Below are 144,179 nucleotides of genomic sequence, written 5' to 3' on the forward strand. Positions count from 1 at the left end.
TACATGCAAACATATTAAGTGCATGGTCTACTCAAGAGTTCAGAATCATTCATGTGAAAACATATTTAATATATTTTTACAGTTTGATGGTGAAACTAAGAACTGACTATGACTTTTCGAATCAGTTCTGTATTTGGTTCATGGCAGCTCCCACCTGAACTGCATTTCTGCAATACATTATGGAAAGATCAGGAGAGATATTCAACACCCTCCCTAAAGTAAGAGATTTTGCATGTACTGTATTGTGCCTATCTACAAAGCATTCTAAGACTTTTTTAGCCCTTGAGGAGATTGTCTTAAGAGGGCAATGTATTTTCCCTTACTTTTAGCTTTTAGGTGAGAGAAACTGGTGTCAGGAATGCCAGAAGGGAATTGGCTAAGGGAATTTGCTACATGACATCTTGAAGTCTATTTCATCCCAATTTTCTGTGATAGAAAGACAGTGTTGAAGAATGTTCTTTGTCACTATGCTGGCTTTATATAAGCCTGATGAATACAACCTCCTGAGACTTATCACATAAAATTCAATTAGATGTGCTCCAAGAAAGAGCTGGAACAAAGAGATATACTGGGTTACTGGAGAAAAATATATTTTGGGAAATGGAAAGAGGTTATTCAGATATACATCTCATCCTTAAGTAAGGATTGATCCTATAATAAAATCTCAGTGGAGTGTCTGCTTTCCTATCTTCTTGGTAGTTGTATTATTTTATGCTTTACCAATATAAATAACTTGTCAGTATGCACTGGACTCCCTTAGTGCCTGTCTGCTCTGCTATCATTTTCCTACTTGAAGGCCACCAACAAGTTTCAATGGCTTGGACACTGATGCTTTGAAACCAATGCAGTTCAAAGCAAACTCCATGGAGCTGCAGAAGGTACTTGCACATCCTTGCTTCAGGCACACCTGTCCCTCTGCAGAGCACTGTTGTGACAGAACTGCACCAGAAGGAACAATGGGCAGAACAGGAGAATTGTGAGTCAGGATTTAAAGACAAGTGCTTGAATATGCATTGAAAAGAGATGTAATAACTGCTTTTCTTTGTAGCTGTCAGGCTAAGGAAATACTAGGAAAGGAGTATAGAGGGGATAAACAGCTTTTGTTTTCCATTTTAACTACTTATGATAACTTGTGTTCTGGCTGTGTGCTAGGGCTGGAGTTTCTCTAGGAGACTGGTAACAGACAGGAACATTGAGATATCATTGGTTAAAGAAGCACAGCAAAACCGATTTCTGAATAAATCCATTTCTTCGCCTTGAGCTTGACTAGGGCATGCCAAAAAATGCAGAAGATATAAACGATATCTGAAAGACATCAAAGTTACCTTTTCTCAGTCAAAGACATATATAGAAGAGAAATTTCACCTCACTGATGTCTGTCTTAATGTCTAGCAAAATTTCTCTAGCCAAATCACTTCAGTGTAACAACCATTTTCATGCATTGTAAATGCATTTCTAGACTTTGCTATGCAGCTTTATTAACCTGTATTGTAATTTGTTTCTTCCAAATTCTTCCTTCTTCTTTTATAAGCAAAATATCCAGCTGATGCTCCAACTTTTTACATACTTTCCTCTGTTCATCAAGCTGCACCAAGTAAATATTTTCTGTGGCTTTCACATACTTATACACATCTAGCTGTAGTAGTGGCACATCTATGACTAAACAGCAGAAGACACCAAAACTATACAGAAAAGAAAATAGGAAACAGACTTTATCAATTTGGTAATGATAATAAAAATCAACTATTACCAACAGGGGAAAAAAGTGATTTCTATAGCTGATAATTTAGTGTATATGTATAGTAAACTTCAGTAATTGTTAATATATGTATTCAAGCTGGTATTATTTACTGAAAAATTTAAATGCATTTTCTGTAATTGTTCTATTGAAGAAAACAAACAAACACACTAACAAACAACATCGCAACATTCTCAACTTGTTCTGGTTCAGTGAACTTTGTTTTCTCTAGAAATTGTGGCCTAGCTATTGTGATTGAAAGACAATGCTGGACTGAAACAGAAGCCTTGGAGAGCAGTGAGACCCAGGGCATTTTAGCACTAACAGGGCCAGACAGTCTTGGGCTTGCTTCTTGCACCTTGAAACCGTAAGTACAAGAAACAACACTGTGGAACATATCTGAACTCACTGGACAAGCAAGTTGTACTTCCTAGGTCAAAGCAATGTGCTCTCAACAATTTTATTTATCCAATTTGTATCTATCACATTAACAGACCTAGAACTCTTACAATTCTCATAAGGAAAAAAAAACCCAAACAGTTAGAAAGATGAATATAGCCAAATACATATAAATATTTAAAATTTAGCCCTGGGGATATCGCACGAACAAAGACAGATCATTGTTGCTGTTAGCCATCTTGTCTGAGTCCAATAAACACATTTTTACAAAATTCTAAAGCTTTTATTAATGAATAAAAAATAAGAGACCTCAAATGAGGACTTTTATACCCCCTCTTCTCCTTGTCCATGATATTTTGCCATCAACAAAATATAAGCATTCCCAAACACTAACTTTCATCTGGGAGGCCTCTAGGGATCTGTTCAGTGCTAATCTACAGGCCCTAACTCACAATCAGCTTTTGCTTATTTTGCTAAACCCTCTTTAGCTTTTACCTCTAAAGTTTTCCTATACCAGAAAACATTAGTCTTGTATTTGCTGAGCATTCAATACACAATCACAGAATATACTGAGTTGGAAGGGACCCACAAAGATCAACAAGTCCAACTCTTAAGTGAATGGCCCATATAGGGATCAAACAATAACTTTGTGTTATTAGCAATATGCTTTAACCAGCTAAACTAATCTCAGGGTCAATTAGACACAGAAATTAGATGTTACATCAGCCTCTTTGAGGCAGAGGTCTGGTAGGCTTTCATACAACACACACTGTGCAAATTCTACAGATCTGGAGTTTTCATGAAATATAACCACAGACATTGCTTTCTTCAATACACAGATGGAAGACAAGATGGAGATGATGCTCTGGATGGTATAGGACAAGTATAAGAGTCTTGGACAATGGGAATCCCTGCCTCACTGAATCCTGCATAGGCTGTATAGTCATGCTCCTTATCTTCTTCTTTCTCAAAGATTTTTTCAGTGCTTTGACAGGACAGAAATACAGACAGTAAAATATTAGTTTGGGAAGGTTTCCAAAATGTAGGAGATGAATTTCTAATCCCAAGAGTATGATGTAGGAGGGAAGATGATGTTCTTGTTTCTGGCTAGCTTCTATACTGGCATGTGTTCAGGAAAGGTTTCAGGCTCTGAACTGGAGATGCTTGCCTTTGCTTACTAACTTGGGGAGCAGGACCCATATAAGGTATATTTTTACACTTATGTTTACCTATTAGCTAGTTCTTCTGGATCCTATTTGGAAAACAGGATCTGCACAGGGAGCCTAAATACTTAAGACGGGTTTCCTTACCTGAAAGTTATGTTTTTGCAATGCTCAGAACTGTGACATCAGAGTAGCATCATGGTGTAGCATTCTAAGTGTAACAGAGAGGACAGAGTAGCTGGTATCACACTACATAGGGGTTTGATTTGGGACATACTGAAATTAGTATCTTTTACTTATTCTCATAGGCATATGATTCTACTAAATATTTGATTTTCAGTAGAAATTAGGCTGACACGCTTCAGAGAACTAAAAAGTAGGCGCAAACCCAATTCTGATAGGAATGTTATAGCAGAATTGATATTTCTCCTTGCATCTGCTGCAGTTACATAGGGTAGCTAGTAAGCTCGAGACTTTTGCAGGCCTGAAATGACTTTGGAACCACTACTTTTGGTGATCTTGTACATTTTCAAGGCATGTCACCTGAGACTGGATTCTCAGCATCTTCTGAAGCTCAAGAGTCTTTTTAGAGTGGCAACTATATATGTCAAGAAGTAAGACAGTCAAATTTTAAAGACATTTCTAAAAAAAAAAAAATAGTTACTCCTTTAAAATATGCAGAAAAAATTAGGTTCTTTAGCAAGGCACTTACGAGTAAGCATACTGATGAATTAAGCAAATGAACAAAAAGTATGCATATACATATGATGGGATAAAAACCCCCACCATACTTTGTTATCCAGATCTAAATTCAATTTATGAAGAAGAGATCTAGAAGAATTATTCAGCTCTCTGACAACTCAGTAGTTCTCAGTTACTCTCTCCCAACTTAAAATCAAAGCTTTTGTAAGTCATTTGCAAAGTACAAATATCGTGGGAAGCAGTTTTGAAGTAGAAAGATGTCTTTTTCACAATACTGCATGCTGCAAAAGCTGTAATAAATCTAAAATAGATTTTTTTTTCTCTTTGGCTTAGCCACGTGAGGGAGTACAATAAAACAAAGGGAGTACAAAACAATGTCCTATATATTTACAGATTGATATAAATAGTCCAGCTGCAAATACTGAAGTTCAGTTTCTAGAGTTGCCCTTTATTATTCTTACATTTCCAAGGCTATAAGGTAAGCACAGCTATTTTTATGTAGATTGCTAATGCTACTCCTGTTGGATGAAAAAGAATTCAAAGGAGAAATTAATATACAAAGAGGATTTGACTTGTCTTTCATTAACTGAGTATCTCCACTACAGAGGTGTTTCTCTTTTTATAAGATCAGCTTTTCTCAACATTGTTCCTTTTTTCTTCTCTTTCAATAATCCTTCTATATCTTCTCCTTTCATATAACAGAAATCAATATTCCCAGCTAAAACTGCTTCCTAAATTCAGTTCAATAAAGAACAGAGATAGAGTGCAATGTAATGGTAATTAAACCCTAAAATCTTAAACTTTTTTTTTCTCCTTGTGACAAAAGAATGTTAGGCACCTTGTGTAAGTTGAAGAAAAATGTTGCATGAAAATTACTGACCAACTGTCAATTAAAAAGTGACTCAAGGACCCTACTCACTCCACCTCCACTGCGTTGTTTTTTAATTAAGGCACTCTGCAATTGCATATAGTTATACATAAAACTCAAGCTACTATAGGCACACAGGGTGGTAGGAAAAGGAATTAAAATTACACTGTACTAAAGAAGAGGATAAACCTTTCTGTGTATCATGCCTAATGAAATTATTACTTTTGATAAAAACCTATTTATGTTTCACTTTGAAATCTAATTGCTCTGATTATCCAGATCACTCAGTCATGTGAATATTTGGCCTCTAAAGTTAGAGCAAAAAAAGCTTTTTAAGTATTTAGTTCTCCAGATGGTTTGCTGGGTAAGTCTCTTCTTTGCCCACTGACAGGTCAGCTAGCCATCTAGCAGGGGTATTCCTGTCACATGCCTCACACCCTCACAATAGGCAAAAGAAAAATGTGCTGCATTTCTTTACAATGTGTGTTCATATTCAGCTACCCTTTTACTTCATTTTATTTATTTACAGTAGGACCTTGACTGAACAGCAGTAAGATTTGTTTCATATATGATGATATGCATCCTCTTAGTACTTACAAGTATAATCTGAAAGTGTATATGCAGAGAGAAAAAAACAACCCACTGTTATAATTAATGGATTTGAAATACTTTGATGAAATTACTTGCTGTTTTGCCTCAGTAAATGATTTAGTAAATTTTACTTCTATGCTCTTGCCATAAAAAATTCTATTTTAATGACTAAGAAAAATCACATGGCTGGTTAAAACCAAGTAATTATTATTTACTGCAAAACTAACTTTATTTCAGGGTCTTGTACATTTCTATATTCTGAAACTCCAAGTGTATTAAATGGTTCTCCCTTGCTAACACCATTTTATTGACCTCTTCAAGGAAATCCATTGAATTTAGATAGGGCCCCTCCTGAAGAGGGAAAAAAAACCCTGATTCTTTCCCAGAATCATATAAATCCAAGTGTGCATTAATTCTATCTTTTATTACAGCTCTAACTCAGTTTTGCAGACGTAATGTCAGGTTTACTGGTCTGTGGTGTCACTTATCTTCCCAGGGACCTTTGTACCATATAGGCCATTTGCCAGCTGTCTGACATTGATGTAGTCTGAAGAAACAGGTTATGTATTCTGCAGTTATTAATTGAGCTATTTCATCTTGAAATGCATATATAAATATTGGTGGATGTTTCCTCCTTTATTTGTTTTCCCCATATCCTCTTTTATTGCAAAATCAATATAGAATACGTATTCAAATTGTCCATCTGGATTTCTTCTTTATGGAGGACTTGGTGAAAGATGTAAGATCAGGACTGAAAGCTTTGAGGCCCCCCATCACATCTACTACTTGATTATAAAGATGCTTTCCCTTTTATTAGCCAAATTCTCAAGTCACTTGGTTTTGGAGATACCTAGGACTAAAATCTTACTTGTAATGATCAGCTAAGTACCCAGTTCATATCCATGTCTGCCCAGAACTGATCTTAAGTATTTTTTCTACCTCTCTCTCACCATCATGGCCAAGTCCACTGGACATTTTTGCAACTTGTAATGCATTTCCTCTCCTTCCCTCACTGCTCTTTTCAAAACAGAAGTGTTGCTACCTGTTCCAACAAATTTGTTTATTAAATTATCTTAAGAATTAAAAGGGTTGCCTAGCCTGTGAGAGACCATGCTACAGATCTGCATGATAAAATTTTAAATCCCACAGAGCAGGACTCTAATTGCTAGAATATAGGGTAAGGTTTTTTCAATTACTCTTACTGTTGAACAGAATAATTAAATAGCCATTGCAAAGCTCTGCAGACTAATGGCTGAGGAAGTCATCTGGGACTTGGAAATCTGGAATCCAGACCCTGTACTAATGAGTGCTTAAAGTTCGTTCTATTAAGACTTTTATTTCAGAAAACCCTCTAGGTTAGTGGCTCAAGCATTGAGCTAAAACATGCACATTAAAGCTCATCAAGCAGAGGAAGATACTGATCCTATTTGTTCTGCAACTTGGCATGGGCTGACAGACGAAACATGGCACAGGCACTGCTGCATCCTCTTTATTCTTTTTCCTCCTACTTTCCATTTTTCAAGGGAGTGGTGATGCATACTGTGCCCCAGGAAACAACTTGGATCTAGGATCTACTCTGTGTACTGTATGGCAGCATCTCACTTTCATGAAGTGCCATTGCCCCTCACATGGCAGTTTCCTGCTGGCTATATCAGATTCACATTGCTTCTCTATTCCACAGCTAAGATGACTAACTCTTCCAGGGCATTAGGTAAAGTTTCAAGCTGTAATTGGCAGGTAAAGGTTCTGGATTATATTGGTGGCTAGATTGGTGATCAAGAACTGTTATAGTGCTGAGAAATACAGCTTTTACAACTGCTGCTGATGTGTGGCATAGCTTCTGAGCCTCTAGTTCATGTCACAGAGGTTGAGATCCTTTGTGGTGTCAGAATGGTGGGTATTCAGCAGTGTGCAGTTTCACTGGTTAACAATTTTAAGTATGTATCATTTATGTTCTAGTGTAATAGAGTTCATAATTTTTACGAAAAATTATTGTAAAGATATACTCAGGTGAGAGACAGTGTAAACCATGAACAAGAAATCCATCTACTAGGAAATTTTCGGAAAGCAGGAACTTAGAATATGCAAGCTACTCAGAAGCTACTCAAAATAGGCAAATCTTGAAAAGGGTGATGTAGGATACATAATACTTGCCTAGCTTAAGTTAGTACCTTTTCAAATTAATTTGTAAAATTAAGAAAACACAAAGATAGGATTGTAAACTAATCCTAATAGTTTCTTCTGTTGCCAATTGGTTCACTGATCCTTTAACCACTGTGTGGTTCACTGATCCTTTAAAATTACTCAAGTATCAGGATTTTTATTTTTTTATTACATCTTCACCCCAGTTTGGTCATGCACTTAGTGCTCAGTTGGATCACTGGAAAAAATGACTGGAGACATACAATTTATTGGCAAAAAATCACCCCTTAAAAACTTCACTCTTGAGACATTCAGAGAATGGAGGGAATCAGAGAAAAATAAGAAAATGCAAATGGATATTTTAACAGAAGGTATAAAAATGCTGATATTCCCCTTGACAAAGGAAATAATTTTACTTAGATTATTGTAAAAAGTGAATATTTACTTCCATGATGGACTGGAAATAGTATTGCAGTAAATGTTATTTTTCCATGCAAGAGCTATGTGGAAAAAATGCAAGCAGCCAATTAATGTTTCTGCATTGTTATTAACTGCTTATTTAGAGTTAAATGCCTATTGTTGTTATAACTCTTCAAATTCATCAGTGATCTCCTTCTTTCATATTCTTTCAGTTATCAAAATGAACAGGATTCTCTTCAGTGAAGTAGACATCAAGGGATTACTTTAGCAAAGGAAATTTCTAGAATTATACAAAACATTGTTATAAAGTAGCTCTATTCTTGGAGATTCCTAGGAGGCTATATTGCCAGGCAACTATACAAAGCTAAATTAAAGATTTGCTTTGTGTAAGAAGTAGACATAGTCTTATGCTTTCAATCTCCTTGCTTGTTTCATTCATGAACATGTTCATGCAATAAATGTATTTATGCAATCAATGTATTTATGCAATCTCTTTACACAGAAATACAAGAGTACTACAACAGCTGGACAAATTCAGTATTATTAAGCAGTTCTTCAAATTTGTCCATGAAAGTTCTTCTCATCTAACATGTCTTGCTTGTGTTCCCTGTCATATTGTTACTGAGAAAGTACTCTCTGGTTTTCCAGTGCATCTGATTTTATAATTAAAATTCATGCCTGTTTTCATATATTTTTCATCTTCCTGAATTAGCATTTTTCCAGTTAATATATCTTGTTTATATTATTTTAGAAAAAGAAATGCTCTTTACACACAGAGGAATCACCTGAGTTTGCTTGCACTGCCGCTATGACACTATTTTCCTTAAGCCTGGAATACTTGCACCTTTCTTCTGCTTGGTATGGAAAAGTAAAAGCTTGTGCTAGAATTAAGAAGGAGTACAAAATATGCTAGCATAACAGTAATTAACTTAGTTTTCAGAATTGCTAAGCACCTGTTCTAATTGTCAGTTTGGCAAAGTACATCAGCCAAAAAGTTCCAAAAGATCTGTCACACCGCCTCCAAGCTTTCGACATAACTTGCTGCTTGCCTGAGTCATATTCTTCACAGGTATAGAATAAACAAATCTGTCTCCTTGACTACACTGCTTTGTTATAAGTACATTTAGAAAAACTTGAACATTCATAAGCCTTTTGAAGAGTAAACTGGGTTAATCTTGCTCATGGTATTTGCACATACCTTAACAGGATAAAGGATGTTAAGAGTGAGCTCACCATTACTAATAATTAGATTCTTTGCATGGACTTTATAGATAAACTTGACAGCAAATAACATAAAAACTAGAAACCTTAGGAAACTACTGCTTTAATGTAGCAATAAATGAACAAATTTTAATCTTCTTTTACAAAGTCATCTGAGGTAGAAATATTACATATCACTGCAGGTATCTCAGTGAACAGCTTCAGAATTCTGTTACAAATAAAATGCATAAAAAAATAATAGGATGAAGAATAACAAGAATAATGCAGTAACTCTGAAAATACTGCAATAGCCGCCTTCTCTCAAATCCTGTGCTGGACATTTCAAGAATGATGCTTCAGTTCCAAAGGCAGCTAAGAAAGGGATAATTTTGATTGGCCAAGCACAGAAAACACTTGTGAAAGAAAAAACTATATGCACTTCTTATCTCTGCTTTTTTGAGTGATCTTCTCTTGTAAAACACAATGTTATAAGAATAGTCCTTTTTAAATGAAAAGACCTAAAATTAAAATACAACAGGAACAAAAGAAACAGGACCTGCGTTTTCTTTCTCTTACCAGAAAAGTTTGCAGTAAGTAAATGAAATACTATAAATGAGATCATTCAAAATAACAGGATTCTTTTTTTCCTAAAATGTGAACCTTTGCAAATTACTATCTTAGTAAGTCTAAGCTCTAAATAAGGGAGATAAGAAGGCATATGGGGTATCAATTTAGATTTATAACTATTGTTTCACATAAGAGACCTTGGAAGAGAGATCCAACCTATTGTATCATAGCCATCACTGCCAAAACTACTGCAGGGCACAGTTGAGACCACAAAAGCTCTGCTCAGCCTGTCAGCCTGCTGGAAAGGGGCTCCTGCCAGCAGCAGAGCTATGCTGGTCCCTGGCTGGACTGATACAGCCACAATTATCAGCCTTCTGTTACTCTCATCACTTAAAGTCAGAGTGAACGCATTCCCTTGTTTCCTACCTTTGTAAACACTTGCAGGGAGGGATTATCTCTGTATCTATTGCCAAGTCCTGAGCACTCTCCATATATGAAATCTCTTATTAGCTCCCTTCAGGGATGGGATACTTGCCTAATATCGGAGCCCGGGCATTCCCTTCTCCCCACAGATTACAGGGAGGGGAAGTCCTGGTGCTTACTGGCCTTATTTACTTTCTGTATCTGAGCATGAGAGGAAGGACATGTCAGCCATCTCCTCCATGTGCTGAGGACCTAAATCAAGTCTGTAAAAATTACAAGATCTTCTCATTAGTAGGACTGTTCTTAAAAGAGCAAGTACCTTAGACCAGCAAGACAGTTTTCATTGTTCAGGACTTAGGCCAAAATGGTATTTGTATTCCACATGGAGAAAATCTGTTCCCAGAATTTATCACTAGCATTTAATTACTGATATTCTTGCATTTTAAGAAATTCAGTGATGGAAACACATGAAATATAGACAATTTCTTTTGTATGCATATTGTATTTCTGGCCAAAACATCATGTTTTCTTGTAATTACACTTTTCAATCCCCGTGTCTCAGACAGTTTTTTTAAAACATCTGCTGTCACATCTATTTTGGAATTGCAGTTTTTTTATCCCTCATTGTAATTCTTTCCATCTTTCTGCCATAGTTCCAGTACTCCTTCACAGTGACTGCTGTCTTGCTTCCATTTCTGGCTCTGCTGCCATGAGTTGCTTTTATATTACAGATCAGAGACCAATAAGCAATACTGATCCACTTGAGTGGCTTTTAGCTGCTTATAAACAAATTGTTTATGAGCATACTAGTGGGCATTTTCATGCAAGGTCACACTTTGCCTCTTAATAAACAAAAGTGACACTCTTCCCTCCAGCGTGCAACCACTTTCAATGTTTTAGCACTTAACTTCCCAGTCTGCTTGCAGCCCTGATGTCACAGAAGTACACATGTAGGTGCAAACATACTGGTCAAGTTTGTGCCTAACATCCAGCAGCCACCTTTCTGCAAATATAAATCACATTTCATTAGAAAATTACATCTATAATTACATGTCTTTTTATTCATGCTTCTAGTACCTGATGTAGATTTATCATCCTCACCTAGAATATGCAATTACATCTTCCACTGCCTCCTAGGACAGTTTTCAAGACTAAACATTTGGACTATGTCTACAAAATATATGTTTACACCTGCAAAGAGAGACTTTTGTAGAAAGACATGAGCAAACATTCACTGGCATACACAGTTGGTCTGTGCAAATACTTGCCTGTAGAAATGACAGCATTACACTCGAAACAGTTGAACAAGGTTGCAAGGGGTAATTTATGTGATTTATTTTTCCAGAGAGTAATTAGGTAATTTAGGTTCATATCAAAACACTTTTAGGAATTCTTTTTCATCTCTGATGAAACCAGAAACTGTAAATATCACGTCATTATATTAAAAAAAAAAAAAAGAGTGGTTTAGTTTTTGCAATAAAGGGAAAATACATAAACACAAAATTTCATAGTAGGTGCCATTATTTTCTCCCTTATTCAGTAATGGTATTGCTAGACTAAGTCACCCAGTACATTACAAACTTTCAGTCTTCTGGATCTGTCTGGGAGATCCAGTTCCACAGGACAGCACAAAGTGCTTTGAGCAGACATTCTTTTGCCCCTCTTTTGGTATTTTTCTGCATTGGATAGATAGCTATTCATCAATGCAGGAGCAGAAAGGGTTCACCTTCAAGGCTTGGCTGCCAGACTTCAAGGGCATAAATGTATTATGTGATTTTGTTTTGGTTTTGTTTTTGTTTGTTGTTGTTGTTGTTTTTGTTTGGTTGTGGTTTTTTTCTGTTTAACATTAAATTTAACAACCTCAGAAGGAGATATGCAAAACCTTCTGTTCTAATCCCCTCATGCACAGAAGGGAATATGAAAAGGGTGTGAAATGGGAGAACTGATTAATAGTTAATTGTTTGAGAAAGAAGAAATCGGCTTTATTGATTTATTATCTTGAATAAACATAGTCAAACCTTTTATAATGTGGCTATTTTTTTTATTAATGCCACATTTCACATATTATAAATAAAGCTGTGGATATTTGCATCGAAAATAAAGTCTTTTTCCTTTTTCTCTTATGCAAAACATGCTCATAAAGCACAAATAATAAAAATCTTGGTGAAGTTGAAAGAGAAATTGCCAAAGCTGAAGTTACTTTCCACAGTTAGTAAAGATCACATGCAGATACTTAAGATCATTTTAAGTCAGCAGCCATGTAGCAGCTTTACCCCTTGGAATGACAGTCCTATCAGTAACGCAGCATGTGAATGGGGAGGGCAGCAGGATAAAAACTTATAAAAACTGACAAACGCATGTAAGCTGAATGATGAGTATGACGACATTGGCTTGTAGTGAAACCCCCTTTTCTTATACATACAACAAGAGAGATGAAATGCTGAATTTGATAGGCAAGACTAACAGTGACTACAGATTGGTGTAAAGTATAAGCAGTCTTAAGTGTCAGAATAAACTTGGAGATTGTCAGATATTTCTAGCAAATACTATATGAGCCTTAAGACTTCAGGGCATTTCTGAAAGTAGCTTTAGGATCTGTGGTTCAAAGTGTGTGCTTCTCTGAGTATTCAAATGCTGTTACTGCGCTGAAGAAGATGTAGAAGTCTGATCATGAGAGTCTGTAGATGGCTAACTGACTCCTGTGGCTCCTCCAGAGCGGACAGCACTAGATTTTGCAGGGGTTCAGTGAGTATTTGCACACTGCTCTTGGAGACGCGACTGTTAAAGGGCCTCACTGCACCTCCTAGGAGGGTATTCTGTTCCTACTTTGATGAGAATTACTGATTTTGGGCTAAATTCATGTATCTTGTGTACTCTCCTTCTTAACAACCCAATGAATCATCTCAAGTTGCATGGCTAGGCAATTTTAAGGGGAGGGATTGGTTGTTCCTTACCTCAGCTACAATTCAACTTTATTTTTAGGACCTGCTTTCTGAGATGGAATACGTGTGTGAGTTCATCCAAGATGGCAGAAAAGAAAATCACTTTTTCTTCCTTACTGTGTTTATGTGAGGAAATAAACACCCACCCAGACACATTTAGCTTACATTTAAGAGGAGAACACAAGGGCTGATGGTATTCAAAAGAAAACGCTTATGCTGCTACCCCATCAGGAGAGCATTCCAAATTGGTTAAGTGTTGGGCTTCCTCAGTTCCTACTCCTGACTAGCTCACGTTCTGCACGCTGGGTTGCCAACCCCTGTAATCCACATGCTTGAACTCTGCAGTGGGGATCAAGTGCCTAGAAATGAGGGGTGTGGAGGTGTAGGTAGGTGTTGCCTCTCCAGCCTTCAGAAAACATGGCTTGCTGAATACTGGAATTCTGTCCTTGAAAAGAATTTTCATTGCCAAGTAGTATATGACAATTTGATGACTTTTTGCTCTCAACACTGTCACCTATATTGCTCTTTCCTGAGACAGTACAGGAAGATCTCTTACCTATGTGCCTTGATCATTCCGCAGTAATGACAATAAATGGGAAAATGTACTCCTACTATGTCCTGTGGGAGGCTTTCTTCTCCAGAGGATAGGCTTTTGTGGGACAGAAAAACTAGTTTTATGCAGAACCAGCTTGAACACTGATAAATTTTCTGTATTATTAAAATTATTCTGAGAAAGAACTTTCACAACATACTTTATAACAGTTACAGCAGAGGTTTCATATTTAAAGTGAGAAGATCTTTTCAATTTCAAACTTAGTTTTGATCTTCTGAAAACACAAAGAATCTCAAATGCTGGTCAGGGTAAAAAAAACAAAGTCCGTATATTTCCCATCGTTGCTTGAGGCTACTCTAATGTAGAATACATTCTGAATGTGTGAAGATGTGGAGAATAATAATTTTTTTTTTACAGTAGTTTCTCTGTTGAGAATGGTCTGGTTATCCTTAATGTTCAAACCAGTCTACAGTGTTATACATATTTTAGATGTCACTTTGCTAAAGCAAGAGCTACTAATCTCATAAGTTGGGTTGCAGAGATGTCTTTTACCCATCTGGAAGGAATGAATTTTAATTATATGTAGAAAAGTTTCTGAATAGGGTAAAACTTTATGGGTTATGTGGAAAGTCTTGAACCTTTTCTCCTTAAACAGTTTTGATAATTAAAACTGCCTAGTCTTTTCCTCAAAAGCTAACACAGCTAACTTTTGATTGAATAGTATGGAAATATAGAGGATGAAGTAGAGAAGAATTATACTTCAGAGAATGAAAATTTTATAAACCCCCCCCAGCACTTCCTGGAATATCACTTCAAATTGTTTGGTTTCTGAGTTGCAACCTGAAGCACAAGTTGCTTGAGCAACTCCCTACTTTGACAAATTCTTCCCTGTCTTCTACCATCTGACCCAGAGGTGGTGTCAGGTAACACAAGTGTCCTGTTTCCTCTGCAGCAGGGAGGGGTGAGAAGGAGGGGTAACGTGAAGGGGAGAAAAGAAGGTACTACAGACAGGCCTAGCTAGGGGGGAAGGAGTGAGATGGTGTGTCAGTACCTTCCCCGTTCCTCTTCCCACACTTGTTTCTTCAATCAGCCACCTCATAAATTAGAAAAATAACCACACAAATACAATTCAGTGTATACTGAGTAGGAAGTGTAACAGGTAACATAAAACTGAACATTGTTTTTTATATTTTCCCTGCTTCCATTTGTTCTTCAAGGGCATAAACTTTCCAGATTTCTTAGGGAGGCGATTTCTGCAAGCAGGACCACAACATACACTGACATTTGTGTGCATTAAGAATGCATCCAGAAAGCTTTAGGTGTGATGATGACAGCAACAAACAAACAAAGAGACTTCTGTGACAAGAGATTTGAATGTGCTGTGGAAATTGTAGTGTCTTTCAGGGCATCAGGACTGCAGAAACAAATACAAAAGCTCCCAGTAAACAAACTAAAGAATCAGCCTTACATTTTATAACGTTTCCAATTGGGAGGCTGCTGACTGGAAAAATCTACAAAGCATTTAAGATTTGAAAGCATGATACACACCAAATACTTGTCAGCTGATAAAAGCAAAGTCTATCTTTCACATTTTGCCTAGTAAGAGACCTTGTTACTAAGTAATCAAGACTGAATTTTCCAAATACAACAATGGCAGTGCAAATCTATAGTAACTCTGTTTTCATGATAAAATGAAAGCATTGATGATAAAGTACCAATGAAAAAAACCCTTATTTTTTAAAACATGGGTAAATGAAATTTAATTATTTAGAATCAATTGCTACATAAATCACAAATTATATATTTTATTGAGAGAAAAAGCACTGATAACATCTTCAATTTGTGCACTACTAACTTTTCAAGGTGTGCAAAGTACTCTTTTTTTCGATGTAATCACTGTCTCACTGGTGCAATAAGTCAAAGTTCTTCAAATACTGCATTCTGCAAAGTTAAAAGTAAATTCTCACTCTTGATAATCCTCCACATACTCAAAGTCACTCTGTGCTCTTGTGTAGGCTGAAACAGAAAAAACTGCACAATGCTAGCATTTCAGTAGTTGTACTGAGTTAAAGTTCTGTTGCAAAACTGCACAAATTTGTGAGAATAATAAAAAGCAGTCTGATTAAATATAATGTAAGAGTATCAGTATTGATGCAATTAGTTAGCTAGAAAGAAATTCTTTGTAGGTGGCAATATCCCTTGATAATGACAAAAAAGCAAAGGCAAGAAAGAAGTCATTAGGTTTGTGTGACCTCCAAGCACAATAAAAATATCCAGAAAAGATGAAAAAGTAAATTAAGAAATACTTTTTTACCAGTTATTTTGTGGACTACATTCAGTATTTTCAACGTGTATAATAATAATAATATAAATACAATAATCACTTTTAGCAAAAAACAAGAAAAAAGAAACCTCTCATTCCTTCATGCCCCTTGATTGGAGGAAATGCAGGCGGCAACTCTAGATATTTCTGAACCTGCACCCCTATGAATGAAGAGATCCTCACTTTTGAAAAGTTTGGTTACTGTTTTAGAGCTGTTGTCAATCCAGTGTCCTTATGTTTCGTATCCTACACGTCTCAGATAATAGACGAAGGTTTTGAGTTGGAGTGAACCTGCATTTTCATAGGTGATATTTCTGGAGAAGCCGACAAAAGTGCAGATTAGTCAAACTGTATAAAATCAAAAGTAGAAGCAGTAAAGCATGCATCCTCCTGACATGTACCTGTACCATCTGCAGGGAGTCACAGTATTTATTCTCCTTTCTCCACTACAGCAGAACATTATCAAAAGGTCTTTGAAATGAGCACAGGTCCAGCAGGGGCAGGATTCCAGTTAGGGTATATAATTACACAACACCAGAAATTGCTGGGCTGAATGTCAGAGGTATCTGGTGTGTAAAAGCCCTGTCAGATGGTATGGAAAAGGTAGTTTACACGTGTGCCTCCTATGGTTAGTTTCCATCCCCAGCCTCTTGGCAGCTGTACTGCAGTCATTTGGTGTGGTCTCACTGTGCATTTCTATTGCTGCATGGATACCCTTGAATAATCTTATGTTACCCTATTGCTGCTGGTGTTACCACTGTTTTTATTAATGTGACTCTGCTTTAACTGAATGGCATCTTTTGGTGTATACACTGTGTACCCGATAGCTTTTTCTTGAACCAGACAAGGCTTTTTCCTTTAATGTTATCTAAAAACTCATAGGTCTTGTGCAGCATATGCTTTGAGAATAGAATTTCCCTGGCATTTTTTCCCTATTCCTTTTTTTCCCTATCTTTCTATATTTTTTGACCTTTTTACGAGTGCAGAATTCTCTGTTATTTTAACAGGAGTCTGGCATCAGTAGGGGCAATAGGGTAACAGCAAAAGTAGCTTTCTACTACCTTTTACTGCAGCCTGTAGGTCTTGTATCTCCATTACAAGTTGCTATGTGAGCTTTTTAAATGACTAGCCAATAGCTGTCACTTTAAACATTTCATAGTGATTTTTTTACTCTCAAAAATACCATTTTTCTTGTGTTTCTGTTGTGTTTCCTGTCCCATTGTTGGTACAGTTTTGCTCAATACTGTTCAACAGTATTTATCTTGTTCTTGCAGTTAAAGAGTTTAGACAAAAAAAATCTGTTTTTCAAATATCTCCAATGAGCATAAGTATCAAGTGAGATCTGCATTAAGTGTCTCTCCTTTACTTTATATTAAGGTGTGCGTGCACATGCGTGTAGACACACAAACACTTATGTGCAAAACCAACCTTTTTGGCAAAGCAGAAGCAGGACCTATAATAATCACTAAGAGCAGTTCCATCCAGTGGAAACAAAAGCAAAGCTCCCAACCCCAACCAGATAATGTTTCTTCCACGAGGCTTCACTGTTACCAGTTTAGCATGATTTAGCAGTTCTGAGTTGCCACACTAATTAATTTATGGTACAAAAGACTGTCACAATGCAGTTCACATGAAAAATAGATTTTATTTCTGAAAACCAATACACTCATTTTTTAGAGGGAACTTCAAAATTATTTTACAAGGGAGATGTTAGAATAAATAGCATTTTTCTATTCTGTCCCATTAATCAGTGTCACAGAGAGGAAGGTTTACCTCTTTAGCTCTGAAAATGCAAACTCTCAACAATTCTTAATTTATACCTTGAAATTGTGATGAGATATCCCAGGCTGCACAATGGAACTGAAGCAAAATCCTAGCTGATCAGTTTTATAACAAGCTGTGTGATGAGTATGACCTCTTGTGTTAAACATGGGAATATTCATTTGTTTATTCACAGAATGAAACAACTAAGCAAGTAGATTAAATATCTAAAAGGTAGTAACAGCACTGTCCTTGCATTTCTACAAATACGCAGGATGGCAGCAGTAGAGGTATTAAAATTGGGACTTGTAACTTCTACATATGAATGAGAAAAATAAATGTAATGATATCCTCATATAGAACTAAGCTAGCTGATATTTTAGTGTAACAATACCTTTAAAAAGATATTTTTTTCCTTCTTCACAATTCTAGTATAAGATTGAATGATCAGAATAGATGATGTTACAGGACAGAGCCTTGGTGACTTCTAAATAAAACATGGAGATTTACAAATTTCTTAAAAAGCTTTCCCCAGTAAACTAGGTCATGAGGACTTTTATCTTCTGGTAAAGAGAAAGCTTAAAGTAAAGTATTTTTAAGGAAATATTAAGGACACAGTACAAACAGAAAAGGAAAAACAAAACTAAGGCCTATCTAATCTCTAAATAGTTCACAAAACTCATATTTCGAAAGCATACTTCAGCATGGCTTTTATGTAGACTGATAAAAGTCCGGGTTCCCTGAGATTTTAATTTTCTAAAATCGATGCACTTTATGTGTGTTTGAAAACACAGGTAAAATATAACCAATGAGATGGAATGACAGTACCGTGTTTTTTCACACAAACAATGCAGTATCTGTAGCTGTATAAACAGCGTGGTCATTCCTAAAAATAAAAGCAATTTTTTTGCTAGGTCATTGGTGCTCAGGGGAACTAAGGGCAATATGAGCATCCAAATACACTTAGTGTAATTTCAAAATGAAAGTGTTTTATCATTCATGCAATAAAGTGTGCACAGATTTTTATTAAAAAACTTTGTTATTAGACAAATTTTAAATTATCACAAGTTTAAATTTTGGTCAGTCTCTAATTAGTATACCTGTATTGTAAAACTATGAAATTTGCTACATTAGTGACGGTGGTGCGATTGTGTAGGTGCTATGTGCGCTTGCTTTAAAAAAAAGGTACACCTTGATTAGGAATTAAGTCATTTAAGTTTCATAATACAGCATAGTTAAAACTTTGTTAATGGCAGTTCCTCACTCATATTTCTACAAGTCACTCAAGGGCTTCAAAGGAAATTGAATATCATGGGAGACACAGAAATTAGAAGGATCTTAGAAAAGCTTAGTGGATTTAAACTTGAACATTACTGAGAAGTTAAAGATGTAAGGAAACGTTCCATGCTATCAAATTTTACCGTTGATTTTCCAAGCTGCAAAGTTAGTGTTGCCCAACTGAGTGTGTGGGAAAACAAACAAAAGCAACAGAAACAAAACAAACAAAAAACCAAACAAAAAAAATCCAAACCAAAACAACACACATAAAAACCCCAAACACCACCCTGTTATAATCTCGCCTAGGTGTCAGCTGTTAACAAGGTAAATCGCTTACCGTTTTCCTCATTCTTCCCTTAAAAAAAATCTTCCCTTAAATAAATGTAGGGAAGAGACATTACCTGGTGCAGACATCGCTCTGCCAAAGGGCTTTGTAAGAATGGATTATTCAGTGAGAATCTAGGAGGAAAAGGAAGGGAAGAGGCAAAATAGACTGCACCCGGGCCTGCATGCCTAGGAACCGGAGCCGGAGGGCAACGCAGACAATCCGTGACTCCGATCCCTGCCGACCCGCCGGAGCGCCTCTACAGCACTAAACCCCCCGCGGTCCCTCCCGGGCGCTCACACTCCGGTGGAGGCTCTCCCTTCTCCCGCGAAGGGGAGAAGCAGCCGGCCGAAGCCGTGTGTCCTCTGGGACAGGCTCGGGATGTGCCGGGAAGGGTTTCTCGCTGCCCGGTGGGGCCGCGGCCCCTTCCAGCCGCGGCGGGAGCGGGGCGAGCCTGGCGCTGTGTTTTGCAGGGCGGCGGCGGCGCTGCTGGACAGCTCCGGAGCGCGGCGCGGCGCCCATGTTCCGGAGGCGGCGCAGATGTGAGCGGAGAGCCGGGCAGAGCCGCGGCGGGGCCCCTTTCCCGACGGGCGGGGGCGATCCCGGCAGCGAGCGCGCTCCCCAGCCCGGGAAGCCCCGTGTTCCCGCGGCGCGGGGGGAGGCAGCCCTTACCTGCGGGAAGCGGGATCCCCGCGGGCGGGGGGCGGGCAGCCCTTCCCCGCGGGATGGAGGAATCCCAGCGGGCGGGGGGCGCGGACAGCCCTTACCTGCGGGAAGGAGGGAGGGAGGGAGGGATCCCATCGGGCGGGGGCGCGGGCAGCCCTTACCCTTGGGAAGCGGGATCCCCGCGGGTGGGGGGCGGGCAGCCCTTACCGTGGGAAGCGGGATCCCCGCGGGAAGAGGGAAGCGGGATCCCCGCGGGAAGAGGGAAGCGGGCAGCGGGATCCCTGCGGGAAGAGGGAAGCGGGATCCCCGCGGGAAGAGGGAAGCGGGATCCCCGCGGAAAGAGGGAAGCGGGCAGCGGGATCCCCGCGGGAAGAGGGAAGTGGGATCCCCGCGGAAAGAGGGAAGCGGGCAGCGGGATCCCCGCGGGAAGAGGGAAGCGGGATCCCCGCGGGAAGAGGGAAGCGGGATCCCCGCGGGAAGGGGGAAGCGGGATCCCCGCGGGAAGAGGGAAGCAGGCAGCGGGATCCCCGTGGGAAGAGGGAAGCGGGCAGCGGGATCCCCGCGGGAAGTGGGCAGCGGGATCCCCGCGGGAAGGGGGAAGCGGGCAGCGGGATCCCCGCGGGAAGCGGGCAGCGGGATCCCCGCGGGCCGGGGGTCCCCGCGCCGCTCACGCGCGGCCGGTCCCGCCCCTGCAGGTGACGTGATGCCCGTTGTTTTGGTGCGCCCGACCAATCGGACGCGCCGTCTGGATTCTACGGGAGCCGGGATGGGCCCGTCGTGGCGGCAGCAGGACGCTCCCCTGCCGCCCATCACGCATTGCGCACGGTGCACCACCGCCCGGTCCTCCTGCGGCTTTAACGGCCCCGGCATGGACGCGCCGCGCCACTTCCCGGCGGGCTTCGGCCCCGACCAGCAGCAGCAGCAGCAGCAACAGCAGCAGCAGCAGCAACAGCAGCAGCGCCCGCCGGCGCCGGCGCCGCCGCACTGCCAGCAGCACGGCCAAGACAAGCAGAGCCTCCTCCAGCAGCACCAACAGCAGCAGCAGCAGCAGAGCCCATGCCTCCAGTGCAACAACTGCGCCTACTACGGGGCTGCTGCGGCAGCCGCGGGGGATAACCTGCCCTTACTGCTCCGCGCCTCCTCACCTCTCTCGGGCGCCTTCCGGACGCACTCCTCGCCGCTCTCCTCCGCCGCGTCCTCCCGGCAGGGCAGCCAGCTGAACGTCAGCGAGCTCACCCCCTCCAGCCATGCCGGCGCGCTCAGGCAGCCTCACCAGTATTCCCAGTACCACCAGTGCCATAGCCTGCAGCAGCAGCAGGCAGTCAGCCCCAGCAGCAGTGTCAGCAGCGGCAGCACCCACCACCACCACCACCATCATCACCACCACCACCATCACCAGCAGCAGCGCCGGGAGAGCAACCCCTTCACCGAAATAGCCATGAGCAGCTGCAGGTACAACGGCGGCGTCATGCGGCCGCTCAGCAACCTCAGTTCGTCCCGCAGGAACCTGCACGACCTGGACTCCGAGTCGCAGCCGCTGCAGCCGCCGCTCGCCAGCCCCGCCGCCGCCGCCACCGCCGGCAGCCCCGCCGCCCCGGAGATCGTGGTCTCCAAGCCCGAGCACAACAACTCCAACAACCTGGCGCTCTACAGCTCCACCGGCCCCGGCCCCGGCCCGGGCAGCACCAACAACGGCGGCGGCAAGTCCAGCAAGAAGAAGAACCAGAACATCGGCTACAAGCTGGGACACCGCCGAGCGCTCTTCGAGAAGCGCAAGCGCCTCAGCGACTACGCGCTCATCTTCGGCATGTTCGGCATCGTCGTCATGGTCATCGAGACAGAGCTCTCCTGGGGCGCCTACACCAAGGTACCAGCCCGGGCGGCAGCGGGTCCCACCGCCCGACGGTGCGGACGCCGTGGGGCCGTGGGTGCTGCCGGTCCCGGACCCGGGGCCGGGGTGGCCGTGGGGCGGAGCGGCCCCCGCGCGTGGGTCTCTGAGGGACGGCGATGTCTTTCTCTTGCAGGAGTCGCTGTATTCCCTCGCTCTGAAATGCCTTATTAGCCTGTCCACGATTATCCTTCTTGGTCTCATCATCGTGTACCATGCAAGGGAAATCCAGGTAAGGTTTCCTTGTGTGAATCAGGAAGCGTTCCTGGTTTAGATGGGGGTGCGAGGCGCTTTGTCCAGGGGTGCAGTGGTGGTAAGTACTGGGCATGTCCCACTGGTTCAGAAAACATAAGTGGTCTCTGCATGCCTGCCGAAGTTGGTGAATGGACCTTAGTCCTGGAGATAGGGCAAGATACAGCGGGATACGAACCAGGAAAGCTCTGCTTGCTCAGAAGTTCTTCCTGCTAGGGACTGTCGCCTGCAGTTATGCTATAGGATCGCTTAGCCCTGAGATTATAACATACTTTCTAGGTGATATGCCTGCTGTCTCCTGTAGCAGATGTACAGCAACAATCTTATTTCCCAATGACTCAATTTCATGCTGTGCATTTTCTCTTGACGGAATGGTGAATGGTTTTCACTGTGCATGGTATGTAATCTTCACTGCACTCTCAGAAATGAGGGTACTCGAAGAGAGTGTTTAAGAGGAAAGGGAAGACTGATGTTTCACTCGTTTTATTTAATGGTGCAGAGGCTTTAGGAATGTGACCAAAGAAAACTGTCAGGAAGGATAGGGCCGAAGGTAAGAGGAACATAATGATTAAAGCTGTAGAATCTTACAAATACTGTTGTCACAGGTTCTCTCCAGGTGACTTAATTCTAATTTCAATTGTGTTTTTTTTTTGACCAAGCCATTAAAATTTGGTATTTCAGCTCAACTGAAACATACAACAGACAGATTTCAAGGTTTCGAAGGGAAAAATACTGTACTTATAGATACAGTGCTTTTGCTTTTTCAGATTAGAGATTCTTTGAGCTGAAAACTGAAATGTCAGATTTCAAGGGCAAAGAAGACTTTTGCTCTGATGCTAATTGGTAAAAAAAAAAACCCAGATAAATTAGGAATTGTATAGTACCCTGCTTCTGTGCAAATGAATGCTGTAATTTCAATGTGAAATGGTACCATAGTCCCCTACTTAGGGTAATGTTAAAAAAGTATTATGTTGCCAAACTGGATCCTGTTGTGCAGTCTTTGCACATGCAAAACTTCTTTTCCTGGCTCAGAAACCAGTTTCTCTGCATTAATATCAAAGATATTGAAAGCTGTTTAGTGATATTTTACTCAGTAAACAAGTGTTTTGAATAGAGGGCATATTTATAAACTACAGGAGTACTCATGAAAAGGTCTCCTTATGTGTATAAAAATAAATAAGTAGCACTGCTGCAGTGTGGGAGCCTTCTCTGGTGTATCATCCCACAAGTGGTACTTTAGGCATGAAGAGCAAAACTGAGAACAATCCGTCTGTAAATGTTTGAATTAGTCTATGCATTTTCCAGAAACCTTAAATTGAAAATTTTATGGAAGATAACCAAATAGTTGTAGGTTCCTTTAAGCATGAGCTTATGCTATGTAGTTACTCCAGGATTCAATTCACTGTTGGTTTTTTTCAGATAGAGAGTTACAAATTTTCATTATGTTAGGAATCAAATCCCTTATGGATCAGAAAGAAACAATAATAAAAACCTAAAGTTGTCATTCCACTTTGTTTTTTTTAACTGACCGTTTTAAAGAACTTCATCATGTCTGCAGCTACATAAAAGGAGCTACATAATCATGTGGCTTAATCACGATTAACGTAGTTTTCAGTGCTGCCTGACTGTACACAACACAAGTATACCTGCCTGTAAAAGAGCAATACCGCATGTTTTAGAATGAGAGACACCAAAAACTGCAGTAGTCATGACAGGGCCTAGAGTGAGCTGCAGCTTCAAGGGGTTCTGTCATTCATGTCGAAAATGAAAGGTATTTCTCTGTTTCAAGGAGCTTGTTAGAAGGAAGCGCATAATACTTCCCTTTGCTGTATCTGCTCACTTTTGAATTTGCACATAGTCTGTTTTTCTGCATACACTTGACTTTTAAAAAATAAGGTGAAGCGTATGTAGAGCAAAAACTACATCCATATCCAACAGTCATAAAATTTATGTTACATTTGAGACCTGAAAAAAAGAAGTACCTTTAAAATACTTTGGCTTAGTGACTTACATCGTCTTCTCCAGGCAAAAGAAAATACTGTGTAAATCTGAAAATGTGAAGTTTGTTAAATAGCCTTTAAAGCTGACTGTTTTCTGAAGGCAGACATGCCTTTAGTTCAAGCAAACACCTTGCTATGTGCAGTAGAATGAATGAGGTTTGTAGAATGCAGCCCATAGATAGTTGGTTGTGTCCAGGAGGACTATTTGCACCAGTTATTTGTCAGTCCTGTTTCAGTTCAAATACTTATTTCTGATTATTGTCTTCTGGTTATTGTCTGAAACATAGTTAAACATTTTTTGTTGCGTAAATAAACAGGAATTCATTGAGAGAGAATTTGTTCCATAGAAGAGGATTACTGTATTTTGCTTGCAGTGTGGTGACTTTCATACTCTGGTGGCAGCGGACGAGCCTAAGTATAAGTAAATTTTTCTACAAAGCATGAGGCAAAAAAATGTTAAGAAAGAGCTGAATGTTTAGTAATTGTTACTGATTGCTGGGTGACTACGGAGAAACATCTGGTGACCTGAAATGCTGGCAAGTGGAAATCAGCTTTTTGGTTCTTTTCAGTAGTCTGTGACCATGATTTATTGGTAGGGAGATCAAACAACCATGCAGCAAAGATGTCTGTGGGGCAGTACCTAGCAGCATAGAGGTGGCTTTAGTCTTGCCATTGATACGACATGGCTTGTACGTTTTGCTTTGAAAACAGCCGGTCAGATAAATCAGACTCCAGAGTTTGCCTGTCCCAGACCTGCTGCGCTTCTTAAAGGCGTTGGAAGGGAAGTTTATGAAGGCTTGCTAAGATTCTTCCCAAGCCCGCAGTGACATAGCGACGTGAGACAAATTAGTTTTCTTCTTCGCCCTTTCCCGCGGGTGATGTGCGGTGTAGGAGCTGGAGCGCTCCCCGTGTCCCGGCGGTTTCCGCGCCGCCCGTTCAGCACCGCGGACAGCTCCGCGCGGAGCGCCCGGCCCGGGCGGCGCAGCCCTCCCTCCCTTCCTGCCTCTCCTTCAAAACCTGCTCACTACTCAGTTCTGCTTATGGGCTCTCTGGAACTTACACAGAGCTCTGGATCTGGCAGACCAATGTCTCCAGTGCAATGTTTACACAACTGTAGGAATGTTGCCTAGTCTTGTGAAATAATAAATATAAGTTAGTGTTAAGAATATAATAGAAGTCAGATGGAACCAGTTGGGTTGAAGTGTTTATTCATAGCTTACGTTACTGTTTCCAGAAAAGAGGATAAAAATTACAAGCAAGTTTGCTTCAAATCCTTCCTCCTTCTAGAAAAAAAATCGTAAGGAACAACACCAATAGACCTGAAATTCAAGATAGTGTCAATCCCAAAATGTGTGTTCTCTTTTCGTTACATTGTTGTCATGCCTGTAATGCTGTTAGAAACATCACGCTTGGGAGGTAATGAAATAGGCATTGCTCTTTCTCCAAGCCTGTGTGGTTGTTGATTAATTTCTTCAGAGGAAGTGCTTTGTGTTTGAAAAATCAATGGGAAAAATGTAATTCATCTTTATCCCAGCCAAGAACAGATATTTCTGACTGTTACTCCAGTTGAGAGTTTGAAGAGGTGAAGGAGAGAAGAGATAAAAAGACAGCATGATCCAATTATCATAATAATTTTTGATGTATAAATTATCCAATTCATGCATAAACAGTTTGTTTCTTAAAAATATTTTACATAATTAAAGCAGAGGCAGAATGTAACATAATTAAAATTGTAAAATCCATAGAACTTACTGTTCCATTCCACATTTATCTAGTGGTATATGCTATTAGATCCATAAATAAAATTGAATTTAAGACAGTTTTGGCTGGTAGTTCACATGACAAAGCTACAGTTTTTCTACTTTTATTAAAAAATGGATCTCTCTGCCTGTATCTAGTACTGTTGGAGGTAGAAATGCTTTTTTAACTCTGGACCCCTGATGTTTCACTGGCACTTTCTTGTATTACTCAGAGCAAAGAATTAAAATCAAAATTCTGTGAGATTGCCAGTAGGAGGTCTTTGACGTCATTTGTTGAGCATTTCAGCTAATATTTCCTGAGAGATGGTGGTCAGTGGAAGAATATGCCTGGAACACTTCTCCTTTAAAGCTGGATTGCTTAGTGTATCCCTTGTGTAAATAAACATACTGCTTGTCCTGAATAACGGTAACCTGAGTAATGCTAACCTGTACTCTCCTGGACAGCATCTGAGCCTCTTTTCCTTCTCCCTAATGCAGATGTTGTCACTCATGCAGAACCGTGATAGTTGTTGGTATTGTTAGAAGTGAATAGAAAAATTTTTGTTTGTTTGTTTGTTTGGATGTCAGTTGAAATTTCTAACCACTTCTAAAATGTATTGCTAGTTCATACTTAGGTAGAATGCCTATGAAAAGTCTTGCAAACTCCAAGGTTAAACTATTGCTTTCACAGCAGAACCTCCCAGGCTTCAGGGAGAGAGCACCTTCAATCCCTAGATGGTTCTGAAGTGGTGGGAAAATGTGCTACTGATAGGCTTGGTGTGAAACCCTTCCAGTCTTCATTACCTTTATAAAAAGTTATCACAGCCGAGAACCCAAATGTCTTTCTGAAGAATCAGATTCTTCTTTTCACTGTGCCTGAAAACTTGAAAAAATGGAACAGGCAGTATCAACTAACAGCTAAGAATGATAATAAATATGTATCTTGACCGGTTTGTTATGCGAATAAATCCCATAATGCATGATGGTATTAAACACTGTTTATGGGAGCTTCATTATTTTATTAGCATCAGTGGAAAGTTTTGCAGTAAAAATTTTGTACTCATGAACCAAAGTTAAGCTCCCTTACAGTTTCTTTTCATAACAATTTATGGGTATTCTGCAGGATAAATTATTTGTTTCTATGTTACTGTTTTGCCTTCACTGGGGTAGTGCCTGTGCATTTCATTAGCTGCGTTGCTGGCAATCTGTTGACTTTGTGCTGAGTCCAACTTACATTTGCTTAGGTATATTGAAGCACCAGAGATTGCTCACACAGGCTATAGATCTGCTGCTGCAGAAATGAGTGAGTTAGAACACAGAGAGCAAGTCTGGTGAAAAACTTATGAAAATCAAGAAATAAACTTAAAAATATGTTTATCCTGATCTGAAGTCTCTTGAGAATTAGTAATTTTTTTTCTCTATTTATTTTAATTGGCCTTGGATCAGGCAACAGCAAAACATATTATGTAGGAGTTGATCCAGGATACAATAAATTTATGTGCAGACTGAAAAATTCTCTACTACCCATCAGGCTTTTGTTTCATATGTGTAATGAGCAGCAGAAGATCATGTAGGAATCCAACGGCAACGTGTTTGTCAAATTAGCACCATATCTGTCAAATTAACACTTCAGAGTGTTTTTGTGGAAATTCTTAGTTTTAATTCTATTTTTTCATATGTAGATCCTGTTGATGTAGGTGAAGTTACAGCTGCCCAGTGTCTCTGAGCTGCAGCACTTTAATGCATGTGGCGTGGAAGACAAGCTGGAGAATCCTTTAATAGTGATCAACCTCAGAAGGGGCATTAGTTACACTTGTATTATGGCTCCATTTCCAACAGGCTTCATTAGAATATAGGAGGAGGTGTTACACTGAGTGATTGGCCTGGCCATACCTCGGATTATCTATTCATACCTGGCATGGTTCTGAGCATTTTTTAATGAGGCTGTTGGGAGTTTATTAAGACACAGTAGTGCATTATGGGGTGTGAGAAGTTGGGTTGTTGCCCATGTTAGAGGAGAGAACATTTATAACCAGAGGTGAGATTCTGGATTTGTATAAATTGTGTAGCTGAGGTGAAATCAAAAGATACCATTGTATACAATCTTGGAGGCATTCTGTATGCCCGTCTTACTGTGAAAGTGTTGTCCATGCCAAATCTTTCAACTGTGATTCTTCAGATTAGAAAATTCTATCAGGTACTTGACGACAGTTTTGTTTTGCCTGAGTTTTAAGCGAAAGTGTACCAAAACTGACAAGTGTAAATTAATGCTTTTTGATTCTGGTTCTGGTTTGTATGTGATCTACTAAATTAAGTATCTTGGGCTTTGAGTTTGATTTGAGACATATTTCTTGTATGTTTTAAGCAAAGATCAAAACAGGAATGGCTGTGGCTTAAGACTTGGGAGAATTAAAAAGCTGTGTGGAAGCTTCTGTGCAACTTCAGTCAATTGTTTTCCCCCCTTGATGATGAAAGTTATTGTTACACTCCCTTATTAGAGGATGAAATACTGCTCTGAGCCTATGAAACTCCTTTTAAAATATAAGCTGACCATAAAAGAAGAGTTGGAAATTGATCTTGTAACTAGCTTCCAGGTAAGGTGGATATATTGGTCACTATAAAAAGTTTCCACAGCTTTGTTGTAAGGAAAAAAGTTACACATCATGTTACACATCAATAGAATTTAATATACCTTTTTGCCATGCATGGGATTTTTTATGTTACATTGAAAAACGTGAATGGAAAAACTTCCATTCAAAAAATATGATGTGAGAAATACCTATGTCTCAGTGTATTTTTGATTAGGTTGTATAAAATTGCTTTGTACCATTATTTTATGAAAGTCACATTGAGAAATTTCTTCTTTTATCTGTCAAAAGGTAGGAGAGACTGTCATAAGAACATGCTTTACAGCTCAGAAATAATTCTTTTGTAGAGGGAGTGGTGAAACAGGAACATTTTATACTTTAAAAGGGTTTATGTGAACCTAGGCTTTTGCAAACTGAATTGTTCAGTTAATATGATACATAAATATTTTCATAGTTGCAAGGTGTCACACATTTGTAACTTGAACAGTCTGTGCAATTGTGCTTCTCCATCTGTGCGAAAACAGCCCTTAATAAACACTGTTTTCTGTTGGCATTTTAAATGCTAAAGGGTGTGAATATTAGATAGTTCATGAAGGAGTGAAGAGGAGTGAGTTCAGAAAAGCAATATTGAATCTTCTAAGGTGTTTCTTTATCTTTCATTTTGGTGGAGGCTGACAGATCTTTTGGAAGTAAATTCCTTTAAAGGAAATACTAAACCTTTTCATGACAGATGGAAACACCTCTCTTAATTCCATATAAAGTGAAGCTAAAGGGTAAGCCTCAAATAACTTTATGTTTTAAAGTCACTATCCTTAGTCTTTTTAAGGGTAATGTGCTCTGGCTTTTGTTTTTGTTTGGTTTTTTTTTTCTGTAAAGAACCATATTAAAACAAGGACATTTTGTGTCCAAATGGCAGCTTCTAAACTTCTCTGCATGCTAATACTGTGCTGCTTTCCAGATGAGTAGGGGAGAGCTGGGTTCTGTGTTATATAGCTGACCAACAGCTATATATTGGATACAACTGTTTATTGAATTCTAATTGAACAGAGTCACGAAGTTACTGAAGGCTGCGGGAGCCATCAGGGTCAGAAATAGAGAGTTAAAGGCTTTACATATGGGACTCTTAAGTATAATTCTTCTTGCAAAACCACTGTTTGTAAAAGAGCACATTTGAAATAAAAAATAATTGAAAAGTTAATATATATGGGCTCATATTCATAGATTTTATTGCCAGCTGTGGATAAAGAGCTTCCTGAGCTTTCTTATCTGTATTCTGCAATAAGTATTGTTCCCAGTAGCATTTCAGAATGTAGCTGCGTATCTTCCATAAACAGTTACACGTCATTCTGTGGTTTGATGGGTAGGTGTAAGATAGCCTGAAAAAAGGAAATATTTATATTCTAGTTTTCATTGTCAAAGGGAATTACCTGGACAAGTCCTCACGTTTTTTCTGTCACTTAAATGGTATTTTTACAAAAGGAAATACTGAGACCAAGAGTTCAAATGCTGTGGAAGTAATCTGGGGATGGCTTTGTAACTAGATTTGAAGCTTAGGCTTGCCTATCTTGTAGTCTTATGTTCAGATCAGTCATTTGTCATGTAAATAAGACACTGTAATTGCTATCTAGCTATGCCTATAATTTTCAAGAATTATATGCCTGCTTTAGCGGATGTTCCAAAAACTGCAATGTAAAATGAATGCAGTGCTCCACAAAGTGTTCTAATGAGATACTATTGGAAATCTTTATGAAGCATTTTATTCCTATTTAAGTTGTTTATTCCATCTTTCATAGCTCTGCAGCTTCTGTAGGTGCAGGTGTATAGAGACATTCACACCTGCCCTACCCCTGACCTCTCATGGTAGTGTCTTTCACTAGAAAAATACATTATGAAGCAATTTTTCATATTCAACCCCTTAACAAAACTGAGATCCATTCTAAGCATTGAATAGTATTTCTTGTCTTGTGAAGGTTTTTATGCTTTTAAGAATATGATCTGTTGCAGCCAGAGAATGAGGCACGCCTTTAATTCATTCTGCACTGTTGCATCCACAGAACTCTGATTTCAGTCTGAGAACCTGGAGAAACACTGAATGTCCAGGTGTGGCTAGACAGCACAAAATAAATTATCTCCTACCTCAACAAATAATAAAAATGACTATAAATAACGATCCTGAGCATTCACTGATAGCATCTAAGCTTAATAAAGGATTAATCAAAATTATTCTTATGGTATTTCTGATGCAATATTAATTACCATTTTTTATGCCACATATCTTAAAAAAACCAATAGCTTTGAGGATGGAGCATTTTTTACCATATAGCTGCTGTAAACTCAACAGATTTGATGAACTTGTAATATTCGAATAATTAATGGGCAGCAAAAAGAACTTTGTGTGCTAAGACATATGCTAAGACTTTTTTTTCCTGGGGAAGCACCTACAGTCATAATTAGTAGTGATCAAGTATAACAGTATTTACCTATAAAGAAATACAGGTAAATACTTGTAAATAAACTCATGCCTATGTTTATTAACCTCATGTTGAAAGCTACCCTTCTTAAAGATACTTTAACTTAATCTTTGAAGCAGTTTGAAGGCTTTATCTGCTATATGTTTTAGCCAGAAGCCCCCTTTAGGCCTTCATGAATAAAAGGTATTATATCCCTGTCTGCTTTGTTGTTGCCCCCTCACAATTTTACTTGCCAGGATGAATTACAGCGGCATTTCTTGCATGAATCATAGAATCATTTAGGTTGAATAAGACTGAATGCCTCAAAACACTTGGCATTAGTGCATGACTATGTTTATCAGGATTTTTAAATACACAAGTACTTCTAACTCCATTCTGCTTTTCCTTCTGCACAATATACTTTCCCTTATTTAAAGTGATCATGCTCTAGGACAACAAATAGTTAGATTTTTGTATTTCTGTATTGTTTTGACCATACACTTAAATGAAGTTCCTGGTTAAACTATTTCTGACACAGTAAGAACACTTTACAGGGATTTTATAATTCCTGTGGTGTGGATGTGTACTCACCCACTGTCATTCAAACAAAAATATAATCAGTTTAAAAAAACACAAACAAAACCCCCCAAAAACACAAACAAAAACCCCCAAACAAACAAAAAACCCCCCAACATTCAAACTTACTAAAATCCCTGAAGTATTTATGTCACAAGTAAACACTAAAGGAGGAACTGAGAAGACAGATTCTTGTGTATGTGATGTTTTGGTACCAGTCATTCCTTAAAAACAAATTCCTTAGTTTAGAGTCACTGTTGTACTCCTTTGGCAGAATGAATGAGTTAACTCATTCTATCTAGCCTCGCATTCACTATTTCTTTCTTTAAGTTCTGTTTCCCTTGCAAAAATATTGCCAATTCTTCAGAAAATAGATCCTTCTTTTTAATTGGTTCAAGTGTTCTTAGAAGTAATGAAACTGAGCATCCCTGAAGAGAGTGAGATGTTTCTCGCAGTGGCAGATGGCAGCTGTTTTGAGACATGGTGTTTCTTTGTACGGTGATCTGTAGAACAAATTATTTTTAGTACTGAATGAAGAAAAACAAATCCTAAATGAAGGATCATAAAATAATTATTTAAAATTAACACTGTAAATATATTGGAATGTAGATGGTTCTCCGCAGTGAATTTTGTTTCTGCAAGAATATAGTATCAGTTACTTTATTTCTGAGGTACTTGAAATGGGGAAAAACGTAACACAGACCACTGTGTTTCTTAGTAAGTACATTCTAAAAATTAGTTCTACAAAATAGCAGTTATTTTATAGGCAGATGTTCTTTATATATGAAGTTTTCTTTATATATGCTGCTTTGGTGCAAAACTAAAATCATCCCTTACTTTGAAATCAGTGTTTCCATTCTCATGCTACTACATTCACTGTAGTAGCTGAAGCAGACCTAAAAGACCTGAAGGCATTTTTGAAGTTTTTTTTTGGTGGTGTTGTTGTTAGAGATTATTGTATTAACAGGATGTTTTGTTCAGTGTGGTCATTTGTTTATATCTGTGAAAGTGGACCTAAGAACTGCATTTACTATTTCTTTGCAACTTTCCCTTTTAGATGTAGTAAATAGTTAATGTTCTGGTGCACTCTTTTAGCAGGGGGAGTGAGCCAGATGAGGCGAGCAAAAGCAGAGGGTAGTGTGGGTTTGCAGCTGGTGGAAGCTGAACTCCCTGAACAAGTTGTGGTGTGGCTAGTTTAGGTTACATGCTGAAATGTTTCCCGAGGGCTGGCTACGTCCCAAGAACCTGGCTCAGTCCTTAGGTTCTTGGGAGGGGAAAGAAGGGAGATACTGGGGGGGCTGGGGATGGGGGAAAGATGAGGAAGGGAGAGGGGGAAGCTGATATTGAAAACTATGTATCTTTTCCATCCCAGGGGTCAGTTGTATGAAGTGCTCTTGTGGATTGCTTTGGATCACTCATTGTATTGTTTAGTAACTATATCTATTATGTAGTAACATACATGTTCTTTTTATTTCCTTTGTTATTTCTACCCTGCTTTTTAAATGACAGAATAATAAATAGCATGAAAAAGATGAATACTATTTTAGTGAAGTGGTCCTGTTTTCCCAGGTCGTATATTTATGTGGGAGAACTATCTCAAATCACAGAATCTGAGAATCACAGAATAGGGAGAGTTGTAAGACACCTCTGGAGATCCCCTTGCTAAGGCAGTATCACCTAGAGCATGTGACACAGGAACCTGTTCAGGTGGGTTTTGAATGTCTCCAGAGAGGGAGACTCCTAGGCAGATTGTTCCAGTGCTCTGCCGCCCCCAATGTAAAGTAGGTCTTCCTCATGTTGAGGTGGAACTTGCTGTGTTTTAGCTTATGGCTGTTACTCCTTGTCCTGTCACTGGGCACCGCTGAAAAGGGTCTGGCACCATCCTCTCAACATCCCCCTCTGAGATATGTATTGGTGAGATCCCCTCTATTCTCCAGACTAAACAGGCCCAGCTCCCACAGTCACTCCTCATAAGGGAGGTGCCCCCGACCCCTCATCATCTCTGTGGTCTCTGCTGGACTCTCTCGAATAGATCCTTGTATTTCCTGAACTTAGAAGACCAGAATGGAACACAGTACTCCAGATGTGGCCTCGGTAGGGCCTAGCAGAACAGGAGGATCACCTCCCTCGACCTGCTGGCCACACTGTTCCCGATGCACCCCAGGATCCCATTGGCCCTTCTGGCTGCAAGGTCACACTGCTGCCTCTTGGCCAACTTGTCATCCACCAAGATTCCCATGTCCTCTGCAGAACTGCTGTCCAGTTGGTCAGCCCCAAACCTGTACTGGTACTTGGGATTATTTCTCCTCAGGTACAGGACCCTACACTTGCCTTTATTGAACTATTGAATTAGGTTTCTCTCCACCCAGCTTTCCAGCCTATCAAGGTCCTGCTGAATGGCAACACAGCCTTCAGGTGTATCACCATTCCCACCAGTTTTGTTCCTTCTCTGTTATTCTTCTTGCACTTAAGTTATATTCAGAGCTTTATTAAGTAATGATGTTTCTGGAGAACATTATTGACTGTCAAACCCAGGCACAAAACATTTGGGAACTGCTGATGCTGCATGGAGGCCTTCTACATGTGGTAACTTAAGGAGCTTATTCTCATTGTATTTTAAGCAACTGGAGTGGGTAGGATATGGTGTAATGAAATAGCTGTTAAATTAAGAGTATTTTTAAAATTAAGAAATACCTTTCATAGACATTGACTGAGTAGAAACTCTTGATTCAGTCAGTTTAACTGAGTCACTTACTGGTTATTCTGTTGATTATCTCAAATGAATATAGTAACCCAGAGTGGTGGACTTTTATTTATGGAGATCTGATTTATTTATAGGTTCATAAAAATTCCTATAACTAAATATCTCTCTGTTGATTACAGATCTGAGGAAGCTCAGCTGTGATTATTCAAGCAAGAGTCCAAACTGAATTGCACTAGGAGATCATCTTGTGAAATAGCTTTTTAATAATGAAAGTGAAGAGAAAAATTGGTTTTATATTAATTTTGTTTACAATCAACTCTTTGTATTAGTAATAGTAAGCTCATTATCTAATTATTTTGACTTTTTTTTTTTAATATACTTACAAGCTTGTAATGATTTCCTAGTTCAATCTATAATTATCTCAGGGAGTTCTTCTCCCTAGCATTTGCAAACAAATCCCAATATGTTGGAATGTCTTTTTTTTTCTTTTTCCCTCTTTGTAGTCCTTGGATTTCAGTTTATAGTACTATAACCAGCATAGAAAGTTAATGGTATTTTCAGGACATCTCACTTTCTTTAAGTCCCTAGAGCACATATATATATACACATGGACAGACCTATATGAAATGAAATTACGTACGTCCCACCGATTGCTGAGTGCTGTAATGGTCATTTGACGTAGTAGGCTGTCAAGGGGTTAAGCTCAAAGCCCGTAGTTGTTTGAGATGAAAAGTATAGCTGAAAATCTGGCCAGTACCATTTAAGAATATTGAGGGATTCTTCTGAATATCTTTAGAGAGAAAAAGCTACAGAAGAAAATACTGTCAGTGTGGGGTTTAAACCAGAAGGGAAATATGGGTAGGCAGAATTCAACTGTGTGGGCTCATGAAGACTTTAATGCTATGTTAGTTTATTTGATTATAAATTCCTTTCTTTTTAAAAAGTCTCAAATCTTTTTATGTATATATATTTTTTATAATATTCTGAGGGACAAAGACAGACAAATCTGGTAAGAGCATTATTTAACACATATCTGTTTTTTGAAATGGTTATGGTTATGTGTGACTTGTCAGAGTAAGCAAGATGTGTAGTTTAGATGTATTTTAGTGTGAAGTTTTTGGTACTGCACTCCTGAAAATACGGTTCACAAAGACTATAAATGCTCTGAACCTTTTTTACGTATCCCTTCTTGAGACAGTATTGTTTAAATGCAGTATTTGAGACAAGTATTTTGAGCCTTTTTAGCCACCAGGATACATTAGCATGAAGTTTGCTTTACATACATTGATGTACACAGTGTTTATAGCAAAATATTAATAATTTTGAAAAAACTAATTTTGCAAAGAGATGCTAAATCTAAAAAAGTATACAATGCAAGTATAGTTTTGCAATCTGCTGTTTAAATTGGCACATTTATGACTGAGAGGGGTATATGTGTTTGTATGCCCATGTACCTGTATAAGTCATAGAGTAGTCTACCTTCCTCATTTGAATGAACTAAGCATATTTCATTCAATAGATAGCTGTATCCACAAGTTCTTGTTGATCAGTTTCTAGTGACCTACTAGAAAGTTTGACTTCAACTTTGGATGTGAGAAACATTCTGGCAAATACAAGGTAGCTAATCCCTCATGTAATTTTGTGAAAAAACAAAAACAAAAACAAAAGCCTCAAACTATTTTGCTTCTAGGTTTTGTATGTAGGGGGCATTTGATGCCTCATGACTTTGCATATGTATTAAACCCACTAAAGTCTCTGATCTGTGGCATTGTATTTAAGATAAGGAATACAGCAGCTGCCAGGAACTCTTGCAGGCTCTCCACGGTCAAGCACAGGCCTTTAGGTAACTTACAGACCATTGGATTACCTGCCTTCTGATGATGTAAGAGGGTAATTTTCATCCTCTAGTTAGAGGCAACTGAGCTAAAGGCCTGAGATACCAGTCTCCCATCACCATATACTTTTAAATAATTTTGTCTTAATGGGATGTTGTGGGACAATAACTTGGCTGTTTGGAGTAGGGAGACAAAAGCAGGATCTTCTTCCTCCCTGAGTACCATAATGGCTTTCTTTTAGTTGTGTAAATGATATTTTGTCCCCTCCAAACTATAGAAAAATGACTACTCAAAAGTTTTGGTAAGTCAGCAGCCCCAGAGGCTATATTTTGCTACTCCAGATTGTAATCCCATCAGTTCTTTTATAAAAGTTAAGTGGCTCCAATATCTGACGATTTTAAATTTTGATTCTTAAATTAAACAGTTGCAAAAATTTGCTTGTAAGTAAAGTTGTTTCTATTTCTCCAAGGAGTGCTTCCAGGACTACAGCTGATGCTGCTGTATCACTGTTTATTGCTTCCTTTTTACTCCTGTACTAATGTATCCTCACAGTATTAGAGCAAGGTAGCAGTAGTTTTCAAACCTGTTGTTTTACCTGTAAAGGCATTTTTAAAACAGACAAGTTTCCTTGTTCTTTACATTTGTTAACAACCTGTGGTAGCCTGCTATGAATGTTTTATTTACTAATGACTTAGAAAATTAACTTCTCTCCTTTTGTTTCTGTCCTTTGTGGGGTTTCTGATCTAATTTGTCATTGAGTTCAATCTGTATGCTTTGAATATATTTCTCTTTTTTTTCCTATGGTATTACATGAAATGTGCACATACCTATATAAATATCTATGATATTATATTTATTTAGTGTTTTTAATGTGTGGCATTACAAATATCAAGTTTATTTGAAGTTAAAGATTGATTCTTTGTCTTACAGTTACACATAATATGCATGCATTACACGCATATATGCATACATAGATTACATACATACATTACATGCATACATTACATGATTCCAATTGAAAATAACTTTAGAATTTTTCATACAGAGTGCAGACTTAGTAAAGGTATATGAAAGTTCTGTATTTGAAGAACCTTGCAGTACACTAATGAAGTGCTTGCATTAGATTTTAATACTGAATAATTACACGACATTTGAAAGCTGTGAATTGGCATAACATCTTTAACCTTGACTGGAGTTTGTCATTCTCTGTGCAGGACTCAAATCTATAGGAAAAGTTGTCTCACTCTTTTATTATGTTCTCTTTTTATTGTTAACATCATACTCTATTCAAATGGAGAGTAGTATCTTGAAATTAATGCATGGTTATTATAACAGGATTAACTGAAAGCATCTAAGACTGTGTGTAAATAACCTTTAAATTGTGCTGTTCAACTGTCCTTTCTCTTCTCCATTCGTTTATGTTCCTCACTTCCCAAACTGGAAATGTACTTAGCCAAGCACACAGGCATGCACAAATATATCTGTATCTTCCAAATTAAAAGGGAGTCTTGCATTTAGAAGATTGCATGATTGAAAGTATATTAAATGAACATGAAATCCTGTACTAATTTCTGTGTCATTTTCTTATGTCTGAACTTAATTGTTATTCAGACTGTGTATTAGAGGCTCATATGTTCTATAATGTTTGATATCCATCATAGTTTGAACTTAGACGCAAAGAGTTGTAAGGAAGTCTACCTCATAAATGTGGTTTTGAAATATTAAAGAAATAAAAATATGGAATAAAATGTTCCATATGTTTATGAAATAGACATCTTTGCACTGGATCTGGGGTCCTTTGTGACTGGTATTTTCTGCCTTTCATATTTTCACCTCCTAAATCTCATTATATGACAACTGAAGATATTAGCACTTTAAAATATTATTTACCTTAAAAGAAATTGGCTCAGCTAAGGTCAAGCAAGGTTGATAATATCTTCTGTGTCTGTAAGCATGACCCCTTCCACTGAGCCCTACAGAGAAATTTCTTTCTGTGTAGTATGTTGGGTTTTCTTCTGCTGACAGGTGAATTTGTTATCAAGTACATATTCCACAATGACATCTCAAAGTTTTTAAAAAACTGAGTGATAAAATAACATTTTCTTCTGTGAAAATTGTAAGATCAAATTTTAATGCCTGTGTTTAACTCAACATTCTTCTATTCTCATCTTTTACACTGAACTAGTACTGAAGGTGTCATTTTTCTTGAATTGACTTTCTGCATATAGAATTCTTTTTTAAATCTGTGAAGATGGTAAGTAAAAGGGGAGGAGAAAAGACCATCGCTTTTCTCAGCAGATTTTAAAACTTTTTAACTCTGCCAGTTTGACATGTATTAGATATGTATCTTAGAATTGAAATATTTAAATCTGTTGTTAATTTATTCTTTTCACTGGAAACCCACACAGCATTTCAGACATTTGATGTTATCTCCCTTTTTCAGTCAAGCTGCTTTCAGTCAATCTGTATTCTGGGTGTTCTAAATACCTGGATCTCTTTGTAACTGATGTAGCACTTCTGTGATCTGACTGACAGCATTTATGGGCTAATTACAAGAGTGAAATGCACCGGAGCCTTACAGTACTTTGAAAGTTTGACCCTTCATACCAAATACTGCATTTGCTAAGTGTAAACCAGCACTGTTTTGGAAGTAAGACAGGCATAAATTGGCCTTCCAGTGTCAATTCATGTGTCTAGTACGCAAAATTTGCAGAGAGACCACAGGAGCGAGAAAGTGTATGTGCTCGTGTTGTGTCCATTGAATGTGTTTCTTTAGCTTAATTCAACACTGTCTTTGTCTTCAATAATGTTGCAGGGGAGGTAGGAACTGTATGTACGTGTGGTGGCTTGACCTTGGCTAGACCCCCACACAGCCGCTCTTTTGCTCTCCCTCCTCAACCCTCCTCAATTTCAACGGGAGAAAATAAGATTAAAAGGTTTGTGAATTGAAATAAAAATGGGGAGTTCCATTACCAATTACTGGCACTGGAAAAACAGTCACAACTTGGGGAGAATTACTTTAATTTATTGACATTTAAAAGTAGAGTAAGATGGTGAGGAATAACAGCAGAAACTAAACCAATGTGCCCTGCCCGACTCTCTCCAAGCTGAACATCTTCATTCCCAACTCCTTTAACTTCTTCTCCTTGAGTACAGGGGTTATGGGGAATGGGAGTCTGTCCATGACAGTTTCTCCTTGCCACTCCTTTCTCCTCATGCTTTTCATGTGGTCCGGTGTGGGTCCTCCCCATGGTCTGCAGCCCTTCAGGGTAAATCTGCTCCAGCATGAATCCTCCATGTTCTTGTAAGGACAATCTTCTGCAGTGTGGGCTCTGTGCAGGTGAGGTGACAGTTCCTTTGGGAAATATCCACCTTGCTCTGGAGTGGTCCTCTCCATGGGCTTCAGGAAAATCCCTCTGTGATGGTCCTCTCCAAAGGCTGCAGGGAAGTCTCTGTTCCAGTGCCTGGAGCACCTCCTCCCTTTCTTCTCTGACCTTGGCATTTCGGGGGTTGTTTCTCACACTTTTTTTCTCTCACTGCTCGCTGCCTGGGCAGAGTTTTGCACTCTCTTAAATATGCTTTCTTAAATATGCTTTCACAGAAGCACCACAAGCTTCAGTGGTGAACTCAGCTATGTCCTGTGGTGGGTACATTTTAGAGAAGCTCCTGACCTCTTCATGGTGACACCACCCCTGCAGCCACCCCCAGTGCCAAAATCTTGTCACTGACACTGCCTATAGTAAGATGGAGGGAAAGAACATAAAAAAAGGTCCACAAAGGCATACATTTATTTTGGTTTGTTGTGTTCCTTACTATGGTAAACTTTATTTCTTTTAGTATCACTTCAACTATGATAAAGTTAATATAAGGTTATCACTACTCTAAACAATTGTAATAGAGCAGTTTTATGAAAGACAAACTGAACTTATTGTGAGGAGCACGTAGAGTGTGTTTTTGATTGCTAAAAAACACATATAGAGAAATGAGGCTTGTACTTTTAAACTCCTGAAAGATGGAAAGGGGTAGAGAGCAGTGCAGATGAGTGGCTTTTCCACTGCGTGTGTAGTGTTTAGCATGCTCAAAGTACTTTTACATTAGGGAGTACATTGTGTACTTTGCCTTTTCACCCATCATTTTGAAATAATCAAATTTTAAAAATCCTGCAAAAGTATTTTTATTTCCTATTAGTTATTTACTGAACAGCCTTGTTTAGATTCAGACTGTACTTGATGAGAAGGTCTTTTTCTGTCAGTGATATTGTATTTTCTTTGTAGATATGGGTTATGTGCCTCTCTAAAAAGTTGTGTATTTGCAAGTTCTTGCATACCTCAACTCTCTGTTAGTGACAGGTATTGTTTGATTAACTATTTATTTAGTAAATCATCAGGAACATAATTTCCTAAACAGGGTGAAATGTTTTAGAACCTTTATTTCTGGGTGGCAAGCTGAAGGCCTTGATTGTGCAACAACCAACATGTGCATTTAATATTCAGCTACTAGTGGACATCTCCTGGCTGCCTGGGCTACTCTGATATTTGTGAGACATTACTTTTCATATTTTCATGATGAGATATCATTTTGAATCTTTGTGCACTTTCTTATGTAGTTTTACATTTTACATTGGTCAGTATTGGTGCCTTAAAGACAAAAGTTGTAATATCACCCTGGCTGAAACATGGATATACTGTTGTGCAGGCTTAACGTCTTAGGAAGTATTTTTAATTTCTATTTTAGATATCCATTCTGAAAACATTTAAATCTCAGTTTTATGAACTTAGAGTATACAACTGATTTTGAATGGACAAAAATTAGTTGGTCCAGAATTTTATTTTATAAAAAATTACAATTAAACAAAATATGAAGAATTCTTAGTAAATAATATATGGAAAAGTAGTATCACATGCAGTTTTAAAAATAGGTCTTGATAAAATTGGTTTTGTCTTAACCAGAGTTATCTTCCTCATCATAGTGATTTAGTAATGCCATTTTCTGAAATGGCGTACTTTTTCTTTTTTTTAGTGGTCATTGGCAGCTCTGAAAACTGTGGTATTTTAAAGTGGAATTATAAGAAGTTTTGTTAACAATGTACTAAAGTTAACCTTATATTTTATTATTTCAGTTGTTCATGGTGGACAATGGAGCAGATGACTGGAGAATAGCCATGACTTATGAGCGTATTTTCTTTATCTGCTTGGAAATACTGGTGTGTGCTATACATCCCATACCTGGGAATTATACGTTCACATGGACAGCCCGGCTCGCCTTTTCTTACGCTCCATCCACAACAACAGCTGATGTGGATATTATTTTATCTATACCAATGTTCTTAAGACTATATCTTATTGCCAGAGTTATGCTTTTGCATAGCAAACTTTTCACTGATGCCTCATCTAGAAGCATTGGAGCATTAAATAAGATAAACTTCAATACCCGTTTTGTTATGAAGACTCTAATGACAATATGTCCAGGAACTGTACTGTTGGTTTTTAGTATCTCATTATGGATAATTGCTGCATGGACTGTCCGAGCTTGTGAAAGGTAAGGTTGTTTTGCTTGCTTAGTTCTTTCTGTCCGTGTTTCTATTTTTTTCACTATTGTTTTGTCTCTTAAGTTTTGAATTCATGGGACCTAAATATTTATTAGAATGGGGCTTCCTAGTCCTTGATATTTTGAGCGATGGATGGGTTATATTCTTTGACAGAGATTGTCAAGACTTTTAGTCTGAAGGACTTCTGCAGAAAGGTTTGTGCTACACTGTTTACTGTAGCATTACGATTTGATTTCAGTGTTTTGATATAACTTAAAACAGTGGAGAGATACCATAAAATGTATTTAAGAGTAACTGTTGATATTTTGCATTGATATGAATTTTCATTTATTTTGTTTGTAATATAAATCTAGTGAGGATGGAATGGAAGAAATAGCCAGTGGAAAATGGTTGGGGGTGTAATTTGGGTTTTATTTTGCTGTTAAGAAAACAGTACAAAATACGTTTGAGAAATTGGCAAGATCAGTAAAGGAGAACAGGCAGAATACTTGAAGTAATATAACTCTTTCTTTCCCCCTCTGAAAATCAGAAAAAGTGATTTTGAAAGTCAGACTTGTGTTCATTTTGTCTAGTTTTCCAAGCTCCCCTTCCCAAAGACTTCAGTGTAGGTGCAGAATAAATGGCTATCAGTGTTGACAGCTTGAAACTGAATTTCCCAAACATAGCTTTAACAAAAAAAAAGAAATGAGCTTCTGATTGCATAAGATTGCTTAGGAATATGCGATACATTAACTCTAAAACAATTAGGATGATTCTCTATGGCAGATTTAATGCCTGAGACAGCTCTTGGATCCTGGAATGGATTTTCCTTATCGAAGCTGGAAGATCATCACATATTTAAGGCATTTCTGCTGCTGGTTGTTGACTGTTTTATTTTTCCTGTTCCTTTCTGTGTCTGCCCATTTTGGAAGCAATTTAGGGGAGTTACTTGTGACAGCAAGGTGATGTAAATCATCAGTTAAATTGCACCCAAATGTTACACTTTTGTTACTTTTGTAGTTTACTACTTGCATTAATTCTCAACTTGTTAAAAAGAAAAATATTTGATCTTATAAACCGAGTCATGTTATTGTAGTTTTATTGTTAAAATTGCTAGAATTGTGGACTGTAGTTTGTTACAGGAGGTGCTTTATGTCAATGTCTTTTCATCATATTACAGCAAGACTAATAATTTAAGAATATGCTGAAAACACCATGTTAAGAATAACATAGTTTCAAAACATTCCCATAGTGCAGCAGAGGAGCACCCTTGATTTTTACTCAATCTATAGTAGCTATGTTTTAATAAGCATGTTCTTTTTTCGGATGTAATTGACTTCTGTAAATCTTCTCCTCTTTGTCTCATATTCTTCACTTCTGTTCCTACCAGTTTTTTTCAAGAGAGTTAGTGCTCAGGAATTCCTGAGTGTCTACTCAGGCGTTTCCCAGACTGTCACTTTTTAAGTGATTTTGAATGCCTTAAGCGTCCATTGCTATCACAGTTTTATATGTAACTGGTGGTGATGGTAGTTGTTATTATTCAGCATTAAATAATTACTGTGTTATTAACTTTTTAATACATGTTCATTCAAAATAAGCTTATAAAACTTGTGCCTCTCATAAGGAAAATTACTGAAAAATAGCAACTTCTGTCTGATACACATTTTTAAAATATACTTATTTCTTTTATATAGATGGCTGGAGAAGAAGGTGTAATATATAAGTAATACAAATAAAAGAGACAAAGACCACCTCACCCATTTTCCAGTCAGGGAGAGTGAAGGCAACACTTTCATAAAGTTTTAATTTTGTGTGTTTATTTGTATGTAGAAAGTGACACCATTCTGCATCGCTGTGATCCTGGGAGAAAGGTTATTTATTTGGTTACATAAACTGAGCTCAGGGTTGCAAAAAGCTGAATTTTCTTCAACTCTCTGCTAAACTAGTAATGGATTTTCCATATTTTAATTTGCAGTTGCTATTTTTGAAGTGACTGTAATGGTCTAGTGGTAAGGGCGCGGCGCTATCACCGCCAAGACCCGGGTTCGATTCCTGGTCAGGGCCACTCCCAGGCAGGTGGGGCTCGTTAGCCCTTAAAGGCAACCCACCTACGTCCTAAGGACCTCGCTGCCACTGTCCAAGCTCGCTTGGCTCCGGCAGATGAACCTTAGGATTAAAGGGTGGGCTCAGTTCCGCGCACACTGTGTCTCACCTAAAAAATCCAATGCGCAGGCTGGAAGGTGGAAAGACCTTCCCCGGATCTTCGCTCGCGAAGACTGGCCATTATTATTTATATTATTATATTGTAATGGTTTGTACAGTAGGCTGGATAGCCATAGAGTCCTCTAAAACTGAAACAAAAACCAACTAAAAGCAAGTTAAATATGGAAGTGAGCATCAGATTAGTATATCCCTAGCCTTCTATGAGTGGAGTCCAGTCGAAGGTTATTTTTCTTCATGTTTAAAACTAATTATTAATTTTATGTTTGAAAAACACAAAATGGCATGTATTTTGGTCTTGGGAACTAGATACTTATGTCATGTTAGCTGCATAGCCAATTTTGCATGTTTTGACTCAGATTTTTCCCTTAAGAGAATATGTTTGTGTTTTACCAAATGAATGATACTGCCTATGAATACCAGTTAATAATTAGTCCATCAAAAACATGTAAATCCATGGCCCATAGAGAAGTACATTTTAAAAGAAAGCTTTCCAAAGAAAACCCGAAAATGCTACATGATGGAATGCTCTTAACACTTTGCCAATTGAAAGTAAACATCCCTTTTTTGCATAGTTGGAGACAGATGCAATAGCCATTATCATGAGAAAGGACAAATATGGCCACTCAGTCCTTTCTGTGCTGTGTAGAGATCATATCTTTAGAAGATGTCTCCCAAGATCTTAATGGCTTTGATTTGCTTGGAAGTTAATGTTTAGTTTACAAAAATAAAGTGTATTTTTTCCGACTGCTGTTAAGTTGATCTTTTGCTTATCTTTAATTAGAGGATTTTGGGTGCTTTTTTTGCAATAGACTATTTCATGTACACAAAATTATCCTGAAAATAAATGTTATCATTGGAAGGAGTATTTGCTGTTCCGCTTGACACTATATTAGAAAACATAATGAATTTTGATACATTTAAAAGAAATTAGGAATTTGGTTTGATGAGGGGTGATTTACATTAATTGAATATGATGGTGTTAAATGTTTCTCTGCATCACTCTAGCACCAAGCTTAGCAAGTTTCTGTTGTATAGGAGCTTTACATAAAAGTTTGCCCTAGTGATTTTAGTATTTCTTTGGTGTGTTAAATCGTTTAACTGACCATCCAAATTGGAACAGGATGATGGTGCTAATATTTAATAGATTAAAATGTTGGAATTTTTTATTTTCAATAGAAAATTGAAATAGGAAAGATTTGAAAATTTAATAGGAAAGATTCCCATTCTATTCCATGTTTTCAGTGAGGGGGGAAATTGAAGTAGGCAGTGCCCTTTACTGTGAAGTTGTGTGTGCTCAGCAAAAGCTGTTGCTGCTGAATGACAGCCTGATTTTGAGATTGTTCTTCTATTCAAAGCCAGGCTTTTCTTATTGCAGGCTGTCCTGGGAATAGGAAGGGAGATCTGGAAGCACTGATTTTCATAGTGAGGAAGGTAACATGAAAGAGCATTGTTATCCATCTCTCTGAAGACAACCCGATAGAGACAGGTCATGGGTTGAGCCAGACAAGTCGACTGCCTGAACAAAGACTTCACCACTTTAATGGTCATCTGACTGATCACTTGATATACACTGAACTAAGACAGGACATGTGTCTTTCTCAGTGCCTTAATGTCTGTATTGTTAGCTCCCAGAATGCTAATTATAGCAAGTGACACTTTGGGTTGGTGAGCAAGGTATTTTCCAGGACTTCAGTATGAGGTCATCCATGAGGGCAGAATGTGGTACAGATAATGGAGGTGGACAGCCAATTGAGTATAAACAGGTTTGCTAGGGCTGCAGAGTGATCTTGCTGAGGAAATCTGTAAAGAAAAGGTAGGGAAAGCATGAAGTGTTGCATACACAATATGCCAGAAGTTCTTGCTGGTTTATTGCTCAAATTTTTATTTCTGTTTTGAGGGGAATATTACATTGCATAGGTTTTAATATCTACCTTCTCATTGCCAGCATCAAAATATTGTTTTCTGTCATATATGGGCTTCATAATGAAAATCTAAATTTTTTGTTAGATCTAACTCAACAGATTTTTTACTATGTTACTTCTATATATGAATTATGAGCACTGCAACCAGATTACTTTTTGCAGTCTCCCACACAGATCTTGTTGCTGAAAATAGCTCCGTGCATGGTCATCAGTTGTTCATAGCAGTTAAAATAGAAAAGTTTAGTTTCTGAAGAAAAGGAAGTTAATATGTGTAGCATTATGTCATTGAAAAATCTGACAAATTTGCTTCACTCTTCTGTAGGACTGTCTCTGCTGTGAGAAGTGTACTACTTTTCTAGGTGGAAGGTAGTCACTCTTGTTGATCTGTTATTTTTTCTGTGCAAAGGAAGAAAGAACCTTGTTTTCTGAGTACATGACAATAATGTGCCTGTGTATCAGGGCAACATGAACTACATGTTCCTGCAATACACTGTTGTACATCCAGGCAGCTCGTATCACATGCCCCAAGTTACTGTGGATTTTCAGCAGCAGAACTGAAAACAGAACTGGATTTTCTTCTTCTGCAGAGAGTACGTTTTTGGCACTATCTTTGGTTCTATTTGTACCTCTAACTTCTGGCAATGAAGTCAGATCAGACTGAGTGGTTGGTTTAGTCAGCAATTTCTTCCTCTCATCAGCTTATGCTCTGTATTCTTTCCTTGTTTTAACAAAAAACAAACTCAAACCAAAAAAACACACAGAAAAAAGAAATCCATCAATGTGTGAAGGTGAAATCCTTTTCTGCTTTTTTCTCATCCTTGTTTTCTACAAATAAATATCTGTCTTATTTGTTGGAAATATGATGCCATCACGAAGTTTCCAGTAAGCAGGTCAGACATGACAACTGGGAGGCAAACGTTAAGAATTCATTTGATACAAGCAAGTGGATACACTGACACTTTCAGTTGTAATTCATGCAGGAAAAATGTTTCTTAGCTATCTAATTTCCTCTCAGTATGTATTTCAGTTCTTTTCTTGTCTTGAGGACCTTATTTGACTTTGTACACTGCATGCATACTCCCAAGGCCACACTCCTGTGGGAATTGCTTTTAGCATTCTCTACAGTGCTATTGTGAAGATTCATGTTCTTAGTTGAAAAAAAAAAACCACCAAAATAAACAAACAAATAAAAACAACAACACCACCAAACAAAAACAACCCAAGCCTCAATATTTAATTTTAAACCTATTTTTAGCCTCAGAAGGTCAGAAACAATGACATATTATTTTTATTTTATTCAGTCTCATGACTGTCAACAGATCAAATAGTGTTTGTGTATGGACAGTGCTGGCTGTTTATCATGGTTCTTTACCTTCTCTTGGCTCTTGGCTCACTAAAACTAAATTTGCCAATTGCAGTCAGGTTTCTCCAGTGGTGACAAAATTATCTGTTAAATATTCAAAACAACAATAAGCAATGATGACCTATTATCATCTTGACTTGCACCTGTGCCGTGAATGGATACTTCTCTGCCTACTGGTTTTCCTGGTTTTGTAAACTGATTGTAGATTAACTGTAAATGTTGGGTTATTGTTTTATAACATTTACATCTCAAAGCAGTTAATAACTAAACCCAGATGTAACTGGTTGCATTTTTGTTGCAATTGTTATCAATAGACATAAAATCTGGTATTTTATTGAACAATGAAGTCAACAAGGGAGTCTGTCACAGTTGTACTTCTGCTTAAGACAAAATGGTTTATGTACACCTATTCTAATGCATGTAGAGTTTGACAGGAGCCCCCGGTGGTCTAGTGGTTAAGGCGCCGCGCTATCACCGCGGAGACCCGGGTTCGATTCCCGGTCAGGGCCACTCCCGGGCAGGTGGGGCTCGTTAGCCCTTAAAGGCAACCCACCTACGTCCTAAGGACCTCGCTGCCACCGTCCAAGCTCGCTTGGCCCCGGCAGATGAACCTTAGGATTAAAGGGTGGGCTCAGTTCCGCGCACACTGTGTCTCACCTAAAAAATCCAATGCGCAGGCTGGAAGGTGTAAAGACCTTCCCCGGATCTTCGCTCGCGAAGACTGGCCATTATTATTATAGAGTTTGACTGCTGTTCTTTTAAATTCATATTTTACTTGCCTTTGGAATTATGCTATTTGTGTATTCTCAGCAAAATAATTTTGGGAGTATAAGTAAGAATGTACTCTTCAGGTTTGTTTGGGTTATTAGAATTAGCCTTATAGATATGGAAAGTGGCAATAGCTGGTGCAGTGTCAGTGGATATAGTCATTCCTTCCAAAAATGTATCAATCCAAGGTAGATTGGTGGTTCTCTAGTCCAAAAATAACAGACCTAACACTGGGAAAAGTAGTGCAAAAGACAAAAAAGTTAAAAAACATGAGAAAAAAAATCTCCTTGCTTACTGAAAAAAAGATTTTATATCTGTTTTTCAGGGTCATCTAACTAGACTAGGAAAACTTTTTTAGGTTAATTCCACCTTTTTTACAAAGGATTTATATGTACAATAGTTATAGAGCAGAATGAAGTGGAAAAGCTCATGTATATTGCCAAGGATGGTGAGCAAAATCAGAACTATTTCTCTAAAAAGAAAAGTCTGAAGAGAATGAAAATAATTACAGAGGAGTACTTACTGGCTTTCAAAGACAAAATTATTTCTTTTTTTTTCATTAATCTTCAATCTATAAAACATAATTCAGGGAAGAATCTTGGGTCTGGTCAGTAAGAATGATTGTACACAGTCTAAATTCTTTCAGATAGGAAAGCAATTTATGGAATTTTTTTTAATCATTATTTCTTTACTGGATTCAAAGTTAAAACCTCTGATCCTTGTATTTTTAAACATGGTATTATTTTTATTCCCTAATTTTAATCAAAACTTTAAAGAAGTCAGAATATTTTATTTCAGAATGTGTCAAAACTATTTCCTGTAATACTTCAAAAGCAGTCCTTAGAAAATAGGGTCGTATTGAAGCAAAAAACAACTTGTCACTCAAAATGTAATTTGTTGCTCCAATAGTTTAATGTGTTTGAAAAATGCACCCTGAAGTGTGGATTTAAGCTTTACTATTGATTTTCTTTTGCTTCTTGATCTGATGAGCAGGGCACAGTGAGAAGTCTTGTCCATGGTTGTCACTTCAGTGCTAATAAGCAGCCAATATGCTGACTGAACTCTGAGCTTAGATATTGAAGAATTGCTTTTATTGGAAATTTACAATTTTGTGCTAAAAATTCAAATCTATAAGGTAAGTAACAGCATATAGATAGTGTTGTGGAATGGCACAGTTTAAGGGAATTAGTGGTTTTATGAGAAGATGTTTTTTAAATATTTTATATGTTCTTTATTTCCCCTTTCTGTGATCCTTCCCCTCTTAACTTGTGTCAGTACATTCAGATTTTATTTTTCTTGCTGGGTAGTTTTTTTCCTTGAAGAGTTCAAAATCAGCTTTAGTTTTTACTACAGTTTTTACTGTTCCTGAGAAAGTAGGTGATTTGTAGAAAATGGGTAATAAATATTGCAGACACATCACACTAGTGGTTAACCTATGCTTACAACTTTTGCATATAGTTATATATGGGAAGTACAGCAGATCTTTACTACCCGTAGAGCTTTACATATTTATAGGTGACTTTAGTTTTTATCAGGTAATTTGTTACTGTTTTTTTATGCAGAGCTGAAAAGGCCTTGTATTGGAACTACTTGTTCCTACGATCCCAAATAGTATCACCTTCAGTACAGTTCAACTATGTACAAAAAAACATAATCCCTACGGAAACATTTGATATTTAAATCTGTGACAAAGTTCAACAACAGTTACAGAGAGCCGTAACATTTTACCATGCTGCACCAATGACCAGTGAGGGAGAGTGTCCCGTCACTAGGGCATTATTGAGGATGTATCCCTTCTTTGGCATTTTTCAGGTTATGTTGAGGTTAGAAATGGCATCTTCCTTCTCTTAGTGGTAGTAGAAAAGGGCACAGTTATGCCTGCATGACTTGATCTGTCTTGCTGACTATAAGAAATTAATGCTGCCAGAAATAGGCACTACCAAACTGGAGTGATGTGTATGGCAGGGATTAGGGAATCTTACCTTGACATGATAACCCCTGCAGAAGTCTGTGAAAGGCATGTGCTTGTCACATGCAACTGTCTCTGAGTCAGGCCAAAGGTTGTGTCTATCACTTACCTTCTGTTCCAAGAAACTCACTCTTAGTATTTCTTCTTCAAGTGGTTTTATATATTAAAAAAAAAAGATTGTTAGTCAAAGGAAGAGTGTCAGAGTGGTAGAAGGAAGCACATTTTGCCTTCTAAATTCATTGCAAAGGATGAGGCTCTTCCTTGTTTTGGCACAAAACCCCAGGAATTCTCATATCCTGGTACTAGTATTTTGGAAAAACTTCAATGGTATTTCTGGACTTAAATCTAGACTCTTTTTCGTTTCATTTATACTGATGGTCCTTGTTCAACCCCAGCTGGCAACTCAGCCTCCCAGAGACATCTACTCAGTTTTCCCCCAGTGGGATACCCTACATTCAAACATTTGTAGGGTATTTTAGACATATGTATTTGGGCAGCTGAATCAGAAGGAATGCATTAGGCTTTTAAAAGGCATTTGTTCTCCTTTTTCCTCCTCATTATCAGTGGGCTCTGTCTGTGTTCCTAGGATCTCACTGTTCTGCATTGTGCAGTGCTCACTGATTTTGGAGTTAGGACCACGATACATCACTTTATTCATATTTTAGCTGTGCAAGTGTTGGTGTGTGTTATCATCTACATTTGTATTTTCAAAAACAGTGATGTTATACTAGTTCAGAGATAATAGGCTGATCAAGAACATTCCTGAATTAGAAAATAGAATGTGAATCTACTTGCAGTTGTTTTTCTCTAAAACTGATTGATATCCAATATTTCTTTTTAAGCCTTATTCTGTGGTAAATGAAATCCATGGGCAGAATTCCTATGGGTTTCTGCAAGAGTGGTTCACTGAATTGAAGTATGTTAATGGAAAACTGAAGCTATCAGTGCAGTGTGAATTGGGCAAGCACCTTGGATTATTTAAGTTGCAAGCTTCTGTGTTGGGGGTTGTCTTTGAATTGTGTCTGCACACTGCTTAGCACAGTGCTATCCAAGAATAGCACTTACATATGTGATATTGCAGTACTAATAAATGATAAATGTAATAATTTCTAGTGAGGAAAAAAGCTAAACACTTCTGAAAACTGGTGACGTATAAAGGAAGATGAATGCCTTCCTGTGTTGATAGAGTAGTTTAAGAGGAACTGTTCAGTTTTGATCAATGCTGACTGCGCTGACAGCTCGTGCTGAGAACAGTGCTCAGGCAGGAATCACGCCCTGCTAGCTGGCTTGTTTTCCCTGCCTACTCACTGCCCAAATGGAGCAGCCTGAGGTGGGAGCTTCTGAGGTCTCACTTGCAGAGGGGAATATATGTCAGTCATGTCAGTTTGGTGGTGGGACCTTAAAGTCCACTATCTAGTAGGATCAGTGAACTTGAGCTGCTGTTAGGTGTGTGCAGGCACTGCGCACACCACCGTGCTACAATCTTACATCAGGCTAATCTGGAAAGGCCAGGCATTAAACAGAAGTCTCTGTACTGTACTTTCCTATAGGGTGTTTGTGATGCAGGGCTTAAGTGCGTCTTCTGTTGCCAAAATGGACAGCAAAAGAGACCAATCCCTAATCACTGGGAAGGTACAATGAAGGTAAAAAGTACTGCAAATGTTCCAAGGTAGCAGCTACCTAAATAGTGTAAGAACATATGCAGTAATACAGGGTGACAGTGGCCTGGTTTGAAACCTGGTGCAGAATCTGTGGAAGCCGGTGGTCTTGCATTGGCTTAAAGGCCTTCGATGATGGAGCTAAAATGATTGGATCCTGCCTGCGTAATCATACAAATCATACCAAGTTGTTGGGATGAGTTTTGGGTAAAAACTTAAGTATCAGTGTCAGTAATTGTATACGGCTCTGAAAATCGGTTTTACAGTACTAGGAAATAGGGGTGCATGGCAGAAAAAAATCTGCAGCGCTCTTACTGGAACGAGTGTGCATGAAAATCAGTGTTAACATGACCTCGGTATGTCTATCTGAGTGTACTTCTGTGTGAGAGAAAAGAAGAAACGGAGAAGAATATCTCAATAACTATGAGTAACACAACTGTTTTTTTTGGGGAAAGGTTATTTGTTTTCAAAATTTTTATTCAATCCATTAATTCACTTAATACTGGTAACTTTGACTTGCAAAAGACTACTTAAAAGGTTAAAAGCAGCAGTAAAAACCAGTGTATGCTGTCTTTGAAGCAATAGAACATATTATAATACATAAACATGACAGAATTATTAAATCTGTAGCTGTAGAACAGAAGATTTTTATTAATATTAATGTTTATGTGGTGTTCTATGATAAACATGATTACCTGTATGTGTAAACAAATTGTTCACTTAATATGAAATGAATGGAATTAATGTTGTGGGTATGCCAGAGCTGCAGAATTGTGTGTCCCTGCTTTAGGAGTGAAATGATGTATTGTTCACCAGTGCTTATTTTGTTACAATAGCATAATAAAACAGGCCATGATCATGTTAAAGAATATTCTTAAAAATTATAAATTTTAGTAGATACAAATGTAGTTCCATAGTATTTGTTTTGTCTCATTAGACTGGCTGCATTAAAAATACTTTGAGTTTTAAGCAACATTGGAGTCAAAGCAGAAAGGTTTTAAAATCCTGGGAATTGAGAGTTGTGTTTAAATCTGAATAAATGAACTTAATCTTTCAAAGATCAGGATTGTACATAAGAGTGAAATACTAAAGTCTAGCTTTTCTAGACCCATCTCTACAATTCAGGAGTTTTCACTTCTACATTTATTCTTCAAATTCCTTATCTGTAATGCTGTAATCCCTTTTCTGGGGCATATAATCCAGGCATCTTCAAAAGGGACTCTACAAGCAGGGTGTGTGCAGCTTGAAAGTGTAAAACAGTTATTACTTACTAGTAAGTAAACCACCCAAAAGCTAAACTGGAATTTAGTGAATTACTAGACTAAACATTAGGACACTCACCATCCCAGTAAGACACCAAAAGAGAGACTTTGCTGGCCATGCAGGAGTGAGCTGGCAGTCAAGGTCTGACTCCCTTTGTGCTGCTGCGTTGCCACCTCTTGCCATGCTGCTGTGGTATTGAGGGATGGAAGATCCTCCCTGGCCCCAGTCAGACCAACCAGCCTGACTGGCCTTCTGTTCTGTTGTTGGGGGTTTTTTGTTTTATTTGTGTTTGTTGTTTGGTTTTGTTTGGTTATTTAGGAGGTTTTTTTAGGGCTTTTATACTTTTCCTCATTGGGAATGACTTCCAGTCCTTGAGCTACAGACCATACCTCTCAAGAAGGATAGTAGTTCCTTTTAGTTTAAGCAGAATTTAGTATTATCCAAGGTACTGCTTGTTTATGCATATCCATTCTGGAACGTGGTTAAACATTTGCATCTTGCTGCTTGAGCACAATAGCTGAACTTTTCTTATATTTCACCCTGGTATCTTTGACTGTGTGTTTCATTACAGGATCAGAGGCAGACTAAGACATAAAGCACACGGCTTCAAAGTAATGTGCTTCTGTCATTGCATAGTAGAGCAATTAGTTAAGCAGAGATGTGACTAAAAATCTGTAAAAGTTTGGGACTCAACTGTCAAAACTGTGCAGTTGAACTGTAACTTGGTGATCTCGTGCTCTCCTAGACTAGTTAGCTTGTACTGTGGAAGTCTATGTTCCAGACTGGGTACTGATTGAATAACTGGGTAAATTATTGAGGAGTTAACAGTTCTGTGATATGAAAGTATCATTTTTCATAAGACTTTAACCAGTGCCTAATTATTATCTTTGAAGTATATAATAAATAGACTTTTAATAAACATGGGAGAGAGACCTAGCAGAAGTACTTTGCCTTTGCTTAAGGAAAGAGCTATGAGCCGGTAATGCTTTTCTGCCCATAGTTTCATTTGTTTTAGCTGTCCCATGTGGTCTGGATGTTTTTTAAATGAAATGAAACATCAAATAATCAAAATATATTGTTGCTTTAGCTGCTATAAAAATGTTAAACAGAATTTTTTTGTAGAAGGAAGAAACAGTATCTTAGTCTCATTGCAACTTAATGCTGATTGAGGAGAGAAGAGGATTTTGGCTGAGCGTGTTTCACTTTTTTGGCTTGTTTTCTAATGCTGTTGCCTCTCTCAGGTATAGGATGGATATAGGACATGAATTCTAAAGGGAAGATGCTACTCCCTGGGTCAGCTCTGGCAAAAAGTATGGCAGAGTATGAAAGGTATTTTGGTTATAATTAGTCATGTCAGAAGGATCAGTGGCTTTGTTTTGAATTCAGTAGTTGTCTCTAGTACATCTGAGGGAGAAACTTAAACATTGGTTTGTAACACATGGCACACCAACTGCTGGGCTTGCAGTGGGATAGGAGACTGTTGAGTTTATTCTGGTGCAGGTGCTGTTCAGGCTTACTTTTGGTGGGTAGAGGGATGACATTAATCTTTGTCCCGTGTCCTTCAGGCACTGTGTTCTTTGTTGTTATTGAATAGGCTAAATTTACCAGTTTGTAAACACTCTAGTTTAATTGCCCTGACCTGAGAATTGTCTGGAATGTTTTTCTTTCTGACCTTAGTGTCAGTCCAGGGGTTGGACTACGTGCATTTGGGCATGCAATAGTACATGTGGGAAAAAACTCTGCAAATTATTTATATTAAGTGATAGCTTTCTAATAAAAACAGTTTATCTTTCACTGCATTTCAGAAAGAAGATATTGAATGTTCTAATTCCTTAAGTTAAAGGTGACCTCTTATTATTTCATAAAGAATGCAATAGATGTAACTGTCAAAGCTTCTCATAATCTGAAATTAGAGATGCAACATTGCCTGGAATTGAACAGAGATTTCAGATATCTTTTCCTTTTAACTCTGTTTTTAGTCATTCATCTTTTCAGAATATCATCATACACCTGCAGACTAATGAGTTTCTAAAATTGTAACCCCGACTATTTAAACTTTGATGTTAAATTGCAGTCTTTTACAGTTGATTTTTTCCAACATTTTCAAAGGGAAATTATATGTTACATTTAGTTAATTGAACACCGAAGATACTTGTCAGCTCTCAGTAATACCGGCAGCATTAATTTTCTTCCTTTCCCAAGCCTACAAGCATTTAACAAAGGTTGCATACTGCTTTAAGAGTGGTATTTACTCCTTGCAAGCAGATCACATCGGTGTTGCCTTCCTCGTTCTTTGTGTGCTGGGAGGCAGAAGACCTGCTGATGCAATCAGTGTACCACAGCAGGACACTGTTGTCCTTCAGTGATTGTACTTCTGATGTCAAGGAGTATGATATTGCTTGATTTTTAGAAAATGAGTTCTAGCACAGAGATAGCAGGCCAAGAAGCAGATGCTGTGTTCTGATGTTCCAGTGTATGCTGGAGGCACAGTAATCTCCACTACACCTTCTATCAGTTCATTTTCATTTTTTTCCAAGGGAAAATAAAAATATAGACTAATGTTAGCACAGTTTTAGTAGGAACAACCCTAACACTTTGCTGTTATTGAGATAAGAGACCATAGCATTCTTGATAGTATAGAACACTGAAGTGAACAGTTTAGTTTAGTGTACCAACAAAAGTATGCTAAATATATGCAAATAATTCATAAAATCATTAAACAATGCGAGTTTTAGTGGTAAGTTGCATTATTTAATGATATAGAAGGTGTTCTGTTTGTTGGAAATAGAGAGCATGAAATAGAGAATCCATCCTACAGATCTCTTGTGACCTTTGACCAAAGTCATTTAAGTTCTTTATGTCTATTTTATGGAGAGTTATGTTTACTGCTATTGTTTGGTGTGATGTCTTTATTTTGAATAGCAAAATGGTTTGAACTTAGGGAGCAGAAAGTTTTATTAAACTGTGTTCACAGATTTGATTCTTTTATGTTGTTTCAAATTATTGTACAGGTAGAGATGCAATCTAGCTATACTCACTTTGAGGAACAAGGTGAGAGGTGTGAAAATAGAGGAAATGTTCTTATTTCTGCATGCTTACATTTTCCTTTCACATGCTTTTGGGAAAGATATTCAAAAAACGTAAGCCATTCCCTGCAGAGGTCTGTGTGGCTGTACGCAGCTCCACACCTACTTCTTCACTCACGACTCTGTAACCTAAAGGAGAAATTGACTGAAGCTGGATGCATGGAAAAGCAAGACTGTAGATCTCATTTTCCAGGGATTTTTAATCCATATGCTTGGAATTCTCTCTCCTCTTTCCATTTGGGGATTTCCTGGCTGAGTTTCTGAAACTCAGAGGGTGCAATCTAAAGAAAAGCAAGATTTTTTTCTATTAAAGGTGAAAGATAATTTTACTTTTGGTCACATAATTTCTTGAGTTCTCTAAGAGGTAACACTCAAGTGTAGTCAAACTCTTATAGGAAAACTTTTCAGTGTATACATATGTACATATATATATCTCTCTCTCATATACGTGTTTATAAATTTTTAAAATTAAAGTTTTTTATCTGCAAAAATATAATTTACATATAGAGTGGCCTGTACTCCACTAGAATAAGACAAACATCTTCAGTTCAGTGTCTAGTTTTATTCTTTGTTTTCCAAACCAAGCATTTTCTTCGGAGATCTCAGACTTGTTTATTCTTTAATGTCATGGATTTTTGCTGATGGAATAAGATTTCTTTGACCTGTAAGCTGATTTCCATTACTCATTTAAAATGAGGGGGAAAATACCCAAAACAAATATTCCCTTTTTGATGTCTTCTGTGATGCTCCCAAACTGTAATTTCAGATACTGTTTATGAAGCAGAACAGCTGAAATAGTTAAGATACCAGAAAAGTTGTAGCTCTCCAGTCACGTTTGGAGTTCTTAAAAATGCCTCAATTGGATTGAGTTTCTGTTGTAAATGTAAAGTCCTGCAGAAAGACTTCTGTGCCTAATAAGTGAAAGGAGGAGGATTAATAGCTTCCTAAGGGCAGCATTCTTCTTTCTAGAACTAGATCTGCTCATGCCTATTATACTTCCTGTGTTTGTCACGCCTGTGAACTCGTCTCAGTTCTAGGGCCAAGAGAGCACTGTAAATTAGATTTCAAGTTTGTTTAACATTTCTTCTTCCTGCTTGTACTCCTTGTTGCAATTTAGTACTAATTATGTTGACAGTGTTTATGAGCCATTCCACAGTCTGAAAAAAGAGCAATTAGTTAAAATTAAATCTAGTTTTCATAGCAAGCCAGTATAGTTACAGGCAGCGGACCCAAATTCAAATGTTCCTATTCTGCACATCCTTAGTTAAGTTTGACCCCTGATTGTGTGCTTGCCTATCTAATTCTTGACCAAAGAACTGAGTTTAAGTGTGACAGTCACATAAATAACTCATATATGCACTGTATGATTCACACAGACTTTGCCAGTAGCGTAAACAATGGGCAGTAGGTAATTTCTGGTATATTAAAGGATTTTTCCAACACTTTTAACATACCAATTTCAATACACGTTTCAAGTGTAGGTAGTGCAAAACGTAAATTCAGTTGCCACACTACCTAGACTTCTCCCCTCTGTTGCAAAATAGAGTGGCAATATGTAACTACTCTTTCCTGCTGTAAATGTCATCTGTTCAAATTCCTTCAGAACACAGAATTTCATTCTTTCTTTGGTGCTTCACCGAATCAGTAGAAATGCAGTCAGAAAGTTTCAACTGAAGGCGAAGATATTAGGCAACTAAATGGTTTTGGTAAAAATTAATTTATCAGTAGAAAGTATCCTCTTCTGTTCATGGTCTTTAGAGAAAATACTATAAGTTTCTTTTTGTTTGGTAAATATTTTTCTTTAAAATCAGAATGATCCCTACTCAAGTTACTCTGTTCTGAAAGTGAATAGCAAATAAATTGGGCTCAGTACTTCATTAATGAACAGTTAGTGAGATTTGGTACAACTTTCAACTGACTCTCAAAAGTACACAGACTTTGGGTTTGGAATTGTCTTTATAAATAGTCAGTAAAATCTATCTAGTTTCAAGCAGTGTGACTTAAAGAAGTTAAACTCTAAATATAGTCCTTCCTTTTAATAAAGGAAATTAAAATAGATTCAAGGAACAAGTTCACTTTAGCCGATTTAAGTTAAGCATATTACTCCAGCAGTGTTCATTATTCAGAGTGTGAGGATACTCCAAATCTTAGACAGTCAATGAAATCTTTTGCACTGACCACAGGCTTCTGCTCTGATTCAGACTTAGTAAATTCTGTCTAGATTTTTAAAAATGTTTACTTATAAGCTGCTGTGCTATATAAACCAGCTTTATTCTCCAATTTATCCAGGACTTACAGTTACTTGTTATTTTATTTCCAAGAGAAAGGAAATTGGCTTAGGCTTTTTTTTTAAATTTTATTTTTAATTTATTTTATTTTTGTCCTCTGTTTCCAGTGTCCCATTACATGAAAGAATATGCTTGTGTTGGTAAAATTGCTGATATCCTCATGGAAATTTGACCAAAAAAAAGAGGAGGCATTATGGCCATGAACTTGTACTTCATTCCTTTTTGTACAAGGCAATACATCAGCTTCTGCTGTAGAAGACCAAGATATTTAAAAATAGTAATTTGCGTGATGATAAATGAGATTAGTTCTATAAGAGAAAAATAACTTGAGTGCTCAGTTTGTCAGAAAGTCTTCCTGAAGAATTCAGCATAATCTTTGCTGTATAATTTCCTCTCCTCATTTTTTCTCCACCCACTAAAAGGCTTTTACCTAATTCTGATGATTTATGTAAGAAAAAAAAAAAAAGATGGGCTTCATTTGAAGTGTATAATGATTAATTCTATTTCTAATTTCTAGAACTTCTATTTCTGAAGTTTTTCTTCAGCAAATTACTTCAGATTCTTTAAATATCATTTGATTCTGATCATCTCCATTTGAAAAAAAACGAAACTAAACAAAACCAAAACCCAAATCTTCTCTTTCTGCAGGGCGTTTCTGTATAAAATAGTAACAGGGTATCTCCAGATATGCAAAATGCAAGATAAGTGAAAATTTCAGAAGGGATAGAATTACTTGCTGGTGAATATAATGAGTGATTCACTGTAGAGTTCATTAAGAATCACTTTGATTTTTAATGATTCACATTTCTATCATAACACAGCTTTAGCCAGTGTGTTGCATACTTTGAAAAATTAAAGCAAACCTTAAAAATAAAATTCCTTCTTATTATATTGACAAATTTCAGAGATTAGGCTGTGTAAAAATGAATGGCTGCAGAAAGGAAATATACACTCATCAATATATCTTTAAAATAAGATTAAAAAGTGCTGAAAAATATATGTTTTCCCTCAAGCTTGCTTATTTCTTTCATATTCATCTATATTAATAGTACATTAAATGTATATTTATAGTAGCTTCTTTTGCAGAACCACTTTTGATAAAGATGATAAACAGAACTACAGAAAGAGCAGCTCTTGGATATTTCATTTTATTTCTAATAGTCAATGTGTTTGCAGTCTCAGTCCTTTCTGGATTACTTGTTGAATTTTGCTTTGAAAGCAGAGTTAATGTTTACTCAAAAGTGGTTTGTCAAGGACAAGTTCCCTTTTCCAGCTCCTATCCTAAATCTTTCAGACAGTATCTCTCTCCACTGGATTAAAGAGTCACACTCTCTCCATTTTGAATTTAATTTAAATTTCAAATAGCTTCAGAAATGTACTTTGAGATACTTTGGCAGCCTGTATCCTAACAGGTGGAGCAGTGAGATGAAGATGCTGTTGTGGTTTGGGTTTGTGCTTGAGAAGAGCCTTAAAGCAAGTTCACTCCCCATGGTCAATGCTCCTCTCATTAAGCTGCTAAAGTGACAAAAGGGTGTCAACAGTTCTTTATCCTCAGCCTGTGGAAAGCCTGATCGATTGCTTGTTCACTAAAAATTTTTCCTCGTTGCTTCACATGTGGATACCGAGGCATTTCAGAGGCTATTTTGCTGCTTCAGGACATGCTGCTATTTTTGGCAAAATGAAGAATTTTGGTGTTATGCAATTTTTGGATGTCTAATTTAAGAGATTTATTTTTAAACCTGCATGTCATTATAGAGGACTTTGAGTTCATTGGTTTTTAGTTGGAGCTTTGAGCACGTGGGCTAATCAGACTGCGAAGTATGGAGCTGAGAGCCCAGAAGGTGAAGACCACCAAAATGATAGGCTGTAACAAAGATCTTAACTTCATGCAGGGAGTCTGTCAGAGAGCTATAAAAAAATTAAAACATGATATTTCATTTCCAAAAAATGAGGCCAAAAATGGTATGACAATAATGTATTTTGTGCTGTGAACACTATGAACCTGGAGCAGAGTTCTGCTTTGCATTGAAAAAGGTACTACTGTGGTTTTTTTTGTAAAGACTAAAAAGACACATATGACCGTGGACTTGTGGAGCACATTGTAATATGTGCGCCAAAGATCGTGAATAAAAGTTGTTCCAGACCATACTGTTTTGGTGCTGATTGGTACTCCTGATCCAGCAACTAACAACAACCAGTAGAGCCTGAGTTTACCCCTTAACATTTGAGCTATATGAAGCATTGAGCTTTGTAACCATGAAGTCTGGACATGTATATAGGAGTTGGAAAAGGCTAGAGAAGTGAGTTTTTAAAATCCAAAGGCAACCTTTTGAAACAGGAGAACTCTTTATTGGTGACAGAATGTTATCAAATGTAAACAAATAACTGAGAAAAGCTGAATTCCTGAGCCTGCTCTACAGCCTGAGGAAGATAGATCTGTCTGAAAGATGGTCTGAATTTAACACAACATGTCAGTCCAAATACTTAAAAATTAAGCAAAATTTTGCACAAAGAGTGATTAATATATGATTTTTGAAATGGGAAGAATCAGTCATGTAACCTTCACGACAGCTGCTACTGTTAGTCATAGCTTTCATCTCTGGGAGACACAAAGGTATTCCTACTGGCCTTACTTTCTATTCCATTCCTCTTGTGTACAGTTTATTAAAAAACCATGTTTAGGCACAGTGAACCTGATAGTTTTTCAAAACAGTCAGATTATGTGTTTAAAAAACCCTGCTGCAGGCAGAGCTTAGCCAGGTCCTATCTAGGAGTTAAGGATTTGTTTAGAACTTTTTGTACAAGTTTCTGAGATCTTTAGCATTATTCATTATTCTACTAAGTCACAACAAGCACCTTGGTAGTAAATACGTGTTATAGTTAAGTTTAAATTCCCAAACAAACATTTCATTATGTTTCTACATGTTGAAGAGTAGAAGGATAACTTTTTACATATTTTTTTTGAGTTTCATAAGCTTATAAATTTTATTAGGATGCTTCTTGAGATACATAATATTCATTACAGAAAAGCTTTATTGACATCTGAAATGTGAGATAAAGGCAAAGTCAAAGTAAGATTTTGAAATGAATAATCATACAAGCACTAAATGGGAATATTTTGAAGGATGATCACAACAAACAAACTAACAAAAAACCAAAAAACCAAACAGCCCCTAAACCCCCAAAAACTACACCAGAATTCCTGGTCCTATTGTTGTCAATTTTACTTCAGTTATACCACTGCAGAAACAAAATAGCTTGAAACTGATGAAAAGAACACAGTAGGAAGTAAGAATATTCTTGTATGCTGGGTGTGTATCTTAATTGAGGCAAGAGAAAATTCTCCTTAAACAAACTCTCTGAAAACTTCAGGAAGACATATTAGTGTTTTCATATAGTCTAAGACCTTCTGAAGCAGTAGGTATCACTTTATTCATAGAATTACTTTTTTGTACATTTTTACTGAATTGTCCTATCTTTGCTTCTATTCTTTTCAGTGGATTGCTATCTGCAACAAATGTAAAGTTTTCCAAATTTCCCAATACTCATAGAATTGATTCAACAGATTCTCCTTAACACCCAAACTATTACTGAATGCAAGTTAAAAAAACTCCAAAAAAGTCAGGTAACTTCTAAGAAGCTTCAGCAACTTTGTGCTTGTAGCTGAACAGTTCCTTTTGGAAAGATGAAGTATACTTTCAGTCTACTATGGCTGCAGACAGATATAAAGATTTAACAGATCATCAGCTCTCTACAGCACCAGGAAGACAAAGCAAGACCTCCACCAGTGAAGGACAAAGATTAGCTTGACACCCTTTGAAAAAATGACAATTAATTCCTTATTTCATTACTGGTAGGTTACTGATTGCCCAAAGCACTGACAAGTGGGTATGACAGCAGCTAGTGGTTTTAGTCATTTTATGTCTTCCCCCTTATGTTTAAAGTGCAATTTATATTCAAGAATAATGATAAAATTTCTTAAAACAGGCCATCTCACCCTTCAGATTTGTGTGATTTCTCTCTACTGTGTCCTCTTTTCTTTTAGATTATTTTTTCATCCATCTTAGCTAATACAGTAACTTATGTTAATGATGTAATGATGCTTCATATTCCTTGGGGTATTTTTAACCTTCTATAAATAACCAGCAAATACTTTTAGCAGAAAAATTATGAACATTTTTGACCATGGTAGAAGCAACCCAGAGAGCTTACTCTCATCCATTACTTTGGTTGAGTTCACAACTGCTTGTTGGTATGAGTTGTTCTGTTTGAAATCCAGTCATTTTTTGTGGTATTCTGTACTTTCATGAAGCAGTTTTTTTGACAAGAACATTTTTGCTCATGTTCATAAATATTTGGGGGACATCAACAGATTTGTTATAAAAAGACTGGCACAAGCGTGCATTTCTTCAAGCTGCCCTTCTGATCCTAAACCTGACAAGGCAGGAAAAAATTATGCTGTCATACTAAGAGTCAGCCCCACTGTTCTTTCCAAGTGCTGCTCGGGTTTTCTTTTTTTTTTTTTTTTTTTTCCTTTTCTTTTAAACAGGAGAAAGTAAAAAAGAATAAAAAGACTTGTCTGTTATCATCACTATATTAACAGCTAAAAAGCTGCCAGTACCTACCACTTAACTAAAGATTAAAAAGGCATTTCATAACAGAATGGCCTGATACTGTGGGGGAGCTCTAATAGCTGGTTAGATCAATCAGTGTCTCAACAGCATCTGTGTTAAGTTTCTGGTTTAATGGGCTGAGCCTATTTCCAGCTGTTACTAGTCTAGAAGTTTTTAAGGTTTGACAAAGCAAAACTCAGCCTGGATTGCCATTCCAGTACAGGCCAGGAATTTCTTAATTATTATGGCAAAAGGAGGCCATTTTCTTTCCTAAGAAAAGGGTCATCTTTTCAACCATTTTTTAGTTCTTGACTTGTTCAAGAAAGCAAAACCAAAGATGGCAAAGTAATCAGAGGCTGTCCATGGAGGCAAGACAAACTGAAATGAAACTGCTAAGTGTGAATTGATGTGACTTGACTTGTTATTCATCATTTTTTAAGATAAATGTGTTTTAGATGTCAAAATGTGAATGTTTGATAATTGTGTGCAGCTAGAAAGATGATATTCTACCAAAGTAAATGAAACATCATCATATATGAACATGGTTCTGAAGGGAAGCAGTACTGAAAATCATGATACCAGTAGTGATACCAGAAGGAAAGGACTGCTATTTGATGAAGAAACTGAAATACTTCTTTGACAACCAAAGCTACTGCAGTATTGTCAGCTGAGGAATATATTTATTTTTTTCTGAGATGAGTTGTAAAACTCCCACTCAGTTTGGCATAAGAAGGAATCAAGCCATGCTATTTTTGCACAAATATAATCATTCAGCTATTTTTGGTTTAAATTACAGTAGTGTCAGAACTTATATATGATAGTTAGTGAGAACTGGATCGTGGTGTTTCACAGGGTGATGATTGCCTGGTGAATAGTGTGGTCCAGCTGCAGGGCCACCTACCTGCTAGCATATTTCCTATTAGAAAAGGAGTGTGATAAATAATTCTTATGCTTGTGTGACTTCAGCCAGTGTTTTTTCTTCTTTGGGGGAATATATCAGTTTTTTAAATGACATGTATTTCTGCTGCCATGTAAGACTGGCATGTAAGTCTATAGCTGCAGTTTTAACAGTTAAATAGTAGCTCTTATCTTTAAGTGACTCACTGTATTTCTATTGCAAGTTTTTATTGACTGAGAATGGTAGGCTTTAAATATTTAAATCAATATAATTGTAGTGACTCTAGTTTTAAAAATCCAAATCTTAATAGAAATAAAAACCCTTATCAAAATAAAAATTAGTGACAACAAATCTTCTGTTTTGGAATTTGTTTGGTAATGATGGGATTTTGTTTTGTGTCACTGAGAGGAAATCTTTGTTTCTTTTTCCTTTCTTCCTGAGCTTTTGGGTTTCCAATCTGTTTATGGTACAGTGTTTTCCTATCAGATCTCAGAACTCTCAGATAGAGAGTGAATGGATAGTTTAGAAAAACTGCAGTTGAATTCTGAAGTGTGTTACATCCAAGCTGCCTTTCGCAGTCCAGCTGAAATTTGGAGATGTTTGTAGTGGCATATGATTTACTGACAGTGAGTGAGACAGCTCTGCTCCAGCTGTTGGTGTACGTGGCTTTTCTCCTCATGATAGCTTCCATTGCAGTTGGCTCTACTGGGGATAGTCTCAATAGTGAAGTGAAAGATACAGTGGTAGGAATGACATTTTTCAGGTGTTCTGGTGACTTCTGTGCCACACATTAGAGCTGCAATTATAGAAAAACATGGGAAAGTTTAACTTCTGCTCTGTCCATTTTGCTGTTCCCTGTATAAATGGAGAAGTTCAGTCTTTAGTGGCGGGATAACTTTGAAAGCAAGTAATAAAAGACAATTGGATTGTTTTCTTTCCCCCTCCTCAAAACAAAGCAATTTACATGCTTCCAGTGTTAATTTTTAACCATTTCCATGACTGTACAAATATGTAATCAATGCTGTAATTAATACTTTTTAAAGAAGTTGCTTTTCCTGCTTTGATATAGATGTAATAATTTTCTACCTGATTGTAGACACAGGGTTGCAGAAGACTCCCCTGGCTTTGCTCATTCAGGCTTGAATCTCAAGTGGTAGTGGTGCCTAGTCACATAGTAGAGCACTTGGAAATGTATGCTGGCACAGTTATAATCTTATGAAATTCAGAATGGTGTAAACATGAATCAGAATTGCTAACCACAGAGATTCAAAAATCATGACTGAGGTTGCAAAAAAATACAAGACAAAAGCAAACCACCTTCCTGTAAATCTGGCAAAGAAATTATGGGATTCTCCGGAGAGTGACACCCTTTTGGGTTGTCTCTATTTTGCTAACAGATTTTTAACATGAGAGGTCTCCCCTTCAACTTTCCCTGTGCATTTGCAAGAGAAAGTTTTTAGGGTTTGTTGAAAGATTAAATTAGGCAAATTAGGTAATTTGCAATGCTTTGTTGTGCTTGAGCAGTTGAGGCAATAGGGAGTGTTTCTTAGTCACAATAAAGTCATTCCTAAGTATTGCTGATTTTTAAAATAAACATGCATCATTTGATTGCTGAAATAGAACCTTGAAGTCACAACCAGGTGAAATACTTAGAGCAGGAAATCCATCAGTCCTGAGCTAACAAGATGAAAACATTTGAATAGGTCTTTGAAGTGTGGTACCCAATATGGATGCAGATGGCTTTAACAGTTTATCCAGGGAACCTTAATTGTCTCTGTGTTTCCAATGAAACGTTAAAAAACTTTTGATGTGCTTTTTAAAATTTACCCCTATGTCACCTTTGTTAAAGAATCTTTGTGTATGTTGGCTTGTGTGTTTTCTGAAATGGGTAAAGGAGCATAAGTGAATAAATACTCAATTATGTTTTCCTTGTATTGTTCAAGGCTTAAGAGAGACGTTTTGGCATTCTTTATGTGAAACTAGTATTTATTTCTAGAAGTCAGTGAGCTCTCTTTGAATGTTCTGTTTTCAGTCGTATTAAGATGCCTATCACGTATTAAGATGTTATCACTGCGGAGGGCTGAAATTTGGTAAGGATATAACTGTTCAGACAAAATGTGGAAAAAATCAAAAGCATTGCATTGCATTTTCATCTCCACAGGAGAACCAGTTTTTTTATCTGAAGTATGAAAATGGCTGGGTTCAAAATCCAAAGAGAGGCATTAAAGAAATATATTATAAATATTTATGTGAGAAATTACTACTATTTAAGTTGCTAGCCTTAGAATGTGTCGTGGCTTTAGTGCCCTTCTGTGAAGCTCATCCAGACCCTGTGGGTCATATCACTTGCATGATACTCTGTAGGGAGTAACACGATTAGGTAAATAGGCTTTCTTCTTGCCTTCTGGATGGGATAACTATGTTTCTCTCCCTGTATCCATATATTTCACAACTGTTATTTGGTAAGTTTGTTAAGTGGAGACTAAAATCCGTAATATTGAATGCGCACTGGAAAAAAAATGATATCCGATTGTTTTTTGTCATGAGCTAAATCAAGTTTGCTGTCGTTTTTTTGTAACTTGTCTTGGTGCTGTTGTGGTTGTCATTGTTTGTGTCATTGTCATCTTTAGGAGTCCAAATGTGGGCTTCTTCAACATTTTTCTAGGTTTTGTTCTAGGCAGAAGAAAAAATTTTTTTCAAAAACTTGTATAAAGTATGTGAGAGACAACACTGAGACCAGGAGAGATAAAAGTACAGGTGAAATATGGAACAGACTTGTTTGGAGTGATTGCTGTCATCCCTGGTGGTCAAACAGTTCTTAACATTTTGTAATTATCGAGGCATAGGTGGGACTTTGAAGGCAGAGTTTTGCAGACCTTTACAGTGAATATCTTACAAATTAGAGAATAAGGAATTTCTTGACAGAGCCTGTGTGCTCGTTCTGCATTCATGCTCTGTCACAGAGACTGTGGTCCAGAAAGGAGAAAATAAGCAATTATTTCAGTTGCAGAAAGCAGGTTGTTTACAGATTTGTGAACTAATTTGTTAATGACCCTCTGTGACCCACTGTAAGACACAGATTTAAGAAATGGCTAAAGTAATACCCCTGGGGAATTTAACAGCATGTAGTTAACCTGAAGCTTCACAGCAGCTTCAGGGGTGATTGCAACCTTGAGTCTGCAGTGGCTGCCACAGAGAGTCTCTGTGGGAGAGCTGCTCTGTCCAGGGAGCAAAATTCCACCTATCTTAGCCTGTTAGGCACTTTTCCTCCTCACAGAGTTAGTGTTGACAACAGGTTTTTTGACTTAAAATGTGTCCTTATATCTTCACAGTCTATTAAGTATGTATGTCATGTGAAGAGAAGATTATTAATCTGAACTTGTTTTCTTTGAAGTGACAAGTGAACATATTCCACTATAATAATGAAACTAAGATGACAAATAGCACATAGTGAAATTTCACTTAATAGCTGACTTAACACAAAAGGGTGGTTTTGCTATATTTAAGGTAAAGATCTTTTGATGATGAGAAATACAATAGCATATTTTTCTATTTATTTTGAACATGTAGATGGAGAGGGTAGGCCATAAGTTGTCTAAGTCAGCATTTACATGATACCTCATGATTAGATTTCTGATCATAGACTTGCATTTAGGCCAAGGAGATGAAGATGTGCTCTGCTGTCTGCTTGTGCACTCAACCTTCTCTCCCTTTTGTATTTGCCTCAGTCTGCAACTGTAGTAGACTGGTGTCTTATGCTACTGAAGAGTCTTAACAGGACCTGTACTCCAGATGAAGACACTCTATTAAAAAAGAAGGTTTCAGCTTTTTTAATGAGAGTAACCAAATACAGAATTATAAACCATCACAAGTATCTCTACTACTGGTTCTATTTTTATACCTTCTGATTTTTTACTGCTGATGTAATTGAATTTGATTTTTATTTAATTCCTTATAGCTGTTTTTAAAAAGGAGATAGAATACAAGAATGATCATGTAACTAGTTAATGCAATTTCTTTCTAGAAGCACAACAGTTTAATAATTGTTTTCATGATAAAGAAATTGGTTTTTTTCTTTTTCAGATACCACGATCAACAGGATGTTACTAGCAACTTCCTTGGGGCAATGTGGTTGATTTCAATAACTTTTCTATCCATTGGATATGGGGATATGGTACCTAATACATACTGTGGTAAAGGAGTCTGTTTACTTACTGGAATCATGGTGAGTGAATTTATTAATTGGATATGAGATTACATTTGCTGCAATTAATGCCAAAACTTTTTTTAGTCATAAAGAAACATGTATTTGCTGCCTTGTAGAGTATATATACTTACTCAGACCATTTCCACAGGCTTTCATTCCTGGTCATGGAATGGAGTTTTCTTCTTTAGGTAAAATTTAGCAGCTGTGTAATGAAATACAGAGAAACAAATTCCACCCTGACATAATACATAGCTTCAGAAATCGCAGTAGAGTCTTTCATTAAATGTTAAGGTATCATATCATCTTGATCATCTTTGGACATGTCTAATTGTACCAATACTCATAATGAATCTTATGACTGACTTTAAGTTATTCACAAACACTGAAACATGTTGGTGGTGAAACTCCTAAAACCTTTTGCTTAAGCATAGTTTTCTAATCTATTTCTTACAATTCTAATAACATTACTATCCATAGCATTCCAAGTAGATTTAAGTTGTGCAGTTTGCACCGTAAGAGATTTTGCTACCATTGATACCATTCAGCAGTTGTTAGGGTATGCAGACTCAATATGTATTTATGATGTATTTCATGTCGGGGTTTAATTTTTTAGGATTGCACCATTTGGTCAATGTTAGGCAGGGAGTAAGCCAATGTATTATAATGTCTGTGAAATTTACACATATCTGCAGTAAATTAGAAGTAAACAAGTTCAGGGCTCTGCTACTTTTATTTGTATCAACTTCTGTGTAAATATCCCTGTCAATGAGAGATATGGCAATATATTACCATATAACACTGTATATAACAATAAGATACATACTTGCATTTGAATTTTGTCCATTGCTTATAACTAATGCAATTCCAGTATCTACCTCTGTTAAACCACCTATATTGGGATTATGGCTCAACACAGGTGGTATCAAATAGTTGCCCCTTTTGAACAGATGTTTTGGTAAAAAATTTTTATAAGTGTGTATTTCATGTACAGAGAGTAAATTTTGCCAATGGTGGCAGATGTGTATCTCCTTAAATACAGAGTTTGCAGTGCAATTGGACAGTACAGGCTCAAAGCAGAATAACTCAGAAGGCTTTTTTAAAGCCTGTTGGCTGAGCTCAAATCTGCCATCTTCTGGAGTATTTGGCTTTGCTCCTCTTTCTTTGTTAGATTTTGATGCCAGAGAGAATAAAATGTGCTCATAAATTCATTAGGAAAAAATATGGAAAGCAGTGTATATTGCCACGGGGATGTGCAGAATGAGGACAGAACCCTGTTATAAAGCTTTCCTACTTCCCGGGCATTGTTAATTAAGAAGTAAATGCTTGAAGATGGAGGTTTAAGATCATTTTTCTCCCCTCAAATTATTCAAGACTTTGCAGAATTTCATTATGAATAAATATTACAAAGAAATCTAGGACCTTCAAAGCCCTACAGAAGCGCAGTGAGGATAGTAGTATTGGTAATAATCATCTGTGGGTTTCACACAAATGCCTTTCTGCTAGTGCAAATGGATAGCAGCAGCTGGACTGTTATTTTAAATATCTGTGGATCAGCTTATTATTTTATTATGATGAAAACAAAGTAAAAGTAAAATCAGAAAAGCATATTACATATTATTGCAAATTTTATTATTTATGCCTGTGAATGAAGGACACAGAAGCTGAAATAATAAAATGGATTTGTCATTTCAGTTATGATAGCACTACGTGGATTCAGATTATTTCTGGCAGTTGCTTCCGTGAACAACTAAAGTACAGATTTATGTTGTTTTCACACATGGCGGTGCTTTTTCACAACTGATAGATTTGTAAAATGTATGGATGATACCTTTGTGTCTGTGATTGTTTTTTCTTAGTGGTCATAAATTCTGCAGCTGCTTTGGATGCACAAAGTCTCCAGTATCTCATGGTAATGAGTTTTGGATTAATACCTCCAGGGACAGATAGAATTCTAAACAAAAAAAAAATGAACCAAGTAGCTAGTATGTGATGATAGGTAAAACAATTCTGAAAGCCTCACCTCTAGTTGCATTCATGTCATCTTTGACAAAAAAATTATGGAGCAATAGGAAAAAGTCAGATGATAAAATTACTTGGGGGGAGGGCGTGTTGTTTGTTTTGGTTTGTTTTTGTGAAGGATCTGAGAGATACAAAGTGTGAAACAGTGAGCATAATAATGAACTCTCTTCCAGCCTAACCTGCAATACCAAAAAGCAATACCGAACAGACCTAGTGATTTTTATTTCAATAAGAGTGATTTATGGTCTAATTAAAAGGTATATGAGGATAATTGTTGAATGTATGTAGCAAAATGAAACTGTGTGTGATTTTAAGAAGGAAAGTGTAGTTCCCTAGCATCTGAAGTAGCAAATGCATTGTTGGATTAGTGTGACCAATAAAAAATACCACTGAGTGTTTGCTTTAGGGTAAGGTCCCTGTTAAAAAGGATGGAAGGCAGAATAAATAGAAATACTTGTGAATACAGGGGTAGTTACACAGACCACTGAAGAGTTAACATTGGTTTCTCAGAACTAGTGGCCCGTGGAGGCCTTGTTTGGTAAAGAAGAACCCAGGTGCCCTGGCTGTCCTCCCATTTCAGCCTCAGGAATTGCTTTCTGTGCAATGTAAATGGGGGGCTCAGGCTGAACCCTGCTTTGTACTTCAGTCTGGGAAATGGACTTTATGCCATCAGCTGGTAGCACCAAGTTGTGCTGGCTGTTGGAACTGTAACCACCTCCCTTGAGGCACTGGTTCAAGTGGCATCTTTGGAATTCTACAAATGTGCACTGTTGGTAAATAGGAAAATCTTTACACGTATTCAGATTATACTGAAAGGAAAAATGCTTTGAGAACTGTAGAGAGTAAGAGAGCAAAGAAGTCTGATTAATGTACTAGAAAAACGGGGGGAAAAAAGTTCTGTGAACAAAGAGAGCAAATAGTGAAAAAATATGCACTATCATATTGAACAGTTTACTTTCTGATATTGCAAAGCACTTAAATATGTGAAATGTTCATGAAAACACTAGCACAGCACAGTACAAAAATGGGTTAATGCAAAGATGCTTTACAGCTGAGCAAGAGTGAACTGGATACCTCACCTCGATTACCAATAAGTGTTTTTCCAATGAGACTGCACTAGGCAGCAGTAGTAGACTGCGGCCCAGGTAGACTATAAATCAAGCAGCACATGGGTCCTCTGCCCTCTGTATACATTAGGTGGGTCTGCAAGAGTGTAATGGATGGATAGAAATATGACTACTGTCACTGTTGTCAGAACAGGGTAGAGAGGAAGTGGGGAGACCCATGGCTGCAAGTGGTGCAGCTCATCGGGGTTATGACTGCCTACTGAAGATACTGTGCCTGGTGGTCAGGGCACACCCAGGCAGATCTCTCAGATCCCCATCAACAGGGGGATCTCAGGTGGAGCACTTTGCTTGTGCAGTTGGTAAGCAGAACTGCCTGTACAGGCAGCACTTCCACCTTCTTAACGGCTTTTTGGAGTTAGGGCCTTGGAGCGTTTTGCAAAATTTTCCTTGCTTTATGAGGAGTATAATGAAGTCAGCAAAAATTTAAAGATGTTTCATAGAAATTGGTGAAGGGGGAGGGTGGGCAAGTGTGAGAGGATACAGGACAATGCATAATTATGGTCTGTGAGATGGACAGTTTTATAGACTTTTGTAAGCTTTTGTAGTTATGCAAGATAAAATAATGGCAGTCTATTCTTCCAATTCCTGATAAAAGAATCTGTTGCAAGGATCTGTTTGAGAAGGACATATTTCCTTTTATACATACAGCATTATATGGTGAGCTGGTGTATTTAATTTATGATGCAAAGGTTAGGATGCAGAATCTTCCTACAGAGCCACCTATCAGCAGTTAGAAGCAGACCTGTAGGTCAAACCTATGTTGCTACAAATAAAGTGGATGAGCTGCAATTGTCCTGTCACAGAGTGCACAAGTTGTTTGAGTATAGCTTGATGAAGATTACTCTAAATAAAATAGATGTTATTTCAAAGTGTCTGCTGAAATTACAATTTAATTGCTTCTGTTATTGAAATGAACTTCAAAGAGATTGTTATGCCTATGAAAGAAGCAAATAAATAAGGAAAGGTCCATAAATTTGTGCAATAAAGGTGGACAAGACTAGAGTTTTTTTCTTTCAAAAATTTTAGGTCTCATCTTTTAACTACAGGACTTAAACAGCACTCATGGAGATGAAGAATTCTTATTAGAGCAGTTATATTGCAGTCAATGTGCACAGTCTGGATTTAGGGATACTACTTTTTATTAGTTCTAAATTTTGAATAAAAAATTAATCAGATCTCATTTAAAATCTTCCCATACTGTGAGTTTTAATGTCCACTGGACATATTCATCTAGTTCTAAACAATCACAGTTTCTTTCCTATGATTCATGAAAAAGTGGTGAGGATGAGCTGTTTCTTCTATGAGAGTAGGGGGCTCTTCATTTAATTTTAAATTGTGGTGTTCATGTATACAGTTTTATTGCAGACAACCTGGTCTTACCAACAAATACAGAGATTACTGAACTAGAACTTCCTCCAGAAGAGGAACATGGCACCTAGGTTAACATAATTTTTAACTGTATGACTTTTGTAAGTAGCAATTTCTGAAATGTATCATCTTTGAAAATTACTAGTTACTAGATTGTAAGAAAAGGAGGGGGGAGAAAGGAGATTCTAACTGTGTAGTTAACATTGTCTGCCTGTCTTCTGGGATAAGTCATGAAAAGAGAAAAGGTAAACATCAGATTTTAGCAATTAAATATTTTGAATTATTTTATGAAAACTTTCTATGGATAATGTACAAAAAATTCGTAAATTATTTTGTATAATAATGACTAAAACATTGTGCAATTTTATGAAAACTTTTATTTACATTGTTTAATTGTGTAATTCAATGGAGAAACATAGTTGTGTATGAAACACAGGAATGTATTTGGAATTATGCTCTAAAAGCTGAAAAGGTATGATCAATTCTAATCAGAGCAATGTGGTGAATAGTTTTGTGGATGAGAGGAATTTCAAAAATCTAGAACACTGCTTAGTTTTTACTTCCCTGAAAATACAGAAAATATGAAAAACTTTTCCTACAAATTGATAACATCTCAGTTCCATGCCTCAGATATACGTTAGAATTCATTTCAGTTAGTTCTGATAATTCAGTAATAAATATAAGTGACATCAGGCTTTAGAACAGGTTGTGTTTATTCCTTCTAACATAATATAACCTGAGCAGACATTTATTGTGGAGAAGACAATTAATGATGCTTTAATTCTTAGGGATGAAGCTCTTAAAAGTTGGACTGCTCAGAAATTCTTCAGCTCCCCTACTGTTGTTGTTCTGGCACAACAAATTGCAAAAATAGAAACTTTTGTGAGGAAAAACATTGTTTGGGATTATTTTATGTCTATGCCTTGTTGGAATGAAATTTTTAACCAAAGTAAAGAAAAATAAAGTATTACAATTGAGTTGAGAAGCTCAAAAAAGGGATCCCTAAAATAGTAGTGATAAGGGTGATATTCTGGAATGTGAGAGAACAGCAAAGACTTTACCTCCATTTGAGTAAATGAAATCTCCTGAAAGTTTTAACCCTTATTTAGAATTAGAAAAATTAAGGGAAAAAAAAAAACTTCCTCAGAAGGTCTTTAGTTTGTACCAGTAGAGCAGGGAAGTTTTTGAAGTGTCAGAGGGCAAGGGAATTATTTCACTTAGGTCTGTCTATGGATGCATTTCAGCAAGTTCAAAGGCAGCTAGTTCCTGGAGGGAGTGAGCAGCAGTTGTGCCATAATATCTTTGTTTATGTTGATGTGACTGGAGTTGATGACTCTTACAGCAAGACTTCTGCTTTGTTTTGGAAAAATGTAGTTTATCTGCAGTAACTTCAAATTTAATACAGCAATTTTCATATACTTTTACACTTACTCTTATGAAACTTTTGTACGTACAACATAGGTGTTGAACAAGAACATCATCCCAAATTATTAAAGTAGTATTTCCCATCAGCCTTGTAGGCTCTTGAGCCTGCTCATTTAGGGAAATCAGACTTCACCTCCTTGCTCAGCAAAAAGGTTTTTTGCACACTGGCATAAACTGTTTTGATCTCCAGGGATTTTTTAGCTGTTATGACCACTGAAGGGTTCCCGGAAGGCCAGCCACCAGGGGACATTCAATTGTCAGGCTGCTCTGAGTTAACACTACTGTCATTTATAGGTTCCCCTGTAGAATAGATATTGTCATTATCTTATAAATCATCATGTCCTGTGCTGAACCAGATGTCTTTCCTAGTACTCAGCTTGCATTACTCAAGAAATTTAATTCACCCCCACTTACAACTACCCATTACTATGTGTGAGAGTATTTAATCAGTTTCACATTTATACATAACATTTAATGTTCTTCATAATTTTTATGTTTGCAACATTGCAAAAAATCTTTTGTATTAATTAGAACTAAAGAAATCTGGTCACCTACTGTTGTATAGATCAGAAGTTTAAATGTTGAAATAAAATTCTAAATGTGTTACAAACTCCACTGAAGACAACAGTAGCCATGCAACTATTGAAATATTGAAAGTATAAATAATACAAAACTATTTTACATCACTCTTTTGGCTGAGATGGCACAGTTGTTATCCTATTACTCATGTTACTTTGTTTCAGTTTTGCAAAGTTACACATCTCTCCCAGTAAACAATGACAGATGCAAAACAACATTTATACAGCACCATTTCCCTAGAGACTGTCTGTCTTGTGGATGGATTACTCCCTCAACTTTTACTTTGCTTGTTTTGGAGAGGCTTTTTTTCACTTTAAGGAACATTTTTTTTTTTAAATTATTATTTTTTCCCTCCCCTGGTGGTCCTGTATGTCCACCTTTTAGAGAGCCAAATGAACAAAATGCCCATTTAAATTCTTACAGGATTTTCATTTTATGCAGAGCAGCAGAAGGAATGTTGTGCCTTTTCTGGTGCAGAGATAAATTTCCCACCAGAACCATATGTTTGCAAAGCGGACCTTCTCTGTCCCTCAGTGGATCCCAAGGGAAATGAGCAAGAAATGTGGCAACAGCCTTCTTTCAGCTACAGGCAAGTATAGCAGGACATCTTTGTGACACCTACACCACTAAAGACTGCACTTCACTTCCAGTCCAGTAAACCAAAGCTACCAGAAGACTGAACTGAGGCACTCATCCACAGTGTTGCTTCTGTTCTCACCAATAGCACCCTTCAGGCATGTATATAATCTTCAGATGTTTGCAGAAATGGCTCAATTCAGTGTTGTCTTGTAAAGGTATTTTGGAACCTTATCAAAGAAAGAATCAAGTGAAAATACCGGAGGCATTTACTTAGAGGAGTACAGCATTTCTCTGCTGACCAAGTGTTGCTTTCAGTACTAACTGAAAATGCAGTCAATGCTAAGCTTTTTTTGTCTTAGATAAACCTTTAGATGGAGAGTTGGAAGCACCTCTCTAGTTATCACTGAAACTTGGCCTTTACCAGAATGCTAGATGTAAATGCTAGACTTCCCTTAAGTCTGAACCCTGCAGTTTTGCAATCACTGTATTGCACCAGTGTGTACCCTCAGTCTTCGCGGTTGTGAGTAGTAGTAAAGTCTTGATCAGATTTCTTAGCCTTACTCTCATCCTGTACTTTGGGAAACACCAGCTTTTTCCTTCTGGCTGCCATGGCTGTGCCTACTGTAGTTTACCATAGCGTAAAATTCTCTGTAGCAGCTCTTAGTAAGCTTTGGTGTGATGGTCCTGCTGATAGCAGCAGAAAGCTCAGGGTGGGCTGCGTGAGTGAAAAGAACAGAGGACTGAGATTGGACTGCAAAAGGCATCTCAGCTGGAATATAGTAAGTATATTGATACATAATTTTGGCAATCCACAGCAAGATCTGAAGGAGAAAAAACCACAATGTCAGGTCTAGTATGATGTATACAGTGTAATTGGATAATACAGACCTACCGTCTTTATTTATTGTTATATATATTCTTGTAGCACTTCAGGACTCATAACACTAGATCCTGCTGATACCAGTATTGTATAAAAACAGCAGAAATACATAGTCCAAATTCCTGAACAGTTTACTATCCCCATAGAGCGAGTAGAGTGGGGAACAAGGAGGGTTCATGTAGAATCAGAACAAGTGATCTTGGCATACCAGAATCTGATGTACCTTCAGTGGCTAGGCAAGGCTTTGTAGTAAGTAATATCCTAGAAAAGAAGGGGAAGAATTAGAAAGAAAACAGTATATTAGATTTGTTTATGTACAGCTTATTGGAGCTCAAATCCATGAGGAGTCATAAAATATTGCAACTGAGGGCAGATGCTCTGTATGTGATGCCATCAAGAAGGGAATAGACTGCAGAGTAATGTAGTAAAAATGACAGGCAAAGGAAGTAACCATTGTAGCAGTTTCTGATGTGTCTAAGAGATAATCTGCTTTGTTAAAGCAGCTGAGAGTTGCGTAATTCAGAACTAAGTGCCAAGAGGAGACACTGTGCGGGTAGACAGGGAAAGCTGCAGTTCATGATGCTGGAGGGTAAAGTGAAAGATAACACCAAGTAATGATGAGCATTGAGGGTGGACAGGGAGGGGAACTCCAGTCTAGAGGCTTTGCTTTTACCCCTAGTCCTGGAGGAGAAGATGCAGTCCCCCTGCCCCCCACCATGCAGTCTCCATGGTTCCCGCAGGGACCACAGGACAGCTGCTGGCAGGGTGAGCAGGCAGAGAGAGTTTTATTGTTCTGGGTAACTGCTTAAGTACCTCTTAGGTGGATTACCATGTGACCAGTGGGAGTTCAGGAGGTCTTACAAACCAACCAATTACACGAAAAGGGTTAACGACCAATAGATAAGCTTCCAGTTATCTCTTAGACATTCCAAAGGTACAGGTGAGGGATCTTGGAAAAGAGAAAGGTTTACACAAAGAGTTACACCACCATTTTGGAAGCATGTTCACTTTAACAACATTACAAACTTGTGCGTTCTTTTATATACTGCAACAAAGTAATAGTTGTACTTTTTTTCTGAGGACCATGTTAAGCAATTTGTTCAGTTGCTAAATTTACAGTATAACTTAAATACAATTATTTTCACCTTTCTTCTGTTGTCCTTTACAAATAACATGGGCTTGATATCAAGAAACCGATGGCCAATGACATTATTTTCTTTCCCCTCTATTTAGTCCATCTTTCCATTCATTTTTTAAAGGAATGTCAGTCATAATTTAAGCTTGTGATTAGCCTACTACTGTTTAACAAGTACCTCAGTATGTATGTAAGTCAAGTGTCCACATAAACTTCTACTTACACTTCTATCAGGGAAACTGACTTTGGATTCTAGGCATTAAAGAGAATACTGAAGGATGGCTTTCACAGACTGTTTCTTACTTGCATGAGCATTTGAACTTTAGGCATCGTTTGTCCTGAACAGGAACAGCATATTTAGAATTAAAGATGCAAATAATGTCTTCAAATTGTTTGCCAACACATCAAAGTGTTTTCAATAAGGACAATAGCTGAATAGACTGATGGTCAAGGGGAGCTTTGCTGTGTGTAAATGGTTGTAAACTTTACGCTAGAAGATTGTACTGCTCACAAATGCAAGTTTTATGTCACCATCAGAGAGCTGGTACCACTGTGCAGTCCAGAGTTTGTTACTTTGCTCAACTGGAAAACTGAGGATGTGTCATCTTTATTTTCAGACTTCTTGGATTTCCTGTAAATTAATATGCAACATTTCCCATCAGGCAAGAAATACTGAGCATTCAGGGTGAGATTCATGTGCTTCATCTTCCAAACCTTGCAAATAGGAAATAGGCATTGTTCAACTCATCAGTGGAGTCCTGATTTTGTTGTTTTAAGGAAGTTTATTTTTAGTAATATTTAGGGGCTTCTCCTGCTTTAGCTGAGCTTGTACATGATTTCTGAAAAATAGAAAAATTTAGGTACATCAGCTTTTAAAACTGGTGATTGCTGGCAAACACTTGACCATAGAGTACTTGATGGTCATCAAATTAATGGATGGTCAATTCTGTTATTGCATGTTTCCATTAAATGGACCAAATGAGCAATATAGTCAAACCTTAACCTTGGTTTGACCAATTTGCTTACACTGCATGTGTTGTAATAATTTCTGTCCTAAGTGCCCTTAAAATCAAGCAGCTTACGAAGTCAAAATGCATTACAATAACTCTGTAATGCAAGAGGTCGAGAGGGGACTGACTAAGGACTACAAATTCCAAATAGAATTAATTGCTGCTTTGATACTCAAAAATGTACACATTCCTGCCTTTTTCAAATTCTTTGTATTATATATAATTCCCCTGAATGTTAAGCAAGATCTTAAAGCAGTGATTTACTGTATTACTTACTTCAAAACAGGACAAAAGGAATGATGTTGGAAATTATAAAATGCAGTAATCAAATATAAGACTTTGTACAATTTTATTGTCTAAAAAATGCTTCTTGCAGTTGAAATAATTATTATGGTGATTTTACTTATACTAAGTAATTTTAATAAATAAGTAGCTGGTGCACTATATAATATTTATACATATATACTATATATATGTATATATATACACTTCTATTTAATTTCTGCAATTTTGATTCATTCTCACTTTCTTAGTAGTTTTAGCAATGCTGAACTCTTTAGGAAGAGATATATACTGTGGAAGAGTACTGTAACATAAAGTATTAGCTAGCATCATGTATTTAAGTGGAATTTCCATAATTTTTGTATGCTATTATGAGAGTAATTTCTTTTCCTTCAAGATACTGCAAAATGTAAATTTTACTATCTGTAAATATGCAGATAGTATAATACTTCCTACTTTTGCAGAAATACAGAGGAGCTCATTTTCATATCCTGAGATCCCATCATATACCACAAAACCAAGAGTGTTAACTTGAATCTAGGATGCCTTGCCATCACAATAAGCTGTTCTAGAGATGAGGAAGATAGGAGTGCATGTACCCCACAGCGGTGGTTGTCATAGCTTGTCAGTGACAGTATTGTGCTGCTGCAGGCAGTAGATTTCACGTGAGACATAAAGTTTTTAACACCGTTTGGCCCTTACAACTGTGTCACTCTGAAAAAGGAGGAGAGTTAATCACACAATCTGGAACACCTTCACCTCAAAGCAAACTCCTTTTGCTATTCATTCCTCTAGCCTTTTTGAGGAGGACTGGGAAAGGATGCTCCAGTATTTCATTCCCCTACTTAATTTGCATAAACAGCTGTTTTGTGCCAGTGGGGTCTGTACTAATAAGCCACTCCGTTTTAGCACTCTTACTGTGAGTATGCAGAACTCCAGTTATGTCATTAAATCAGCATCTGGCCTTGATTCTCCTGGCATACTGGACCAAAAGGTATCTGCTTTGGTCTTCATTTTCTTGGTATTGTATGGGATAATTTATTCATTTATTTGCACACAGAGAAGTCTTCTGCCTATTAGCATTTCCTGTGATAGGAAGAAGACCTAAAGTGTGCTGTCTGTTTCCCAGGGAGGTAGCGCATATGTTAGAGCATGTCCTGCCTAGTGCTGTTCTCAGAAGGCTGGATGGATTTCTGCAGTGCTTAGCCTTGAGCCACTTGGGCTGTCTTCTTCCTTTTTAACTATTAATGGGAACCGGAGAAGCAAAGGAACTTTTAGCCCCATTTTGACTTGTCTCATGGAGCGAGCAAGACTTCAGGTAACTTGCCATGAAATTCTATTTACACAGGATTAGAGAACAGAGGGAGAGAACTGCTAAGCTGGAAGGCTTAGTATTGAGGACAGGAGAGAAGCAGGAAATGCAGGAAAATTACAAGGGACTCATCTGAGGGAATGCTGAGAGCTGTTGTGTCAAGAAGCCTTGGTAGGTGACAACTGATTGCAGAGAATTAGGTGCTTGTGAGGGAGCAGATGGATTTCTTGGAACAATCTACCAGGAGAATAGAGAAATAATTAATTGGAGGCTTTCACAAAATTCATTGTGTGCCTCAGTAAGTACACAGAGAGACAAGATTCATTTTTTTGAGAACACTACGTGAATAAAGGTTTCCAATGAGTTAATTATTTTGCAGTCTTTAAGTGTTTGTTAATGGATTTTGTATTTTGGAAGCTAGATTAAGAGATTTCCTCTGTATTTTCTGGAGACAGTAAGGCAGTTATAGAGGTGGTAGACAGAGAGAAAATAGATTTTTGGGAGAAATACAGAATGAGTAGAAGAAAGCTCTGAGAATGAAAATGTGGTAGACCTCAATGTGCAGTGAGAGATTGCTTTATATTGGAGTGTAACTGACGCAAGTGCAATGACAACTAGATTGGACTGAATCAGCAGGTTAAACACAGCCTTGTATATTCAATGAGATTTTTATACCTTTTTAAGAACAACTTGTAAAAATTTGTTTGTAAAAAAATAAATACTAGGGCAGCAGAATTTATAAATAATGCAAAGTAATTATACCTCTAGATGTGTATAATATACACTGCTTCTTACTACCTGGCTCATTTTAGACTCCTTTCCTTCTCAGCACTTCAGGAAAAAAAAAATTTAAATTTGTGAATTTGTGATGCTGATAAAGATAACTGTCCTTTCAAAGGGACAGGCACCTACTGGCATTGTCCCGTTGGGAACATGCATGTCCATGTATATACATGAATGTGCATACATATAGACAGCATAAATTAGAAAATTGGTATTTTCTCCATCCAAGTTTTGAATAAATGGTCTTATGTATGTGTGCTATTTTAAAGGGTAATAAGATAAGTAAAAATAGTATGGGAAAAAGATCATGGAAGGACTTATGAAACAACAGGAAAATACAGTAAGGTGATTAAGTGCTAATTTATTATTATTATTTTTAGGCCCTAAAATCCTATGAAAACTTTTCTTTATGTGTGTATGTGCTAAATACTAATCTAATCTTATTTCTTCATTAGGACCTGCTGTAACCTTGAGAAAATTTTTAAGAACAGGATATCCTACATTTATTTACTAATATTCTGGGTTTTAAAAGCTGTTTTGATCACCCCCTTTGTTTACGCATTAGAAATGGGACGTGTTCAAATTTTCAACCCCTGCAGAAAAAAAAAAGGCAGAACTTTTAAACAGTGTTGCTCACTAATTATTTTGGTGCTTTGACAATTTATCAGCCTGTAATTACTGACTTTTCATATTACTATGAAACAAAATAGCTGTAGCATGTTCACTGTATTTACCAGGGATGAATCACCTGATGCCCACCATACCTCTACAGCAAAGGAGAAACTTGCTCTCAAAAGTCTGCAAAACACAGTAGTAACACCTTGGGGGTTTGTTTTATTGTTTCCAGGGTGCTGGGTGCACTGCACTGGTGGTAGCTGTGGTGGCAAGGAAGTTAGAACTTACCAAAGCTGAAAAACATGTGCATAATTTCATGATGGACACCCAGCTAACTAAAAGAGTAAGTCACACTTTATATTCACAACTGAAAAGGAAATGTGTACTAATTTATTTCTGCATTTGTTTTAAGCAGTCTCCTGCTTGGTTCTCCTGCTGAACTTCTCGTGAGTGGGATTTTGAAAGTTAGAAATTGAATGCCTTGAGTTTTTCTCTGAATTGAGGGCAACTTCAAGTTCTCAGAAACTTTTGAGGATTTGAATATTCAGTAGAAATTCCTTGTAGCTGGAAGATAACTGGTGTAACCAGCAGTTAAGTGAAACTAGACTATTATATTAAATTAAAACCTTTTGTGTGGCATATGAAAAGAATATAATTTTTTTTAAATCTAAAATAGATTAAATGTCCGATAAATCTAGGAATTTCAAGCTATGAGAGATGTTCTAAGCAAACCATATGTTCAGGGTTTGTGAGGAAGACAATCGTTCCAGTTGTTTTTTGTATTCAACGCAGGGCTTATTTAGCACCCCATAGTACTACAGGGCCCTAGAAGATATTTGTATATAATATTTTTAGAAGAGATTATTTTTTTAAAAAATAGAAATCATTAGTATTTATAAAAATATTTTAAATGAAAAAAATACATCAAACAAGGCAGTAGAAATCCTTCTTTACTTAAATAAGACAGGTCAGTGTTGAGAGAACAAGAAAATGAGTAGTAGCTGCACAGTCCACTCAACTTGTTTAATCTTCATTGTTGAGAAGAGCCAATGTGGAGACAAAGGTACCCACAACAGTGACTCATGCAGAGTTTCTCCTTACTGTGGGTGCAGAGGGATGTCAGTGCCTGAGATGGAGACAACAGTTGTGCTCCGGGTGAGGAGGAGGGTGGCTGCCTCAGCACGGCTCCCTCAGTGCTGTGGAGAGCTGTGCCATGTCTCCACATGCTGTGTTTCTCAGCACACTGTTCTGGTTGTGCTGGCTATCTGATTTCTGTGCTGGTTACCACTAGCAGCCTGGATCTCCTCTGAGCAGTGACAGTGGGGAAAGCCTAAGGATGGGTGGGAAGGTAGTTCTGTAGGTATAAAGTGTGTCTGACATGAGGTGTTTTGCTGATCTTGTTGAGTTACGCTCCTACTACAGTCAGTTAAGGTCTTGATACTAGACTGCAAAACACAATTTGTCCCGTCCTAACACAGTCACTCTTCTAGTGTAATCTGGAAGCTGAGCTCAAAATGTCTTTCAGGAGAAAAAAAGGTTTTGTGGAGATTGGCCATATTTTGAGTCTGGTGTTCATTCGTGACTTTTAAAGTGTATTTTGTTCATCTGTTCTTCGTATAAATCTAAATATCAGTCTAATACTTTGTCCAAGTTGTACTTCGGTAGCTTCAAACTCATGAAACTTGAAGCACGTAGAAAGCAAACCAACTGAACAAATCTGAGAGGTACATACAACAAGTGGTTGTGCAGGTGCTAGAGAGCTTTCCTCACAGCCTGGAGATAGCAATACCTTGTGGAAGTGCAAGGGCTCAGTAGAGATTATGAAGAGTTCTCTAAAACATGAGTGTGCTCCCACTAAAGAGAGGACCAAGGTTCTCCAGCACTTACAGGAACCAGGTGGGGACCTCTTGCTGGGAAGAGCTATTGTGTGACATTCCTGCAGTGCCTTTACGTAGACACTGACTTACCTCTGACACTGCAGTGACTGGAAAGATGTAAAGCTGGAGAGAGAGAAAATAAAGGCAAATAATAAAGACATTTTTCCTTTGCAAATAACGTAGTCATTAATCAACATTTCATTGAAATTATTTTTCTGTTGTTTTCAAGCATTATTGAAAATTTTGGAGGGCCTAAAAAAGAAATGTAGGTACTCTTACCTTTAACATTTTATAGAAAGCCACATTAAAAAAAAAAAAAGTGAAATCACTTAAGAAATGTAACTCTGTCTGCTTTCATTGACAACGTATTTTTTCATCTCCTCAGAGAATGATAAAAATGAAACAAGATAAATGTAAAAAAACCAACCAACCAAAAAAAAAACACCAAAGGAAAAAAACACCCTAACCTGTTTAAACAACTCTGGAAGCTTAAAAGGCTATTGTATTCCTAAAAGAATTAGGAGGTACTAACCACAGAACAAGAAAGAGAGAAATGTTATGGTCCTATTAAATACCCTTATTTAGCATACAGATAATGCATTAGTATTTCTTTGCTGTAATTTATATTGCCTTAATCACCGAACAGTGCTAAGTCTTTGAAGAGGGAAAAATTATTCTGGGGTGTAAAAAGATTTGATCCCAATATCACATCTATAAGTAATAAGGAAATCACTCAGCAGTCCCCTTAATCCAGTTACTTCTTGCTCCCCTCACTGCTGCACCTTCTTGATGTACCTGCTTCCCACAGTTAAGGTGGCACATTAAGAGCTTTAGAAAGAGGTTACACCAGAAAAGTGGAAACATAACACAGTACTGTTTTTGTCAGCTTGGTGTTTTTCTTTTATTAAACAGGTGAAAAATGCAGCGGCCAATGTACTCAGGGAAACATGGTTAATTTATAAAAACACAAAGCTGGTTAAAAAGATAGACCATGCAAAAGTAAGGAAACATCAGCGCAAATTCTTGCAAGCTATTCATCAGTAAGTACTATTTTGCTTTGATTTTCCTGTCAAGGTATTTTCTCTGTTAGATTCCTTTTCCTTCATAGTTACTCTAAGTACCCATGTCCCATCCTGCCCCTCTTTTCTCTTCCCCCACCATTCCCTTCCCTTCATAGAATATTGCTGATTTTTCTCATAAGAATAAGGCAAAGATAAGGTTTTACTATGTTACCTGCCTGCAATAAATAAAAGGTATACTGGCTGTTTATCGCCATATAGACTTGTTAATGTTTTTTAAGAAGTTTCCCATGCTTCTTGAATTATCTAAGACTTTTTTTGTTCTTTGCCACTAAAACTATACTTTTTTGTTATTCATTTGGTTACAGGTAGTAAGATTCAAGCTACAATAGACAGAAGAGAATAAAAACCATTTTCTTTGTAGTAGGTGTTTTAATATTTTAAAATCAGAATGATGTGATAGAAGAGAGCCCATGAATGCGTATATAGTGTTTAATGAAAAGTATATTCATCCAGCATCATTGCACAGCCCAACAGAATTTAGTTCTGTCTCTCCATCTCCCCACTATGTATTCTCAGTGCATAAGATCAAATGTTGGTATGTCAACTATGACTGCTGACATCTGTTCTAGAAAATGGGAGTATATGTCAACAGACCTTTCAGCACCTCTGGCATTATTGAAATGAGTTCTTCCCCTCTACCTGAGGAAGTGAAAATGAGCCTGAGACCTACAACCAGTAGTAGGATTAAGCTGTACCATGGTATTGCTGGACTATAAATATTTATCTAACATTTGTAGTACATTCTTGTCATAAAGCACATAAAAATCATCAGAATTGCACAGTGGTTCAATTACTCTTCTTTGAACTACATAGGAGGAAAAAACAAACAAAAAAAAGAGAGACTTTTGTCTCCAGGAACCAGGATTCTTCTTGAGGAATGGTCAGGACCTATTTGTCCGTTCTGTTGTCCCCATCCAGCTTGTGACAGCCATTTGTGCAGCCTATGAAATTAGTTCCCATGAAATACAGGGGAGATGTAGATAAATTAAGTAAATTTAATTTCAAACTCATGGTTTGATAACTTTTTAGTGTAGGTCTGTGTCTAAGCCAACTAGAGAAGAGATAGAAGCATCCATCATGAAATTAACATCTATGTGTTATCTTGCAGGAAAAACAGGAAGGAAAGACCAGGTTAACAAATTTCATATTAGTATATTTAGGCTAACTTGTTCTTTCCCTGTTTCATAGCAATCTTTTAAAGCAATGGGTAGCTAAGCTTAAGGTATGAAGTATTCTATAAACCTTGATTACTGTTATATTTAGCAAACTTCCAGGATTAAATGCTACTGTGCTATAGTGGAAATACTTCAAGAAATAAAAATTCAATGGAAGTTGAGGCATTTTTATGTGGATGTAAAAAGTATGTTTTCCCAGTTTGGTCTAGCTTAAAGGACTGGGAGGTGGAGTGGAGTGTCAGGGGTTCTGGGAGAGAGGGTGGCATGTCCTGTGCATCCTTTGCTGGGCTTGAATCCTTGATTGCAATGGTTATTCCTTAACATTCTAACTTGGCTATTTATTTTGTCTGTGCGTGTTTCTGCCTGTGTGTCTGTGTGTGTATGCACACATATGTTCGGAGAAGAATCTAAGAAGCACAGCAGGCTCGATCTCCAGCTTTATATACCATTCAGGAGCTCTGCAGGATGTAAAGTGCTGTTCTGCACTTCCATTAAGAATTAATTGATTAGGTGGAGTGAAGAAGGTGGCAGCAGTAGTTTTTTGTATCTGTGACAGCTAGACTTTGAACAGCTATGTTAATCACTTCCCTCTTTCCTTTAACACTTTGGACATTAGCCCCAAAACTGTTGTATTTAAGAAAACAAACAGATGAACAAAAGATAGTTTTCTAAATATGCTGAAGGATGCACTGTGGATGAAAACATTGCTCTAGCAGTTTACTTCGTTTCTGCTGTGGCTGAGTAGATGGATGCAAATTAATATTTTATCCCTTTGCATCTTTGAACATTTTGACTTATGGTTTTCTGTCTTTCTGTCTGGATTCTTAAGTTTTTTTTGGTCCCCCTCCTTCACCTTTCCAACCATTTTATTGGAGACAGAAATAAAAGGAGTGACACTGCAGGGCCAGTTTTATAAGGGAAACCAGAGCAGATCATGGTAACAGCCTCAAAGTCATGGTCACAACTCCAAAATTCCTTCAGCTGGTCTGGGTTTTTTTTGCTTCTCATGCACACTAGATAACATGAATGTGTAATCATCTAAATGGTAACATTAAAAGGCATGTTATGTAATGTATGAATAAGAAAATCTTTAGATGATAGTCAGTTGGAAGGTTTGAAGACAGTGGAAGTTGCTTCACCATGAATGCAAGTAAATTAGACTCTTCAGGCAGCTATGACTGAAAGAAGTAGCACCCTCTAGGACTTTCCCCCTGCTGAATCGAGCCCACTGTGCTCATTTGGTTGTTTTAGTATTTTTTACACTTTGTTTTCTTTTGTTTTGTCTTTTTATTTTCAACAAAATGAAAATAGAGCTCGGAAGTAAGTTGTATAAGCTGTTCCTTTCTAAATTTGCAGAATTTACCACTGTCTGCATGCAAAAAATAGAGTTTTTATTTGTGAACTTCAGTGGTCTGATTGCTACCATGGAAACGCGATCCAGAATCATGATCTTTTTCTGTGATAAGTGATGTTCATAAAATCAAAATTTTCTCTTAATGAATTCAAGAGTGAAAGTCTGATGGTTTTCTTTAAATCTGGCTGCTGCAGCTAAAGACTTGCCATTACCTATAAGTTCTTACAGCCTGTGATAGGTGTTGGGTTCGTTACCGTGGAGAATTATCATGTTGTTGTCAACTTATACTTATATTACTACAATAACAATGGATTTCCTGAAATTTGAAAATTAAAATGTCAAACAAATGAGTCAACAAATCTTAAGAAAAGCAAAAAACACGTGTTCTGCAAATTATTTGAGAGATGCTCACCAAAACACTGGGGTTGTCATTCTCCAGTCAAATCCTTATGTGCTCACCTTTGAGTAATTTTTCTGTTCTGAGACTGTAATGATGCAATTCCATGCCTTGGAGACTCCTCAGTAATTTTTGCTTTAGAAAAACTCTATATTATAACCTCTGAAAGCACCATTCCTACACTTTGCATTTATGTTGTGCTCTGAAAGAAGCTTCCAGGGGAAGAAGAGCATATGACATTGAAGTAACATGCCATTGGAATGCAAGTTTTATGTGAACAGTTCATTTCTACCTTAACAGTTATTTCCATTTATTTAAAAAATATATTTTTAAATGATATTTCTCTCTCCACAAGTTATTTTCTCATGGCAGTTAGTCTAGATATGAAAGGAAATGCTTGTAAACTAAAGATATGAGCAGAAACTTTCTGATTTTGGAATATCTTCAAGAAGGCTTTCTTTAAACTAACTTTCAAAGTAATACCATCACTGAGAAATGGGCAGAGAATGCATTGGCAACTCACCTGCTGCCAAACTTGCTTTTATTTGACAGCTAACCCAATTGTTATCTTGGTTGGTCTTTGACATCCTAGTAGACTGAAATGGGATCTTATCACACACTGTTTGTAAAATTATATGTTGTTTTTGAAAAATGCTATTTCCTGCTTAGAACAACCACCAGAAAAGTCATTGAAAGTCCAAGTATTTGTCTGTTCTGAAATGCTGAACAAATGACTTGTACTTAAGGGAGAAATTGTTTATTTGTGGAAATCACATCTACAAACCACTCCTCTGATAGTTAATTTGGAGAATATGGGCTTTGTATCAGGGAACACATGGGAAAGGTCACGTATTGATATCTTTCAAAGGATGCGCATAACTAATAATAATGCAGATGGGTACTCATCAAAGAAAAAAATATACCCTTGCTGCTTCTTTCATAGTTTTTCAGTGTTGTTGTTTAAATTGTGCTTTGAAAAGGAATGCTTAATGTAAATTTAAAATGTAATCATATTTAGATTCACATATTATCTAAGAAAATCAAATGTATTGGCAAGTGTGTTGGTTACTTGGCTTCTGGTCAGATGGAAGTTCTGTTTAAAGTAAGGAGAAACTCACTTATCACTGTATTTCCATCAGGTTAAAACACCTGCTAACCCAATCCATTTCTGACAGAACAGGGTTAATACCTGTATCTGGTCTTGTAGGCATGGGAAGATTCTTGATTACTGACAACAATAATGACCAAAAAACAGTTGTTCTATGTTTCTTCCTATATCTACTTAAAATGACACTGAGGCTTTGAAGAGTGTTTTGGCTTTCATATAGTCTGGATAAACTGTTATCTCCTTTTTTTGAATTCAACTTTGACCATGGCAAATGGTATTCTCAAGGACATCACATTTCCTTGCTCTTTCCTTTTTTGCGGTGTTGAAGAAGCATGCTTCTCATTGTAGCAGGCACAATTCTGACCCTACACAAAGTAGTCAAGGCATTGTCCGTGCAATTATTTGCTCCTGTAAGTTTGTGCATGCTCTTTAGAAATCCTAGTGTGGCAACATACAAAAAATATCTGACTTAAAATTCTGCTTTTTAGATTAAGAAGTGTAAAAATGGAACAAAGGAAACTGAACGATCAAGCCAACACTTTGGTGGACCTGGCAAAGGTTAGTAGCCAGTTACTGTTGTTTTGACATTCATCCTGTAAAAGTTAAGAGTTTGTAAGTGAAAATGCTATGCATTATACATACAAATATTGCTAACAAGGTTGTTATTTGTAGCAAATGAAAATATGTGTGTATTTTGTGGTAGCACCTACTGAATGAAATATCTTATTTATAGTTCTGACCAAAGTTTGAATGCACTGTATTTATTTATTTTTTTGTACATTTGAAAAAGACTTCACAATTGAGAGGCTGATCCTAAGAGCTCCTGAAGTGACTGCAGTGGTCATGGTAAATGCTGAACTGTGAGTGGGTTGTAGTGGTGTAGTACTGTGTAGTAAAGAGATTTGCCATCTGGTGATAGTGACTGTGCTGTGATAGGGACCATGGTACACAGCCCCTACCTAGATTGGAATTAGAGCTTTTCTATTCCTGTTGTCTTACGTAGCAGTGACTTTCAATAAGTTTAAGTCTGCATTTATTTAAGTTTTTGTAATGAATAATAGCTGCCTACTTTGCCAATACATCATAAGACGTTATTAATCTTTTTAAAATCATTTGTTTTGAGGTAAAAGAGGCTATTCAGTTGCAAGCTCTTGTTTATTGTTACTGGAATTTGTCATTAATATAAAATAATAACTAGACAGCTAAAGGTACGAGCTGATAGTTTTTCAGATTTCTCATTAGACCTCAATATTTAACAGTTACTGTGGACTTAATACGAAGCTACATTAGCGGCATTAAAAGGCTCTTTCTAAGGGTTTCTTTTCATTTACATCAAAATCCTTCTCAAATTAAAGTGCATCAAAGCAGAGATTAAACTCTTCAGTTTTCATTACTCTCTTGCTATGCAGTACCACCTGACACTTCAGTTTGTGAAAATACAATTCATTCTAATGCTTCTGGCAACTAATACTATTTATTGTAGACTATTTTTCTTTTAAGGTTTATGCTAGAGAAGGCAGAGAAGTGTGTTATCAACACTCACGTGATACTGAAGTGCTTTACACTTCAGGCAGTCAGTCATTCAATTAATTTTCTTCCCTTTGGATGTTTTATAAACTTCAACAAGTTTGACTACAGAATTACATCGAGTTTTAATTCTGGTTTAATTAAGCCGAAGTCTCAATCTATAAGAGGCAGAAATTCAGTCATTATTTTTAACCAACTGCAACACTTTACTGAAATAACACATTTCAGACTATGTTTTTACTCACCACTGTGGCATTTTAAAGTACGCTCTATATACTTGCTGTAACCAGTGTTTTTTAGAGGGAAGATAGATTGAGAAATGTAGAAAATACAAAGCATATAATTGAATTTCTACTCCTTGCACTACCTTTCAAAAACAATCCACCCAGCTACTCCTGCTGCCAATTCAAGAAAACCTGCTCAGTTTAAGGAGAGAATAAATGAATAACATTTGTGTTCTGCTTAGAAGAATGTGTTTAAAACCAGAGTCAAGAACAGTCAAAGATGAAGCACAGCTATGGAGCTATCAGTCTGCTGGTACTTACACAACTGACTGCTCAGAAAGCTTAGCCTGGTGCACTGCCAAGCACCTGAATTTCAAAAAAGTGTCTGGTCTTTCCTTTAATTCATTTGGACTTTGACATTTAAAATGCTACTCAAAATATATGGCATTTCTGCTCAACAGATTTAGTTGGAAGTTTATTTTACTGTAGTTTAATCTACAAGGAAAATTATGTCACAAGACTAGATATTATTATAAAACTCATATCCTTTTTTTTTGTGAAGTGCAAAACATTTGCAAAGCCTTCTAGAGTTGTGCTACTTGTTGCAATACTTGTAAGGTCTCTCTAAACCTTTATTTACATCCTTCTACTTTCAGACTCAAAACATCATGTATGACATGATTTCTGACTTAAATGAAAGAAGCGAAGATTTTGAGAAGAGAATTGTTACTCTGGAAACTAAACTGGAAACTTTAATTGGTAGCATTCAAGCTCTCCCTGGACTGATTAGCCAGACAATCAGCCAGCAACAGAGGGAATTCCTCGAGGCTCAGATACAAAATTATGATAAGCATGTTGCCTACAGTGCTGAACGGTCACGATCTTTGTCAAGAAGAAGGAGATCATCCTCCACAGCACCACCAACTTCATCAGAGAGTAGCTAGAAGAGAATAAGTTAACTGCAAATAAAGACTTTTTGCCATCATATGGTCAATATTTTAGCTTTTATTGTAAAGCCCTATGGTTCTAGCCAGTGTTATCTGGGTTCTGATGTCAGAATCCTGGAAACCTGAATACATTTTAGGCCAAAATGAGTGAAAACTCTTCTTTTTTCCCCCCTCCTCCTCTCAGATGCACAGTGAATGCACCTATTATTGCTATATTAGATTGTTCTTCCTGTAATTTCACTAACTTTTTATTCATGCACTTCAAACAAGCTTTACTACAAAAGTACATAATATAATAAAAAGGTTAATTTCTGCACATAGTTACTTGGTTACTTGGACTTAACAACCAAAAAAAAAAAGCTCACAATCAAAAGGCTTAATTATAAACTTTTAAGAAAAAAAAAAGTGAAGCTTAATAATTATTTCTTAGTATGAAAGCTAATTGTCTAAACTTTGCTTGCAGTGGAGGGGGAAAAAATCAATATTAATCTAAAAGTGTGCTGTATCTGTGTAGTAATTTTAAAAGGTCACTGACAGCTTCAGTTTCTGAAGTGATTAATTAAAAATATACTTCATCCTAGAAAATAAATCATGAAGTAATCTATGGGGATTTTTCAGTGATCTTAGGGCTTTTGTTTACCATGCATTGTTACGCACACACAGACATAGATTATACATATATACTTATGTATATAAAATTATTTAAGCAATGCCCGTGGCAATGATCTTTTAAACTGACTATTTGTAAAGCTACTGGCATGCAAGAAGCACAGGCAAAATTCCTGCTTATCTATTCAGAGTCTCACAGTTATGCCAGGTAAGTGTGTCCGGATCAAAAGCATCACTTTCAAGCCTGAAGTCTCCTAATAATGCTCTTTGGGTTTTGAAAGTGTTAGGTTGTTAGTTTCTTCACTTTCTTCATTGTGTTTAATGTTTCTGGAGTGAATGACTGACACACAGACTTGCAGTATATGCAATTGTGTGATAGCAGCACAGTGTTCTGTATACATTATGTTTGGGTAATCCCCACGGTTCCTGCTATGCAGTCAAGCTTAGCAAAACACTTTTAGCAATATTTCCAAAAATTCTTGTAAACAACCAGTGGTAGATAGGAGTTATGGCACTCTGGTACAGTACTACTTTACTTTCATGCACAAAAAAAGCGGTCTCCAACTTTTATTGTTAAAAAACCCCAAACAAACCAAAACACAAAGCATAGTGTAGGCACTTGTGAAAAGGCTCTGACTGGTTTTTCTCCTGGTTTATATTCCATAGTAACAAAACTAGGTAAGCTTAAATGCTCAGCATATGCAACTTGCATTCACAATTCCTAGTTAGGAAATTATTTGACTTTATGAAATATTTTTTAGTACTTGCTATTTATGAAATATGCTAGTCCAGTCTGCCCCTCCCCCGATTTACAGACAAGAGTGACACTGTACCTAAACAAGTAGACTTGTCTGACTCTTTCCAAGGAATGCTATGTCTGCCTAGAAGTAACTAACTTGCACGTTAAAGGAAATGCAGATTGCTCCATGAGACGCTGTGAGTTCTGGTCAGTAAGAACAGGCAGGAAAGAGTAATGCAGGACGTCATGGCAGAGCCTCACTGGACAAGACAGAAGAGCTGTTCTCTCCAGCAACAGTAATTCCCCAAACCAAATACATAATCTGAAAAACAGTAGAAATTTTATGTCCATTTAAATTAAAGGATCTCCTTTTTCTGGTGCTACAAATGTATAACTGATGAATGTAAGTGACATCCAGAGGCACTGCACATTTATGAAAAGGTCAAGAATTTCTCCAACACTTTTTATGTCCTTGAGAAAGATTATGACTTTGCAGTATTTTCCCACCTAGAGCAGGACAATTGCATGCCTTTGGTGTGCCTTATTTACAGACTGTGGTATTTTGTGACTGGAAGTAACAAGCAGTATGCATAGTATTTGCAGTTCTGCTTTTGTTTTTATGAAGTTCATTTCCAAAAGAAAAGTTGGATATTATATAGTGCTAATACTTTTCTCGTCCAGTCCTTAACTAGATGAGATTGTGAATGGTCATGTGGCCACCTGCTTTACACTGCTGGCAGGTTTAGAAGTAGTGATTAATAATATTGGAATTTTTATAGTACAGTTTTAGTATTCTTTTTTCTCTCTTTTTTTTTGTGTGTGTTTAATTTAGAATACTTTTCCTGGCACTGAATGTGAAATACACTTGCTGTAGCTTGATTACATTCCCATTTGTCCTGTCAGCTTGAATTAGCTCTGTCATTGTTTACAACATCTTTTGTAAGACACATTTTTCTTCTCCTCTGAATTGCACAATAGGATTTTTTAAGAACTTTTTTAAGAATTTTCAAAGCTCCATTTTGAAAATTCATGTCAATCTTTCAATTCGAATTAAGTTCCAGCAATAAGTACTGAGCTGGCTATTTGTGTTGTGATGAAAGACCAGTCATCATCTTTGACCTCTCAATTTCTTTTACACACTAGGACTCAGGAGCCTAAACTTACTAAATTCTTGCAACGGCTTTATGCAACTGTGAGATGCAGCAGGACTGTCCCCATCAGTGGTGTTCTGTAACAACCTGCAAAATTATTTGGGATTTCTTTCTTTGTTTTTAAAGCAAACAGCAAATGATGATACCATGGAATACTCCATTTCCACATCTTAATTTACCTTAAAACTCACTACAAATATTTTATCTGCTTTTTCAGTACAGGTGATTCTTTCCTTGTAACACCTGGTTTTAGAAAATACTTAAGTGGTACATGTGAATCCAGTACATGAAAAGACATATATAAACTTCTATTCAGAAGAGCACAAAGCAATTTGGTTTGATTTTCTTACTCCTGTCACAAAATTCCTTTTCATCTTTCCTTGTTTGAGTTTTGTAGTACCACAAATTCCATTGCTGATTTTTTATTTCCAAAACCTACTCCTTTACTGTTGTCAGCATATGAGCTCACCAAAAGGAAAGCATAGCATTATGACAGATCTTGGAAACTGCTGTATAGGTAAATGTAGATTTTTCTCTGAAAGATTGTTTATAAATGACAAGGACTCTTTTTCAAAGCATATGGCATATGTACAATATTACAGTTGTAAAGCTTCATACACCTCTTGCCTTAGTTTCACCAATAGGAAAATTCAGCTTTCAGTTGCTATTAAGCTCCTCCTTTTCACTGCATTCCAGATACTGATTCCATTTATCAGTTTCTTTGGAGTATGATAGAGACTGAGCAAAGATACCTTCCTTGTAAGGACCGAAATGCAAGATCACAAATAGGCCTATTCACTATGTACTTAAAGCTCAATGCATTGATTTAAACAGTACATTTTAGTTACATTTAGGTTTTTTGCAGGATCAGAATAACACATTCATATATATTATGCTTGCAAATACTCTGCAGTTCTTAATTCTGCGAATCATTACCTATTGTAAGCCTGCAGATCTTTCCAGATAGACTTGTGCAACTCAACCTATCTTTTCTTCCTCCTGCTCCATAAGGATGGATCTGATATGGAGAGAGATTCACTATCTAAAAGTTAAGCATCCAGATTAGGAGCTCTAAATGCCTTCTGGAAGTACGTACCTCTCCTTATGAGCTGTTTAAAAACCATGGCTCCCCAGACTGGGTCTGAATCACTGTCATCATTAGAGGTCAAAAAGAGGTGACAGGCATACTGTTTTACAGATTGTAAGACTCTTTCCATGTCAGATCATATGTGAACATTCAATTTAATATGCCACACACTAAAAGCCTGTCGAATCGTAAAAGAATAAATTGTTTAAATGTGTCTAAAATTCAGAATAAAACTTATTACCCATATCAATACTAAAAATGGAAATTGTCTGAAAGCTCTTTTCCCCTAACTAAAAGTTATGAAAAATTTTAATAAATTTTATGAACGTAAGGAAGATTTTTCTGATTAGTGTGTTCTCTCCGTCTGCCAAACTTTTTGTTGTTCCTATCCCTCTTTTAATTATTATTAAAGTCCTTGAAGTCTTTCTGCCTTTTTAATCCACAATCAGAATAACTATTAAGAGATGAGAAGCAACAAAATAAAATGGGGAAGGTAGGAAAGAGGTAACACTGCTGTGCCTCATTTTCAGAGGCACCCACCTCTGCATCAGCATATCTCACTACTTTTGTAGAAATGGACACAAATTTTAGCCAGCATGAGCCAGTTGTAGCCTGGGAAGAGCAGTGCCGTATCAGTACAGTCCTAAGGTGGGGCTTACACACATTCAGAGCCAACCATTTTTTTAATGTGGAAATTTATGTATAGGGAACTATATGCGTGATACAATTGACCTGCATCTGTCAATTAGGGCTTATGAATCTGGTCTTGTATCTGCTGGCTCAAATGCAGAGAAGACTGAGCTGTAATGTGTATTGCCCTTTTTACCCTAAACCTTTTAAGGAGTATCTGTAGGGATCTTTTCTCTCTCCATGATTGAGAGAATAAAGAAAAAGAGATGCTTAGGAAATTCTTTGCAGTCAGGTGTGCATGGGTATGGTTCTGACCTGCCTGAGTGCCCCACTGCAATCAGCTCTGGTCTAGAAACCACAGGGTTTTTTACTCATTCTAGAAAGAACAGTATTCTCTCACTGTAGTGTGAGTTAGAACAGCATTGAGCAAGTAAGTTCCATCTCTCTGAAGCAGCCTGGTGTGCAAGATGATCACAATAAATAGAAGAGTTTTGTTAATTTATGTAACTCTTCTCAGGACCTATGGCTTAGCATAGCACCAAGCCCAACACTTGACTCCCTGCCAAGAATTGCTGGCAGCTGGACAGTACAGCACATGGATGGAGCAGGTGCAGCACAGTCTGGACTAGGGTATGTAGACATGCTAAACTGGAGGCAGTTCCCAGAATTAGCATCACCATACTTCTGTGCGTACTATATCTCTTTATTACAGTGATATAGTTGAGGTCAATGATATGGGGTCAGTAATACTCAGGCCTTTATATGAAGAAGGTTCTCCTACAGAGGACTGCAAATCCCTCCTGCATACTAGAAGATATGGAACACAGCTCCAGTGAAAAAAAAACAACTGTGAGCCACAGTCTTGAACCTGTTGCAATCTAACATGGCAAGGAACCAAATCAGATGGAGAAGTGAAGCATAAAACCCTTTAGGCTGACTTCCCTTTCATTTAAGTTCACTTAGACCCATTAGTATCTTCAAATATTGAGGAGATTCTGTACTGTTTTCAATTATACATGAAACAAGCTACAAGCATTTAGTTATATTAAAAGGCATTACTTTAAAACTATGCCTATTCTGACCTATTGTTCCCTTTCTAACCTGAATTTCCAAGTAGCTTGAGTCTATAGAGGAGGTGTGCGTTCTCCTATGTGAATTACAACAAAGCAAGTCTCTGAAGGGAAGAGCATCTCCGGTCCAGATAAGTGACTAAAGACCATGTAGCACAGGCAACAATAATGAAGGTAAAAAATTTGAGTAGGTGAATTGTCCAGCTAGAGGCTTCAATGCTTAGAAGTTTAAGTGAGGCCTTACTCCAGGTCTGTAATTCATGGAAATCAATGAAAAGTAAGAGGCTGTGCAATTATATTTCCTGACAATGATTAATAGGGGCACACTGTATGTGTTTAATATTATCTATCACCTTATATAGAGAAATATGAGGGCTGCTCATCACACAGGTATAAAGCAAGACTTTTTTAAAAAAAAGATCTCCAAACTCTTATAGAAATGTGAAGAAAACCTTGAAGAGATTGTGCTGGATTATTGTCTCAAAAGACAAGACCCCTAGCCTCCAGATAAGTTGCAAGAGATGAGGGTTCAAGTGGTCTCAAACAAGAATCAAACAAAACGTGTACCTCAGGAGCAGTTTAGAACTTACAAACCTTCAATACACAATGTGCTGGGAAGCACAAATCTGCACAAAATGAAGTGTCACAGTGCTCTGTTGCTGAGTCCAGACTCCTGATAGAGAAGTTAAAACTGTCTGATGATATGAACTTGAACCTGGCATGTGTAGCAGAACAAGAAGTCTATCTTAGAATCTGTCCTAAACTTATCCTGCAGTTTCAAATAGTGCAGCATGCTAGTTAACACTGTAGTAACAATCAGAGCTCCAAGATTTTATTTTTGCAAACATCTCTTAGCACACATGCATGCGCTTTGTTTAAGAGGCCTCTCGATGGTGCATGCCACTCCCTTTATTGCTCCAGCCCACCTTCAACCCCTCGCTCTATGCATTTTCCTCCAGCAGCTGCTGAGCACTGGTGACCATCTGTCAGTGTTCCTGGTACACAGCTGCCAGTGCTGATCTGAGAGGCCCTGTGCTGGAGAGAGCAGGTAGGAAGACCCAACCTGAAGGTGGTCATGGCCCCTCAGCAGGACATCAGCATGTAACCCCTGTTCTTCCTCCCACATCACTGTACCATGACATTCTTCTATTTCTTAAATGGCATTACAGACTGAAAAAAGCTTTTCCTATCACATCTCAAGCATGATAAGACCTCACTCATGACAGGCTGTGCTACCACTGTGAAGAAAGCTTGAGGTCTGCTGCTCCACTGTGAGTACAGAACAATGCTATGCCACTTAGCAGGCCTCTCTCAGACAATGATCCACTTTCAAGATCAAAACCAACAACACTCCACCAGCACCAGTTATCAGGATTCAAGGGGAATAAACCTAAGAAAGCTGTTCTGGTTTAGCAATGAGATTTAGTAACTTGTCTTCTAAGTAGCTAAACATTAAATCTACTTCCAAAAAATTAAAAGGGGCGGGGGGAGGGGGAGGAGAAGTGAGAAATGGTGTAAGGAGAAGTGAGAAATTGGCTTCCTTTGCAACAGAGTTTCAGTCAGTGTTTCTAGTAATGGTGAATCAAATATATTACAAGTTCAGTGGTTTAAACTTTTTTGAAGGCACCTCCTGCTGCAGGGCTCAGTAGCCTTGGAGGAGTGCATTGACTTCAGGCTGTTCAGCTGGCACCAACAGCCGTGCCAGAAAACATCTTTCCCCATTGAATTGACCTGGTCAGAAGGTGCTGTAACACCTTTTGCTGGCAGCTCAGTACATCACCCCCAGTCAGGACTGGAGAGAAGAAGCTTTCCAATGATTTCCCAAGCTGCTTTGGAAGATAATGGAAGAATAGGTGGAAGAGTTTCTACTCTTTCAGACTTTTTAGTTATGTCTACACACAGCAGAAGCTGTTCAATTAATGAAAGCGCAATGGTAGAAATTTAGGTAATATTTTTTTTAGTTATCAGGTGCATAAGAAGGAACAAAAAAACTTTACATAATAAATAGACTGCTTTTCCAAAACTTCTATATTCAGGGGTATATTTCCTGCCCTGTTTTCTCCAGCACATAAAATGTATTTAGTAATTCAGTTATACTGATTTTCAGTTTGAAGCAATTGCTGTAACACAGCAGCATGAAATGTGTGGATTTTAAGAATTTCAGATACTCTTTTCAGTTGAAGGGAATCAGAAGAGAGATGGGCAAGAAGCAGGTAGGCTTTCCAAATAATTTTTGCAATGAATTTCAGAGACATAAAAATAGGACTGAGAGGGTTTGGTGCTCAGCGGGCAGAGCCTGTGACCACTCTCTTAGGGGTCTGTGGGTACAATTGAATTGTCCTTTGGTGGCCATGTTCACATTTGCCATGGAGAAGCAGTGGGCCATATCTGCAGATGATGCAACAGTGTCTGGTGTCTGGTAGCAGCACAAGGGCATTTGTGTTGCCCATGCTTCAACCATGTGAACATCTACTTCCCCTGTCTTCTTTCTCCTCAAAGACCTGAATAGACTGTTACCATAGAAAATATTTGTTTTAGCTGTTTAACATTTACCTTATTTTTCCTCTGCATTAAAAAGATTGAGAAGGAAGAAATACAAAGAATGGTATAGGGTTTTTTTCAGTAGAAAGAGCTTATTTCCATGACATTTATACATTAAGCATTTTCTAAGTGACAAGCAGATTGGCAAAGCCTCTTTTTTTTCAAGCTGTTTACACCCTCCCCCCTTTGATCTTTCTTTAGTGGATGTAAAGAAGACCTTCTCAGGTGCAGTGGCCTCTTGTAACCTTCTAAGTTGGTGGAGAAAACACCTCATGTATGTATGAAACAGCGAGATACTAGCTGGTGACATCTGAATGCATGATTCAGAATATGAAGTTCTCCCTGCTGTGACTCATGCTATTTGCCCTCCAAGGAGCTACAGAATAGCACACCTCACACTTCACAACTCACTTCACAGTTGTTTGAACAGTTCTGGCTCAGTGCAGCTGAGTGCATGATAAATAGTCTGAATGCAAGATAAATAGGCTGAGCAGTAAAACTAGGTACAAGGCAGCTGCACAAAGGAGCCAAGCAAAGAAGGTGGTGATTTGATCATATGAATGAAGAAACATTTTCACACTACTCTAATTCACTTAAACAAGCCAGAAGCTTTCCTGAAGCTGCATATGTATTATTCCTCCAAGTATTTTGCAAGGTAACTGTCAGAAAATCTTGATAGCAATGAATTCATTTATGTTTCAAGCCCTGTCATTTCTGCTACATAACTCCCACGTAAGGGAAGTCTCTGATAACACTGAAGTTATTTATCTGAAGTAATCTATAGGAAATACCACTCTTTTCACTGAGATTTTATTTCTAAAACCACAGGGATGTATGTACATTACCTGCACCTGTAAATAGACATTTCCTTTTTTTTTTTTTTTTGGGGCGGGGGGTGGGGAAAGAGGCAAATGTTTGAATTAACCCCAAAGCAGGGTAGCAATGACAGTCATTGCAAAAAAAGATTTTTCATTTCTGAAGGGTTCAGCTGCCTAATTTTTGCTATATGCTCAGATGATTCAAATACGAAGGTACTTAGAGCAAGCACTGGCAAGCAGATTTCTTCTCCTACTCCTTTCTGGGGGATGCTGTCATGGCTACCCATTCATTTGCTTCATTCTTCCAGTGACAGTATCCTCTCCCACAGAAAGCAGGAAAGCTAGGCTTATATCTCTGTAGAAAGTAGTTAAGTACATATTTCCCTACAGCCTCTTCGTGTCTTATTGCCTGGAAGAAGCCCTGGCAACTTGATGCTTTGCTCTCTCCTCTGCGAGTCAGAGGTAGTCTGAAATTTGCATCAGGCAACACCATGCAAGTGTAACATTATTAAAAAAAAAAAAAATTAAGCTGTCTCTGGTGAGGTTTGAAAGCAAAAAAGGTAGAGAACAGCTCAATGATGCAAGTGCCAGGAACAGTTTGAGTGATAATGCCATTGTTAAATGCTTCACGTGAAGTTAGTCCTAGGCTTTTTCTATCCCCAACTTGTTTTTTATGGGAGAGAAGGGGGGGTTGAAAAAAAAAAAAAAAAAAAATCTGTTGCACTTTTAAAAGAGGAAGCAAAAAGATAATTGCTTTAAAAGTTCTCCTGTAACAGAAAGAATGAATTTTTCCCACAAATAGTGTAATGATGATGCACTAAAAGAGTCTAATCCAATTGGGAGCCACCACTGAAGATGGGCAGTTTCACCAGTTACCCTACCAAGTTTGGTGGTTTTACTTAATGATAGCTGCAGTGCCCTGTTGGCATTCAGAAACACAATGTCTCCAATGCAAGAGGTTGCCAATACTTGTGTCTTTATGAGGAAAATAAACACTGACTTGGGCCAACAAGCAGTTAGATTGCTGTTCACCTGTCCAAGCACTATACTTGAGCACAGTAATATCCCACAAATCAACACTACCAAAATGTTTCCCATAACAGTGCAGATCATCAGAGATGAAAATTCTGCATGGTGTTTGTATGGTGCCTGGACACACAGTGCTGCTCCTTGACTGTAGCTGGCAGAGCCTGGCCATCTTCCTGGCCTACCCACTCCTGCTTCTCATAGCAATTCTGCAGCCCTGAGAGACACTAAGATGTTCCATCTTAGAAGCAGTATTAGATACTGAGTGAAGATGACGTTAACATAAGCCAGTACCTAAATTCCAGACATCAATACTGTCATTAGAAATTTTAAGAAACATTCCTACAATAAAGAAATAGAGGCATTTACATGAATCATCAAAGAGAATGTACCACACTGTACATTTTTGTTGGTCTAGGAAACAGGATTGTCTTAAAAGGTCACAGAGATGACTGCTTAAAATTCTACTACGGAGCACTGACTTTACAATAGAGGATGTGGGTGTGGGGTTTTTCGTTTTGGTTTTGGTTTTTTGTGTTTTTTTAATGTTATGTTCCACATATAGGAATTAGAAAACAGAGAAACAATGTCAAAGTTTTTTTTTTACTACACTATTGATGCCACATGGGCAAAACCTAGCAAGATGATTAAAGTTAGTTCATGTGCTATTTGGGTAATGGTTATAGGAAAGGTTAATCTGATTAAGGTTACAATTGCTTAGAACAACTGAGTTGCTAAACCCAAGACACTAAAGACATTAATTCCCATTTTAGTGCTGGTTTCTCACAGAAGGATTTGAGTACCTATATTCCTGTTAGTGATGAACTGGGATATAAAGAGCCTCCTATTCAGCTGTAATTTAAGAGGCAGTAATGTAACAAGAAGAAGTTTAACTCCAAGAGGAGTGGAGTGATGTACCTCATGCACCCGGAGAAGTTCTGCTTGCTAAATGCCTAAATCCTTTCCCACCTCCACAATTTACCTTCTCATCTATGTGTATCTGGACATTGTCTTCCAACCGTCTTTCCAACTTGGTCCCCCAGAACACCATCTTTGTACAATGGTTTAGTTCTTTTTGTTATTTTCCAAGATGCTTTGAATACCAAATCAAGGTCTGAGTATTCCACTACATGATTTGACTATCTTGGGAGAAGATATAAAAACTACAAGTTGAGTGGCACACAAATGGTTTTGAGAGGCCTAGTTCTAAAATATTTTTTAAATTATTTTTTAAACCTCATTCTTCCTCAGTTAAACTGTGTCTCTCTCAACTCCCAAAGCATAACATAAAGGTATAATACAGGAATTTTTTCAGTAGACACACAAACAAAATGCTAGAAGAATACTTGATTATACACTAAAACAAGGGGGAAATGATAAACCAGTGCTGTTATTGCTGTTTACATCTCTCTTAAAACACTACAAGAATTTAATGATATGTAAAATGCTGTGAGTGATTTATTTTACAAGAGGTTCAACAATTTCAGAGGTAATTTGTAACATGTAACCTTTTGAGGCATTAACCAGTCAATTAAAAGGTATCCCATGGGAATTTGCTGCTGAAATATTTATGTAACATTATTCTTTTCAACTGTACTAAACTCAAAAAGTAGTACATGAGAAAAGTTGATATGTTATGTTTCTCTCCCTTCTTTCAGATTTGCATTATTTCAATATTCTTTTAATTACTGGTGAGAGCATGGCGGTTTGAAGAAAAAAAATCCATGCTTAAAACACTTAAAAATCCTGCTTCACTGTTGAGGACCTGCTTTCTTTTGGACTTCTGCACACTTGCCAATTTTGTTTTCTTTAAACATTGACAAACACATGGAAGCCTAGTACCAGTACCAGAAGCACATCAGCTGATCTGGAGCCATGATCTTGTTACTCAGCAGTTCACTTTTCCTCCCAGTAAAGAAAACTAAAAATTCATTGGACTACAGAAAATTTACATTCATCTAACTTCAGCAGTTCCTTATCAGTTCTATAATTAAGACAACCAAAGGAAAATATCTAGTATTCCCATAACACAAAGTGGGTAGGGGTAGAATTAAAGAAATATTTAGGAAGTTATTAATTAAAATCAAACCATAAAAAATCCAACAGAAATATTTTGGAATCAAAATCAGTCTAGGTTAATTACGGTCTCTTAAACAAAACTCAGCAAGCTTTAGGCAAAACTCTCAATGGTTTAACAGGATCAGAAAGAGAAAATACTGCATCTCACCTCTTGGTCAGCTGCTGAGACCGAGTGCTGTTTTACCTGTAGCAGCTACAGCTTTTCAACTCTGAATATATTTATTGGTTTCTGGGGAATAATCCTTCCGGTTTTTAATGAAAACAGCATCCACTCTCAGCTCTGCTGAGAGTCAGTTAACACAAATACTGTCAGCCCTCTACAACTGAATTCTTCCTTTATTCTTCTCTCGAGGGTCTCTCTGGTTTCCACATGTTGGAAAGGGTTAAATTTAGCAGCAGCTGCACACTTGCTAACTAGAAATACTCCTAGTGGATTTTCAACTGGTTGTTACTAATCTCTGAGAAAGTCAGGTAATGCCTGGAGGAGAATACTAGAACCTCAAATAACACCCTATATAAATAAGTTCAATTTTGGGCCTTATTATATTATAAGGAAAGATGATGCAGCCATTGCCTGACAGTAATGGAGAGAAAATTAGTAAAAATTAAACAAAAATGATGCACCCAAACTACTATTTATATTTTATATATATATATATGTATGCATACACACATATATGCACACTCTCATATCTAAATCAGTAAAGAATTATTACTTAAAGGAATAAATAATTTAAGTTTAATATTGATCTTTCTGAAACACCTGTCATTGTTGAAAGATAACACACCCCTGTTACTATATAAATTCATCTTCTTGGCTTGCATTAACAGTTTCGTAAATCACATAAAAATTTTGTGTATTTTCACACTAGATGTTCATGACCTGTTATGTCTTCAAAAGGAATGAAGCTATTTTACTCCATGTTTGTTGCCCAGGAGGACCCAGTGGAAGTACACTGCTGTTGCAGCTTCTGGCAAATAACAGCCATTAAGGAAAAGCAAATCAAGTCCTTGTCTGTTTTGTGGCACAGAGTTCCCAGAAGCTGCCCAGCCATCCAGCTGCAGAGGTCTGGAGAACAGGGGGAAATAGTTCAACATCACAACTCAGCTTTTAGCACTAGATTTCATTCTGTATGGGTGAAAAGACCAAAAAAAAAAAAAAAAAAAAAGTGGAGCCTTTCCAATGAATTCATGGTTCAACAGTATGCTGGTAAGAACACAGGACTGGATTGTTCCTGGAGATGCTCCCTTGTTGCATTAAGGGCACAGAAATTGGACATAAAATAAAATTACTTGTGTTTCAGCTGGTCCTCAGAGATCAGAGGGGCTGGTGCTGCTGGGCTTCATTTCTGATTACAGCCAACTCAGCATTATCAGCCTGGTTGAGTTCAGTAAGAATTTACAAAATCACAGGGTGACAAAAGGTAAAATAAACACTCTGGCACTTCTCCACCCACTGAGGCAGCGTTGGCAGCTCTCTGACCATCATCAGAGGATTTTTGCAGTTATCCCTATTTCCTTAGAGGATCAGATTTATATTAAAATTTCTTTTGCGTGATTAAAGAGGAGTATGGCTATTGGCTGGTACAGAGGTGTGGTGCTCTTCTGTGCCTCACTGAAACAACATCGGGCTCTGAGGTCTCCATTTCGTTCCAAACATCGTTGAGTTGTTCAGTCTTCCCAAAGGTCAGTGCAGGACAAGTGAGGAGTCAGCTCACCTTTTTCTCAGACTCATCAGCTCTTCACCAACTTAAAGTAACTCTATTTCAAGTCTGACAATTTACATGTGGCTCATTCTCTGCTTTGTGGTGCAAAAAAGACCAGCATTCTACAAATCAAATAATGGTAGTTTATACTTGAGTTGGACATATTTCAGCCACATACTCACAATTTAGCAGAAGTCTATCTCACTTTTTATAAGTCATGAAGGAGAACAAGAGTTTTTAATTAAATACTCTGTCCTCAATGAAAAAAATAATTTCCCTGAAAACATATTTGGCCAACTTCCCCGTAGAGAACATCTATCCCTTCCTGCACCAAATTTAATCAAACCATTGTGTAGCAGTATTTATTTATAGATAGACTGAGTTAGAAAGGCAGGGCACTATAGACTCCTAGCTGTAGACATAGTCAGACCCATAATACAAACTTACAATTATAACTCACTTGCTCTTAGCTATAGATAAGTTGTGACACATATTGCATTTTTTTGAGAAGGAAAGAAAATGGCAGTACTACTCAAATCAGCAAATCTTGTTCATGAGGAGATGAAAACACAGCTCACAGGGTGCAAAGATGCTTAGCATTGTTTTTCTCACTCCCTAGAACAGTTACCACCTTACTCTGTCATGTTATTGTTTAAAAGCCCAGAGCCTTTTGATTGTATAATACATCTTTTTATAGTTAAGTACAGCTTAGAGTACTTTTTTCCCTAAAGGTATTTTTTTTCACCTAATGGAGGTATTTATACATTATTTCTTTGTGGTTTTTTTCCCCCTTCAGTAACAGCAGAGTACTTCTCTGTCTATTGTTTGAGGTGTACAAATACACATTTGTTTACACAAATCTGTTCATCTTTGAAGTTTCCTTATTAACTCTGCTTCAAACTATTTGACATCTACCAGAACACTAAACAGAAAGCAGCATAATAAAGCAGCAGGCTCCTGAAATTAATAGGTGTGACCATCAGATGCATTCCATCTTCACTTTCCTCTGTTTTCCTTATTATTAGTGCTGTGGATGATCTGTGTTGACAATAGGGCAAAATAAGGATCAGGGTTGTCTTGTGTTTATGGTGCAACCGAACACAGTGAGACAATCTGTACTCTCTCCCAAATGTGTTTCAGTCTATACAAGTTTAAGTGCATGGGAGAAACTCATCCACCAACTTTGTCACATAAACCTATGGCAGAATTTCGAGGTCTCAGCTGAGACTGGACCCCTAAGCTCATAGACCACCTGCTGCTTTACCAGTACTTCCACCAGCAATCTCTTGGCAGTTCTCTGCTAAGCACATGGAATCTGCATATCATATTTCAAAAGACATAACCTTTCAAATACATTGCCTGCAAATCCTTGACATCTAACTGTGGTTGTCAGGTTCACACAGGATAAACAAGGAAATGCAGAACTCTCACATAACCAAAGCTTTTGTCATTACAGATTCTGCCTTTTTGTTTATTTTTTTTTAAAGGCCAATACATTAATGCATCAATTTTATTAATACCTTTTTTGTGCTATACTGAAATAGTGTCTTTGGCACAAGATATTTTTTGTTCAAAGTAACCCCTTTGACCCTAGCAAGTTATAGTGCAAATAATCTAAAAACTTTTACTAAGGCTTTGGATTTTTATACCCCTGTTTATGGAATTCTCCTTTCACTTTTCATATTATGCTGGTTTCAAGGTTTGAGGTCTGTCTACAAATCCACTGTAATATCCTTGGCCATGGCAACTGACCTGGAGGGATACCAAATACCATAAGAATCTGAAGACTGATGTCTTTCTAAAATAAGAAAGGTAAATAAAAAGCTAAGAATGTAGACAGCTTGTTTGCAAGACTTAAGATGAAAGACAATGTATTACTAAAATGAATTTACCTGAATATTTCATCTTTGATATTTTTCTTCTGTTCTTTAATTTCTGTCCATTTCTGCAATTTCTCTTTACTTCGGAACTCTCACCCAAGAACTTCAGTCTTTACAGCCTTGCACAGTTACTTCACTCTGAGGGAAGGCAACCACAGGCCAAACAAGTTTCAAACTTCCCTGGAGAATTCAACAGAATCTAAAACAAAAGTGCTTGTGGTAACAGATGAAGCCGGAAAAGGAAAGAGAGGAGTCCATGTTAATTAAAAGTATGTTGCCAGTTAGACAAGAAAAATGTTGGAAAATCCTCTACACAATTCCCAAGGACTGAAAAATAAGCATTTCCACGAGTGGAGGGATCACAAAATTGGTCGCCCAAAGAAATCTGAAGATCCTGCTCTTGCAGGGGTTTCTCCATGCCATGGCCTTTCCGTAAGAAGTATAGTAATAGATTGTCTCTTTCTCCTGCTGCTAAGGTCCTAGTAGTTTTGTTAAAATGTTTAGTTTTACTTTTGTACTATAAGATTATTTTTTCTTTGAAATTACCAAACCTTTTTAAGAGGAAAGAAGGGACTGATTAATTGTATAACCCTGCATGCCTCACTGCTTTAGGAAGCGAGGTCAAAGCTCTTTATATAGCATCCACAAAGATACTGATCTTTACTAAAACTAGTTAACCAGTTAGGTATTGCACGGGACTGTGAATCGCTGCCTGAGTAACAGAATCTGGTTCCCTTGTAACAGCAAAGAATTCTAAAATGGGTATCTCCGCAAAGGTCCTTTTATACACAGGCATTTGTTAATCAAGTCTTCTGGCTCATCTGTGACAAAGATGCACTTATTGCCTTTCAGGCACAGATAGGGTGTGCAGGTATAGAAGTAAATAAAGGAATTTTTGCCTATAGATTTCTAACATATCCTTCATGCATGAACTATAGGACTACTTAGAAAGTACTGTCAGTTCCTTGGAGGCTGGAGTCCAGTCTGGAATACATCAGACTCTCACTAGCTTATAACGCAGGTTTTCAGGCCAGAGTTATCTAAGCCAAATAAATACTAAAGCACACCAACATTTGCTCATGTATATATAAAGAACTCTAATTTATGTATGTGAACCCACATTTACCACTGATGTTTTGGTTTCCTCTCAATATAATGTGGTATTAGCTATAAATTATGTTTTTTAAGATTCACTGTTATGGTAGGACACCTCACCCAGTGCCTGCTAAAGATCACAGAATCACAGAAGACATGAAGGAGATGTAGTTATGTAGTTGTCTTTAGCCTGACAACAAAATCAAAGATTTTCATTCCTTCCTACCTCATCTACACTCTACCAGATCCCCCAAACTTGTGCTTTCATAGGAGAAGAAAGCCCACCACATAGTGATCTCCTTGTATTCAGTGTTTTCAATACCCATGTCTTCATCTTTGTGATGTGCTTCACTGCACACACATAACTGGCAAAAATTTACAGATATTACTGCTAATTCTCAAACTTTTGTGCACATCTTGGCAGTCATGTCCATGACTGACTACTTTCAGAGTAAGTCTACAGTTCTGAAGACATTAATCATGTTACTCCAATGCAGAGGTTGTACATTGCATTTCTACACGTAAGATCTAAAATAGACCAAAATTCTTCTTCCTAAAACCAGTTAGCATTAGCTTTTCACTGGAAATAAAAATCTTGCCAATATTACTTTGGCACATCAGTTATCAAGTTTCCATTTTAAGACTCTTTTTGCTTAAGAGCTTTTACTAAATAACCCAGTTCATTAAATCTGAACACCTCTCTACCTTTAATTTGCCATGGATTGAAAAAAAAAAAAAAATGACAGGATGATGCTATGTGCACTGCTGTTCTGTCTGTTTAAATTAGATATTTTATATGTTCTGTGAACAGGTGAAACTGCTGCCTGTGCTGTAAATGAAGATACCATTGTCTAGTTTGACCAGACAACTTCAACGTATTTGACTGTACTCTCCAAACAACTGAAGTTGAACTGTATTTGAATCATCTGCTGCTGTTGTTGCAGATATTGAGTGCCTGTTCTTGTAAATAGGTTGTATATTAGTTGAAACCCTATATCCATCTCATTCTGTAGAGATTTAGTAAAGCAAATAGGAAGGGCTAGGGGAAATGGTAGTTTGTTATTTTTTTCTCCAAAGCAAATCCAGGACAACCAGCAAGGCAAGAGGCAGGGCTGTTTCACACTACAGTACTTAAAGAAGACAGACATCCTCTGCATGATCTCTTGGAAAGGGGGGTTTCTGTTTTCTGCCAACAAAATTAGTTGCAGAAAGAGGAAAGATCAACTGTCCTTCCAGACACTTTAATGAATCCTGGAGTTAAATGATTGAGTGCACAGTAAGAGAAAACAAAAGGAAAAAATAATCAGATCTTCTTGAGTTGAATGCAGACCTGGTTTTCTTGAATAAACTAATGTTAAAAGGAAAATATGTCGTTTGTATTAAGTATATATTAAGTAAGAGTGTTAAGTATACTATTACAAAGCAAATTTAAATAATATACTGCAAAATAAATCTTAACTGCAGTCTCCTTTGTAGAGAGCAGCCCTCTTCTTCTCAAGTGAAGCATTACCTTGGCAGCTGGAGGATACAAGGTTGGCTACAACCAGTACTCAGTGTGAGGGTCCAGTGATGGCAAACACCATGGGGAACAGCTGTGCTTGTTCCTCTTGTGGCCTCCTGTCCCCTAGTACATTACTGTCAAAGACAACCTCAGACAGTATCACATACATCCAAAGACACTCAGCTTGTGCTCTTTAGTGTCTGACACCAGTATAGAATATTGTATCCCAGACAGGTTTCTTTCAGAATGTTATGAATTCAACCAAAAATTTCATTTAAATTTAGGGAAATCCCATTTAGGATGAAAAGCAGCGCATTTTTAGTTTTTAAATAGTTTGCTTCAGAAGAAATAAACATGAACCAAAATCTGTATCCATGTCTTCCTTTTCCTTTATGCTTCCTATATGAGGAAGAATGAAGAAAAATGTAACTGAGTGCTTTCAGGCGTGAGACCTTTGTGAAGGGGGAGGGACAAAAAATAAAGAGGGCAAAACCAAAACGCTGCACTTCCAAAACTGCATATCAAGAAGTGTAGGTCAGAAATACTGTATTTCTTACAAAGCTGAAGAAATCACAATTTTGAAAGTTATGCTTATTACTGAACGCAGTTCTGTCTTCCTAAAAGGATAACTGGCTTAGTCAGAACTTGTTTATACAATGATATTTCTGGCCATGATTACACTGGAATAATAATCCAGTTCTGGCTACACTGGTAGAAAGTTCCTTTGGAGACTGTCTTCTAGCAGAAACTAGACTTTTTGTTGTTCCCAGTACCGCTAAACAGTGAAGGGTCCCTGAGCAGAGTTAAGCCTTCCATAGCTGTGTGCCCAACAATAACTGGATGAGTGGTAGGGATGGATGAAATATATAACTGGGTTTGATTGTCTTGGACAATAGCAGTGTTTCTGTCATGATCTACATCCTCACAGGAAGATGCAGCAGTTCTCCACAGATATGAGAATTCAGTGGATACCTCTGCTGAGCAATACAGCTTCTGGTGCTGGGCTACCTAATAAACATGGCTTCCACATGGGTTACCTGCCTTGTACTGATGCAAACTGTAGACTTCACATCAACAACAAGGAAATCAGCTAAATAGTAGGCCTCATGAGTGAGTAATATATCTTGATCCTCTAGCTCTGGCCATGCTATGAATCTTAGACAAAACCCATGAGTTTTGTTTCAGCTACAGCCCTCAGCACCATTTCTCTCGATAGCCACAGACCTAGAATTAAGGACTAAGAGGCTGAACATTAATGGAAAATTTCTAAAGAGCATCATGACTTTGGTGGCTACCGTTAAACCATTGATAATGACCATGTCACTCTCCTTTAAGAATGGGGAAGCACTCAAGAAGATTGAACAAAATAGCATGACTGCTGCTTTAGGATAGATAACACTGAAGAGTTGAAAGGTTACTTTTTAAAAAACAAAAGTCTTTTTGCATCCCAAATACTGAACAATCTGAATTGTTTTGTTTTACCACCTGAAAGTTTTTTTACAGGTTTGTGAAGAGTCTGGTTTATGATTAAGGTCATCAAATGTCAACAGGACTTACTTTTCTGAAACTAAGGTCACAGTTGGAAGGTGAAGGGTTGTTGAAAAGACAGCCTCTGACATAAGGAAGATGAAAGGCTCATTAACAAAATGCAGATGATGATATTGGAACTAGTTTCTGAACTGTCTTCAATCTATGACATGGAATCCTTTGACCAAGTATTGCTTTATCTATTCTTTTACCTACAGGCAAGTAGTTGTGTTGGGTACAATGAAAGACGTGAGAACACAAACATGGTATCTGAAAGCAGTACCTATCCCAAGGAAGCCTAACTCATTTTAAATGAGATTTGGGGGGGAGATGTGTGGACATGGGCAGTGAGGGGGGAGTTTGTAATCTGAAGTGTAAAAGCTTTCCCTGAGTGAGCACACCCATGAGAAGAAAACTGTCATTTAAGTATTACAGTACCTAAAAATCTTTTTAACTTCACAAATGTGTGAATGTAGCACACATTCATTTCTGCCAATAGATTGACATTTCAGAGCAGTTTATCATGGGCAAACTTACTGTTGAAAGCACAAGGCTGTCTTCCAGCAGCTGCCTGACTACCACTTAACAGCCTTCTGGACCAGAAAACATCCTGGTTGGAGATGCAAGTACTTCTTTAAACTTAGTATTAACAGCATATCCATTTGGGGAAGGGAAAACTTAAATTAGATTGCTATAAATACTGTCAATACTAGTGTGATAATAGGAAGTTCAATTAGCTCAGACTGGTTGCAAAATCATAATCTGAAAATGAAATGATGAAATACAATTTTTTTTTTTAATTTGCCATCTTGTCAGTAACTCTGAGGGGAAGCTCAGCAGTGTCAGAATGCAGGACTCTTTTCTGGTAAAATGCAGCAGCTGTTTGTAAGGGCTTGTTGAAATAACCATGAAATTTGAACTGTATTGGAGGGAAGACTGTGAAACAAAATAGCCTGTAATGAGCAGCTGTGTCTGAGGAGTTCAGCTTCAGTGCTTTTAAGCTGCAAGCTCCTCACAGAGAGCTTTTTCTGGCCTCAGGAAAGAATTCTCTCGATACCAGGGTCAGAGGAATTTTTAAAGCTTCCCTGGGCCAGAGAGCTCATTTATCTGTTTTGATTTCTTGCTAACGCACCAGACTTTCAAGCACTGATAGCCACCCTCTCATTGGTAAGTGACTGAAGCAGCCAACTCACTATCAGGGAGACGACACTTAATCTATTTTTAAAAGTCTAGGATTGCTTACAATGCAAGTTAAACCACCTTATATTCTGTCTCCTCTGCTACAGAGGACAGAACCAAGTCCTTTAAATGTTGCTTTTCCCTAATGAGGTGAAAAATAGATGACTATAAACATCGCAAAGTATTGCCAAATTCTGAGCCATTTTTTTATGTGTGCTGCCACTACATATTCACACAGAATCACAATACACATTACTTTACAGAAGTTTCCAGATGTCCAGTTAATAGAAATAGGAAGATTTTTGACTCATGGACCATAATATTAACTTTTTAGTACTGGTAAGAAATTCACTTCTAAAAAAAAATGTACAAAATCTAACATGGGGAACTGGGGAAAGGAGGTCAGAACTTCTTATGGAATCATCTGCAGAGACAAAATGCACGCAGATCCCAGGAAGAGCCACCCAAGAGCAGCTGTTGCACTCTGAATGGTAGCTAGCTCAACTGACATAGCTTCACTCTTCTGTAACTGCTGGCACATATTGGGCAAGTGGGGATGCATAACCAATTTAAAAAAACTCACAGAGAATATAAAGCCATTTAGCACCCAGACAATTTTTTGTGCAGCCAAATAATACCATATGTGTGTAAAAGGGTTGCACAAATTTTGCAATATTTGAATAAGTGGGGTTAGCTATGCCTGGGTAGGGCAAACTGGTAGTTTTGACCCCAGCCTTGATTCAGTGTGTTCAAGAAGCACAGCACTTAAAAGGGATCTGAACAAACCTTGCAGGTCTGCACAGGCCCCAAGACTAATAGTATTAGTCCTCCCTCTGCCCTTTTCCTTGCCTATTTCTGCTCTCAACTCAAACAGCAGCCCTTTTGGATTGAGGGGGCAAAGAAACAGAGTGAGGGTGCTTAGCTCTCTCCCTTTATCCATGGTAAGCTCCCCAGCCCTCTCATCCCATCAGCTGGAAAGAGGAAACTCAACTGAACCTGCTAAGTTCCTCAGCACTCCTCAGAGAAGAGGCTGGCCTGCTGTCTGCAGCTCTGTTGCCAGTCTCACACTTGTCATTTGCCATATAACAGGACAAAGGTTGGCTCACTAACATGAGGTTGCATCTGCTCCTGGTTGGATTTACAGGAAAATGTCATTTAGAAAGGTCTGTCAGTACCCAGCCTTGGTTCATCACAGTACTCAAAGCTAAAAAATTCACTATTAAATAATAAGAGGTAGCATACTGACAAGTGAAAAGAAGACAGATATTTTTTCTTAACCAATTTAAAACAAACCTGATTTCATCCTTACAGACAGAGAGCTGTCAGTGTAATGTGCTCCTAAACCTTTTCTTTGTCCTTTTGGTACTACATCAGGTCAAAAAGGAGAGAGGAAACTGAAAGATGGGAATTCAGTCTTGGAAACTGTCGAGATCATTTGAGTATAACATAAGAGATGTTTTCTCCATATATAAGATGTCCCATCTGAACAATTCACAGCCTTTCACACTCCATTCTCACAACATTGCACATATCTGCCAGTGTGGATGTCTCAAACTCACATGATACCAAACAGAGTTAACATGATAGCACAGCATTATGATCAAGGCAAAGCATTGCCTCTTTTCAAATATCCACATAAAACCTCCACCCCCATTACTGCAGCTGCTCTGTTCCATTCCTTTCTGATGTTTGTTTTGCTAGAAGAAGTAGTGCCAGAAGGAGGTATGAAAAGGACGGGTTCAGAGGAAGACTGTGTGACTGCCACTTTCATTTTTGGAACTGGAGAGCAGACTCAGCAGGAGTGGGAACAGGGAATCACAGATCTCCTTTTGGTAGCACGTTGTACTGGAATCAAGACAGTCAGCCAAGACAAGGTTTTTCCATTTCTAATACTTTCTGTCTTATAATGCTTCTTTGAGAATATACTTTCATAACACATGCTTATTCTGCTTACTTCTAACTGAGCATTTGAAGGAAATCAACTTTAATAACCTGCCTGATAAGTTGCTATTTGCAGTATGTTTTCCAGGTCCATAACCTATATATAGTGCAATTTGTTGAGAGATGAGTCTAAAAGAGAACCCAATAATTATCATATTACCATGAGCCTGGAGCTATTTAAATTTAAAAATTGAGTGAGAGGACTTTTTTTAAAAAATGCTTTAGGATGTCAAGGTCCTGTGTGAAGAGGGGACACTGCAATATTCCACCCTGCATCTCAGGGTTTAACTGCCTGTGTGCCAGCTTGGGTTTGCCATAGTGCAACCATGCAGACTTGGATGAAACTTCCCTGTAAACAGCTATGTTGTGACAAAGAGCTGTGTGATGACTCATGAAGTACCTCTTCCCCTTTGGCTCAGGAGATACATTAAAACTCAGGCTCTCACTCCTTGGTCATTGCTTGAGCCTCTTGCAGACATACACTTTTCTCTGCCTGCCTCTCTGTCACCCTTGGCCCCCAGCACTTGTGGAGCAGCTGGTCCCTGACAAAGATTGTCTTAAAAACCCCCAACTTTTGAACCAGATACATATCAAGTATCAGCAACATAAGCTTATCTGGAGGATGCACCAGGCTACCCCTTCTGCAGTTGATTTTGCACTTATTTTCAGGGATGACCTCCCTGAAATGTTCTGAGCAGCTGCTCTTCTACCCTCCCTTGCCTACTTTCTTTCGCAAGGCTAACAAGAAGGCTGTGTGCTAGAGGCAGAAAGCAGGACAGCCTGGTGGATTCTTCCAGAAGTTGTTCATGTTTAAGCGGGGGTAAAGGTGGGGAAATCCACAAAAGCAGATCTTTCTTCTCATCCATTCTGTAAAACTGCATACCAATCAGCATGTGCAATCTGCATGGGATCCCAGGGTACTCAAAAACAGAAAGCAGGATGTATTGAAGGATGTATAATTCTCAAATTATATCTGCTTCTGGGAAGGGATATTCCTTCTCACATATTTATTCTGCCCTGCTGCACTGCAGCCCCTAGGCATCAAATTATTGTCATTTCAGTTCTGTTTCCAGAACATGTCAGAAATCTCTGAAAATACTCTTTGAGAAATGGTTGCAATCGTTCCAGTAAATTAAGTGCCCATTTGAGGATTTTCATTTCTTCAGCTTGTGAGGATTGCCTATGCAGGAGAGTTAGGCTAACACAGAGCACTTTCAAAGTGCTGTTGATTTTATCACTTGTTACTTTGCTGTTCACTTTCATACAGCACAAGAAAAAAATCAAATGCTATTTGGGTCACAGAATCTTTGCTTGTTTTTGTGGTACTAAGAAATATTTTTTCACTGAACAGGAGGACTAGAAAACACTGTCAATCCTCTTCTCTCACCCAACAGTTGTATTTGGATACTGGGAATTGTTTCTTTAAACAATCCCCACTTAATCTTTACAAATACATAATATCACATTGCCAGTTGCAGGGGAGTTTCTTGAGCAAGTTACCATTTTCCTTTTTTAGCATGTAAACTATGCAGCAAAAAGGTTTTTATAGCAAGCATGTGGTTTTTTTGCTTTTTAAAAATGTGGCACCCTATTCCATAACCACAAAAATTTCTGCAAGTTGCTGGCATATAAATACAGCTACTTTGAGCTATCTCATCTTTCAAATTAAACCTTCTTTTTTACTCTAATTTCCTTCAGGAATAGAAATTTTCATCATATAATACTAAATTTTCAAGCAATGCAGTTCTTTATGTATTATATTATTTATGTATTATATTTAAGCATTGATTTGTCCACATACCACTCACACTTGCATTCCAAAAGAAAACTGTTTAAGATGTTTAGCAGTGTAATTGGTAAAATTACGCTAGTTTAATAGCACACATCTTACAGTGCTCCTTTGTCATATATATCAACTTTTTCACATGTTTTGGGCAAGATTCCATTTTCAAAAACTGATGTATTCAGACAGGAGTCCAGCTGGCAGCAGCATTGGACTATAAGGCCTGCCACTATTGCTCCTTATCCAGAAGTCACTCAGTGTTATTAAAAGCAGTTCTTAGTTTGATAATCTCTCTATTCTTTTCCACCCCATCATATTGATTTTCATTTAACAAAATCATCTCATCTGCTTTCATACCCTACTCTGTCCCAGCTTACTTGCATTCTCAGCAAATTACTCTGGAAAGCACCCACCACGCTGCTGCAAATATTAACAAAAAGTGCCTTTCCACTGCCACCAAGTCTTACACGTGCTGCATTGACCATAGACTGGCTACTAGTCATTAAGTTTTCTTCACTGGACTACCTAACAGGATAACCCTCTAGGTGTTTTTAAGTTGTCGTAGTGATTACAAAGCAATGCTCCTGTCCCAAACCTTGGCAGATGAAAAATTAGCTTCTTGAAGTCTCTAAGTCTTCATGAGGATTTTTCAAAACTGCACATTTCAGCCTCATGAAAATTCAGAAACACAAGATCAGATACACCAAAAAAGAACCCGAAAGCCCGAGACAGCAAAGCCAGAAAATGTTCATGTTTGTTAATATCACTGAGAACAGTTTTTACATAGTCTTCCCAAACCCATTCTGAAAACCTTTGTTGCAATCTAAAGTCAATTGAGTGGCTGCAGAACTAAAGCAAATTACATTACTAACTGCAGAACTAAACCAAATTACATTACAAACTAACCCCTCTATTACATTAAAGCATTGCCTTTTCTCACTTTAATTAGCCACAGACCTTGCATAGTAAGGCAGGATAAATAGCATATAGAATTAAAAATACTGACCAAGTTTATTCAACATGCAAATAAACTAGAGTTGAATATAGCACAAAAAATGTAAAGGGCAAGCATTTAAGGAAAGCTCTTCTCTTCCTTTCATCAACCTATGCTTTAAAATTTAAAAAATAGGAGACAAATCAGGGCCAAGAAATTTCTTTTTTTTTTTAGTTTCTTCTCAAGTGCTGAATGTAGAATGTGGTTGCAGAGCACAAACCACTGCTTGGGGCAACAGTGGGGCATTTTTTCCAGAACTTTCTACAGCTTTCCTTGATTATGCAGAGCCTCAGAACGACTGAGAGTCTACATTTCTGGTCAGACATCCTGTGGGATACATGCCAAAAGAAGTCAGGTGGCTGTAAGCTTGTTGGGAATGGATTTCTGCCTGCAAATAAGGTATATGTTTCATTCCTTGAAGATACATCCTTGAAGATATATCCTTTAACTTTGAAATCTGCCAGAATCAAACTTCTTTCCCAGCAGAAAGAAAAATGAAACCAAAGCAAACAAAACAAACTACAAAAAAAACCGAACAAAAAAGAAAAACAAAAAACCACATAGAAACACCTTTCTCCACAGCTATGTATGTAGTTTCTGCTTGTTGTTTGAGATACTCACTACTCTTTTCCTTTATAATTATAATATTCTACCACTAATTTCTATCAGAAGCTACTATTGCCTTTTGAGAACAAAATTTCTGAGGAGACAAGGAATGGGAAAAAGGGAAGAAGGGAAGACCAATTGGCTGATATGGCAGCAAACTTTACTACTAAGAATGGAAAACTTTTTATTTTTCAGGACATGAAAAAATCTGCAACAGGAAATTACTCAGGCACTATTTGTCTCCACTATCTAATTCAAAAAGTTATGAAATACATTTTTCATGCCCTTAACATTTATTTTTTGAGAATTGAACATTTGGTTATTAAAGCTGTGGGGTGGAATGAATAAAGATAATGCATTTCTGGAAGTGCCAGAAGTTTGAGGTGCATCAGTATGATCCCACATTAATTTTCTTTTCTGGTTATGCTAATCCTCTTGGTATTACCAAAAAAGATAACAAAGACTTACAAGAAGGAAGGCTGGAAGAGACTCAGTCAATAAAGGAGGCAAAATAATGATTAGCTGATGATTTTCACTTGATATTTTGTGATCTGTCTGTCTGCAGTCCTCCAACAAAGTTACAAGCAAGGCATACAGCTGGATGGAAAGGTACAGTTAACACCTGTTATAATGTTATACAAGGAAGCATGCAAAATTCTGTTTGAAGAACTTCACCTATATTTCAATCAAGGTAACCTTCTTCAAACTTTGATAGTAAGGACCTTTTTACTTTCTTCTGACTCACCAGCACATAAGAGTGGCTTTGTTTCTCCTTGTGTTTACCTCCAATTATGTAGCTGTGCAAGAATAAATCTGCCTCTGTACTTCAACACCTGACACCTGTAGAAGAAATAGCATATGGGCACTGAATTCGATACAACAGCAAATTAGTGGCAGAAAGACACTGTAGGAGCACAAAGACCTAAGTCTGTGTATGCTCTTAGAATTCCTTCCAGTTTTTTAGGTTTCTGTGCAGAAATGCACAGGCTCATGCCTCAAAGAAGCCATTTGTCCTAACACTTGGTAAAAGCAATCCCCATTCTGAATTTCATCAACTTAGCAGGAAACAACCCCAAGTCTTGGGTCCTTATCGTATATCTCTACATAAACAGCTTCTTGGTTTGGACTGTTTGGTACAGATTCACCCTTTGCAGAAATCAGCACTGATCATTTCCCAGTTCAGTTTCTAGTCTGTGAGGAAAAATTGTTTAGAATTGCTCGTCCCCCTCCCAAATGTTAAAGCTGAGGTGGCTTGATATTGAAACCTTTGTCTTTTCCCATACTAGATTGCATATGTCCAGAATTGGGCTTTGAAATATAAATGCCTACACAGAAGAACTAAGCATTTCAGGATATTTCCTGCTCTGTACCTTCAGAGGTATGAATATTAAAAGGTTTTCTCTGGACCTGGGCTTCTGCTGTGCTTGAAGGCTACTTAGATTATGAGCACAGCTTTTCTCTGAAAGATATCTTTAGTATTGCATGCTACACTGCTTTCAGCCTACATAAAATGTAAGAATAGCTCAAATACAAGGTATTTCTTACACTGAGATACAGTCATCACTGCAGAGACCACACATTGTGTTAGATTCATGGATTACAGCAGGAAATCGTCCCACATCATCCTTTTAGATTAAGGGCTTCAAAGAGTTTTGAAATCTTACACAATTCAGATAATATTTTAAAATAAAAATAAAGAAGGAAAGCAATGCATTCTTTAAAAACAAATTCACACTAGTGAACTAGAGGCAGACCACTATCTAACCTCATGAAAGAAAAGAATTCTACCTCTTTTCAAACACATTTGACATTTGCACAAGAATAACTACATTATCTCTTTCAAGGCAGGGTAAAGTTAATGTGTAAACACCAGGTTTGAGTGAGAAGGCCTAAATGTGATTCCAGTGGCACTGAATCAATGGATAGCAGTGCTAGAAACACAGCACCTTTAGCTCTTGAACTCAGTGTTGGGTTCAAAGACGTTGCAGCCATGTAGCATAGTCCTGCAGTGGTATAAACCATCCTGGGGAGAACATGTTCTCACAAAAAGATCAGTTTCACTTAAGCAAGCTTCAGCCTCATTTTGTGCTGGCTGATCAAAGAAAGACAAGATTTTGACCTTTTTATTTTCTTTGCCACATCATTTGGCAAGTTCTACAGAAGTGTGATCATATACCATGCACGTTTCAGGTCAGATTTTCATCAAAGAGTGACTTGGTACTGTGCTGATCCTGTTTTATGACTGTGGAAGCAGGGGCTGAAAACAGAAAAGATGTTTATAAGACAATGAACCTTACATTCCTGAGTAAATTCTGTTCCATGTATAGCACATGCAAAGCTATTGGAACATAAACAATTCTATCATCTTCATTAAATATCTCTCTACAGGTTTTGGTTTTGTAATTGTAGCAGTTCTTTTCTCTTGGGTCTTCTGCATCAACATTACTTAACACAAGACTGTTATTTGTACTTAAGGAAAACTGACAACGGCTCCATGTCCTGGCATTTTAAAAGTCAGTGTCTCACATGCTGTCCTCTTCTGCCACAAGTGTTTAGCTGCCTGTATTCAAGGCCAGCTCTTCAAAGGTGCAAACTTGAGTGGAAAGAAAGAAGAGTGAGCTGTGTGATGACTTGCTGATCACCTCTCCCTCCCTGGCTTGGGAGCTGCATGTCAGCTCAGGCAACCCCTTGTCATCTCTGACCTGCTGATTTGGCTTCCTGGATGCCCCTGGACCTTTCTCATCAGTGAAGCTGCTATAGTGGCCACATATCCCTTGGCCACCCCAATCACTGTTCCAGACCTACAATGCTCTGTTTGTTGGGATGTAGTGGGTCTGTATATGGGCAGATGTGGGCATAGTCCTGTCAACTTCCATAGCATCCTCAGCTTTGACAAGATCTAGACTTGTCAATCTCATTGTCTACCCCAGAGTTGGCCAGTGCTGCTGTTTTTATTTTAGCTATTTTCAGCTTTTAGACTGTGTTCTTCTGTTACCCTTTTTAATATATGTTCCAGGAGTCTTAGGGGAGATGATTGTCTCTTTTTATTACACGTTCTCAGTAAATTAGGATTTTGCACTATTTTCAACAGTAGTAGTAGAGTTTGTGAAGTTAATTCTTCCTATTTAGGGAGGTGAGGTAATCAAATATTTTTGCACGAAAACCTTTTACTCTCTGGTTGAACACTGACAGTCATCTAGAGACAGAAAAGCCCACATGCTCCCCAGTTAATTTTGTTCATAGTAGATACTAGATTCCTGGATTTCTCCTGCACCACACAGATTGATTTGGGACAGTTTTTAACCTCTCTGATGAGGATTTGCCTTTGACTTAGCATATTGTAACTCCTGATACGGTGAAAGTAAATATAGTCTCTCTAGTATCTGAAATACCTCTTATTTTTCCACTGCTGTAGCCTCACAATGAGCACCATTCAAATCCCACAGTGTAATTCAGCATTAAGTAGGTCTCTTCAGTTGTAAGTGTTCATTTAGTTCTTCTAGCAATTTGCTCACAATGCTTAAACATTTTTTTGCTGTTTTCTAATGCTTTATTAGTATCTTTTACAGGGATACTCCTCATTCCATTGTAACAAAGTCACCACTACCACTGATTATGTCTTCTAGGGTACCCAGTAGCCTCAAGACTAGTTAGTGTTTGAAGAAAGAGCAAAGGGGTGAAGAGAGGGGTACTAAGCAGCTTTTCTAAAAGAATTCAGTGCAGAATTAATTACAGCTCTATGACTTCTATTCTGCTTTTTATCACAATAATAACTCAATTAGGTAAATTATTTTCTTTAATAGTTCTATGAGCCAAATTTTAGTTTTGTTTATTCAGTATTTATTAAAATTTTTGGCTATGATTTTTGGAGAAATGGCTATGATACAGTAACATTTTGATACAGCAGTGAACATGAAGTAAACCAAATTACCTTTCTTATCTCTCATTTCGGGAAGGCAGGAGCTGGATGGGTGACTCAGAATTCTACAAAGCAAAAGACATTCTTCCTTTTTCTCTTTTTTGTTCTTATACCAAAATAGTGGTTTTGTCCACATAAGAGTTTAAGTTCTTTTAAGCTCACCATAAAGTCACAGAGTAAGAAATAACACTGAAATTTATGACCCAGAACTTAAGTGCTGAAATTGCACAGTTCATCCTCATAGCTCGATAGTTATACAGGGATTGTAGGAAGATTTGAGAAATTCCATCTTGATATTTGCCTGTAAAAATAAAATGAACATATCAGAAACATTCCAGCACCCAAAATGAAAATATATGCATTTTTCCATTCACATCTTCAAAGGTGCAAGGGACATACAGCAGGAGCCAGATGTTCCCATAGATCATGCTGCTTATTTTATAGGTGTACTGGTATCTATGCTTGTAGCCCTTAGGGTCTTCAACTCCCTTTCAGATCTTCACTTGTGCTGTGTGTTCCTGTAGGGCCTTGTCCTTCCCTTTGCATTGAACACTTGCCTGAGAGGACTCATACTGGCCATAAGCTGCAGCCAGCTGGAGATGTGAGTTCCTCAAGCTGCTGCTAATTCCAAGTCACTCTCCTCTGCTTGGCTTCTCTTCTGCCGCATACACCAATAACTCCTATCCCTGACATTGTCTAGCTGAATAACAGGCTAACTTGAATTTTACTTAACTTTACACATGCTGTTTCAGGAGTGTGATGTTTCATATATGATGGAAAATGGTTTTCTCTGCCCTGTTATGTTATCTGGTTGAACTGATTACTTTAAGACCATACTTTTATTCATATATGATTCTTTCCAGCCTCTCCATGCCACCACTTTGTGTCGTGGACTTCACAAACCTCAGGAAAAAGTTGTCTTGCAATTCAAGGTGCGCACACAGAATCTAACTGGATTCTTTCCCAGAAATTACAGCCCTTTTCCTCACATTTTAGGGAAACAGATACCTGATGTAACAAAATAAAAAAATCAAATTGTTGATATTACTGTAGGAGGAGATTATTTTAAGAGTTTGCTTAAATCCATAAGCAGTACAAAATGCTCATGAATATCCTTGAAGATCTTCAGGATACTTAGCTTTTGCTACATAAAAAGAAGGTTAAACTCTGAGAGCATACCAACATCTAAGAAAAAGGGAATGCACAAAAATTACGGAGCTAGGAGGTCTTCACCACACAGAAACAAGGAGTACAAAGAGGATGAAACATAAAGGCATTTTATTTACCTTTTAAAATCAGTAAGGCAATCATTCTCTTATAAAGACTACTGGAAGTTCTAGGGACGTGTGCTCAATGAAGAAAATTATTTGTCTGATTTTTTAAATGTATTTAGTCAAACCACAAATCTGGAAAAGATGGAAAAAGCAGAAAATTCTGAAATTCAAAATAGTAATGCTATTTCTGGCTATTTCTGAAAGACTTAACAAACTGTTGAAAGACAAAACAAAGAAAGAAGGGAAGAAGAAGAAGAAATGCTACAAATTAAAAGAAGTACAGACATGGAATTATTTGGTTGTTACTCATAGTAAGAACACTTTTATTGGCCAGGTTCAGGAAGAAAAAGTTGAAAAGTCAGAGAATCTGGATACTAAAGCAGCTAAGAGATTCATTATGGCAGCAAAGGTAAATTGCAAATGCATGCACATGCAAGACTATGTGGTACTATAAAATGAGTAGCACAGATTCAGTTTCTACATAGAGAGTCACAAATTCTGTCTAAGCAGTTTTACTATGGTCGTATGCAAAATAAAACGTTTATTTCTAGGATATTCCCTTGTAGGGAAATAAAGGCAAACTGGAGCAATTAAGAAAGAAAACTAAAATCACAGGTTTAAAAAGGACTTTGTTGAAGCTGACCTAACAGAAAATAAGAATGAACTGCTGGCCCAGAAATACGTATGTTCAGTAATATAGATATTGAGGCAGGGTGCAGGAGCCACACTGCTAAAAAAGTACATTTCTCTACCCATTTCCTTCAATTCTTTTTTAAGGAATACTAAGAAGCATCCTGGTTTCAGTTCTGCACTGTCATTTCCTTAGCAGCTGCTGCAGTGAGGATTTTAAGAGTGGGTGCTCAGACAGAGAGGCGAAAAAGGAGGAAACACAAGCCTTGTCCCTCTCTTTCCACAGATTAAGTCACATGTTTAGGCCTGAGTCATCTGTTCTTCTGCTCTCTCCTCCTCCATATCTCTCTTATTCATGCAGACTCCTCCTTCTCATAAATCTAGCTAGCGTCAGCATAGCATTTCAGTTTTCATCCTACTTCTCACACTGCAGGTAGTCCTGTGTATCAAAACCCATACATGTAACTCCTTTTATCTCCTTCTCTTGCTCCCCTTTTTGATTAGAAATGCTAAAGTTGTCCACAAAATAACCTACTTCTCCCTATACCTTCATACCAGTTGCCTGCAAAGCAAGCATAGCAAAACAACTGTGCCAGGCATAGCCCAAGTCTGGGATTAACTGGGGTGGAGCTGAGGAGCAAGGTAAGCATCCAGCTGCTTGGAGTAGAGAACCTGTGAAAAGGCACATACAGAAACCTCAGGTCTGGAAACTGCAAAGAATCCAAGATCCAGAATGGATCAGAGTTCTGTGCTGTTCCAAGGCTCGAGTATCTCTGAAAGGATGGCTCAAACCACAGCCCACACCATTCACTACTGTGCCTCTCCCTCAGGACACACCTTGTTACTATGACTAATTTTGAGAACCTGGTAAAACTGTAGCTGACTTCTAGAACAAAGTGATCTATGTAAAAATTACTGTGCTTCTACGTATCATTGAGTGGGGGAAGTTTCCCTTGTTTGTTATTTTTCTTTGTACAGTGAAGCATTGGACCACAAGAGTAGAAAGCGTATGTGTGTGTATCGTAAGTCACATGGCACTGAAACAGGAATGTGGGATCCTGTGCTTGGGCATTTAAAATTAGGTTGCACAGAGCACTACTTATACATTTTGTAAAAAACCTTTGTACTACCATTGTAATAAAGTAAACTGGTTCTAAAGTCTTTCTCCTGAAGCTGATGGGATCTTTTGGTCTTTTTTTTTTTTTCAAGGACCTAGTCCTGTGTGTGCTCCACAGGCTATTCAACAAGCTGGAAAAAAATGAATAGGCTTAGCAAAACTATTGCTACATAATCAGTGTCCTGTTGGTGGTTTGATGTGCTGCATGTCACCAGGGAATTCAAGGAAATCCTTATTACAGGAGGAAGTCATTAGAGGAAAATTCAACAGTCTAAAACAAATTTGTATTCTAAGTTACATGACAAAACAGCCAGGGGACCAAAAATTTTTTAAAAATCCAACATCCTGAAGCAAAAAAAGTGAACTTGAAGCTTTAGCTTTGTATTATAGGAAGAGAATAAATAGTGTATTATCAACCCAATTATTAAACCCCAGCTAAAGCTGGGAATAATGGCCTGAACATTTTTAAAGAAAAGACTGAGAAGGAGATTGTTATCCTAGGAGTCAATGTATGGGTGGCACCCTCCTGGGTAGCCAATAAGACTTGTCTTGCAAGCCTGGAACTAAAACATATATTTCACATACATTTTCCACAGCAGACTAGCTGCCATTAGTAATCTTTCATCATTATGTTTCTGAGGTATTTTCTACTGAGAAAATAACTATGTCACTTCCATGATGAAAACCTCTGTGTCAGGAGCATTTTAGCAATCTACCATGAATGCTTATCTTTGTGCATTATAGATGTTCATAGTGTAGGTTCTTAATTTTCTTTTCCTGCAAGACTGTATCACATCTATGACTATTTTTGAAAAGATACCCCAAAAATCTTGTGTTTACAGCATTTAAGAACAATTTCTAGTACATAGCCACAGTTACTTATTATTTAAAGGAAAGCATGAATTCCACTGCCTGCCAGCTATGCTCTGTGTCTTGTGGTGAGGTTATCTCAGCAGACTGCAGGGCACAGGCTGACACTGTGCAGCAATACAGGGTACTTGGACCACAGGGTCCATGCCTGCAACCCCAGTCCCTCAGGTTGTTCAGATGATTGTCTGCAGAGATTGTTTGCTCCTGATCCAGTATTCTCTGCATTCAGATGAGAAACCCACAGACTTCTAACTTGTGTATATATTACACAAGATAATTGTTGTGAAGAATGTGATATGAATTCTAAATGCTAGAAACAATATCACAAGCTTTCTATAGTTAAAATGTACTAGTTTGACCTAATTTAGGAGGATGTCAAATGGACACCCACATAAGAAAAATTACTTTAAATATGTGTTGAACAGAGGAAGGAATAGAGAAGGAAGAACAGACTTTTAAATTTTTTAAAGTGCTGGTCAGTCATGCACTTCACCAACTATTTGTATTCCTCCTTTTGAAGCAAGTTCAACACTCTTAATATGAACTCACTGTATCTAAAGTGACTTTTCAGTCCCTTTGTGTTTTTTTAATTCTCATTTAAAGACCCACTAAAACTTAGTAGAATACTTGAAATATTTTAAAAGTATGTCAACTACCAAGGTATAGTTACTCTCAACAGGGATTCAACAGACCTTAACAAGCAAGACTGAACTTCTGGCGGAGCAAGTAAGATTTAAGAGACACCTCAACAAGCTGGACAAATTAGCTGACTGGAGAAGTGTGAAGTCCTGCATATGAGGAGAACTAACCCCAGAAAAGGACCTGGGGGTCCTGGTGGACATGAAGTTGAACATGAGTGAGCAATGTGGCCTTGCTGCAAAGAAGGTGAATGGTATCCTGGCAGCATTAGGGGAAGCATTGCCAGTGGGTCCAGCAGGATTTTCCTGCCCCTCTACTCAGCCCTGGTGAGGACACATCTGGGGCACTCTGGTATGTGCAAGGATCATCAGCATTAGACAAACGTGGAGATACTAGAGACACTCCACTGAAGGGCCACCAAGATGATGAAGGGACAGAAGCCTATCTTCTAGGAATAAAGGCTGAAAGTACTGTGAATGTTCAGCCTGAAGAAAAGAAGGCTCAGAGGATCTCATCAATGTATATACATAGCTGAAAGGATGGTGCAAAAAGGACAGAGACAGGCTCTTTCCAATGTTGCCCAGTGACAGGACCAGAGGCAATGAGTGCAAACAAGAAACCAGGAGGTTCCCTTTGAATATCAGGAAAAAATTTTTTACTCTGACAGTGGCTGAGCACTGGTACAGGTTGCTCAGGGAGGTTGAGAAGTTTCTGTCTTTGGAGATGCTCAAAAGCCAGGACTTGGTCTTGGGCAACTGGGTCTCAGTGGTCCTGCTTAAGCAGGAGTTAGGACCAGGAGACCTCCAAAGGTTCCTGACAATCTCAGCCATTTTCTGACTCCTAACCAACTTGCATTGCAAGTCTCTGCACAGAATTAGAATGAAAATTAATTGTTTTGGGGGTTTTGTCCCAAAGTTTTTACAAGAATTCTAGATACTGTTTAAAAGTACTTGAAGATCTTAATGCTCAAATAGCTATAATAAAAGGGAAAAATGTTAAATAAACTAAACAGTTGAAGAACCAAATAAAGCACATGTTCATCAAATTTTCTCTTCAAAATGGTCATTTTTGTTGCATGACTGTTGAACAACAGTGAAGGAATAGTTTCATTTTATAATATCATGTGCATTGTAATACTTAGGTTTCCTATTACAAATCAGAAGGGAGTAAAACAAGTTACTAGGCAATTTAAACATAAGTTTCAGAAATGTCTAGACTGAAATAATGTAAGGAAAAGGAGAATTTCTTTAAGAGTTCTTACTGAAAAGAAACAAAGACATCTTAAAACCAAATTTTCTCTACTTAAGTCATACAGTCTTATAGCAGGTTAAAGGACAGACATATGAATTCAAGAAGCCTCAATTATTAAACATCCTCTTAAAGGAATTTTTTCTGCAGACAGACATTAAGCCTCTCCTGTCCTTATAACACATATTATCCTATCTACCCTACTATGCTTAGTAGCTAGGAAAAGCAAAAAGTCTTTATTCTATTCTCTTCCAGGTCAAAATAATATATTTAAAAAAAAAAAAAGTCTTCATTTACTCCTTTATTTCTGGAGTAAACCATAGCCTCCTACTCAGACAATTAAAATTAATAAATTAGGTATTTTAAATCTTCTAAATCTGAAATAAAGGGGAAATTAAAGGCATCTTTTTCTTTACTACTTTATATTACTACTTTGTTTTCAAAAGGTATGACTGTAAATCAAGTTCTCATCTGTCAGAATTTTGCTACTTAGGATGCAAACAGTAATTCAATACATCAAGAGAACAGCATTATAAAACTATTTTAGACTCAGAATAAATTTCTTTTACCCACCTGAGGAAAAAAAAAACCCACCAAAATTTCTTGAATGTTTCAGAAGTATTTAATTTAGACACTGACAACCTGAGAGCTGTGAAGGTTAATCATACTTAATGAGTTGCTTGTAGTGTTGAGTAGATCCATTAACCACAGCTTCTGGCAGTTCAGAATTATTTTAAATAGGTAAGCTTCTGAATCTCAATTTTGCATTATTTCCATAAGGAAGGAAAAATCTTTCTTCCCCCCCCCCACCCCCAACATCATAGTAGAGGCCTAGAAGTAAAATAACAGAAGTGCATGAGATCAGCTCCTCATACAGAAGACTTCAGTGTGATACAGCTGTACTGAACAATTCTGTATCTGTAGCTGCAAAAATATGCTTTTCATATATAGTGGTAAAATAAATATCATTAATTATAATTTCCAGCCATTCACTTGAACAGAAATGTGTTTGTCCTTTGATAGGATTCTGAATATTCATGAATTGCTGAAAATTGACTAATCCTTGCATTTACCCCAATTTCGCCTCATAGGTATGGGATAAGGAACAAAGCAAAGTCTAGTCTCTATGATTAGTTAGAGCATATTCAGCATCTTTTTCACTCAAATGCAGCTGTATCCTGGCCCTTTCAGCCTCTTCCGGTTGCAAGCAATTATTAGAATTCATAGGTACTTGACTATCATCCCTCTTGCCAAGGAATATTCTTGCCATTAAGACAGCATTGAGAGGGTCCATATATAGGTATGGATAGATAAATACACAGATAAGACAGGATAAGATGAGGTTAGATAAATTTGAAGAATACCTTGGCACCCTATTTATCAGAGCAGAGTACATAAGGTGATGTAGTTCTGGTAATATTATAGGTATTGAAAGTGTACAAGCATCCATGTAGGAGCTGATAAGAATATTATCAGCTAATCTAAATTAGCTGATATATATCTAAGTCCCCTGAAAAACAATCACTGATCTGACACTACAAATAAGTTCAAAGATTGTATTATACAGGCAGAAACTGAAATCCAACTGTACATTTTGTACTCAGAATTAATTTCTAAAATAACTTTTAGAAAACTTTAACCATTAATTAATTGTAATTAAAAAAAAAAAAAAGGCTTGATATTATTCCTATTACTGTATGTTCAGCAAATTTAAAAAACAATATTGTGGATGATAGTCAGATTCAGTTTTAAAGAAAATGCATGATTGTCCAAAAGTGCTATCTTCAAAATAAAAGCTTTCTTTAAATATCACCTGAACATTAAAAACTACTTAGTGCAGAAAAAAGCCTTGACATCTTTCATTTATCATTGAGGGGGGAGAAGAAATAATGAACGAGCCAGATATTCACAAAGTCTTTTTTTTCAAAGACTTTATTTTTATATTATTAAAAAATGTAATTTCACCTTAGCTATGCACTTGATGAGAGGAAGCACTTTAATGTATGCCTGTATCCTGCCAAGTCATAGCTGGTATCAGAGAAGTACGGTGCTCCTCTCTGCCTTGCAGAGATACGCTGCAGTGTGAGCGTGTAGCATTCTCCTTGTCTGAATGAGAAGTGAGAAAGAGCCTGCAGTCTTTTCAGTACTGTCCTTGATGAAGTTACTGAATAGTTTCCACATTAGACAGCCAGTGTGAAGGACATTTTGCTCTGGTTTTGCTCTGTTTGTTTCCCAAAGCAGAAAGGCTTCAAGGTATTTATGAATGAATCTTATTTAAAAGGTTGTAGTTCTGTCATGGGGACGTCCTAATGTTCTTCATAGAACCACTGGACATTTGTTTTAAAAAACTCAGCTAAGGGAAGTTAAAAAGACAGAGCTTTCAGATGTAGACAGTTTCTTTGAGGAAGACAAGGTTCACAGTGTTTCCCTTGTTTGTTGATTCACTTGTTCATTGAGCTTTGGATGCCCTAAGTGTCACATCACTACTTTTCACCTGAAGGACATTCAATTATTCTACATGTAGTGACTGCAAGATATCTGTCTTTCATCTTTTTCCATTTCTTTCTCTATCTCTCTTTCTCATCTTAGAGACCTAATAACTTTTCTGTCACAAAACAGGTCACTGTTCCTCTCCTCAGGCCCTTCAGGCATAATCCCAAAAGTTAAACCTTCAATTCTAGGGGACACTGAAACCCACTGTTGGCATCAGTTGGATTCCCAGCCTGCTGATGGAGACTGTGCTGCCAGGAAGGGGCGGAGCAGCAGTATCTGCAGCAAGACAGACCTGAGCTGAAAAGGAGATATAACATCTGCTTTGCATTGTGCAGGGTACCAAAACCAGACCTGCAATCCCATTAAACAAAGGGCAAAAACTTAACAAAGATACATATCATTTTACTTCTCTTGAAAGAAAGGAATTCTCTTTGGCTGTAGCTCTACAGTTGTAGCAAATGGTAGTATACACATATCTAACACTCTAGGTCATCAGATGACATGACTGAACATTGGACTGGTCACCTCTAGAACAGTGCTGGTCAGCACAGTCAGAGGATTTGAGCTTTCTCTTTCTTGCACCAGGATAACCTTTTTCTTAGGTGAGTATTGTGGAAGGGGCTTCTTGTGCCTGACTCATTTTAGTCTCAAGCACATTATGACAGATTTGACAGGTAAAGGATCCTCTTTATATGATTAGGCAATCATAACTGAAATTATTTTGTGTCCTCCTGGTTATGGGTGCCTCTGGTGCATTTCCAATGGTGTTTTGTGCCCAAGTATCATTTGAATTTGCATGGTATAAGCTCCTAAGAAGACACAGAGAGAGAGAGATAGATTATCCATACGTTTTATCTTATAATTCAGCATTTGATTCTGTCCAAGCACAGTTGCACTGCAACTACTGTAGAAATCTTGCAGTAAATCTACTTTGCAATATGAATAGTTAGCTGCTATTACATAACTACATGCTTTTCTGGATGTGAAGAATGAGAACAATTACAAGAGAATAATGGTTTATCATTTTTCTCAGAAAACAAATAGTAGTATTTCATCTTATCTGTAGATGATTGAATGCAATACATTTATCCACAATATATGGTTATGTTTTCCTTTTTTTAAATATAAGTGTATCACAAATGCTTAATATATGTGTTATTATTGCTTCAAAGGAATCATTGAGTTGAGTCACTGCTGAGTCAAAGTATAACTGTTACCTCTGAGTTACAGGTTTTGTAAGTAAGAATTTAGAACTTTGGTAATTCTCCATGCCTATTTTTATACTTCACCAATTAAACATCACTGAGTAGGCTTCTGTGCACTGCAGCTGAACACTCAGGATAATAACACCAACACATGCAAAGCCTCTGCTATAATCCTGCTACGCATACTGTAGGTTGAGTACCACTCAGTGATTTCCTTTTATGACAAGTTGATCCAGTTAGTTGATCAAGGGAAGCCAGCTGATGTAATCTTTTTGGATTTCAGTAAAACTTTCAATACTGTCTCTCACAGGATTCTTCTGGACAAAATGCCCAGCCCACAGCTGGATAAACACATCGTGGGCTGGGTGAGCATCTGGTTCATGGGTCAAGCACAGAGGGTGATAGTGAATGGGGTAACATCAGACTGGTGACCTGTCACTAGTGGGGTTCCACAGGGCTCCATCTTGGGCCCTGTGCTCTTCAGCATCTTCATAAATGGCTTGGACACAGAACTGGAAGGGATACAAAGCAAGTTTGAAGACAATACAAAACTGGGAGGAGTTGTTGACTCCCTTGAAGGTAGGGAGGATCTGCAGAGAAACCTCGACAAATTAGAGGACTGGGCAATATCAAGTAAAACAGGGGAAGGTGCTGGACTCTGCACTTGGGATGAGCCAATCCTGGATGTACAGACTGGGGAATGAGATGCTGGAAAGCAGTGCTGTGGAAAGGGACCTGGGGGTCCTGGTCAATGGCAAGTTGGTTGAGTCAGCAGTGCCCTGGCAGCCAGGAGGGCCAACTGTGTCCGGGGGGGCATCAGGCTGGTCGAGGGAGGGGATTGTTCCTGCTCTGCTCTGCACTGAGGCAGCCTCACCTTGAATATTGTGGCAGTTTGGGGCACCAAAATTTAAGAAAGATATTAAGCTATTGGAGAGTGTCCAAAGGGCAATGAAGGAGGTGAAGGGCCTTGAGGGGAAGCTGTATGAGGAGCAAGTAAGGTCACTTGGTGTTTTCAGCCTGGAGAAGAGGAGATTGAGGGGAAATCTCATTGCAGTCTACAACTTCCCCATGAAGGGAAGAGGAGGGGCAGGCACTGATCTCTTTTCTGTGGTGACCAGTGACAGGACCGAAGGGAATGGCCTGAAGTTGTGTTGGGGGATTTTTAGGTTGTATATTAGAAACAAGTTCTTCACCCAGAGGGTAGTTGGGTACTGGAACAGACTCCCCAGGGAAATAGTCATGGCCCCATGTCTCCCAGAGCTCAAGGAGCATTTGGACAATACTCTCAGGCTCATAGTGTGACTCTTGGGGATGGCCCTGTGCAGGGCTAGGAGCTGGGTTTTGATGATCCTTGTGGTTCCCTTGCATCGCAACATACACTGATTCTCTGATCAAACTTACCCAGGACAATGAAAAAAACATTTTGGTGGAAAATTTCTACCTTATATAACACACCTATTCACTTTGAAAGTTGTTCTTACCCACTGTTGTTTCTATTAAGTACTTTTTAATTTGCACAGCATCATTATATAGGATCTCAGATGTGGATTAGATTCTGCCACACTTGCCGCTGAAAACCATAGATGAAAAAAGAACTTCTACCCTAAGGGATTTTAAAGATAAGCTTTTTTCACTGTCTCATGGGTAAAGTTGCCAGCTATTCTTCAGATCTACTTATCTGAGAATTGCTTAGCCTGCAAAAATGACATGAAATTAGAACAGAGGAATGCAATTACAAAATAGTCGCTCAGATGAAAAGGGGATATGGATATGAGGCATACAAAGGATAGCTCATGACAGTTCACTATCTTGCATGTGGAACATGGTCCTAAGAAAAAGGGGTAGATCTTCAGAAACAAAAACAAAAAACCCCCACAAAACTAACCAACTAACCAACCAAGCAAAAAAACCCCAAAATATTAGATAACAAACTGTGCAGAGGCAGATATTTCACATGTGTAGATGCAAAAGGTATTCTCTAAATGGTTATTCCCATCTCTGGAATCTCTGATTTTCTTATTTAGTGTAATACATTTCAAAATAGTCAGTGCACATTAGCCAGTAAGTTTCAAAGCCCTACTTTTACACACAGAGAGACTGAGTCTTCTGTGGTCTCTTTCCAAAGAAAGATGGCAATATTGTAGAGAAATTATAAATGCTTATACACCCTACAACTAAACAACAATATATAAAATATATACCAGCTCTAAAATGTGTGTAGTGATAAGTCATACAACTAATATGTCACTTAAAGAAAACTAATGATTTCAGAGACATAGGTTGAAGCTCAGAGACTGTACTCAAGCGTCAGGGTATGATAATTTCTTGGATCTGTCAGATACTAGTTCTCACAGAAGTACAATGACAACACGGATTGTCAGGTCAAAGCTTTTCTGCAGGTGCTTCTGTTTATCTATGAAAACTATGTAGAAATTAAAGACTGTTCTTGTTTACTGTTGGAAAAACAGTAATATAGCTGTTAACTCACTAGTATTTTATATATTATCTGTGTCATGACTCTTACAATATTTCCATAGGCATTTCATACAACAGATAGAAGTACTTTCATAAACTCTTCTTTTTCTGCAATCAAAGGCATCCAAAAATTCAGTATAAAGTAAGGGACTGCTACTTCCAGACTGGTCTGTGAAAGGTTAGAACTTCTGTAGATTACAGACGGAGATACAGAAGCAAAACCTTTTTAAAGCAAACGTTTGGACCCACAAAACACCTTGCACAGACCACTCTGCTGCTCTGAGTGCAGTTCTCTGGTGACATTTATGGGGTTTATGTTCCAGATTTAGATGACAGAGGACTGGGAAATTAAAAACCGCAAATCCTAACAGCACAGTGATACATAGCAAAAAAATGTATTGCTAACTTATACATAATTCTTTAAGAAATCTCATACGTTAACGCCTACATATATACTTGTTATATGTTATCTTCATATAGATGACTATGCTGTGCATTTCACAAGTGATAAAATTTGTTTTCAGCAACTAGAGGCAGATTAATTTCATACAACTTATTATATGAAAACATGATGAACAAAGAAAACAACAGAGCTGAGTTTTGTGTGGTGATCATGTAGCAAAGAAGCCACGACGCTCATAAAACTTGGGAATTTTGCAAATATCATAATTAGCTTAGTTAGCTCTTTGAGCTTCATTTTTAAATTTAACAACATACTTATATAATGAAAGGGTACCCTGCTTCAGGCTGTCATTTTTGCCAAGGCCTCTTCTGCACTGGATACCATCTAGCCATTTCATTAACATTAGTAAAAATCATCAAATTGGAAATACCCCCACAGAGAGTAAATTAGTGCACTGAGACACATTTATTGTTGCAGTCAAATGCAATATTTATTAGTATTAGCAGTATTAGCGGTATTTTTGTATAATACTTATTAAAGAAGTGGAACTACAATAAGCATGAAGTCACTAGGTTGCATTAAAAATAGAAATGAGTTCAAGCTGAAAAATCTGGCATTTAACAACCTAAACATTAGCTATGTCTAGCTGTCAGAATTTGGTTTGCCTTTTTTTTATAATGGATTCTTTATCAGGACTTTATCTCATTTTTTGATCCAAAGAATTATCCATATTTTAGACCTTGAAGATTATCAGAAAAATAGATAGAAATAAGGACAGCAATGTTTTGTCATAACATCTACACTTTAGTCCAGTCTAACTCTATTCTTATGGATGTTATTGAAGTTATGTCCTACTAGAAAAGATGTTCTGTGTTATGAGATTCTTGCCTTCCAGCTTCCACAAAATTTCACTTAAGGCTTCAAAATGGTGAAACAACTTGGTAGCAGCCAATATTATGTCTATAGCTTCCAGTGAAAATTTTGGTTTAGATCTCACATTTGTGAAGCACTGTGATACAACCTTAGGTTTAAATTATTTCTACATGTTTTATAGAGTTCTCAAGAAAATATCAAAGGTAGTCTGATACAGTAGATAATATTATATTTAACTTACAGTTGGCTAAGCTTAATTGCTTAGTAAAGAGGGTGTTGTCTGGGGATGCCCCAGGCCTACGTATCATTTTGAGCTTTATAGGGGACCAATTTCAGTCTCTGGGCACAGTCATATTGCCACAGCTTTTTCAAAAGCTGCTGCTTTTGCATAGTGGTGGCAGCACTATATAATAGGAAAACAATTTTATCAATCTACTAATATCTTCCTTACTTCTTTAAAATTTTTCTCTTCTATTGTTTATTCAGAGTTGGTTTGGTACCCTTACTACAGTCAGGTCATTTGATACAAGGCAGAGAACAGAAAATATTTTTTCCCTAATTAAATATTTACTATTAACATCTGTGACTATGGTATAACTTCTGTTCTGTCTTTTTTGAAGCCTATCTCAGAAATTGTATATTCACTTTGGCTCTGTAAATTGCAGGCATTTTTACTGCTATTGAAATACTTGTATAACCAAAAGCAAATCTCCACCAATTTCTCCAAAACAGCTCCTTTTATATAGAGAGTATTTGGGTGCAGTTGGATTGCTGAAGAATAAAGAGTATGTTTTTTGTAATGGAAAGCAGATATTTTTTTCTTCACTGGCTTTCCTCAAATGGAAATAGAATCCATTCATAGTGATACCTTGGAGTTTTGATTTTTTTAATTTTTGTAGATCTTAGAAGTAGTTATGTAGTAAATGTAGATTTTAGAGTAGCAGCATATTATCCCTTTACCCTTAACACACCAGCTCAAACCCCTGTTACTCATTCCCATATCAATTCCCTAAATTCCACAGCCTGTTTAGTCTCTTTTTCAAGGTAGAATTGTAGAAGAACACCCTAACCCTATGGAACAAGATACAGCCGTAGACCCAACAACCTTCAGGCCTAGAATTCTGGAAGGCCTCCAAGGACATTACGTGCTCTGAGGAAGATGAAGATGAAGAAGAGGGGGTCCCAAAACGCCCCCAGACCCAATTCCCAAGAGACGTGGCGGGGGCAGAACCTGGGTGGTAACAGGACAGGGATTGGGCAAAAATCATTATAAAAACTGTGAACATCTGTATTTCGGGAGCGCACGTTGGGGTATTCCAGAAAGCCTGGGGGCTCATTAAAGCCTTTGTATCCTTATCTTATCTCCTACCTAATTTGGCTTGGAGTCTTTTTTCTCCACAGCCATTTAGGCAACAATAGATTAAAATGAAAAATATGTGCCTTGTTTCCCAGGTACGCAGGCATGTTTGCGGTCAATATAAAATGGGTGATGAAATATGGGAAGTACATAATTTTTCACAGAAGTTTACAAGTGAAAAGGATTCCACAATACATACCTTCTGTTCTCCAACAGGCATATAAAAGGTATATAAAAGATCTCAGAATACTATTTTCTTTCTGATTTAGACAAAAATTGTGAGTTAGTCAGGGTCTACTTCATGTTTTAAATTCTTATAGGTGCTTTGAATGTTTTTGCTACTTTCTACAGTTCCTTTTTGTATTCCTTTTCCCCAGAAATCAATCTTTACTTACTCTTAATTTCAAATACAAAATATAAATGAGCATTTATAGGGATTTACAAAGTAAAATAGGTCTTCCATATTTATCATTCTTGATAATATTCCACTAAAAGATGATGGTTAACTTTTAAGATTCAAAAATTGAGATTATTATCCAACCATGCAAAATAATGATAGTACAGGGAAAAAGATGGCGGAAGAATAGGCTATGGTTTTCAGAATATAAAAATTAAATTATTGTTTTGTCCATAGGCCCATATTGCAATGGGAGGGCAATAAGGGCTGGGTATAAGAAGTAAACCTGGATCATTCTTGGGAGTGCAGAGTACTGAGTGTCCAACCCAACCAAGCAATTAATGTAAACAAAAATTTGATTCTATAGTTTTGGAAAACCATAATCTGTATTTTGTGAAGAAGCAGGGAATTTAGAGGGCTGATGGGAAAATGTTAATTTCTAACATTTAATGCATCTGAAAAAAATTTTGTCAGAAACAATGATTAATGTGTTCAGAAATTTCTTTGTTGGATTTATGATGCTTTAAATGAAAGCAGTCAGACCTGTCCAGAACCTGTCTCTACTGGCTGCACACACAGAAGGTTTGCTTCCTAATGCTATACCAAATTATTGTAAATTGCCTTTCAGCTCCTTTCAGCTGATGGTGGCTTCAAGCTATTACAAAACATTTAGGAAGTATAATCCACACTTTCAGTATGAATAGGTCCCTTGCAAGCAAAGAGAAAGCAAGGAGGTGAGACTGGTACAGAATCACAAAAGCACAGAATATTCTGAGTTGGAAGGGCCCCACGAGGATCATCAAAGTCCAGCTCCTGGCCCTGCATAGGACCAACCCCAAGAGTCATACCATGTGTTCGAGTATCCTCCAAATGCCTCTTGAACTCTGTCAGGCTTGCTGCTGTGACCACTTACCCAGGGACCCTGTTCCACTGCCCAACCACCCTCCGGGTGAAAAACCTCCTGATATCTAAACCTCCCCTGGTACAGCTTCATGCCATTCCCTTGAGTCCTGCCGCTGATACCAGGGGGAAGAGATCAGTACCTGCCCCTTCACATCCCTTCCTAAGGATGTTGAAGACTGCAATGAGATCTCTCCTCTCCAGGCTGAAAAGACCAGGTGCCCTCAGTCACTTGTCATACGGCTTCCCCTCCAGGCCCTTCACCATCTCTGCAGCCTGACAACGAGGCAGAATGGGGAGCGAGGTGAGGCCCCACGTGTGAGGCTGAAGGGGAGCTGCTGTCCCAGAGAGCAGGTCCCTGATAGTGTCATTGACATGTAGTAGAAAATTTCAGGGAACCAGAATGACCAAGTACTTCCTACTTCCCGCTGGCAGCCCCAGTGAACACCATCAAGTAGAACACAGTGGGGGTCCTGCTCATACTCCCAGTTCTGAAGAAATCAGTCCTGCAAAATTCCCTGGATGATACTGCATCAGTGAGCCTTCACTCCCTTACGACACTTGTGTGAGCCCCCAGATATAGTGTCTAATGATGAAGAGGACTATGGGAAGAAGAAAGGAAAATTTAAGAAGAAATTAAAAAGAACAGAAGGTTATGCTGCATTTCACTGGACAGCTCCAGTGATGATGCTGAAAGTCCTTCAAAGTTGAAGCAGTGCAAGGAAATAATGTCTTTCAGAAACCCTGATGTTCCAAGGAAAAAAAAATATTTAGAAACAAAAGAGAAACCCAAATATGAAAAACACAAGGAAGACATGCATAAGGAAGACAAACATAAAGAAAAGAAGTCAAAAGACTTAACTGCAGCAGATGTAAAACAGCAGACGGAGAAGAAGAAAAATAAAAAGTCAATTCAAAAGACAGAAATACCTCAAGTGGATGTTCCAAGTCATAGATATGTGTTTGGCATTCATCTGATGCAGTAAAAAGGACCATGGTGTATAATGGCACCCTCCTGCCAGCAGTTTTCCATAATGTATAGATTTCATAGAGAAGTATGGCATGAAATGTGAAGGCATCTACAGAGTTTCATGAATAAAATCAAAAGTTGTTGAGCTAAAAGCAGCTTAAGACTGAGATGAATCTCATAACCTGGAAGAATACAAGTTCACTACAGTAGTCAACTTGCTAAAACTGTACCTATAATTGCCTAAAAATTTCCTTACCAAAGAGCTTATGCCCCACTTTGAAGATGCCTGTGGATAGAGCACAGGAGCTGAGAAAGTTCAGCAGTGCCAGAGGCAGCTGAAAGAGTTACCGGTGTGTAGCTATCTCCTATTGCCTTGGTTGATTGTGCATATGTAACATATTGTTGCAAAGGAGCTGGAAACAGAAATTAACATCCAGAATATTTCTGTAGTGCTCAGTCCTACTGTCTAGATAAGTAACCATGTCCTGTATGTATTTTTTACACATATTCAAGAATTCTTTGGGATTGTGACCCCAAAGCATGTGACAAAAACTCTTCACTGGTCAAATATGGCAACGGTGCCAGAACTTCCAGAAACACAAGAAAGCATCAAAGAAGAAATGAGGTGACAGGAGTTCCTGCTGAACTGTTTATACAGAGACTTGTGGTCAGGGATGAAAGATTTATCCAAAGAAGAGAGACTCTGGGAGGTGCAAAGAATCTTAACAGCTCTTAAGAGGAAACTAAGAGAAGCTAAGAGACATGAGTGTTAAACAAAGATTTCACAATAAATTGCTAGTCTTTCAAAGGAAGATATCTCCAAAGAAGAAATCAATGAGAATGAGGAAGGTATAAGTATTCTGCTTTCACAGGAAAATGAGATTTTAACAGAACAAGAAGAACTGCTAGCTACAGAGCAGTTTCTACAGAGGCAGATTGCCTCAGAGAAGAAAGAAATTGATCATGTTTGAGAAGAAATAGCTGAAATAGGAAGTCACTAGCTACATGGTTGAAGCGAAATTGAGGAATGTTCTTCTGAGCCTGAAAGTGGAATGAAGATGAAGAGGAACTGCAGGTCATCACGGAAAATTTTCAGAGTCAGAATGAGGAACTGGAGTTAAAGAACAATCACCTGAAGTAAGCAATTCATAGCAAGGGACTATCATAGAATTGCAGGTACAGCTTCAGCTACTGCAGTGAGCTAAATCAGAGCAGGAGGTATAGAAAGCAGCCAGAAAAATGTGGGGATGTTTCTCAGCAGTAGAGAGATAGTGTCCTGGAGACAAAAATAGACAAAGAGCAGTCAAAGCAAACAATGACCAGCAAGTTAAGGCACCACCAAGTAAATACAGAAACTCCATTTTGATTGGGCTCCTTGGCTATGCATTAAATCACAACGTCAGTGAATATTCTGAGCTAGAAGGGACCCACAGGAACCACCAATTCCAACTCTTAAGTGAATGGCCCGTGCTGGGATTGAGCCCACCACCTTGGCATTATTAGCACCATGCTCCAATGTACTGAACTACCAAACTGTGCAAATTACTGTAATTTGGGTCAAACTGAATAAATTTTTACTGTCTATGTACACTCTGTAAAGAAACATTTAGGCCTGGAGACTTCTGTCTCTAATACTTGTGGCTTCTACTCGTCTGATGCAGGTGAGTTTGGGGAGGCCAGAGACTTTTCCAGTTAACGTCAGGTTATTTCAAGACTGGTTACCTTCAGGTGATTTAAAATAATTCAGTAACAGGGTTTTTTAAACTAAAATAATTATTTGCATTATGATACGTAGCTTGCTATGAGTTTGTAGGAGGTGTTTTGAGTTACACCAAAAAGCACCTGCATTTTAGAACCATTTATAAATGTTTAATTTTTTCCTTCCATTTTAGGCTCTGGCTATGACTAATTTCCTAATGGAGCTGTTTTTTTAATTTCCAAAGCATGGTTTGTATCGTTATTTAACTTCTGTTGGTTGCTGTTTGTTGTCTGAGTTTCTTTTAAATATGTTAAACAACTCTACAGTGTGCAAATAACCTTAAAATTATCATCCAGTGCAAAAGAAAATTGTCCACTCTGTGTGTTTCTTCAGAAAATACACCCTAAGCCAAGATGATGTGTGAGAAAAGAGGAAAATAGGAGATTGTGTATCAGACACTTCACAGAAAGGCAGCTTGTCATCTATTGATTCTTGTGGCCTTTTCTTGATACAGCAACATACAGTCCTTTAATTAATTACTTTTACGCATACTATGTACAGTTTAATTTTCATAATTGCACGTAATTGTAACCTTTCGGATTTTATTTGCAGTAGTAAAAAAAAATCCCTTCTTTCCCTCTCCAGATGGTTTACCCTCTGAATCTCTTTTCAGTGAGGAAGACCTCAGAAAAAAAGCAAAGTATCAAATTTATACAGTGAAGGTACTTAAAAAATATGCAAACCTGGCACCAATAATCACATTCTATGATCAAGGCTGATACCTGATCTCATTTACTACGTTGTAGTCATCAAATTTCATCATCTGCAGGTTTGTAACATTTACAGCCTTCCAAGCAAAGGACAGCACTCCGGAGCAAGACCTTAGCTTTGGAGTTGGGCTGGGGACACCTCATATGGGAACCATTTGTTACAGTGACTCTCATGGGTTGTGAAATCTCAGCCTGCTTCTTCACTTGCACACATTTCACACTCGCATAATTTTGCAGAGGCCTCCAGTGAGCAGGGTTTTGTGAGAGAACTAGGCACTGACCCATTTTAAGTAAATGGAGGCAGTGAAAATGAACAGATGTTTCTGGAGCTCACCTCTGCCATTTTCCAGCCATCCCCAACACAATCTAGAGGAAACAAGAGGCAGTAAATGAATTATGCAGGTAGGTGAGAAGGGTAGCACATTTGTAACTAGATCTAGACTGTGAGTTTATTCTATGATCACTGAAGGCAAGTTAAAAGAGTTGTTGTAATAAGCAATGGTCTGAAACTAAACAGTTGTTTACTAAAAAATAATTAATATTCATAAATAACATTTCTACAGGGGTTGTCACAGGGCTGTTGCATAACTATGTGGTTATAGTCTGAGTAGCACTCTAAATCAAAAAAATGACCAGCTGAACATTTTATTCAGCTCAAGAAGTGTACCTAACTATAACACACCTGGAATATGCATACACATTCATAAAATATTACAGTCGTCCATTAATCAGTCATACGTCATATTTCTTCCATCTTTTCTTATTTAAATACCATATAGGTAGGGGTGCCTTCAGACATCCTGGGATTTGGAGGTTTACGTGTTGAGGAAAGTTGATATTAAAGAACAAAAACAAAGCACCCCATGCTGAAATTTGCAATTCTGAGCAAAGGCAGCATGTGGTATGAATGAATTATTCTGACTGAAGTCCCTACTTGTTTCTGCAGATGTAGAATGCCCTGAGTGAAAACTTGGAGGGTAAGGCATAAGTGATTGCCTGGTTTTGGTAATCATTTGGAGGCCAATGAGGAGGCCTTTCTCAGTCTAGATAACAAACACATTTAAATAAGTTAATACAATTCCTCAGAGCTTTTTATAGAAAGATAAGTAGACAGCACCTAAACAAAGTCAGAAAGTGGATATAACAAAGCAAAACCATTATAAAGATGTCATGAGAAATCTGAAGAAATCTTATACTGACATACTGATTTTATTGTACTGAAAGAAAGAAGACCAGAAACACAGCCTGGAAAATGGCATTGCCTAGGCATTTGCAGACTTAAGTACTTTGTTTCAATAAGTCTAATTACAAGGATGTCTAGAGCTATTGTTATGTTCATGGTATTTGAGTGACATCAGTTTAAAACGTGTACCACTCAGAAAAACACTTAAAATGTGTTAAACTTTAAACAATGGAACTCTTTAATTGTAGTCGTGCAGTAACTGAATGCTTACTGTCAGGCAGATGTTCAATCGTGTTGAATCAGACTTTTCTTGTGTCTTTTCAGAAGATGCGCAAACCAGCATTTTTTTAAGAAAATTCAACAAAACCCAACTGCATTGTTGAGTTAAAAAAGAATGAAAACTTCAGTTGCCACTGGCGTGGCTTTTCTTAATATTAAGAAACAGAATACCATGGGACTGTTAGTGCTTGCAATGAATTCCTTATTGACTCCATATAACCCAACTGCAGTATAACAGTTCTTAACTTGACAGTTTATCCAGATGACAGGAAACACAGTTTAGTAATAGATTATAAGGAAAGGAAGACACATACATATTCAGTTTTTGGATTAACCTTAATGATGAAGCCTGACCAATTTACAATGAAAATTGAGATAGACAAATAAAAATATGGAATCACAAAATTATAGAATCATTTAAGCTTGAAAATGACAACATCAGTGAGTCCAACCACACACCTAACACTGCCAAGTCCACCACTAAATCATGTCCCCAAGCATGGGGGTTTTAACTACCTCCAGGCTTTCCTGGGCAACCATGACCCTTCTAAGCTGCTGAAAGTGTTAAATGGAAGGTAGAGCTCTGAAGCTGGGGAATGTGCCACAAAGTACTTCAAATCTTACAACCTCAACACAGAAAAGTCTTCTTAAGTACAACTCAAAGCCTTCCACCTCAGGATATTGTGCAGTGTTGTAAGTTTAGCTCAGTAGGTTAGAGCACAGTGCTAAGAATACCACAGTTGTGGGTTCAATCCCTGTGTGGGCTATTCATTTCAAAGTTGGATTCAGTGGTCCTTATGGGTCTCTTCCAACTCAGAATATTCTGTGGTTTTGAGCAAGATTAAAGCAGTGATGACCAGAAGGTAACTGCTAACAGTGATGGCCATCAAGTTTCAGTTTTGTTATGTGTATCCTCAGAATCTGAAATACTTATTTTAAAAGATTTCTGTTCAGACAACCTCAAGACAGAAATCAGACAGAAACAGTAAGAAGAGCATTACTTGTAAAAAAAATTAATAATATCCTTATTTGGTACTTGCACACAATCTATCATTTCAGAAGTCTTCCCTGCTTTTTGATGTGCTTATCATATGAGTGTCCATATGGTTATTTCCTGTTCCACAGTAGGTGATCAGATTCTACCTGCTAGCAACACCTCCTCTCAGCTGGAGACAAAGGAAGGAGGAAAAACTTCAGGAAGCACTCTACTTGCTATGCAAGGATTTCCTATCTGCTAGCAAGAAGCAAAACAGGGACAAAAAATAACTGACACCAACGGAGCAACAAGACAGGATTGTTTCCTCCTGGTTTCCTGAGTATGGACTCTTTCACTATTCCACTGGAAGCAGGGAATAGTATTTAGCACAGGTGACTCCTGCTTCATAAATCCAGCTCACACAGGTAAGACATCTATCATGGTGTTTATATATTGTAGAAAAATTAAACCACTTTGAAAGACATCCACTTAGCTTCAAGTGAGGAGGCCTATTCTAATGGTCTCTACAATTGTATCATTTTTAAGGATTTCAAGGAGAAAGCTAGGGAATTTAGAAAATTACTTCTGAAATCCCCAGAATTTTAAACTCCCTAATGAAAATGTGGGTCGTCATTAACAACATAGTCTTAACTATACTCAGAGATATCTCTATTTACAATATGTGTGTGTTAGCAAGTAATGAAACATCTTAACATATAAATAACTGATTAATTACTGGATTGTTCTGTGACTTGTAAATCAGGTCTAAGAGGTGATGCAGTAAAACAGTTCAGATCTGCTAGCTGTGCATCAACATATTCAGCTCCAGAGAGATAGATGAAAGAAAGTGAACTTTTTCCAAATGATCAGTAATCAAACCTAGTTGTTTTCCTAGTACTTTGTGGTAGCATGAATTTCATATTACAAAACTTCTTTTTACCAGTAGTACCAAGTCTGAGCCTGATAGCACTGTGAGTGTTGGGTTTGACCCTGTCTGAGAAACACATGCATCTTCAAGGCTCAAAAAAATTTCTCTTCTCAGCGACTCTTCTGTTTCTGATGGGAAATAGTTAATTTCCAAGAGAAAGGATTTTCATCAACTTCATAACTCCATGAAGAACCAGGCTGTATTTCTCGTGGAAGTCACCAGACGGTGGTAGCCCAACCATTTAGAGTTTGTATGCAAATTACTTTAGAAAAATGTTTGGTAATCTGTAGCAAAAGAAAATGGAAACTAAAGAACTGGAGAGCTGTGGGTTACTTCTTTATCAGGCATTTGAATGGGCTGCCCAGGGAGGTGGTGGATTCTCCATCCCTGGAGGTGTTTAAGAAGAGACTGGATGTGGCACTCAGTGCCATAGTCTAGTAACTGTGGTGGTAGTGGATCAAGGGTTGAACTTAATGATCTCAGAGGTCCTTTCCAACCCATGTGATTCTATGATTCTATGATTCTTCTGTTCTACAAGCTGTTTATATTTACACTAATTTTCATTACTTCCCTTCCCTCCTTTCAGTCTTCTTTGTCTTCCACCTGCTATATGTAGCTATTTAGGAATAGGTCTAGTAGCAGTCAAGTGTGGGTGGAGAACCTTCTATTCCACCTGTATTCAGGCTGGCCAGGTTGAAGCCAGCCCTTGTGCAGAGGGTGTGTAGCTACATTAATGACCAAATACATGTTAATATACTGTGACTGTGACAAACACTGTTTTTCAGCAAGCCAGCTGAGCTACCCAGCTTCCAAACGGGCTGGGAATGCCAATCAATCATTGAGCTGGCAGCAGTTAAAATTTTCTCTCACATGTACCCATCGGTGGCTCCTCTGCCTTTCTTCAAGGGCTGTGGGTTCAGACCAGACAT

General features: G+C 37.7%; 1 protein-coding gene and 1 pseudogene across 2 annotated transcripts; both read left to right on the forward strand.

The window, feature by feature from the left end:
- Positions 1–20,764: 20,764 nt before the first annotated feature.
- Positions 20,765–94,604, forward strand: KCNN2 (potassium calcium-activated channel subfamily N member 2). 2 transcript variants are annotated; one of them, XM_050330188.1, is made up of 8 exons: positions 20,765–21,928; positions 22,086–22,181; positions 41,213–41,631; positions 67,755–67,896; positions 81,225–81,335; positions 83,782–83,909; positions 88,474–88,543; positions 90,393–94,604. In XM_050330188.1, the coding sequence occupies exons 1-8, from the start codon at positions 20,765–20,767 to the stop codon at positions 90,678–90,680; spliced, it is 2,418 nt and encodes an 805-aa protein (XP_050186145.1). In that variant the 3' UTR covers positions 90,681–94,604. The 2 variants fall into 2 exon arrangements, 1 of the variants encoding a protein (XP_050186145.1); XR_007630640.1 differs by having other exon boundaries at positions 20,833–21,928; positions 83,782–86,446; positions 90,393–90,438.
- Positions 94,605–136,848: 42,244 nt separating this feature from the next.
- Positions 136,849–137,885, forward strand: LOC126647689 (ralA-binding protein 1-like; annotated as a pseudogene).
- The last annotated feature ends 6,294 nt before the right edge of the window (positions 137,886–144,179 follow it).

This window comes from Myiozetetes cayanensis, unplaced genomic scaffold (assembly GCF_022539395.1).
Source record: "Myiozetetes cayanensis isolate MyiCay16 unplaced genomic scaffold, myiCay2020 scf4, whole genome shotgun sequence".
Lineage (NCBI taxonomy): Eukaryota > Metazoa > Chordata > Aves > Passeriformes > Tyrannidae > Myiozetetes > Myiozetetes cayanensis.

Bases quoted from the DNA above. Each gene is read 5' to 3' on its own strand.
- KCNN2 (XM_050330188.1), top strand. From the start codon at position 20,765: ATGCCCGTTGTTTTGGTGCGCCCGACCAATCGGACGCGCCGTCTGGAT. The intron at 83,910-88,473 runs GTAAGTACTATT...TCTGCTTTTTAG, and splicing joins TTCTTGCAAGCTATTCATCA to ATTAAGAAGTGTAAAAATGG. The intron at 88,544-90,392 runs GTTAGTAGCCAG...TTCTACTTTCAG, and splicing joins CTTTGGTGGACCTGGCAAAG to ACTCAAAACATCATGTATGA.